The sequence below is a fragment of the Monodelphis domestica genome, chromosome 2 (assembly GCF_027887165.1).
Source record: "Monodelphis domestica isolate mMonDom1 chromosome 2, mMonDom1.pri, whole genome shotgun sequence".
NCBI lineage: Eukaryota > Metazoa > Chordata > Mammalia > Didelphimorphia > Didelphidae > Monodelphis > Monodelphis domestica.
The window spans coordinates 384,455,755-384,599,933 of NC_077228.1; the positions used below are offsets into that span (position 1 = coordinate 384,455,755).

General features: G+C 35.9%; 3 protein-coding genes across 7 annotated transcripts; 2 read left to right on the forward strand and 1 right to left on the reverse strand.

Annotated features, from left to right (window-relative positions):
- Positions 1–7,190: 7,190 nt before the first annotated feature.
- Positions 7,191–26,571, forward strand: RSPH4A (radial spoke head component 4A). The gene is made up of 6 exons (XM_001379537.4): positions 7,191–8,119; positions 12,651–12,882; positions 15,885–16,616; positions 18,599–18,773; positions 21,235–21,352; positions 22,246–26,571. The coding sequence occupies exons 1-6, from the start codon at positions 7,338–7,340 to the stop codon at positions 22,490–22,492; spliced, it is 2,286 nt and encodes a 761-aa protein (XP_001379574.2). The 5' UTR covers positions 7,191–7,337; the 3' UTR covers positions 22,493–26,571.
- A 13,284-nt stretch (positions 26,572–39,855) lies between these two features.
- Positions 39,856–66,781, reverse strand: ZUP1 (zinc finger containing ubiquitin peptidase 1). Of its 2 annotated transcripts, XM_007484466.3 has the most exons (11): positions 66,660–66,769; positions 63,904–64,254; positions 59,269–59,836; positions 56,371–56,478; positions 51,962–52,077; positions 47,370–47,538; positions 46,368–46,556; positions 45,095–45,260; positions 42,214–42,365; positions 41,546–41,766; positions 39,856–40,100 (listed from the first exon to the last, which is right to left on the reverse strand). In XM_007484466.3, the coding sequence occupies exons 3-11, from the start codon at positions 59,822–59,824 to the stop codon at positions 40,053–40,055; spliced, it is 1,725 nt and encodes a 574-aa protein (XP_007484528.2). In that variant the 5' UTR covers positions 59,825–59,836; positions 63,904–64,254; positions 66,660–66,769; the 3' UTR covers positions 39,856–40,052. The 2 variants fall into 2 exon arrangements, with proteins under 2 accessions (XP_007484528.2, XP_001379586.5); XM_001379549.5 differs by lacking the exon at positions 63,904–64,254 and having other exon boundaries at positions 66,660–66,781.
- A 91-nt stretch (positions 66,782–66,872) lies between these two features.
- On the forward strand, positions 66,873–119,750 carry KPNA5 (karyopherin subunit alpha 5). Of its 4 annotated transcripts, XM_007484464.3 has the most exons (15): positions 66,879–67,142; positions 69,642–69,775; positions 77,575–77,676; positions 77,796–77,895; positions 79,969–80,063; positions 81,828–81,959; positions 95,281–95,369; positions 95,773–95,910; positions 99,692–99,791; positions 100,974–101,137; positions 105,213–105,291; positions 106,231–106,356; positions 109,648–109,775; positions 113,557–113,735; positions 116,149–119,750. In XM_007484464.3, exons 1-15 carry the CDS (start codon positions 67,139–67,141, stop codon positions 116,334–116,336), a joined length of 1,758 nt encoding a protein of 585 aa, XP_007484526.1. In that variant the 5' UTR covers positions 66,879–67,138; the 3' UTR covers positions 116,337–119,750. The 4 variants fall into 4 exon arrangements, with proteins under 4 accessions (XP_001369192.2, XP_007484526.1, XP_056674658.1 ...); XM_001369155.5 differs by lacking the exon at positions 95,773–95,910 and having other exon boundaries at positions 66,873–67,142; XM_007484465.3 differs by lacking the exons at positions 66,879–67,142; positions 69,642–69,775 and adding an exon at positions 77,181–77,444.
- The last annotated feature ends 24,429 nt before the right edge of the window (positions 119,751–144,179 follow it).

Genomic DNA, 144,179 nt, shown 5'->3' on the forward strand with positions numbered 1-144,179 from the left:
TCTTGGCTCAAAATTTTATCAATCCCACTGGGATTGGTTGATCTCTTTGACCTTGTACTTGATAGGCACTATGCAGGTCAGCTTTGTGCTTCTTTGGTATTGTGCAATGGCTCTTTTTGTATTCCTTTCTCCTGGAATCAGACAGAATCATTAAGCAAAGTCCCATAATTTTTTTATTTCATAATATTCATTAATAATAACAAAAATAAAAAAGCTAGAGTAAAAAGGAAGCTAACTCAGCCATGATGTGAGAGAAGAGAGAGAGCAAGCGGAGTTTCAGCCAACTATATACAAAACGTGACCACATAACATGGTGGAGAAAGGAAAGGAATTCTGGGAAATACAAAAAGAATTATGGGGAACGTAGTTCAAAGGTAGAGAATTTTAGCCCTTTGAGCATATTTCCAAATTGTTCTCCAGATTGGTTAGATCAATTCATAACTCCACCAATGGTGCATTAATGTACTAATTCAAGTTAGAAGTCTTCCAAATAAGATCAAGAGTGAAGCAAGGATCCCTATTATCACCTCTATTATTTAATATTGTACTAGAAATGCTAACAGTAGCAATTGGGGGGGAGGGGAGAAATTGAAGGGATTCAAGTAGGCAATGAAGAAACTAAACTATCAGTCTTTGCAGATGATATGATGGTATACTTAAAGAATCCTAGGAAATCAACTAAAAGGCTAGTGTAAATAATTAACAACTTTTGCAAAATTGTAGGGTATAAGATAAATCCACATAAATATAGGAACCGCTAGCAGTTCCTATATAATGAACCTGTGGGTGGTGACCTGAGAAGGAGAATGGAGGCTAGAGGAATATGGATGAATAGATTAAAGATAGAGGGGGAAATGCAGGAATAAAGACTCAGAGACAACAAATTAAAAACACGTGGGGAGTATTGAGCTCCGTAAATACCTCTCTAGAAAAAGATAACAAGTGGAGAAATTATAAGTATGAGAAGCAAGAGAACATGCATGGAGCCGAGAACTCCGGGATATCCCCCATGGACCAGATGCCCAAGAGATTAATAGGAGATATGTGGGGCAACTGCGTTGCATAACTAGGCAGACATGAGGAGCATTATAGGCAAGACCAAGATGTAAGAGGCAAGAGGGAGAGAGGCAAGGGCAAGGGAGGCAAGGCAAAAGATGTAAGAGCAAGAGAGAGGCTCACACATGTTCCCCAACTTTTATTGAAGATTTTAGGAATATGAAGTGGGAGGTGATAAATGAATATGTGACATGATATAGGTTTTAACTTTGGTTGATTTGACAATGATGAAATCAAAGAGGAGGAGATTAATCCAACCTGTGGTTTGTAAAGGAATGTAGTCTGAGCCAGGACACTGTGGCTGGCAATGCCCCGCCCAGAAATTCGCCTGTCCTTTGCATTTGTCCTTTAGACTGTCCCTTTCCATACACTGATCATTAAGTGATCTGACCATGTGTCTGGTAAATTAATATATAGGATACAATATCAATACATCAATCATGCTTCCAAGATGCTAACATGTCTGGTATGCTACAATAAATCATCAACATTTTATATATTTCCAACATAACTTAGCAGCAGCAGTTAGAGAGAGAAACTCCATTTAAAATCACTCTAGACCAGTGGTTCTCAACCTTTCTAATGCTGTGACCCCGCAATATAGTTCCTCATGTTGTAGTGACCCCAAACCAAAAAATTATTTTGGTGGCTACTTCAAAACTGTAATTTCGCTATAGTTATGATTCAGAATGTAAATACCTGATATTGTGAACTTCAAAACTACTCAACCCTGTTCAAACCATTCTTTAGAGGATGGGATTTGGCTATTTCCTGATCAATAACAATAGAGATACTTGGAATGACAGAATCAGGTCTTGGAAACTACAATCTCCACCCTACTCAAGCTAACAGGATTTAGGAAGGGCTGCAGCAAAGCTCAAGATTTAATTATTTGAGAATATGACCTTCAACAGACATGTGCAAAGGGGACAGACCTCTGGGCGGTCCTGGGTTAAGCTAGAGCCACCATTGGCACAGGGGAGACACAGGAAGTGAGGTAGAGGACAGCTGAGGAGTCTAGGGACTTCCTGTGTGGAGAGAGAGTGTGGTGGTTGGAGCCTGGTGCTTGGAGTGGAGGCCCTCAGACTGTTTCTCCATTTTGGTCACGTGAGTGATAGGGACTGAGCCTAAGCAGAGTGGGTATTTAAGCCCTATTCCCTTCTCTCCCCTCTCTCTCTCTCTCTCCTCTCTCTCTCTCTCTCTCTCTCTCTCTCTCTCTCTCTCTCTCTCTCTCTCTCTCTCTCTCTCTCTCTCATACCTTTCTTCCTCTTGTTAGTATTTAAAAACTCCAGAAAAGGTTGACTGCTGACTTGAGTTTTCATTTAGGAATTACATAGCTGAATTCCTTGGCGACCTTAAATTAATATATATCAGTCTTTTGATGTGATTTCCATATCACAATATGCATTATGTATTCTCATTGCTACAAATTGAGAGGTTGAGAACCGCTGCTCTAGACAACATAAAGTATTTAGGAATCTATCTACCAAGACAAACATAGGAATTATGTGAACACAAGTACAAAATACTTTTCACATAATTAAAACTAGATCTAAATAATTGAAAAAAACATTAGTGTCCAAATTTTTTATATCTTATCTTTTCATTTTCAAAATTGAGTTTCATTATATCCTCTTGAGGAAAGAATTCTTATTCCATAAGAGAGGGATTAGAAAAACAAGGTCAGGTATGAGGCATTATTTATCATAATATCCTAGCATGGGCAGTTAGATAGAATTCCTGAGATGATGAGAACTCTATATGAAATGAATCTATTGCATTGAAAAACCAAGTCACTTGTGTAGGCAGCAAGCAGTGCAAGAGAGCGAGGCAGGCCGAGTTTTCAGTCATCCTCTGACTTATTGAGCATGTTTATGTAACGCCTCCATTTATGTGGATGCAATTTCCTTATCAGGCCACTGAAAAGGTGTGTCTTTCCATTGTCAAACAACTCATTTCCATTCCCTTCATCATATGTAGCTTGCTTTTATTCTCATTTAAATTAAGATTTTATTATTATTATGAACATGACAAAAATAACAAACTTGATTATTTTCATATATAATGTACAGAAAAAAGAGATCCTATAGGAAATCGGATGTCTCTATTATATGTTGTTGTTGTGCAATCATTTAATCATGTCCTACTCTTCATGACTCCATAGACCATGCTGAAGTTTTCTTGCAGAGATCCTGGAATGGTTTGCCATTTCCTTCTTCAGCTCATTTTATAGATGAGGAAAGTGAGGCAAACAGGGTTAAATGACTTGCCAAGGTTCATACAGTTGGTGTTTGTGGCTAGATTTTAACTTGTGTCTTCCTAAGTCCAAGGTCATCACTCTATCCACTGAGCCACTTAGCTACCTCCTTTACATACAGTTATTTTAAAAATATAACAAATTTAATATAATAATTCTAAAAATGTCTTGCTTTTCTGTCTCATTCTTTCTGTTCTTTTAGGTAGATTTTTCAAATGCCTTATGTAATGGAGTGTGAGTCCATTTCCTCCCCTCAAATACTATGGAAGCAGGAATTGAGACAAAACATCAGATCAAGAATTCAGGTAGTAAATAATACCCAAATCCTCATTTCAAGATGAGAAATAATGCTGCCTATTGTTGATGTTAACTGAGAAAAAACACAGAACTATTAAAATATTCAGGAAAAAAAAACACTCTTTAATTAAGGAAAGGGGTACAGTGCTAGATTAGACCTCCACACAGAGCTGCATGCCACACGCCTGGTCGCTCTGGTCACTGACCCCTGGGAATGCCAAATAGATTGGACAATTCCAAGGAGCCATTAAAGTTGGGAAGCTTAAATACCTTTCTAGGGGGACATGGGGAACGGAGGATGAGAGGGACAATTGATTGACTTTGCAATGGTAACAGAAAAATGAGGAGTTCCAGACAGGAATAACAGTGAGAGGTGGATGCTTTACAATGGACAGAAAAGGGAAAGATCAGGTCAAGGCCTGGACAACATAGATAAAGGACTTTGGCCTAAGGAGGGAAACCATTGGGACAAAAGAAATACTTAACACCTGATGGGATTAGCCATCCCCACTTAAACTCCTTAAAGGTTTATTGTTAGTCTGAGACTAGTGAAGTTGGACTTTCTCAGGGAGGAACTCTCATGTGACAAGGTCAAACCTGGGGCTTTCACCTTTAAGGTAAGTAAACTGGGGGTCATTAAATCTTTCTAGGCTACAAGTTTGGGGGTCTCTAGAGGCCTCTCTAATCCTCATTCCCCAGTTCCCCTAAAACAGCATTTAAGCTTCCCAACTTTAATGATTCTTTGGAGTTGTTCTATCTAGCTCTGTTGGTGTACCCAGGGATCAGTGACCAGAGCAACCAGAGTCTTTGGGCTCTGTATGGGTATGTTGCAGAACCCAGCTCTATGTGGAGGCCTTGAGGAAAGCACTGAACCCCTTTCCTTAATTAAAGAAATAATTTTTCTGACTATTTAATAGTTTGTCTAGAAGATACTCTCTGCATGGGACATGCATATGAATACTGGTTAGATCTGATAATCTTAAACTGGAATCTTAGATAAGGTTTTAACAGCTCTTGGCTTTTAATTTGTATCCCTATCAGTGTGAAATCTTATACTATAGCTCACAAGGCCCCCATCACTATCCTTTCCATTAACAGTATTACAGTAGAAAACAATTAGCCTAACCTGACAAAAAAAGAAAATGATAAATGTTGGAGAGGAGTAGGAAAATGGGTATGCTAACACACTGTTGGTGGAACTGTGAATTGATACAACAATTCTAGAGAACAATCTAGAACTACCCCAAGAGTGGCTATTAAAAAAAATCCTTTCTCCATAAAACCCAACAATAGTCATGATGGGAAAAATGATACAAAATTAAGAGTGAAATATGCATAGAGATTTAACATGACCTAGGCAACTCACTTCTCCAGTATTAGAGGACTTCACTATGCTTTCACTCCTCATAGTATCCTTACATAGCTATACTCTGAGTTCAATACCTCTTCTAGATGAGTTCCTGTATTGGGCTAGCAGTGTTGCCATTTCTCTGCAGGTTAGTTTCCATTTACCATAGCTAATTTCCTCCTGAATTCAATGGATGGGTACTCTTCTTGACTGCCAGAAGTCCAACTCCTTGAAGTTGCTTCTTGCCAGGAATGTCTCTGGTCCCTAATGGATGTAGTATCTCCTATTCACTGAACAGGTCCACTTCAAAGTATCATGGTCCCTGCCTGGAAGAGGAGCAGAGGAAAGTCAGAGGAAGGAAAGAAAAACATTATCCACCTCTCTAAAGCCTCTCCACAAAGTTGTTTCTGCCTAACATGGGCTGCCTCAGAACTCATCAACTTAAAACTTCTTAAAGCATAAGAGTACTACCAAGATGCATCTAGACAATAATATTGCCCAGTCTCTTTGAATTAAGGATTTTCTACAAAATTTATAAAAGGATAACAGAATATAGATACATTTTAGAAAAGAGCTTTTATTTAGTTACTTTGTACTAAGCATTAGTGAAAGAAATATAAACAAACAAAATAGTCTCTATCACCAAGAAACTTACATTGTGATGGAAGAAGATAAGACATATAAGGAAGCCAGAAATCCATGGGGGGGGGGGTACGAATGAGAAAATAGGCAAGAAGAGGTTGAAGGAATAAAGGATTATGGTACCTGCTTTGGGACAAGACTGATGGGAAGCAGTAGAAAGGTTTGGAGAGGGTGTTGAGCCAGAAGTTAAGTAAATATGGCTCAGAATAGTTTAATATTTCATTATCTGCCTCTTACTTTCTACAATTATTTCCTGGGTATCGAAGGCTAGAATATTTGTCAAAGGCCAACTACCCTAAATCTGCTACCTAGATCTATTCCTAGTTACTTTCCCCTGCATACAGTTGTTTGTGGGGCAGGTTAGACTGTTAGCCATTGTATACTAAGCAACCAGTTGTTTGTGTGTGGGGAGAGAGCTGGTTTATGGGGTATTCTGGGAGGATTTAGCACCTCTAGTTTGAAGGCTTGTCATGCCCTTTTCAGAACTGCTTATCCACCTTTGGCATTCACTTTTTACCCAACTTTCTCACCTGTCGCTCCAAGAAGTTGTAGCATATACATCAGCCAAAATCTGGATAAACCTCTCAGCAGACAGGTTTAATCAGGCTGAGGGTAATTGACAGCTTGAATGTCTGAGTTAAGGGGGATATGTACCCCAAGCATGTGAAGACTTCTCCTGGTAAAATGGGCAGATGAGAATTATTTGCTCCTATGGCCATGAAGGCAGCTGAAGCAGTTGCTATGGAGCCCTTAGAACTTGGTAAGTCAAAGAAAATACCAAGATTATCCACTGAATTGCAGGCCATTACAAATGATCTTGACTTTTGTCCTGCCACTGGACTTTGATGTCTCTGGAAGAAAGAGTGTGGTTGACAATTTTGTGTAGTTCTGTCTCACTTAAATCCAATTCACCACAAGTCAAGACATCACCCATGATGTCACTGATCCTCTTTGAAAATAAAGGACAAACAACAACAGCTTTGGATAAAAGTATAGGCAAGGAAAATAGCATCTCCATCATCTGTGAAAAAAGTGGTATGGGTGTTTGAGAAACAGCAACATGTAGCACTCTACATGGTGGTAGTAGGGAGAAAAGTAAGCTCTATGAAGAATGGAAAGGGGCAGCCAGGTAGTTCAGCGGATAGGGTACCAGGCCTGGAGTCCGGAGGACCTGAGTTCAAATGTGGCCTCAGACACTTCCTAGCTGTGTGACCCTGGGCAAGTCACTTAACCCCAATTGCCTAGCCCTTGTTACTCCTGTCTTAGAAATCAGACTAAAACAGGAGGCAAGGGTTTTTAAAAGAAACCTAGAAAGATGAGAGGGGTCTAGGTTAAAGTTCTCCACTAATAGCCATTTCCCCAAACACAGTCGATAGTCCCTATATGTCCCCCAAAGGGCAGTCTAGTTATCCTTCACCTAGGATAAGAACTATCCACTAGTTAAGATATACAGTTGGTTGATTTGTTGAGAAAGGCAGGACCACGATCAAATCACCATTACAGTTCCCCAAGCCCCACCCCACTACATCTCTTTACCCAGTCTAAGCAAAGCTGCACCGTGTTTATCCTAGAGACGCCCCGCCCCTCCTCCGAGTAGGTTGCTATAGAAAAGGATCCCCAAACCGCTCAAATCCCCGGAGTTCTCCTAGAGCCCCTCTTCCTGGCGCCCCACAAGCGCACCTCTTTATACAAAACCAGTACCTCTAGGTCAACATCTATCATCTCCCCCAAAAAGCAATGGAAGTCTTTGCTTCCCCCAGGTCGGAGGAATCCCAGGAGGAAGATGAGCAAGAAAAGCAAACAGACAGAGCCTGGGAAAACAGGCAGTCTGGGGAAGCTGCTTCGCCTTCCTCGTCCCAGGAACTCGAACCTGAGGTAGCTGACTCCCTTAAGGAAGGAGGGCAGCCTGGGGAAGTTGCTCTGCCTTCCTCATCCCAGGACCTGGAACCCAAAATAGCTGACTCCCTTGAAGAGGAAAAGAACCTGGCACCTGAGCCTCAGCCCAGTGATGGTACCCTACCTCAGAGCCCCGGATCTGGAGGGAGAGTCTCTGGAGCTCACTTAGGAGAACCAGACGCTGCAATTAGTCCTCCTGTTACAGAACCACGTTCGGAAGGTCCTCCTCGCTTGAGGCCGAGTGCCCCAGACTTTGCTCCACCTACCAGGCCTGAACAGGACATTCATGAAACTTCCGAGGCCGGAGAGCCTCGTGCTAGCCACTCAGAAGTTTCTTATGAGAGGCAATCGACTCCTCACTTACCTGGTTCAGAGGAATTCCCCTCTTACTTCTTCCAACAACTCCAAGACCTGAATCAAAACACCAGTCCGCGAAAAGAGCCGGTAGATTGGGGCATTTTCCATCAGGATGAATCAAAAAGTAGCTCTGATCTTAACCAGTCAGAACTTGGACTGAATCAAAAGGGTGCACCCGAACCTGCCGCACCTAGTAAACTAGAGATTGCAGCCCAGAATGCAAAGGCGTATCTGCTGAAGAGAAGTAGCAAATCGGGTCTAAATCTGTGAGTCTTCAAGAGATAAGTAGAAACGATGTTGACAGAGGAAAGAGGAATATTATTAAGTAGTTGGGCCTGTATGTGTGGGTGGGTGTCTCCAGAAGAGTCATGTTAGTAAAGAGAGTGGCTTGAAAAAGGACTGGGAGCCCAAGATGTGCCCAGTATCTGGCTAGTAGTTTGATGAATGAAGCCAGGCACATAGTAATAAAATTTCTTTCTAGAAGCTGATTCTCAATTATGCCTATCAATCAACAAACACTTTATTAAATGCCTGGTTGGTTTTTATGTGTAGTGAGTTGAATTTGGCTACTTAAATATCCGAAGCAGTAGTAATAAAATAGCCTATTTTATTTATATTTAAAGGATATTCCATATTTTCACCAACAATGGGTAAAATAGTTAAAATATTACTTCTACTGATTATTTCAAGCCAGAATTTATTTCAGTAACAAGGTGGGGGGGTTACTATTCTTATGAAGTATCAATAATTTTTCCTTTTCATAGATTTTGATAAAAAGCAAAACAGTTCTAGTCATAAAAGCATCTGTTTGTTCTAGGAAACAAGAAAAAAACCATATTTGGAGATTGGTAAATAATATAGAAGGAGAATGATTCACATTAAAAGTGAATTTAAGTATATCCTCAAAATAAGCATTTTGATAAACATGAATAAAAATGATGCCAGCTTTATATGCAAAAATTGCAACCCCTGGGGGCAGCTGGGTGGCTCAGTGGATTAAGAGCCAGGCCTAGAGATGGGAGGTCCTAGGTTCAAATCTGACCTCAGATACTTCCTAGATGTGTGACCCTGGGTAAGTCACTTGACCCCCATTGCCTAGCCCTTACCACTCACCAATACACTCAACCAATACACAGTATTGATTCCAAGATGGAAGGTAAGGGTTTAAAAAAAAAATTTCAACCCCTCCTCCAAATGTGACTATTACCTATACCTGAGGATGTGCATACAACATAGATATGTCTATGAAACATGGAAATCAATGCAATATAAATTCTTTGAGGTCAGGATCTGTTTCATTTATGTCTTTTGGTAGAAATATACTAAAGGAGTAGATTTGTACAGAATAAAAAATCTCTGTCTGCCTTAGAAATTTGATAGTTTCTTTGAATTCATATGAAATATATATAATGTGGGAAATATATGTGTGTAAATTATATATATATATGTACATATATATGCATAGTCTCTCTGTATATATTCAGTCAAAAAGCATTTATTCAGCACTTGTTATGTGCCAAGCATTTTCTAAGCACTGAGGATTTGAAGAAAGGCAATTCTTGCCCTAGAGGAAATCCAAAGGGAGAGATGATATGCAAACAATTATGTACAAACAAGCTGTATACAGGATAAATAGGAAATAATCAAGGGAACTGAGGGATAGGAAAAGACTTACTATAGAAAGTAGGATTTTATTTGAGACTTGAAAGAAGCCAGAGAAGCCAGGGGACAAAGATAAAAAAAAAGTTTTCCATGCATGGGATTCTGCCAATGAAAATATGGAACTAAGAGATGGAGTGTCTTATATGAGGTACCTCCAGTGTCACTGGATGGAAGTGTAAGGAGAAAAAGGACTGAAAAGGGAGGGAAGAGACTGGGTTATGAAAGGCATTGAATGTCAATGAGAAGACATAGAACATGCAAACAGATTTGTAAATATAAGGTAAATTAAATATGCAAGTAGTATGTAGACACACATATACCCTCAAACACACACATATATTACTTTCAGGAAGGAATAGTCAATAACAATTTGAAAGAACAGGAAAGCTTTCATGTAGGAATTGGGACCTGAGATGAGTCAAAAGAGATGTTAAGGATTCTGAAAGGCTAAAATGAAGAGCAAGGGCATCCCAAGAATGTACAAAAGCATTGAGAAAATAATTGGTATTTCACACACAGAGAACTAGTAGGAGGTCAGTAAAGATGTAGAGTATGTGAGAGAGTAATAGGTAATAACAATGGAAATAAAGGTGGGAGCCAGACTATGAAAGGCTTTAAATGCCAAACAGAAGAGTTCTTAATTTATTCTAAAACAACACAGAATCACTTTTGAGTAGAGGAGTAACATGGTCAGACCTGCGTATTAGGAATGTCACTTTTGCTGCTGGAATATGAATCAGAGAAGGGAGACCCTGGAAATAGGGAGACCAAAATAAGAGACTGTTGCCATAATCTAAGCAATATTGGTCATGACCTGAATTAGGACACTGGCTTTGTGATTGGAAAGCAAAGAAATATCAAAGATGTGAAAGTAGAATAGCCAAAACCAGACAAGTGAAGAAAAGAGATGGAGTTTGGAGGAAGTGTGGTTTTGGATGGAAAGAGGAATTCAAATTGGGACACATTGAGTTTGAGATGCTCATGGGAGGTGAAGATGTTCAGCGGACAGCTGATAATGTGAGAGAAATGAAGACTGGATAGGTATATTTGGGAGGTATCTGAATACAGACAATTATTGGACCTGTGGTAATTAATGAGGTCACCAAGAAACGAAATGTAGAAAAAGAAGATGATATAAGACAGAACCCTGATGATCACCCATGGTTAAGAAGTTGGCCCTGGACAAGAAACCAACAAAAGAAATGGAGGAGTTAGACAAATCATTTGATCAGAAGGAGGAGGATCAAATCATATGAGAGAATTGAAGAGAGAAGAAAAAATATAGAAAATCATTAGTGGTGCAATGCAAAAGCCATTCATGAAGGAATAAAAAGTATGATGTGCAGTTATGAGGGCCAATTTTAGATTAAATATTATAAAATTTTAGTGGACTCTATTAGTATGGTTGTGTGACTTCAGTGATGAGCAGCATGTTGGTAATAGAGAAGAGGCCATCACTGAGGTAACCCAAGGTTTGAGGTTGTCAAGATATGAACAACAATAGGACAAGTAAGCAAGAAATGTAATGACAGAGAATGTGTAGTTGGCCTGGTCATCCAAAGTTGGACCAAGATATATAAACCAGGGAAACACTCAGAAGTGAATCTTAAGCCATGTCTTGGAAAGTAATATTATACAAGTATTATAAAAGGAATTGCAAATAGCATAGGAATATTTAAAGGCATAAAATAAATAATATGTTTGTTTGGTGAACATGGAATTAAAGTAAAAAGAACTGAATTATCTTAATTAGATACTTTTCTTCAATTATAATAGTTTCAGGGGTTCCTCTTGTTCTATGATATCCTATTAAGGCAACTCATGCAAGCAAGTCAACATTTAAGTGCCTGCTATGTGCCAGACACTAGGGTAAGGGCTGAGGATATGAGAGGTAAAAGGCCATTCCTAACCTCAAGGAATTTACCATCTCATTGGGGAAACAACATGCAAACAAATATAGACAAAGCAAGCTATGTGCAAGATAAAATAGGAACTAATTAAGAGAGAGAAGTACTATAATTAAGTGGGTTGGGTTAGATTTCCAGTAAAAGATAGCATTTTATTTGGGATTTAAAGGAAGTGGGGGGAGGGAGGGTTAGAAGACTGAATGAGAGATGAGAGAGAATGTTCCAGGAATGGTTAACAGCCAGAGAAAATGGGCATAGTCAAGAGATGGAGGGTTTTATGGAATAGCAAGAAGGCCAGTGTCACTGGATTAAAGAGTATGTGATAGGGAGTAAGGTACAAAATGACTGGAAAGGTAGGAAGGGGTTAGATTAAGAAAGGCTTTGAATGCCAAAAAGAGAATTTTGTGTTTGATCCTAGAGGCAATAGGGAGCCCCTGAAATTTATCGAATAGGGGAGTGATATGGTCAGATGTGTGTTTTAGGAAAATCACTTTGGTGGCTGAATGGAGGATGGATTAAAGTGGGGAAAGACCTGAAGTAGACAGATACAATGGCTGGCTATCACAACAATCTAGGTGTGAGATGCTGAGGGCCCGCATCAGGATGGTGACTGCTAAAAGAGATAAGGTGACATTTTCAAGAGATGTTGAAAAAGTGAAATCATCAGGTTTTGGCAACAGATTGGGTATGGGGGAATGAACAGTAGTGAGAAGGCAAAGATGACTCCTAAATTATAAGCCAAGAGAGTATGGTGTTGCCCTGTAGAGTAATAGGGAAGGGAGGAGAGGTGAGGAGGATTTAAAGGGAAGGATGAGTTCAGTTTTCAACATTTTGAGTTTAAAATGTCCTCTGGACATCCAGTTTGAGATATCTGACTGGTGATTGGAGATGGGAGATTAGAGGATAGCAAAGAAATAAAGGTGCGAGAGGTAGATTTGAGAATCATCAGCATTGAGATGGTAATTAAATCAATGGGAACCAATGAGATCACCAAATGAAGTGTTATAGAGGAAGAAGAGTACCCAGGAGAGAACTGGATGGCACCTATGTCAAAGTGCTAGAGGCTTTCTGAGGATACAGAAAGTGTTTTCATTGTATAAGCAATTACCCAGCAAGTCTGAAGGTTTTCAAGCTTCTTGAATGTCTGAGTCTTTGGACTTTGTTCAGTTGGATTTGATACATTTAGAAAGTCTCATGCCTTTTTCTGGAATTTTCTCTTTTTGGATAGATATGATCATCTTTCTAAGATACTGACTAGAATTTTAGATGAACGTCCTGAAAATGTTGTTGACATCATTGAAAATATCAGCCAAGATGTGAAGATGGCTCATTTTAATAAGAAATTGGACACACTCCAAGATGAACATGAAGTACCTTTGGCATATGAAATAGCAGAGAAACAAAAGACACTTTTTCTCCAAGGGAATTTAGAAGGTGATCAAGAACAGGAAGATGAAATAGTAAGTTTTTACTGTCACTTGTTTAAAATTTAAAAATAAACCTTATTTCATAGTTGTCTGGCAACTATTTTAACTTTTGCCTTTGTCAAGTATTTTTTTTAAACCTTTATATTCCATCTTAGAATGAATATTATGTATTGGTTCCAAGGCAGAAGAGTAATAAGAGTTAGGCAATGGGGGTTAAGTGGCTTGCCCTTGGGTCACATAACTAGGAAGTATCTGAATTCAAATTTGAACCCAGGACCTTCCATCTTTTAGTCCTGGCTCTCAATTCAAGTTTCGCAACTCATCTTACCTAACAGTAAGCATTCCTGTGTTTTGGGTTTCCCATCAAATTTGAAAAGTTGTACTTTAGCATTTTAAATTTTCTGATCTCCTTTTATGACTGTAAGTTGGAAAGAAGGTGCCAAACTGTTGGTAGAGAGGAGGATTCCTTACCTGGAAGGTTACCACATCAATGAAATCAGAGCTCGATCTCCTATCCCTGTGCCAGAGATAATAATTTGGGCATTTTGTGTAAAAATACATCATAAAAATGACTACTACAGAGAGCTTGTTGTTGCTCAGTTGTGTCTGACTCTTTGTGACCCTTTTTTTTTTTTTGAAAATACTAGAAAGGTTGCCATTTCCTTCTCCAGATCATTTTACAGATGAGGAACTGAGGCAAACAGGCTTAAGTAACTTGACTAGGGTTACACAGCTCATAAGTGTCTGAGGCCACATTCGAGTTTAGGTTTTCCTAACTCTGGGCCCAGGGCTTTATCTATTATGCCACCATGCTGCCCTCTATAGAGAAGTGGAATAGTATAATAGAAAAAAACCCTGAAGTGATGGATATGAGTCTAAGTTCTACACTTATTAACTGAAGTTAGTCAGGCAATCACTTAACATTTATTTAGCACCTACTATGTGTCAGGCACTATGCTAAGCATTAGAGATTAAAAAGGGACCTTAGTTTCTTTATCTACAAAATAGGCATAATACTCCCTATAGAATAATTGCAGAGATCAAGTAAGGGAATGTAATCATGGGGAAATACTTTATAAACTATTAATGTGTTATGTAAGTGTTATTATTTATTATTCATTGTATTAACAAATGCAGAACAATTGAAAGTCTATTTTTGAATGACTGCCTTTTTCTTTTTTCAATGAATGCTGTCCTTTGACTCCTTATCCAGACTGGTCTTCTTACATTACTCTTTTCTTTACAAGAGTTGTTAAGAGAGGAGAATGTGAGATAATCAGAAAGGGCTGACAAGACAGTGGGAAAATGATATCTTTCTTGCACATGCTATAAGATTCTGTGAATAATTTTCCCACATCAGAGTAAGTTAGGATCAGAGGGAAGTATAGTGCAAATACTGAATACATGTTTTTGTAATGCCAACATTTCTGAACTGTGCATTTGCTAATAGAATCCATTATTCTGTTTCCTAGTTACCTGTGTAGTGTGCTCATATTATTGTTTCCTAGATGCTTGAATAGTGAGCTTCAATAATATTATCCTTAGATGACATCTTGATCTATCTTCTTTGTTTATAAATTTGCTAGTTTAAGGAGATGCTATCCTGAAAGAATAAAAATGTCATTTATGTTCCTGGCCCTGTGTGGCTAACTTGAATCATTATTTTGATTGGGAATTTTTCACCAGAGTCTAAGAAGACTTTTGCAGAATCCACACGGGGTCTGTGGATATATTTCAGGGGTCCACAAATTTGGGTGGGGAAAATATATTTTCCCTAACCTCTCATCAAAATTTAGAATTTTCTTCAGATATCTAAAAACATGATTTTGAGAAGGGATTGGTTCCTAGAAGCATGGATTACAAGAATGCAGCATCATATCCAACCATGAGAAACTTTTTCAGATATTTTCTTAAAATATAGGTGTGCTGTGTCTGTGACATTCCTTTAAGCCTTGTTAAAGAAGGGGGGGAAGTTAGTCTGGTTTGACTCATTTATCAATGTGGGTCAATAAGTATAAAATTTCATTGGTAAAGGAAGTTTCTCACCTCAACTTTCCAATATTCATGAAATCACAGGTCAATCTAAATCAAATATAAGATGATAAATTTGAGTCTGTCATTTGAGGACCAATATTTAAGTGTAAAAAAACCCATTATCAACTTGCTCACAAATTAATTAATTTTTCAGTTGCAGCTACTCACAAAGACCATTACTTAAATATAGAAGGGTTATGATCTGCAAAGGAATACCTATAAGAAATGAAATCAGAAATCCTTGAAATATCAAAGTATTAGATGATAGAATGAAAGTCTCATATATAAGTAATAAAAGAAGATAGGAAATAGGAAAGTATCAAGGTATTATTGAGCCAAGGAATCATCCTTATAGGACAATATTGAGCTGAGTCTTAAGAGAATTGAAAAGATAAACTGATGGAGAGGTTGGAGAAACAGCATTGTGGATATGAACAACTACATGAACAAAGTATTGTGATTTAAATTAGAAAAATATTCATGGGAATGCAGACAAAGAAAGGAATGAAAATAGATTCACTTGTATTCAGTGGTGTGTAGGAGCTAGTTCTATCTGCTTGTGAGATGATTGTTACATTTTCAGTGTAAGCAAATCACCTTAGAAATCAACAAGTGCGATAAATCCAGGCTTGATTTATAGTTTTATTGATCGCCTAGACTCTAATAATACAGATTAAATTGAAAAGTGTGTCACATTCCACCACCACCCCCAGCTTTGTTGTTAAATATTTATTAGCATACTCTCGTATTGTTCCATAAACATTGCTTGGGCTCTTCAGGATTGAAGCAAAAGGCTCAAGGAATAAAGTCAATTCCAGGCTGGAAGACTGGTGCCTAATAATAATGATGAGGATGAGGATGAGGATGATAACAACAAAAATAACCCTTTACAATCATATGACCCTTTACAGTCTGCAAAGTGCTAAATCTTTATTATCCCATTTGAACCTTGTAAGATCCCTGCTTATATCTGACATTCTAAAGTATTTCTTTTTTTCAAGGCAGAATCTCCTCTTCCAAATATAATGGAATCAGCTTTCTATTTTGAACAAGCTGGAGTTGGTTTGAGTACAGACGAAACCTATCGCATTTTTCTTGCCCTCAAACAACTCACTGACACACAACCAGTACACACATGCCGCTTCTGGGGGAAAATCTTGGGTCGAGAAATGAATTACATTGTGGCCGAAGTGGAATTTCGTGAAGGGGAAGATGAAGAAGAGATAGAAGAGGAAGACATGAGTGAAGAAAGTGAGGCTGATGAAGATGAGAAAGATGAATTACCTAAATCTTCTTACAAGGGTACACAAATAATACCAAAAGAAGAAAACAGAACAGGTGCCAACAAGTATGTTTATTTTGTGTGCAATGAGCCAGGAAGGCCTTGGGTAAGATTACCATCAGTCACACCTGCACAAATTGTTATTGCAAGGAAGATCAAGAAATTTTTCACAGGACGATTAGATGCTCCTATCACAAGTTATCCTCCCTTTCCAGGAAATGAGAGTAATTACTTGCGAGCACAAATTGCTCGCATTTCAGCAGGAACTCACATTAGCCCCCTAGGTTTCTATCATTTTGGAGAAGGTGAAGAAGAGGAAGATGAAGATGAAGAGGCAGAAGGTGGACGGGACAATTATGAGAAGAATCCTGATTTTGAAGGCATCCGAGTGACTGACCTAGTAGAATCTCTGTCTAACTGGGTTCATCACGTACAATACATTTTACGTCAGGTATGCTCCCTGCAATTCTCAATGTATCAGTCATTATTTATTTAATGTCTACTGTGTGGGAGACAAATATAAGTGTTAGATAATAATCCCTTTCCTTAAGGAGTTTGTAGTTTGGCAAAAGAGATAAAGATACAAAAATTTCAACTAAAAATATTTGTACATATATGAATGCTAAATAAATAGTATTGATTAGAGACTTTCAAATTGGGTAGGAAGGAGGGACATAATAATTTATTAAGTGATTACCTTGTTTTAGGCACTGTGCTAAGTTCTTTATAAATGCTATCTCATTTGATTCTCCCTCCTTGAGAGGGAGATGATGTCATTAAGCCCATTTTACAACTAAGAAAACTAAGGCAGACAGAAATTAAATTATTTGCCGAGGGCCACATAGCCAGCAAGTCTGAGATAAGATTTTATTTCAGTTCTTCTTGACTACAGATACTAGCCATCGTATCACCTAGTTGCTTCAAGTGTACCACTTCGTAGTGTTCTGTGAAGTATTACAAATAAAATGGGATTTAGGTGAGTTTGTGAAATTATCTATTTTTTCATATCTTAAATTTATGTAAGTATATTATTCTTAGGATCCTTTTTTTTTTTTCAAATCACATTCCTTTTTCACCACTGTGATACACAATTGCCAAATATATTCAAGGACTGTGTCAGAGAGCATATTGCTATTTTTATGTTTTAGCATAACCCACAGAAGGAAAAACATTAAAAAGATAAGGAGCAACATAAAAGTGAAATATCTCATCCCTTCTCATCCCATCCCAACTTTTCTCTCAACTCATCTTTTTCTCTCTTCTCTTTTCTTTTCTCTTCTCTCTTCCCCTACTTCCCTTTCTCTCTTCTCTTTTTCATTTTATCAGGGAATGGAATTCCACTTGGAGAAACTACATCTACTAATACAGATTGGTGCCTGTTCTACATCACATAGTTTTGAAGCGTTCTCTGGATTTCTAAGATGTTGTTTAGAGTTGTCTAGAGTCACATAGCCAGTAGATTCCAGAGCCAGAATGTATCTTTGACATATTGCAAATCTTGTCTTAAGATATACTCATTTATTATTATAATTATACATATTTGCTTCTTCATGTGGATCACTGATGATAGAATGATTAAAAATTCAAGGTATCCTAAAAGTGATACAGCTATATAGTTAAATGTAAATATATGATGAATATAATAATACATATACATATATATATATATACATATACACATATAGAGCTTTTTTAAAAAAACCTTAACTTTTGTCTTAGTATCAGTTCTAAGACAGAAGAATGGAAAGGGCTAGGCAATTGGGGTTAAATGACTTGTCTAGGGTCACACAGTTAGGAAGTATCTGAGGCTAGATTTGAACCCAGATCTTCATGACTCCAGACCTGGAACTGTATCCATTGTGCTGCCCAGCTGCCTCATTTACAATGTTAGTAGCTTAAAAATGTGCCAAGACTTTTAGTATCACACACACACACACACACACACACACACACACACACATATTCCATGAATTCAGAAAGTCTGAAAATCCCTCTATAACAATAATAGAATCAATAAATACAATCTACTTTTGCTTGAATTAGCTGGAGAAACGAACAAAGTCCCTCTTCAAAGGATGGTTTTTTACTATAATTGTCATAATTTAATTAGCTCTGTTTTAACATAATTTATTCTGTGGTGCAGTAGAAATAATATTAAGTGTCTGATTGAAGAACCTGACTTGGAGTCTTAGCCTCATGTAAGAGGTTAGAATTTATTATATGATGCTAGTTATATGATGACCAGCAAGCTGAAGAGTCCTGAACCTTTAGATACTTTATCGGTAAAATAGGAATTATAATCCCTGTACTATTTACCCCCCAGAGTTATTAGGAGGAAAATGCTTTATAAACTCAAAATTTAATTATTATCATCACAGAGCAGCTACACATAAATTGGAAACTCTTATTAGCTTTCTAACATTTGTTACCTAGGGTCGGTGTAACTGGTTTAACCCCATACAAAAAAATGAAGATGAGGAAGCGGAAAAGGAGGAAGAGGAAGAGGAAGAGGAAGAGGAAGATGAAGTAGAAGAAAAAAGAGAGGAGCCAGCTAACATAGAAAAAGAAGTGGGACCACCTCTTTTGACCCCAATCTCTGAAGATTTAGGTATTTTTACATACACATAGATTCATAGTTACAAAAAACTATAAAATATATAGAATATATACATAAACATATGTATGTATATATAATATATGCATATATGCATACATACATAAACACAAAGGGACATTGACCTTTTTCTGATAAACTGAAGTAAAGTGGAAAGAGCTCTGGATTTGGAATTAGAGAACTAGATGTGAAATCCCTCTCTGCCATTTATTAATTACATAATCTTAGACTCATCTTTCTGAGTTCAAATCTGGCCTCAGACACTTACTAGTCATATGACCACAAACAAGTTACTTAATCTCATTTGCCTCAGTTTCCTCATCTATAAAATGAGCTGGAGAAGGAAGTGGAAAACCACTCCAGCTAGGAAGTTTCTGAGGTCAGATTTAAAACCAGAACCTCCCATATCCAGACCTGGATCTCTATCCACCTACCCTTAAGGTATTTTAAAGTAATCATAAGTCACTATCCCACTTTTAATTATTATCATTATTTTCTTCTGAGGTACCTGGGCTTCGAGGGGAATTGGAATTTAGCAAAGCTTTGTTGACTGATGACTGGTTAGAAATAATACAGAATACTGAAAAAGTGGCATTTGCTATGGTTTTCATAATTGCCTCATATCAATGAGAATTGACCCATGTGGCAACTTTAGTATGTATGCCACAGATTATCCGTTCAATAAAATGCAGAATAGATATACATATTTATATATAGTACTACCTACCTTAGTTCAGATACTTATAACTTCTCCCCTATACTCCTGCAATAGCCTCCTGATTGGTTTTGCTGCCTCAACTCTCATCTCTAGTCCACTTGGCACCATGACCAATTTTCAGCTCCGAACTCCTGTGGCTCCCTATTACCTGGAAGATCAAATTGTTTGGCACTTAAAACTCTTCACAACCAGGTTCCAACCTACCTTTTCAAAGCTTGTCAGATGTGACTCCACCTTTTCACATTCCCTCATCCAGCCCAACTGGCTTTCTTGTTGTTCCAAGTACATGTTATCCCATATTCCATCTCTGTGCCTCTGTAGAGTCTGTCCTTCATGCTTGAACCCCTTCACCTTTTCTTCTTAGAATCCAAAATTATTTTCAAATATCAGTTCAAATGGCTCCTACATGAAATCTTTCCTTCCTCCTCCCCAGCTCCAGACACCCCCGTCCCATTTTTGTATTTACTTTATATCATACCTATATGGGTGGCCATCTCCTCTGAGAGAATGGGAGCTCCATACCACTAAGTACAGGGATTATTTTATTATTCCCTTTATGTCCTCAGCAACTTATTACAATACTGGGCACAGAGTAGGCATTTAACAAATGTTTGGTGGTCAATTTTCAGATTTCTAACACTTTTCTCATCATTTTTTTTAAACCCTTACCTTCTGTCTTGGAGTCAATACTGTGTATTGGCTCCAAGGCAGAAGAGTGGTAAGGGCTAGGCAATGGGGGTTAAGTGACTTGCCCAGGGTCACACAGCTGGGAAGTGTCTGAGGCCAGATTTGAACCCAGGACCTCCCGTCTCGAGGCCTGGCTCTCAATCCACTGAGCTACCCAGCTGCCCCCCTCATCATTTTTATACTTATTCTCCCTTTGTGTTTCTTTACTACTGAAGGTAGTTTTGGAGTCAGTAGTCCTTGCTTTATTTTACAAGACTTGACTTCTTATTGTATAGCTTCTGACCTTATTCATTAAGCAGCTGTTCTCCTGCTTCTGTCTCATCTTTTTCTTTTTTAAATCCTAATCTTCTGTCTTAGAATTAATACAAGTATTGGTTCCAGGGTAGAAGAATGATAAGGGTTTGGCAATGGGGGTTAAAATGACTTGCCCAAGGTCAACATAGCTAGGAAGTATCTGAGGTCAGATTCAAACCTAGGTCCTCTTGATTCCAGGCCTGAGCCACTTGGCTGCCCGATGCCTCACATTTTTAGGAGATTCATAGAAAATGAGATGTTCTACTTATTTATAACACATATCCTATCTATGTCTAAAAGTTTAAAAAATTGGGTTGGGGTGGAATCACAGGACTATTATTTCTTAGCTCTAAAGAACTAATTATGTGGAAACTTCCTCCAGCAATGACATTAGTCTAGTCTATAATAGTCTATAATTTATGGTCATAGACATGATACTGAGAGCATAAATAATTTGCCTATAGTCAGACAACTAGTATGTGTCAGAGATAAAACTTTAGCCCCAGGTTTCCTGACTCCAAGGTCTGACTTTCTTTTCTACCTACTACCTAGTTTTGGTTCTCAAGAGTTAAAAATATCTCAAATCTGACCTCAGACACTTCCTAGCTATGTGACCTTGGGCAAGTCACTTCACCTCCATTGTCTAGCCCTTACTGTTCTTCTGCCTTAGAACCAATATATGGTATTGATTCCAAGACAGAAAGTAAAGGGTTAAAAAAAAGAATAAAAATAATCTTATATGTCTTTGGTTTATAGATATTCAGAACATACCTCCTTGGACAGCCCAGTTATCTTCAAATTTGATTCCTCAATATGCTATTGCAGTACTTCGATCTAACCTTTGGCTTGGAGCATATGCCTTCTCTGATGGCAAGTAAGTACCAAGAGCTATATACCATCATTGTAGCTTATCTTTTAATAATTAAAAAGATTTCACACACAAAAACATATCCAGAAGGAAAAAAAAGCAGATATTTTAGGAAATTATCTGGATAATTCCATCATTTTTCTCTGTTGTAGTCATCATCTTAATGTAATGAGACCAAAGATTCTCCACCTTGTCAAATTATCTCACTAATTACTTCAGTTATTCACTTTATTTTGAAGGAAAATCTAAAACAGTACTTAAATTCATTTGTGTCTAAGAACTTTTGGTTTTTTCATAGTCATGAGATAAAATATTTAAAAATGGGTAAGAGAAAGCTCCAGTAAAGTACAGTTTAGTTACAAATGAAGCATATAAGTAAGCACACAAAGGTATGATCGAAAGGACAGCAAATGCCTTGCCTTCACTTAAAACACAGATCTTTATTATTTGTTCCTAATGACTTTACCAACATACAGCCAAGACTTTGAGAAGATTAATGGAATCTTTCAATTCAGTCAAAAGATATTTAGCTAAATGAGCTCTTTAGACAACATTTAAGAGACATAAAAATGTAAATGACAAATCTTTTGATTTTTTTTCAATATCTCTAATATCTAGTCCTAATTTTTTTGAGATATTTTTGGTTCACAGAAAGCCTTTTCTTTGTGCATCAGGGCCAATTATTAATAATATTGATAGCCATCAGCTTTAGTGCTAACTTACTTTAGTACTTTACTCTGATAGGATAGATTCTGAGGTTATTTCACCTCTTTTACTTCTAACTGGAATTATATTTAGGCTAGAAAAATATAAACCTCTTCAATATTTATTGTTATAACCCATTCAGGTCTCACTTTTTCCCTAAAAAGCTTATATGGTGACCATCCTTTTGTTTACAGAAAGTTTGAGAATATCTACATGGGTTGGGGTCACAAGTATAGTCCAGACAATTATGTGCCCTCACTTCCACCACTTGTTCAAAAAGAGTACCCCAGTGGGACAGAAATCATGGAAATGGATGACCCCACTGTGAATGAGGAGCAAGCTTTCCAGGTTGCCCAAGAGAAAGCTTTATTTGAATCTGAAAATATTGAAGAGACTGAAGAAGAAGAAGAAGAAGATGAAGATGAAGATGAAGATGACTAATAAGAATGGGAAAATGAACTCAGTACCTCAAAGAGAAGAGATTTGGGGATACATATATAAGTGAAAATAATAACTAATCATGTTCAGGAATGTGCTATTCCTTAAAGATGTCAAATTTGGGATTTCATATATGGATTTCATATTTTATGTATTTACAAATAGGTATTTAAATGGGAGTGTGAGGATTAATGTAGCAACTGACACTATAGCACTATAAAACATGCATAAAAATGAGTAAGGGCACTGTGGAATAGAGAATTAGAAAAATCTTAGCTTTACTAAAACTAGCTGTGTGATCTTGGACAAGTTGCTTAGTCTCTCTGTGCTGTCTCCTTCCCCATCTCTAAGTCCTCATCAATTCCAAAATTCTATGATGTTTTACAGAATGGTCAATTTAGAGGTGTTGATCTATGTCTCATTTTGGGAAAAATGATTTTTAAATCCTGTTTTGATATTTTTGTCTCAATACATATATAATACTAACTAACTATATGAATTATGAATGAATGAAATATGAAAGAACTATATGAATAATTAATTATATGAAAAACACATGGCTCTCAACGTTCCTTCAGTACATAAGAAGCAGAGAATAAAAGAATATGCATAAAAAACTATTTAAGTTCTTCAAGAAAAAGCATTATATAGATTACAGGTTCATAGCCTAAGAGTTCACAGATTATGGATTTTAGGAGCTGGAAAACTTGGGTAGGGAAAAAAATACATTATTATTATTTTTATTAACTTCCAACTAAAATGTAGCATTTCCTTTAATTATTCAAAAATAATGGGACAGTTAGGTAGTTCAGTAGCGAGAGTATCAATTCTGGACTTGCAAGAACCCAGGTTCAAATTTGGCCTCAGCACTTTCTAGCTGTGTGACCCTGGGTAAGTCACTTAGGTCCAATTGCCTAATCCTTGCCCTTCTGTTTTAGAGTTCTCACTGGGACAGAAAGTAAGAGTTTAAAATAAATAGATAAATAAAAACATTATTCTGAGTTTTCACCAGATTGCCAAAAGAAATTGTATTCTAGATCTAGAGCAGGGGTCCCCAAACTATGGCCTGTGACCATTTATCCATCCCCCACTGCACTTCCGGAAGGGGCACCTCTTTCATTGGTGGTCAGTGAGAGGAGCTCAGTTGTGGTGATGCTGCAAAGCACGGTGTCACTCACATATAATACTACTTCCGGTGACATAATCCTTTGCGTGGTGCCTTGCTCTGAGAGTAACTGAATGAGAACGAGGCGCCACACAAAGGATTATGTGGCTGCACAATGGAAGACGTCAGCATGGTGAGTGGTGATCTGTGGGAGGGGATTCTGCACTGTGTATACTGCTGCCCGGTATAGTGGTGGCAGTGATGGGTCTGTGCAAGGTGTGACAGGCCTATGACATCCAGCGCTGCAGCCTCTGCTATCCCAGACAGCGGTATACAGACTTGTTCATAGTGTTTTGTTTTGTTTTTTATAGTTCGACCCTCCAACAGTCTGAGGGACAGTGAACTGGCCCCCTGTGTAAAAAGTTTGGGGACCCCTGGACTAGAGTATAAACAGCTCTTACTAAAGTAGCTGCACCAACATAACTTTTGGAAGAGATTCCAAACATTCGAAGACAAAAATACTAATCAATTGTCACCAAAGGAGACTCTATGGTTTTCCCAGCAGCTGGAAAGTATATTTAACAAGCAAGGCAGTTAACATAAATTTTTACAAATTTACCTTCCCTGGGAAAAGGCCTTTAATTCATATGGTTTACAAAACATTTCTACAACTTTTATTAAATTGCATTCTCATAGCATGGAAGAACAGACATGATTTCTGTTGTCTGTGAGAAAACATACTTAGAGAAATTTAGAGACTTGTCTCATGCTCTATACAGGAAGGAAACTGTGGAGATGCCACTCAAACCAAGGTCTTGATTTCAAATCCGCTGCCTTTTTTTTTTTTAACCTATTGTGAGCTTTGGTTTATGTTGCTTTAAAGTAAATGTTCCAGTAAGTATTTGAATTCTATTGCCTGATAATTGTTTTGATTATACAGTATGTTCAGGTAAAGTAGAACTATAAACATAATTATCAGCTCCAGATAATATATTGTGAGGCTACAATGATTAAAATAGTCGATTTTGGATGAAATTTTACAACTATAGAAAAAAAATAGAACTAGGGAAATTTGATAAATCATAAGCCAAATCCAAATTTTTTAAATGGAACAAAATTTTGTTTTGAAGAAATACCTGAATGAAACAGCTCCAGGAAACTAAACCTCAGTTTTCTAAACCTTTTGAACTAGGTTATCAAAATGTTCAAATTATATTCATACTTCATTCTTTTTTAATTCCTGACATGAAAACTGTTCTGTCATTTTAAGTAGTGTATGATCCTTTGTGACCATTTTTGGGATTGTTTTGGCAAAGCTACTGGATTGTTTTGGCACTTCCTTCTCCAGCTCATTTTATAGATGAGGAACTGAAGCAAGCAGTTAAGTGACTTGCCCAGGATCACACAGGTAGTAATTTGGCTTCTGAAGCCAAATTTGAATTTATGAAGATGAGTCTTCCTGATTCCAAGTCCAGTGCTCTATCCACTCTGCCACTTAGATGCTCCATGTGTTAAGATTAAAATTAGTTTCTAGTAATAAAAGTATTATATTTTATGAGGTTTATTAAAGATTAAGAAATAAAGAAAATACAAAATAAGAAAGAATGTGCAACCTACATTTTGTCGGCTAGGTAGAGAGCCACCTGTCCTGTCCCTAGAAGCTGAAGCCAAGAGAGCCTGAAGTAGGCGGAGTCAGTTTAAACACAAATTGTGTTCTCACACTCAGGTGAGGACTCAGGATGAGATTATAGGGAAATCTGGGAACTAGCAAGGAATTCTGGGGATTGAAGTCTGGGGTTCAAAGCTCCATTTTTACTCATGAAAACTAATATATTTCAAAATTCCAATTAATTCTCATCCCTTAAAAGATAATTTAATAATGTTGGAGGGGATGTGGAAAAATTGAAACACTAATGCATTGTTGGTGGAGTTGTGAACCAATCCAACCATTCTGGAGGGCAATTTGGAATTATGCCCCCAGGGCTATAAAACTGTGCATATATTCCCTTTGATCTGGTCATACCACTCCTGGGTCTGTATCCAAAAAAGATAATAAAAAAGGAGAAAAGACCTACTTTTACAAAGACATTCATAGCAGCTCTTTTTGTAGTAGTATAAAATTGGAAATTTAGGGACTTTCCATCAATTGGGGAATGGCTGAATAAATTGTGTGTAAAATTAAATTTAGTTTCTATTAATAAAAGTATCATATTTTATGAGAGGTTTATTAAAGATTATTAGAAATCAAGGTTACAAAATAATAAAATAAATGCCTAGGGCTGATTAGCCCATTCACAGCCTACTTACTACATGTTGCAATGTTCGAGTAGAGGAAGAGAGAGCCGTGTACATATCACAAGAGCATAGAAGAGGAAGAGGCTGAAGTAGCCATTACAGCCAGTTTAAATACAAATTGTGATCTTGCCCAGGTGGGGACTCAGGTGAGATTATAGGGAATTCTGGGAAGTACCAAGGACTTCTGGGGATTGAAGTCTGGGGTTAAAATCTTCATTTTTACATATGCTACACATTGGTGATGGAATACTATTGTGCTATAAGAAATGATAAGCAAGATGATTTCAGAAAATGCTGGAAAGATCTGCAGGAACTTCCATAGAGTGAAATAAACAGAGCAGGGAGAACATTGTACACAATAACAACAATATTGGATGATGATTATCTAAGAAAACTTGGCTACTCTCAGCAATTCAATGATCTGGGATAATCCTGAAAGACTTATGACAGGAAATGCTATCCACCTCCAGGGAAAGAACTGTTGGAGTTGTCTTTCACATCGGTGTGTTTGTGGTTTTATTTTGGGGTTTTGGTAATGTATGAGTGTTCTCTTACTACAAAGACCAATATGGAAGTGTGTTTTGCATGACAATAAAATAAAATTTAAAAAAAGATAATGTAATAAAATGTCAAATTAACAAAATTGATTTCATGTGAAAATAAAAATATTTAAATAAACTTATTTTTGATTTCAAAAGAAAATGTAAATCACACTAATCAGCAGTATTATTCCTCAGGAAATTTTCAACAATGGCAATTTACATCTTATCTAAAAATAAAATTATTCTCTATTCTCTAAGCATTTTTATATAATTCCTATTTTTAAATGAATCATTTTTATTTCCAAGATATTTTCTGTGTTGAATTTTTTCTTGTGCATGTTTTTGATGTTCCCAATGAGACTACAAATTAAAGGGAGAAGCCTAGAAAGTTTTCATATCTTTTATATCTCTACTGTCACTTATTATAATGGTCTATTTAAATTAGGTATCTCAAATCTTGCCACCACTTTCTAGATCTCTTTACATTTACTGCCTGACTTTTGATAGGTGACTAGTCATAATTCTTTGGCTATTAATGTGTATCACAAGATGTTGCTAATTGTTCCACAGCCTTTGATCTATTATTATCACTGGTTATTACTGGTTTAAAACAGTTTAAAACATTCTAGAGTGAACAGGACTTCTTTTTCTGGAGAAACTCCAAGAACTACCTTTTAAAAAATCTGATATTATTTGTGATCGTTAATATTACTTAAAATAAGCAAGCAGTTCCCTCAATTTGATTGTTGGGACAGAAATTAGACTTTTAGAGGCAGAAAGAAAGAAGGTTGGTTAATAATCACACAATTAGTCCTTTTGCTCAGAGAGATTAGGCCACATCTAAGGTCCCACTAGATAGAAGCAGGGACTTCTGAGATATAGAAATCTCAGCCTCAACTCCTAGACTGGGGACCTTTCCACCACACTATCCCTCTAAATCTATGTATCCAGATACATTGAAGGCACTAAGTTTTAAGAGCTTAAAACTGCACTAAGGCTTTTGGGATATATGGAAATTGATTGGTTTTATATTACTGTAATTAATTTAATTCTCTTTAATAATTGTTATTATGGGATGAAGTACTTCATATTTCTAAAGCGGATACTGGAAGTTTGTTTCATATTTCAACTAACTGAACCAGCTTTATGGTTAAAAGCTTATTGTTGGATGGGCAAAAGAAAAGGTACTCAGTACACACAGTGAGCAGTACTGAAATTGTTTTTATTTCAAATAAAAATCTACCACCAGGCAGGCTGCATAGAATAGATAGGAACCATTAAACTTCGTATGTTTTACTGTAGAATATCCTATCACATTTAGCTAAAGGGCAACTGGAAAAGTACATTTTAGAGCAGCTGGGATTAAGAAGGTAATGACAAAAATGTAAATCTGAAGCTGAGGATGAATAGTATGATGAAAGCAAAATCTAAACATTTTAGACCATTTACCTGTTCCTTCTCAAAGAATTCCTAGTTTTGTTTTTTTTTTTCCCATACTTGCAATGGAAAGAAAATGCAGGCTCAAGTTGGAAGGGTGGGATGGTTGTAAGGAATGAATTACCTAGATTGTCTGTTGGTTAAGATATTGATCTAAAGGTAACTAAAGGTTTTTGTTTCTATAACTGCCTTCCAGAGGCCAAAGTTAAGGAAATATCTTCTAACTATTCTTAAAATATTAAATATTTATTGATTTCATTTGCTTTTATGTGATCTATATTTTCTTCTGTCTCTATCCACCTCTCTTCCAGAAAGTCATTATTTAGAACAATTTTAATAGGAAAAAAATTCCGCAAAATTGATCAACACATCAGAAAATGACATTATATGCAATATTCCACACGTGTGTACCTACCACACAACCTCCACCTTTGATTATTCCTTTCTTTTGTCATTCCTATCAATTTGCTGTATAAGGTTGATTTGCAACATTCTTTCATGCAATTGTTAATAGTTTACAATTTTGAAGTTTTTTTTGTTCATATCCTTTGAACATTTCTCTATTGGTTTTAGTATTTTTTTGGTGGTGGTGGTCGGGGTTCTTTGTAATGTTAAGGTCCAGGATTTCACCCACCACCATGGAAGTCCACGAACAATGCAAACTGGCAGAGAAAGGCCATTTATTGAACTGATACGCGCATCAGTGGGAAGCTCTATCATCAGAGTTCCGAGTTGCTTCTGACAGGCTGGGCTTTTTATACTTTTCTGTAGGTACCTTACCATCCTTGGAATTTTGCCTGCACATATGGCCCTTATCTGCTTCCTACTATTCTTGGAGCTTTGACAATTCTATATTGTTGGGGTCCCCCTGACCTGTCGTTTGATATTTTTTGTTGGGGTCTTCCTGGCCTTTATCTGGTACCTACTTCAGCTGGAGGTTTGGCATATTTACGGTTCTGATAAGTTTCTCAAGGCTGACCAGCTCATTAGGCCTTCCTGCTAGGATTTGGTATATTTACGGTTCTGACAGGTCAGCTTGTTAGGCCCTCAAGTTTGGCCATTTTCCGGCCTCCCTCAGTAACTTAGATATCAAATTCTTATCAGATTTTTCCCCAGTTAACTGCTTTCCTTCTTAAAGTTGTATTCATGTTTTTAGCAATTTTTTTCAGTTTCATGTAATCAAAATTATCGTTTACTTTTCATAATTGCTTTTACCCTTTGTATTATTTAGAATGTGTACCCCGAACTACATTTTCCACAATCCACTTTTCTTCTTCCTGTACTTGCGTCATTGGGTAATTGGGTATTCAGTTTCAGTTTTCTCCCCGCTGGCTCTCTCCTCCAGAGGCTCTCTTTTAATTAGACCAGCGTGGAGGAAGGGAGCAGCTTTATTTTCACTGGAGTTACTTTCCCTTTGATCTAAGTTGATTTAAAAAAATAGTATTAAAATAATACTTGGAGGGAGCATCTGGGTAGCTCAGTGGATTGAGAGCCAGGCCTCGAGATGGGAGGTCCTAGGTTCAAATCTGGCCTCAGACACTTCCCAGCTGTGTGACCTTGGTCAAGTCACTTGACCACCCTTATCACTCTTCTGCCTTGGAACCAGTACACAGTATTGATTCCAAGATGGAAGGTAAGGGTTAAAAAAAAAAAACAAAATAAAATAATACTTATAGTATCAGATATTAATTTCAATCTTTACATTTTGGCAAAAGAGACTTAGAACTCAGAGCTTTTTTTTTTTTTTTAAAGCCTGTCCTGCCAGGCTTCAGCTGAGTTCTCCTGCTCCCTCCTACCCCCACTACATTCAGAGACTGGTAAAGCTGGTAGCCATGGCCCTGCCTATTGGCGGTTCCAGGCCCACTCAAAGCCCCCCTGCCGTTTCAAGCTCTGCTAGCTTGCAGACCCTCCCAGCTTGGCTACTCATGCACCTGCCACTTCTGCTGCCACTTTCTACCACTTCTGCTGACCCCTGCTCCTGTTCCAGCTGGTGACCTATTAGCCTCAACCAGGCTTTTTGTCTTGGCAGGGAGGGTCCTGGTTCTCTTTCAACAACCCCAGCCCCTTCCCTGCTTTACCAAAGCTGCCTTACTTCGGTCTCTCTCAGTCTCTGCCAGGTTTTGTAGTCATATCCTCTATTTTTGTTTCTGGCAGTCCCTAACCACACCCCTTATCCGGAAACACCTCCCAGTTGTTGTGCTGCCTCTTGGCCACTAGAGGTCAATATTGAGCATGGATTTGTTCTCTAATTTTCTCTCTCTTTTTTTTTACTTTCTCTTTTATTTTTTTCCTTTTCCTGCTGTAACAGTTAAAATTATAGTTGAGACTAAAAAAAAATCTAAATTTAAATGGTCGCCTGGGGAAATCCCAAATAATAAAATACCCAAGTCAGCTGCCAAATTTTTATGGTGATTTAATTACAACAGGAGGAAGAAAATATTAGAGGGAGAGAAGGAAAGAGGGAGAGAAGGAAAGGAGTTTAACTCAGAACCACTCTGGCTCAGGCTGAGCCAAAGTGGGCGTTAAGGCCTTGGAGAGCCAAGGCAGGGAAAGGGGTCAGTCCTTATCACCCACGCGACCAATCTGAAGGAAAGCAGTCTGCGGGGCTCCTCCAACCTCAAGCTCCAGGATCGAACTAAACTCTAGCCCTCCTCATAGGAAGTCCTGAGAACTCCAGAGGCTGTCCTCTACCTCACTTCCTGAATCTCACATGTACCAATGGTGGCTCAAGCTTGACTTAGGACGACCCAAGTCCTTTTTTTGCACATGTTTGTTAAAGGCCATTTTCTCAAATAATCAAATCTTGAGTTTGATGCAGCCCTTCCCTACTGAGTAGGGTGGGGAATGTGGGTTTCCAAGACCTGATTCTGTTATTCCAAGTATTTCTATTGTTATTGATCAGGAAATAGCTAAATCTGATCTTCTAAATAATGGTCTGATTAGGGTGGAATAGTTTTGAAATTCCACTGCTTAGCTACAGTGGTTGTTTGCTGCCACTAGAGGGCAGCAACAAATAAATAATTAAAATTTCCCTTTTTGTTTATGAATAAAAATCCAATAAAATAATAAAAAATAAAATGAGTTAAATATCCTCACCTTACTCTACCCATCCCTTATAATAATAACAATGTTTTAATAAGTATACATATTTTATCTAAATGCCACTTTGCATGAAAGTCTTCTGCTTTTTGCCCAATTAGAGACATTTAAGATTCCAAATTACCCACTTCTCCTAATACTCCTAGGAAATTTTATTTTTCTGATCTTCAATATTAAGACAAAAAATGATACTATATGAGAGATTAAGGCAGAAATGCAGGCCAATAGGCAAATTCATTTGGAAAATTTTAAACACTACTTACATGATCTACTGAAAAATGCTGGTCCCATTCAAAACAAGTCTGAATTTTGTGAACCTGTTCCTGATCCACTAAGTGAGGAAAATACTATTTCTCCAGAAATGGAAACGAGGCACCCCTCTCTTATATATCAAGTACCAACCCTCCTCTCTTGTACACTGAAATGTCTCTCTCATGCTCTGCAACTCCTGGATAATTTTACCTCCCCTGATCCTTCTTCTAATCCCCCCATCCTCTCCTGTCCCTTCTCCCACCCCACAATCAGTTCTAGCCCCAAAGAAATCTCATCCTCCTACCATACCTGTTACTATCCATTTTGCCTCAGTATCCCTACAGTCAACTTCTAAGGAACCACAGCCATTGAATGATTCCTATGAAGTCCTTTTCCTCTTAAGGGAAGTGACTGAAATGGGATGCAATGGGAATGTGGTAACCCTAAGACACCATATACATTTCACTCCTCAAGAAATTAGAGAATTGAAATATAATATACCTTGTTTTGAATGAGAACCAATCTGGCAACCAAGAAAATGGCTGATATTTTTTATCAATATGACCCATCCTATAAGAATGTTGAGAATTTGCTCAATGTTTTTCTAACAGAACGTGAGAAAAATAAGATCATCTCTCATGTTAATAAGGTTCAGGGGAGTAATGTGGCACACTGGCCAGCTCAAGATCCTGACTGGGATTATAACAGTCTCAAGGACTAGTTTCAATTAAATCATTGTAAGGAGGCCATTATAAAAGCAATGCAAGAATGCTCCAAAGATATGGAAACATGGACCAAATTTGAAAGTCTTAGACAATCTGATGATGAGACACCCTCACAATTCATGGATAAATTCATTGAGTTTGGGGGTCAGTACCTAGACCTTGATATTTCCAAAGAAAAAGATATTAAACAAATAAAGAGACATTTTGTCAACAACTCTTGCAGGGTGGTCCATGATTATTTTAGGATGCATTGCCCATGGTGGCCTCAGATGGACCTTGAAGAGTTGAGGAAAACTTCTGCTTATGTCTTTAAAGGCCAAAAAGAAAAATAGAAAGAACCTACTAATGTCATAGAAACCTTGAAAAAAGAAATCAGATATTTAAAGGATAGGTTTGATAAGACAAAGGGCATGATACTCAACTAATGGCACTAGTCCCTCTCCAAAAACCTAACTATCAGGCCCTTATCTGCCACTTCTGTCAGAAGAAGGGCCACATAATGATGAACTGTAGGAATTTTTCCTGGGAAATGAGGAACTATATTCATTGGAGAAATTCTTATATATTTCAGGAATCATAACTTTAGAACTGATAATAATAATTCTAGGAACATACATCAGGCACCTGACTACTCATACCAAATGACCCCACAGCAGTATATTTTGAGTGGAGTTCATCTCTGAACCAACCAGGGTGCTACTTCCCCTCAGGGGAATCCAAGGAACTACCCAAAGATTATAAAGGTATGGGGGGGGGGGTTAGGGCACAGGAATAAGAGAATACAACCTTTGATTTGCCAGACCCTGACGTCTTGCTACCTGTTGTCCCTATCCACCGCCCCCACCTCACTAATGAGCCCCATGTAACATTAAAGGTTGGTAACACCTATTATGATTGTCTTTTGGACACTGGAGCTTCCTGGTCTATACTGAATAGACCTGATTCAGATTGCAGTGCCATTGGCTCAATTAATGTTATGGGGGTATCAGGGACATCCCTAAAGGTTCCCAAACTTTCCTCTAGAATAGTGTCTGTAGGACAGACACTTAGTGTGAAACACTCTTTCCTCTTAATGCCTGGCTCCCCTATAAATTTTCTGGGGAGAGACCTTTTATGCAAGCTCGGGGCCACAATAACTTGTTCTCTAGATGGCCCTATGACACTGAAATTGCCTGAGGAATCCTTAACTTTACTCACTGCACTTCTTTCAGATGCTCATGAAATGAAGGGGACTCCTATTTTTGAGATCCCAACTGATATACCTGAGTCTCTCTGGGCCACATCATCTTCTGATGTTGGCCTACTTAAATCGGCTATTCTCTATCCAAATTCAAACAAAATCTAACCCACCTCCTTCCATTCCTCAGAACCCTCTTTCAAAGGTGGCAATTGATGGAATTACACCAGTAATACATTCCCTGATTGACCAAGGCATCACAATTCACTGTAAATCTGAATACAATATGCCCACCCTGTCTGTTAAAAAGCCAAAACTGGGGCCCAATGGCAAGCATCTCTATTGCTTTGTCCAGGATTTGAGAGCTGTGAACAATCACATTATAAAGAGACACCCTGTAGTTTCTAACAGAAATACTATTGTTTCTTCTATTTCTAGCATAGCTACATATTTTACAGTAGTAGATTTGTGCTCAGCTTTCTTTTCTATACCTATACATGAGAACTCCAGGCATATATTTGCTTTCACCTGGAAGGGCTCCCATTGGACATGGGCTAGTTTGCCTCTGGGCTTTGTGGACAGCCCAACCTTGTTTGCACAATTCTTAACTGCTGATTCAGATGCCATAAAATTTAAATACAGCTGTTTAATTCAGTATATGGATGATTTGCTCTTGACTTCACCAAATGCTGAAGCATACCAAGAGGATAGCAAGCACTTTATTTTAGAGTTACATAAGAGAGGCCATAAGGTCTCCAAAGACAAAGTTCAGGGGTATCTCTCCGAGGTACAATATTTAGGCTTCATTTTAACTCCTGAGTCCTGTTTAATTTCTCGCAAGCATATTGAAAATTTCCAAAAGTTAAGTGCTCCTACCACTAAAAAGCAATTGGAGCAATATGATTTTGTCGGCAATCGATCATTAAGCCCCTTGTAGCACTTCCAAAAAAACCCAGTCCCTGAACCACTTAAATTGGAAATAGAACACCTAATAGCTCTTTCAAATTTAAAACAAGCTATCTTGTCTGCCTCTGCTCTAGGCATACCAAATTATGATAAACCATTTACCTTATATGTCCATGAACAGAAAAGGGTAGCTTCAGGTGTTCTAACTCAACTTTTGGGACCTGCTCAACACCCAATAGCCTATTATTCAGCCCAACTTGACCCAGTAGCTGCCAGAGCACCACCATGCCTTAGAGGAATAGCTGCCAAAGCTTTATTGGTAACCAAATCTGCCAATTTGGTATTGGGATGCCCTTTTACCATAATATGCCCACACTAGGATGAGGCATTGTTATTAAGACATAGAACACAGGCATTTACTGACCAAAGGATTACTAGATATGAGATAACCCTACTAAATAATGAACATATCACACAAAAATACTGTGGAGTTCTTAATCCTGCAAACTTGCTGTCTGATTTGCCAACTTCTGGAGAACCTTTACACAATTATACATCTTTAGTGTTCATTGTCGATAAACATAATGATTTGCTGGACACCCCTTTGGATAATTTGGATTTAATATTATTTACAGATGGTTCTTCATTTATGAGGGATGTGACATATGTAGGAAATTCAATCAGGGTTGTTTTAAGAATGTAGCATTGGGAGGCAGACCTTTAAGCAATATGCCATTCCAATGTCTGCAAATAGACTACATTTCCATGCCAAATGACAAGGGATTCAAATATGCACTGGTTATTATGGATTGTTTGATGAGATGGGTTGAGGCATATCCAACTGTGTAATAACACAGTGTAATAACACAGCCACAGTAGTAAAATCATTACTGAAAGAAATAATTCCTAGGTATGGCATTCCTGATATTATAAACTCAGACAGGGGCTCACATTTCACTTCTCAAATCTTGCAAGAATTGTATAAGAACTTGGGTATAAAAAGTAGTTTGCATGATGTATATAGACCTCAGAGGTCAGGGCAAGTCGAACACATGAAAAAGGAATTGAAAACAACCATAGGGAAACTGTGCACAAACACACTTGAAGTGGACAGATGTTCTTTTAGCTTTATTTCAACTGAGGATAAGATGCAGAGGTGAGTTGCATATCTCCCTATTCAAAATTCTATATGATCAACCTTTGTGGCATGATGGTAGAATAGCAAAACCATCATATGTATCTATGCTGAAAGGAGAATGTCAATCCCATACCTATTTAGTAGAAATACAAAATAGGTTGGAAGAAATAAAAAAGCTAGAATTGTTACTACAAAGGAAACCACTGAATTTCTCACTTAACAATATCAAGCCTGTGTAAAAATGGAGATTTGAACCCCAGTCCTTGGTATTTCCCAGAATTCCCTATAATCTCACCTGGGTCCCCACCTGGGCAAGAACACAATTTGTATTTAAACTGGCTGCAATGCCTACTTCGGCCTCTCTCTTCCTCAACTTGAAACATTGCAGCATGTAGTAATTGGGTTGTGAATGAGCTAATCAGCCCTAGGCACGTGGCTTATTAATTTGTATCTCTGATTTCTAATAATCGTTAATAAACCTCATAAAATATAATACTTATATTACCAGAGACTAAATTTAACTTTTACACCTGGAGATAAAGTGTATGTGAAGAATTTTGTTAGAGAAATGTAAAAATGGAGATTTGAACCCCGGACTTCAATTCCCAGAAGTCCTTGGAACTTTTTGGTAGCTCCCAGAGTTCCCTGTAATCCCACTGAGATCCCCACCTGGGTGAGATCAACATTTTTTTTTAAACTGGCTGTAAAGCCTATTGAGGTCTCTTCCTGTACTCTGAGATTGCAAGGATGTAGTGAGTAGACTAAGTGCAGGGGCTCACCAATGGTCATGTGGTTTATTATTTTGTATCCTTGATTTCTAACAATCTTAACAAATCTCATAAAATATAATACTTTTAGCAGAAAAACTAAATTTTAATCATAACAGAAACATTGACAGAGCTGAGATGGATAGGTCCTTTAGAAGCAATTAAGATTACTCCCACTTCCATTAAAGTTTCTGGAAAGGATACATGGTATCATGCCTTGCATGTAAAATAGCATTATTCCCACAATATTGACAGCAACACAGGATATGAGGAAGAAAATCTTGAATAAAATGCAAAAATAATATAGAAAAAATCTGAAGTAATGCCAAATGCCCTAACAATAACGTCAATGGTCCCCATAAATGAGAAACACAAGAGTACAAGAAAAGACAGAATAAAAGCACTGCAAAATAATAATGAGATAGTCCCAGGTATCAAGAAAAATAGCTCCAGATAAGAACAGATCTCTGCTAATAATGAAATAGTTAATTAACAAGGAAAACTCATCTCTGCTAAAACCACACACACCACTGTGCATAATCTTTAGCAACAGCAAGAAAGTATAAATCAAAGATAAAAGAAAATTTCTATCTCAAAAAAGATTCAAATAACAAAATCTCTCAATATTCATATCTCCAACAAACCATAATTCCAAAGAACAAGAAACCAAATCATAAAAGTCAATATCAAATTTCAAACTATAGGACACACTTATAAATCTGAAAAAAAAAATGCATTACTTACACCCACACTTGAAGATTTCACACTGTTGAAAAACATACATCCACTCATGAAGAGTCAAACCAAAGATTCACATGCATGCATGAAGAATTCACATTTATTTCCATGCATATGCACACATGAAGAAAAGTCAGTCTTATACATATTATAATCTTAACACACAGTCCTGTATGTTAAAATCATCAGAGAACACAGGACTTCAATCAAGGCGAGATGACAAGCAACATGTGAATGCAATACAGAGGAAGGCTCATGACGTGTCATGCAATCAACACCAACGATACCAAAAGAATTTTGAAAAATAGGACTAATGATGAGGGGTCACATATTTCATCATACATGTCAACTTCACATATAGGTACATGCATATATATTCATATTAAAGTATAATATGAAGAAGACTCATGGATGAGGTAAGTATGTAACAACTCATAAATAATGCACACACATAATTCATACAGACTTTTTTTTGAACTTCTGCAGGTCGCAGGCAGACAGGAAGCTACACAATTCTTGTCTGAATGATGTCTGAACAGAACTCATATGCAAATGTAGCATAATGTACATATGTAAAATTTGTACAGAAATAACAATGTACATTTGTAAAATACTAATGAATTAATTTACTAATATTAAATCTTTAGGATACTTAAATTTACTAATATCTAACACACAGGGAAAGTGTACTTTAGGGAAGTTTGAAACTCAAGGTAGATTAGGGACAGAATGTATTATACCTTATGATAAATTGACAAACATAGGTACTTTATGAATTAAGTTTATAAAAGCTCTTACTTAGAATGTTATAGTTCATTGTGATAAGAAAGTTTACATTGTTATGAAACTGTTATGATTGTTATTTGTGTTCAAAAACATATTTCTGTATTGGGATTTGCTTTTCATTACCTCTCCCATTTTCCTACAACCCAAATCTTAGACTAGGATTTAGATAGATTAGAATAGTGAAGATAGATTAAGATTTTTTATTTTGGGGGTGGTGACATAATAGGATGTTAGATTCTCATAGAATAGACAATTAGAATAAATTACCATATAATTCAGGTGAGTATATATACATAATAAGCAAACAAAAACTGGTTGCTTTGTTTGATGACAAAAATGGGGGATTTGTAATCAAGAAAAAATGGCAAAAAGCAGAATAAAACCTGAAAGGTAATGAAAATGGAACCAAGAGAAGCAGATGGAAAAATCATGAGCCAGCAGGGGAAGAATTCCATGGAATTCCAAAGAAGATTCAAAGAGAAAAACTATTGGTCAGAACTAGGTCCGGTCACTCTTCTCACTTCTCTCACTGACTCTCTCACCAGAGACTCTGACCAGAGCTAGAGAGCAGAGTTGGTTTTCCACATACTTTTTCCTACCTGGTTGTTGCTGAAGAAGGGTTTCTGCTTTTTGTTGAAGATCATCCTGAATCATCATTTTACTTGATAATGTGATCTCCCATCAAACATAGCTATAGAAAAGATAGGAGTAGGGTCTCCCCAGCCCCTCTGTCCCACTTTTCCACTCATTTATCTTTCTTTCCCCAGAAATAAGTCATTTAGTGTTCCAAAGACTGTCTCTGAAGTTTGTAATAGGAGGGAAGAGATAAAAACAGAAGAAAGTTGGGAGGGGTTTGAATCACTCTTGATCAGATCCAGACTCCATTAAGCTTAGTGAGGAAAAAGGAAGTGGCTGCACTTTAATCAGCCCCCTCCAGTAGCTGATTTCCTGTTCCTAGCACTTTGAGGCTCCCTCTCTCAATCCCACTATTACAATCCCTGTATCCTCCTGGGGGTGGGGGGGAGAATGTATTATTATTTTCCTCAGGGGACAGGGACTATGTTATTGTTGTGAACTTTGACTTGAATTTGAGCCTAATTTAGAACAAGAGACGACCTCCCAGAATCTAGAAGTCACCGTGAAGATGCTTGCAGAGACCAGACACAACCAGAAAATCCAGAGTGAACTTTTGAGATATGGCAAATTTGAACTTTGGGGGTGTTAAAATGTTTTTGTTTTGAATGTACACTCTTATACAAAAGGGGATTGCCCCTTAATTGGCTTTTTTGTCAATGCACCTATTATTGGTTCTGTTCCTTTTCCTTTTTTCCTCTTTTCCCCAAATTATTGTAATTTCCCTTTAAAAACTGTAATATTTGTATATACCTCTAGTTCAAGTTATGTTAGTTATGTTATTCATGATCCATTGGGGAGACTGATCTCCCAAAGGATCACAGGGAGAAATGTATTATTTAGAATGTGTACCCAGAACTACATTTCCCACAATCCCCTTTTCCTTTTCCTGTACATGCATCATTGGTTAATTGGTTATTCAGTTTTGATTTACTCCATGCTGGCTTTCTCCCCCAGAAGCTCTCTCTGGCTTGGACTGGTATGGAGGAAGGGAACGGCTTTTTTTCCTCTGGAGTTACTTTCCCTTAACTCTAAGTTGATTTTAATAAATAGTATTAAAATAATACTTGGAGTATCAGATATTAATTTTAATCTTTACACCGTCATTATCAGGAGTGGGGGAATGACTTGATAAGACTAATATTTTAAGAAAATCACTTTGGTGGTTCTGCAAAGGATGGGGTGGAATTGGAAAGGCTTGAAGTTGGGAAACCAAAAAGATTGCTATTGCAATAGTCTAAGTAACAATGATACTGATTACACATTGAGGTCTCTCTTTTTTTCAGAAATCAATTTCTTTTTCCATAACGTTGAAAGGTTTGTGATCTGTTTCTCTTCTAATCAAAAAAAAAAGTATTGTCATGAATATTCAGGTCATATATCCATTTTTAACTTATTGTGGAATAGTGTAAGATGTTGCTCTAAGTATAATTTCTACCAGATGGCTTTCCGGTTTTCCAAGTAGTTATCAGAAAGGAAGTTCTTTTCTTGGTAATGTATGATTTGGCTTATTGAACCCTAGGTTGCCATTCGATTTTTTTCTTTTTCCAGTATAATCTATTTATCTACTTTTCTATTTATTTTTCCAGTCCTAAATGGATTTGATGATTGCTGCTTTTTGTTACCAACATAGTACAAAAGTTCAAATACATCTTCAGAGTTACTGTTTAATTCATTTCCAGTTTGTGGGTGTAGTTAAGCCATTCTTTTTCCTATAATATGAACGAGGGAATTTTTACAAATATGAGGTAGGAAAACAAAACTTCTTTCAATGTAACAAAGAGAGTTTATTAAATCTATTAAATAATGAAAAGCTAGCAACATAATTTAGACATGTTAGAAAATCCGTAAAAGTCCTCTCGACTGATGACTGCTTAGTAAATATAAGGATTTGAAAGTTGCATGTATGAGTTATTTCTGAATTCAAGAAATGTTACAGGTCATCTGGGAACTGTATAGTTCTTCAAGGAATTCTCTCAGCTGTAAAGATTTGGGAAGCTTTCATTCGAGCCTTAAGAGAGAATTAAACACATTAGTTAAAAGGCAAGAAAATTTATTAGAACATGTATAATTTACAATATTACAATTTAAAATAATATTTGGGGCTTCCTAGTTCATAAAATTGCACTTCTAAAAGAAACAGCAATCTTAAATTCTGGGACCTAGGCAGCAACCTCCCCCTCAGCTATCTCCCACCCCAGGAGAGTAATAAATTAAAACAAATCTCCAAACCTTTTTTATATTGAAGTCTTATTAGTAGAAATTTGAGCAGACATCACCAAGTATAGTTAGAAACCGTATATATGTTCTTCTTTACTGATAATTATGGACATGATAAAATTTATTGCCAAAGTAGAAATTAAAATATGAGATAAAGAGAAAATAATATTTGATCCTAGATTCAAAAGGGAACCATTGGAGTTTTCTGAGTTGGCTAATGATTTGATAAGACTAGTACTTTCGGAAAATCACTTTGGCATCTCTGCTTAAGGCTGCTATTGCAATAGTCCAGGTAACAATGATCCCGATTACATATGTTAAGGTCTCTGTTTTATTCAGAAATAAATCTCTTTCTCCTTTTACGTGTGAAAGAGAATTCTTTACTATATTATCTATCCTGAGTTAACATTAACCCTAACCCTCACTAGACTGTGAAGACAGGATTAACTCTCCTTTGTCTACTTTTTTGATCGAATTAACCCAAGCTTGAACTAGGTGGAGGAGCTCCCAAACCACTTAGTGAATTCACACTCTACTTAGTGCCAAATGAAAAGCCAGTAAGATACTTGGAGAGCTCCACCCTTTTTTCTAACTCAAATAGCCAGAAACCTTTGAATTCTTTTAAGAGTTCACATTCTCAGAAATGTGTGAATCCAGAGATGTGAATCCTAGTAGGAGAGTTAACACCTTTACAGGTGAGAAGTCAATCCCATAGACATTGCCCCTGGGCAGTGCTGGATAATATGGAAACTGTGATTGACCCCTGTGAAAAGGGGCAGGGACAGGAAACCACCATAAAAGCCACAAAATACCTTGGCTGGGGCAGTCTGGTGAAGTTGAGTCTTATGTAGTGTCTCCTGGAGATAGTCCTTGAGGGAACTTCTCTGGAGACTGCAGCATGGATTGTGACTTCAACTTAGACTCTGACTCCTGGACTACTTCATTTGGTGATTGAAAAGGCTGACTCCTTTCCTAGTTTTCTAAGAGATTAGCTTCCATCTTGGAGGATAATTGGTGGTTACTTACTATGGGCCCTCCTGGCTGAGGACTAGTATAGGTGTTTTCTCTAACCTCTCTCACATTTCTCTACTTTATTGTTTCCCCTCTATTTTGATAAATAAACTTCTGACATGAGATTTAATAATTTCCACAACCATATAATTTAAGTCCAACCATTAAATTTAACATTTACATATGATACTGTAGTGGTTGTTTTTTTTTTTTAAAGATACTTACAGCTTTCTCTTCTGAAGAAAGTACACCCTCTACAGCTACTATCTGGTACTGCTTATGCTTCAAATTTCCCACAAATCGCCAGAGCTGTTTGAGACTGGTGCTCTCAATGTCTTGTTTTAATAGTTTCTGCATTTCCCGAGAAGGACAGCCTGGGTCAAATATTAGTAAACAGAGGGTTCTGTTCTTTCTCTCTTCAATTCCAATAATAGTTCGGCTGTGTCCTAACATAAAAACAAAATAAAAAAACTGTTAACAATTATTGAATATCTAATCTACATGTGTTTTATGGTCTTTGTTACTTGTTCAAAATTAGACGATACATTACCAAATATACTATACTACTTACACATATGCGCGGTATATACATATACATGTATATACCGCACATATGACATATATGCACTATATAATTTATATGGTAAATAAATGCCATATAACTCATAAAAACCACATTGCATTTCCTTTATAAGCCAATGATATTCCACTGCCACTCATATATGCTTCTCTTTTTTTCTATTAGTCAATTATCTATGCATTTTCTATCATGACAATGGAGGTCCAGAAGACCTACTCATAAGTCAATCCTATCACCAAAAATTTTGCTCTATAATGAAAACATTAAAGTCATCCTAGAAAATACCACACAAAAATGTAAACATAATGCTAACCTTGATGCTGTAGATAGATGGGAGGCTTGGAGGAACATACTACCTTTAGACCTCCTTCTCTGCCTGAAGAATAGTAATTCAATATCCACTCAAATAATCGAGGGTGTGTGCCCAAAGGGCCAGTAGGCTTGTGAAAATCAACAATTCGACACCTAAAAAAATTCAGTGAGGAAAAAAATGCTCAGAAAGGAACATATTAAAATAGATTTATACTCAGGATTAGTAAATAAAAAGATCCATAAACTTACTCTTATTTACCTGTGTTTTTCTAAGAAAAAATGAGAATATTTAAATGATTTACATTGAACAAATAGCATTTGCAAAGCTGTCTATAACAACTTACATTTAAACAGTGCTTTAAAGTTTCCAAAGAACTTTCCCTACAATAAAACTGTAATATTAATACTGAAATCATTATTATCCCCATTATGCACATGAGGAAAGTGAAGTTTTGAAAGGATAAGTGACTACTCCATGGTCACATATTGACAAGATATATATACGGGAGGATTTTAACCTATTTTTCATGTTGATGACTTGCACTCTTTCATTTAAAAATAACAATAATAAATTAAAATAATGTCCATATAATCTTCAAGAAGAGAATTTTTTAAAGTTTCATTCAAACCCTAAGTGACCAAAGAGTTGTTGGTTGTTCAATTGTGTCCCAACTCTTTGTGAGATTCCATGGACCACACTGCCCATTGGGTTTTCTTGGCAAAGATATTAGAGTGGTTTGCCAATTCCTTCTCCAGTAGATTGTGAATTTTAGATTTACTCCACCCTGCATAGTCTAACAAAACTTACACCCCTACTTAAGGATTAAGTATTGAGAAGGATGGCCTATGACAGACATGTGTTAGCAAATGACAAATCAGAAACAACTGACAGACCTCCTAGGCTGTCCTAAGTCAAGCTTAAGCTACCATTTGTAAATGTGAGACGCAGGAATGTTGTAAAAAATGGTCTATATATTTGATGTCACTTCCTCTCTCGGGCTCTTTTGAAGGAGAGGTGGCTGGTGGTAGCGTGCTGAGCATCTTGGCATCTTGGCATCGCTGCAGCTATTGTCCAGGTTTGGCAGTGAGCGTCCTTGATACAATACTGGGAGAAGCTTAGTAGCTTAGTTCAGGTGAGGCATCTTCCCTGAGCTCTCTTGGAGTTTAGGCTGATTTTTTTTCCCCTTTACCTTTCCTAAAAGGTCCCTCATCTAGGAGGAGGTCTCATGGCTGGAAGGTCTCTGAACTACCCTTGGCTCAGGCTAGGCCGGAGAAATCTTATACCCTTTTCCCTCTCTTTTCTTCTTAATTTCTTCCCTCTATATTAATTAAACCACCATAAAAATCCCAAAGTGAGTTGAGTATTTTTATTGGGATTTGAATTAATCCATGGCGACCAAATAAATTTATATTTCAGTCAAAACCCCCTAAATTTACCCCTTACAAGATTAAGACTGAGGTTAAGTGACTTTTCCAAAGTCACACAGCCAGTAAGTATCTGAGGCCAGATTTGAAGTTGGATCTTCCTGACTTCCATCTAGTTGTCACAGTAAAGCATTGTATAAATAATCTATGTAGCGTGTAGGATGTGGCTTAACTTCTATGTTCTTTGAATGTTTGGGTCAGATAATTAATTTTTATTTTCTCAATTTGGCTATCAAGTACAAGTGACCATACTGCCACAAACTAAAATTGCAACAAGAGTGACAGCAAAAGGACACAAGTAGTTAAGAGTTGTGAAATTATTGTAGGCCATACCTAGAATCTGGTCTATGTTTTAACTAATATTCTCTCCATGTAAGAGAAGTCAAACTACCAACACTTAAATAAAACTTTGTAAAAAATTTATTATAAACATTATAAAAAATTTCAATGCCTACATGGAAGCCCATTAACAATTACAATTAATATCACTATCATATATTAAGACACTCATATATAACCCAATCTTCTCTTCAAATTCTTCCAGAAAAGAAATAAAATCTAAGGCTATAAAATAAAAGGTTAATAGTAGGTAGCATAAACAAATTTAATATTGACAATCTATTAACAGATTATTGAATTATTAATCAATGGTTTTATAAATAAATGATCTTCCTTCAACACAAATTATTTGGAAGTGAAAAAAGAATCACAGCAAAGTAAATATTTTGTCTTTTGAACTTGGAAATTTAAATTTAATTGTTTGGAACATACTTGCTATTTTAAAAAATTTCATTTTTTAGTATTGCTCATAATATAATTCAAGAAGCAGAGCTGCCATTCAAATGACTCCAAATCAATTTATACTCATAATCTCTTATTGAAATAAGTGGTACAAAATCACTGACAGCAAAACTAAGAGAGAAGTTATCTAAAAAATATTTAAAGAAAAATATTCCTCTCCTTCCAAAATGTTTGGTTGCATGTTATGGTGAATACTTATTATGTATAGAGAGTTAAGGTAAAGACTAACAACAAATATAATCTGACAGACTGTCATTTAAATTTAGCTAAATTTAAAACAAATATGACCTAAATATGTACTATAAAAGTGAACATCTTATCAATTAATAACTTAAGAATTAGGTTCCTTTGTAATATCAATGACAAAAATGATTTAAAAATGAGTTGAATTACCAAAAAAGTAAAACAAAAACAATGGGGGGCAGCTGGGTAGCTCAGAGTATTGAGAGCCAGGCCTAGAGACGGAAGGTCCTAGGTTCAAATCTGGCCTCAGACACTTCCCAGCTGTGTGACCCTGGGCAAGTCACTTGATCCCCATTGCCTATTACCACTCTTCTGCCTATTGACTCCAAGACAGAAGGTAAGGGTTTAAAAAAAAAAGAAATAGTAAATAAAAAAACAAGCAAGTCCACGAATTTTTCTTAAAAGATACCTACTTTAGCCTGAGAGAAGTTAATAATGAATATATTTCACATGCTCCAATCCAGGCTTTTGTTCCTTGTAACCTGTTGTTGAGTTGAGAGGCACCCTGAGGATCAAACCCTTCTTTCCAAGCATCTTCAATCATGGACTGAATTTTTGGAATACAGGGAATTGATATATCTGAAATTATGTCAATAATGTACCACATATTATAAACAAAGACATTACAAATGACTGAGTAAAAATATTCTACTTTGTTGCTTTTAAATCACTTATAAAATATAAGCATTTCAATTGGGATGAAATGAATGATAAACATCTGGGGCAGTTAAAATTTCAAAAGTATAATTGTACTTTTGTACAATTACATACCCCAAAACTAAGTCTATCCCAATTCTGACTTCTCATGTCATTTCCTTTTCTATACACAAATACTTAAGATTTGTAATAAAAGCATATTACAGGCCCTATACTGATCTAATTGATGTAAGATACCTCAAAAGAGTAAAGAAGCACTAAATGCAGTTAAACTGATTATATCTATAGATAGCACACTTTAAAATGTGGAGCCTGACTTGGGAAGAAATTGAGGCTATAAACAAACTTTATGGAACTTTTTTGATTACTTAGCCACTCAAGCTCTTTACCTTAATTCCCAGGAAACTATAAATGTATAAATAATGACCTTCAGGGTGGCAGAATAGGCTTTTGGTCTTTGGGAAATTCAGGTAAGAACATTTCTCAGACCTTGGTCAACACCACAGCAACAAATAAATTTGCAAAGTAAGCCAACCAATTAACCATACTTTCTCCAACCCTTTCATTTTTCTCCTTTTCTATACTCTATTCCTCTAACCAATTATAATATACAAAGAACTCAAAGCATAAATTTGGGATTGAAAGCAACAGAAAATACACATCCTTACTAACTACTGTACGAGAACCTCCTGGATGTGACAAAACTTGATGAAAAATCACTATGTCAGAGATGACCTTTATTCTGTATATAAATAGGAAATCATTTTTATGCTACTTTATCTCACAAACTCATTTAAGGATGTTAGCACTTTCATGGCAAAGATGGTTTGTTTAGTCTTCTTAGAAATGTTTGGAAGAAAACATTGTGCTCATATCTGTCTTCAGTTTTTGATCCTTCTGAAAACCTCAATGTGATAAATTATTTGTGCAAATCTTTTGCTAAGCCACTAAATGCCTACTAATTAACATATACTTCACATGTGCTTGAGTAGATGATAGGTTCAGAAAAGCAAACAAAATTTCGCTTACCTTTCAAGCAGTCCTTGTAAGAATCATTTCGCAACAGAGATGAAAGTAGCATTTGGAAATTTCTGTAGCCACAACCCCAACCTTTGTCTCCTAAAGATGAATAAAAATGATCTACTCCTGTGGAAAGCCACACTCGCCTCACTTCTCTGGCTTCATTCTGATAATGCCTATGGAGGGATTCAATTATTCCTAAAATAGAAGGGAATTATATGAGCTGGCTAAATAATAGTACTCTACAGCAGTTTCTTTAAAAAGAAGAAATCAAACCAAGTGGTTGAACACCAACTACTGGCATAACTAAATGAGATACAAGTACAAGACATTAACCACAAATTTTAGAAAACTACAAAGAAAGAATAAGGTTAGGGAGGTAATACACAGAAGAGACAAATAGAATTCAGCTCCACATTGGGGGCAGCTAGGTAGCTCAGTGGATTGAGAATCAGGCCCAGAGATAGGAGGTCCTGTGTTCAAATATGACCTCAGACACTTCCTAGCTGTGTGTCCCTGGGCAAGTTACTTAACCCCCCATTACCTAGCCCATACCACTCTTCTGCCTTGGAACCAATACAGAGTATTGATTCCAAGATGGAAGGTAAGGGTTAAAAAAAAAATAAAGCTAAAAACAAACAAATAAATAAATAAATAAGATAAATAGCATTTTCAAGGTCCCAAACAGAGAAATTTAAAGTAATGGCTAATACAATTACTATTCATATAATTACTTTTAAAAAAGGCTTTATTACAATATGAAAACCGTTTACTTCTCAAAATAGCAAAAAAGGTGCTTTGTGCTGTGAATTAAAACACCACAAGCGAGTTATTGAAACAAATGCTGCCAGGATAATTTTAAAAGCAGACTTATCACAATCTTATTATTTATTAAACCTATCCAAGTAAAGGTAGCTAATCAAACAAGAAGATAATTATGAGTAACATTTTTAGGGTGGTCCAAAAATTTTACTCCACAGTAATCTTCTGAAATAGGATCTAAAAACTCACCAGAAGTCCTTGTTTTGCCATCATCTATGCCAAAAGCTAATGATTCCAGCATATCAGCTTTTCTTTTATGAAACTCAATTGGCTGCATCCTTCCTCTACGTACTTCAATTTCCATATTTCTCAGTTGCTGTTGTTTATAACCTCCAGAACCATCTAAACCATATTGTTTCTATTGGAAATAAAAATGGATAGCTTAATTATTTGGTCCATCTAGGTCAACATGGGTTGAAAGCAGATGGATCAAATAAAAATCAGTCTAAAATAGGGATTCAAACCTTGGGTCAATGAAATGTGCTTTTAAAAAATATCTTAATAACTGTATTTCAATATAATTGGTTTCTTTTGTAATCCTGTGTTTTTTTATACATTAAAAAATATCCTAAGAAGTTTGTAGGTTTTGTCAGACTGTGAAAGTGGTCCATAATGCAAAGAACCTGGTTTAGGATAGGTTGGAACCAGATTGTAAAGGGCTTTAGAAACCAGCCATATGAGTTTATATTTTATCCCTTTAGAATAAGAGAATCAATAAAATCTCTTAAGCAGCAGAATGAATGGTCTGCACTGTGCTTTGAGAATATCACTTTGGCAGATGTTAGAGGAGATGAAGACCTATGTTAGGTTGGGACCTTCTGAATGGGGAGAAGAAAGGGTTCAAGAGATGCTATGAAGACTAGTAATTGACTGGATAAGAGTGGTGGGGAAGAGTAGAAGTCTGATGATTCCAAGGTTTCTCTTTGAGTTTACTTTTGACCAGATGGAGAAATAGTTGAAAAAGGATGGAATGGTTTTAGGAAAATGATTTTCCAAATCTGACATTTTAAAATGATATCAAATGGTTACTTAAACTCTGTTAACTATGTTTTATCATGGAATTTTACCTATTGCATTTCCAAGCAATAGGTAAAATATAAACATAAACAAAAGCTTGTTGGATTCATGTTGCATCTAGTACAACATAGACAGACATGGGTTTTTAATCTCTAGAGGGAAGCCAAGGACACAAAAACATAGAGCAAGGGAGAAAGAAAAGCAGAAAGCGTAGAGCAGAATACACAAAGACGATTTTTGGGAAAGGATGTTCATATCTAATTTTGCCGATTATAAAAATGTAGCAAGTTATGAGTTGAACTTCTTCCTTTTATTGTACCCTATCTATAGGATCCCTTTCCTGTGGCTGTGTGTAATGTAGATAAGAGAAATGTTGGCATAGTGGATATGTAAAGTTTGGCTATTTTGAGAAAGCCAATTCAATCTGGTTTCTTACTTGTTGGATTTAATTTAATAGATCCCCAAATTATTTCTTATATTGAAGGTTTCAGTACATATCAATCCTATGAATTTCAAAATGATTATAACAAGAAAATTGCTTTTGCAATTATATCTTGCTTTAACTGTCCCTTAAACCTTTGTTATCAGGATTACTTTTGACTCTATCTTTTTTTTTACATTTTTTATTTGGTCCTTTCCAAACATTATTCATTGGAGACAAAGATCATTCCCACCCCCCACCCCCCCCATTAGCCGACACGCGATTCCACTGGGTATCACATGTGTTCTTGATTCGAACCCATTTCCATGTTGTTGATATTTGCATTAGAGTGTTCATTTAGAGTTTCTCCTCAGACATGTCCCCTCAACCCCTGTAGTCAAGCAGTTGCTTTTCCTCGGTGTTTTTACTCCCAGTTTGTCCTCTGCTTGTGGATAGTATTTTTTCTCCTCAATCTCGGCAGATTGTTCAGGGACATTGCATTGACACTAATGGAGAATTCCATTACATTCGATTGTACCACAGTGTATCAGTCTCTGTGTACAATGTTTTCCTGGTTCTGCTCCTCTCGCTCTGCATCACTTCCTGGAGGTTGTTCCAGTCTCCATGGAATTCCTCCACTTTATTATTCCTTTTAGCACAATAGTATTCCATCACCAACATATACCACAATTTGTTCAGCCAGACTATATCTTTATAATCTCAGGATTCCTCAGTTTCTGATCACTTCAGAAATAAATAATTCGTCCTGTGACGAAAAAATTTGAGAGCTGTTTTTCTAGATCAACTCTTCTTATTTTATAGACAAGAAAACTAAGGCTCAGAGAGATGAAGTGACTTGATTGGAATCACAATGCTGCTAAGTGTAGGAAGCAGAGTTTGTACCAAGACTTTTTCCCAAATACTTTCTCTTCTATATCATATAGCTTTCCAGATTCTGATGGAAAGGATACCTTGGGGATTCTTTACTTTCCTAAATGTAGCCAGCAAATGATGAAATGAATGAGGAAACAAATTTTGATCCTCCAAAATATTGATTTATGAAGTAATGCATGTCAACTGCTTAACAAATAGGCTCCTTTCTTGATTTTGAGCTGGACCCGAAATAAAAGACTTTTATACCTTAAAAATAATCAGCTATGACCAATTAATTAAAAGGAGACAATACAAACCAGATGAAAGATTAGAGATTTTTCTAAGTTGGTAGAGGGGAAGGGAATAGGTATAATTTCCTGAATTCAAGAAAAGAAGTGCCCCACTCTTTCCAAAGTGGCTGTAAATAACCAAGGGAACATGGAAACAACTAACTGATCAGAACAGAGCCAATTTTCAGGTAAACTGTTTGGGTTGAGATGTGCAATTATGAAAAAACTCTTTATCTTAATCTTAGAATCTGATTTTATTTCTGGTCAACCTAGTCCTGTGATGGCAAATCTATGGCAAATGTGCCAAAAATAGCACCAGAGCCCCCTCTGTGGACATGCCTGTTGTTGCTCACTAGAGTTCATTACTAGAAAGCCTGAGGGACTTGGGGCAGAGCTGTTCCCCTCCCCTTCTCCACGTGCCTGAAGACATTTCTCACTTCTCTGCCCCTATGCCCAACAGCCAAGGGGAGTGCTTCCTCCTTTCCCTGCCTGGGGGAAGGGAGTGGGGCTCACATGCTGCCTGAGGGTGCAGCATAGATAGCAGCCTATTGAGTCTGTGGTGAAGGTGATTCCTGCAGGGTTGGAGAGGAGCTAGGTTTGAAGGAAGCAAAGTTCAGTTTGGCACAGAGCTGGAGAGGAGAGGAGCACTTGGCCATTCTCCCCTCCCTCTCCACATGCCCCTGAGGACATTTCTCTCATCACCTGCCCCTCTGCCCAGAAGCCCAATGGGAGTTTAGGGGACTAGGCACAGCACTCAGTCTCTGCAGTGGGGCAGCACTAGGTCTGGAGTGAGGGCGGGGCCCAGCATTCTATCTCTAAAAGGTTTGCCATCACTGACCTAGGTCCTTGGTTAAAGGTCTCTAAACAGCAGGTACAAGTGGTCCAGTTTCCCAGCTATGCAGGTTTAGTTTCAAACTATGCATTATGCTTTTCTCCCAGTTTCCACAACTAAATAAATTTTTCTCAAAGGATAGAATTTGGACTAGGCCCATACCTGAATAGGGAACTGAGCTAACTCTAGAATTGAATCAAAAGATGGAGTCAATGTAGTTCACTACCACAATTAACTACTTGTTACCTAATCCTTTTATTTCCTCATAATTTTCTGACACAAAGAAACAATTGCGTGATTAGGACAGCCCCAAAGTCTTATTAAACTGTACTATAACTGAAATAGGCCTTTATCCATAATATATTTACTATTTTTTTTCTTTGCAAAGAGCATTACAACTGCATTTTGGTTTCATAAAGTTCTTGAAGAATGGGCTCAGGCTCTAGCCACCCTTAACACCTTTCCATGGCAAAATGTGTTCCAATTTTTAAACAATCAATTTATTTGGAAGCCCTTTGTAAATTGGCAACTTCCTATGTTGATAAATGTTGCATGCTTATATAAGGAAAGGAAAACAAGGAAATAACTAACCTAGATTTTTAGGTACTAGGAGTCAATTATTTTGCAAAGGAGGAATCACAAGAGAGGTAAGTTTTTCCAAACCAATATACAATTAAAATTCTGTAAATGTTCTATAAGCATTAATGGTACAGACTATACTATACCACTTTTGAAAAATTCATACTGAAATAAGCAGTTAAAATGAATAACTGTTCCAATTTTATCTTTGACTGGCACATTATTCAAAAATCAAAGTTTAAAAAAAGTATTTTTCACTAGAAATGTTCCTTAGTAATATTTTAAATAATAATTCACATGGTGGGGGGTGGGGAACACAAAACAAAGAAGTATCTATCAGGAAGTCTACATTTTTGAACAAGCTGTGCCACCAATTAAAATCTCAAGGGGGCAGCTGGGTAGCTCAGTGGATTGAGAGCCAAGCCTAGAGACAGGAGGTCCTAGGTTTAAATCTGGCCTCAGACACTTCCCAGCTGTGTGACCCTGGGCAAGTCACTTGATCCCCATTGCCTAGCCCATACCACTCTTCTGTCTTGGAGTCAATACATAGTATTGACTCCAAGACGGAAGGTAAGGGTTTAAAAAAAAAAAATCTCAAGCAAGACATTTAATCGTATCAGTTTTCTTCTACGCTTGTCCTACGTGATAAGTTGAATTTAAAAGGGGTAATACAAGTTAAAGTACTTTGAAGAAATTAAAAACATTTCACTTTTAAAAGGTCTAAATTTTAAAAATACAAATTTAAATATTATGTATATTTTCTCTATACCTGCAATTTTTGGAATTCTTCTATTTCTTGTCTTGACCCTTCAGACATCCTGTTTCTATCTTCTTCTTGCTGGAGCTGACGAGCCAATTCCAGGTCACTAGAGCCTTTACTTACCCCTGGGAGTATGGTTTCAAAAGGGCCAACAATAAAGTTATTAACATAACATATAATAAAATTATATCTTTGACAGTAATGAAATCTTATTAACAGAATAAAATTATATTACAATTTACTTTACATAAAATAGCTTTGTAGGCAACATTGAGTCCCAAAACATTCCTCCAAAATAATATGATGTCCTTTATATATGGAAATATGATAAATAAGAATGTCTTATATAAGTTGACAATCTGTATATTAGAACTGAAAGCTGCCTAAAGCAATTGCTAGATACCAAGTGTTTTAATAATTTTTTTGCTACAGACTTTGTCAGCTGTCTGATAAAGCCTATGGAACTATTCTCAGAATAATGCTTTAAAATGACTAAAATATACAGGATTACAAAAATCTGATCAAAATATAGTTATCAAAATATTAAAAAAAAACAAAACAAGTTCATAAAACCGAAGTTAAGAACTGCTACTGGTTCAAACTAACACCATATATATTGTGTCTCAAGTTAAGCTCCAAATGGATACACGACAGGTTTAACAGTTAATATAGAAACAAGAAAGAAATTACCTTCTGAATCTATATATCGGAGAGAGTTTATGACCAAACAAGGAATAGAGAAAATTGTAAACACAAAATTAACCATTCATTGTGATGAAATAAAATGAAAAAGTTTGAACAAAAATAATCAATATTTAAAAGCCCTGTGCCATACACAGTACAGTGCTTTAGTGCTAGAAATGCAAAAAAAAGCAAAAGGCAGTCTGCCCTCAAAAGAGCTCACAATCTAATGTGAGAGACAACATGCAAACAATCCAGTACAAATAAACTATATTCAGAATAAACAAAAAGTAACCAATAGAGTGAAGGTACTAGAATTAGGAGGAATTGGGAAAGGCTCCTTGTAAAAAGTAGGATTTTAGCTGGAGATAAAAGAAGTCAGGGAAGATGGGAGGGGGAGATAAGGAAGGAAGACATTCCATGCAATAAGAATATAAGCCATTCCCTAATTGATAAATAATAAAAGACATGAACAGATAGTTTTTGGATGAATAAATCAAAGTTAATTATAAATATGTGAAAATACTCCTGATATTATTGATTAGATAAATGCAAATAAAAAAAACCTCTGAGATATCTCTCATCTATTCAGATTAGCTAACATGATAAAAAGGCAAAATGACAAATGCTGGAGAGGATGTGGAAAAATGGGGACACTACTCCACCACTGGAACTGTAAACTGATCCTACCATTTTGAAGAACAATCTAGAATTATGCTCAAAGAGTTACAAAACTTTGTATACTTTTTGACACAGCAATATCACCATTAGGTTATTTCCTAAGGTGATTAGGGAAAAAGGAAAAGAACCTATATGTTCTAATATCTATAATAGCTCTCTTTGTGATGGCAAAGAACTGGAAATTGGGGAATGACTAGACAAGGTGTAGCATATGAATATGATGGAATACTACTGTGCCATAAGAAATGATAAACAGGTAATTTTGGAAAAACATGGAAAGACCCACATGAAATTATGAAGAGTGAAACAAGCAGAAGCAAGAGAACATTATATACAATAAAAGAAATCTTGTTTGAAGAATGTCTTGTATATGCCCACCTCCAGAGAAAGAACTAATAGACATAGTTTCATATATGCATACATATTTTTTTCAAATTATGCTTTTTCTAATGGGAGGAGAGAGGGAAAGCATTTTACTGGGCTTTTTAATATAACAGTTAATTTAAAAAAAAATCACCAGGTGGATGATGTGATAACGATTACATTTTAAAGCATGAAATAAAATGAAAATTCAAACATTATATGAGGACTTTATAATTCATTCTTGCTTAAAAAAAAAGGTCAGTGAAAATGCTCAGTTAGGAGATGATCTTGTTTGAAGGACAGCATAGGAAGGCAGTGTCACTTTATCAAAGACTATAGGGGATGTAAGGTACACAAAGACTGGAGGGGAAGGGGGAGATTACAGTTAGATTATGAAAAGCTTTGGATACCAAACATGATTTTATATCCCACTTGCAGTTAATTTGAGTATTGGTTGTGACACATTCAAACCTTCGCTTTAGGAAAATTACTTTGAAGGCAGACTATCTGGCAAGTTACTATAAGAGTCTGTATAATTTTCATAAAATCCAAAGACTTAAAAGGTTTTTTTGAGAAAAATTTCAGGAAAAGAAGCTCGATAAATCCTTGAATCTAGAAAATGAACTGTTTGGAGAAAGTGCCATAAAGAAACCTACACTGCATCAGAAGATCCAAAATGGGGGGCAGTTGGGTAGCTCAGTGGATTGAGAGCTAGGCCTAAAGACAGGAGGTCCTAGGTTCAAATCTGGCCTCAGACACTTCCCAGCTGTGTGACCCTGGGCAAGTCACTTAACCCCCATTGCCTAGCTCTTACCACTCTTCTGCCTTGGAACCAATACATGGTATTGATTCCAGGATGGAAGGTAAGGGTTTTAATAATATCAATAAAAAAGAAGATCCAAAACGAACTTTGGGGTGTAATTGATTGAACTGAAGGGGGTTGAACATATTTATTCTGAATGTAAACTCTTATGCCAAAGGGGACTGCCCCCTAATTGGCTTTTTGTCAATGCACCTAGCAAACATTTGTTTTGCTCTCTCTCTCTTCTATTTCCCTCTTATCTCTAACTGTTGTAGTTTCCTCTTAGAAAGTGCAATATGGTATGCACCTTTAGCTAGAAAATCTTTAGAGGTATGATCTGGTTATGTTAAATGATTCACTGGGGAGACTAGTCTCCCAAAGAATCACAGAGGGATTATGAAAGGGAATTCTTTTTTCTCTTCGTCTATTTTTAACCAATCTACTCAACCCATACTTAACCCCCATTTAACACTTTGTTAGCCATCAAGAGGCAATGATAGCCTATACTAGGATGGTGGCAGTAGAAATAAGGGGTCATATTCAAGGGATGTTAAAAAAAGGTAAAATTGACAAGAGTTAGCAACAAAGTGGCTATGGAGGTGAAAGATGTTGAGGAGTCAAGATGTGCAAGTCTAGGGGACAGGGAGAATGGTACCCTCTACAGTAAGAGACTTTTATTTTTAGCAACAAAACTAAAAACTAAGAGGGTACACATCAACTAGAGAATAGCTGAACAAATTGTAGAATATGAATATAAAGGAGCACTATTGTGCCTCAAAAATGATGAAAAGAATGGTTTCAGAGAAACCTGGGAAAACTTATAGAACCAGGAGAATAATTTATACCTAACAATGTATACAATAATGAATCATTGGGGCAGGTAGGTGGATACTTCCTAGGTGTGCGATCCTGGACAAGTCACTTAACCCCAACTGCATAGCCCTTTCTACTTTTCTCTCTTGAAACCAACATTTAGAATCAATTCTAAGCCAAGAATTTCAAAATAAAATTTAAAAAATAACCAATCATGACTGTAGAGGTCAGATAAAGAAATGTCACTTATTTTTATATAGAGAAGTGATAAAACTCAAAAGGCAGATTGAGATATATTTTTATATAGTCAATGTTAGAATGTTTTACTTGTTTATACAGATTTTTAATAACCTTTTTTTGTAATCCATTCAAAAATCACATTGTTTATTATGAGCAAGGTACTGAAGTAGCAAAAACAAAAAACAGTGCCTGTTTTCAAACTAATATTTCCCTAAGGGTATATAACATATGCATATATATGATCATTTGAGAAAGGAAGAAATACTAACAACTACAGGCTTCAGGAAGGGATTCTGATGTATAATACTGAGATCTGAATGAAGATAGGGATTCTAAGAGAAGGGTGAAGAGGAAATGCATTCTACGCATGGAAAGCAGACTATACAAAAGCACAGAGGTGGAAGATGGAACAGGTAGTTTGGTAAATAGCAAGTAGGCCTCTTTGCATGAAACATATAGAACATGAAAGGGAATACCATGGTACTGCCTGGGAAAGCCTTTAAAGGTAATAGGGAGTTACCAATGGTTCTTGAGAATGTGAGTAACATGGCCAAATTTATGCTTTAGGAAGATTATTTTGGTAGCTATGTCGAAGATAAATTGGAGAAGGGAAGAGATTGAAGATAGGGTGTGGAGGTAAAATTGAGAAGACTTAGCAAATAATGGGAAATGGGAAAATAAGGAAGAGGGAAACAATGAGAATCTTTTCTGATTACTGGTATGAGTCATTAATTTTCTTCCCTAAAATTGGTTTTACTCTGTGAAATTCAAATGAAATATTTACAAGGTTACAAAGAGATTTCTTAGAAATTATCAACATTTTCACTTTTCAACTCACCTTCAAAATGACTTTCTTCTAAATGTAAATCAATATGTTCATGTAGAATCTGATAATTTGTGCAGATAAGACCACATATTGGGCATTCATAGAATGGCTGATTTCGACCTGTATAAACATAAATCAAGATAGTTCTGTTTTGTTTTGTTTTCCCCCCCACAACTACTCATTAGGGTCCATTATATAGTTGTTAGGGTCCATTGCCCTACTCATACATAAGCCATATAGCTATTTTCTCTCCTTAGGCAAACTGATGATTATTTTAAATAAATTAATTTCTACTTGTTTTACATGCTGTTTATGCAGATTATTAGGCCATGGGTTAAAAATAAAACTGGGGAAATAAATAGGGCTTTAAAATTTATAGTGTTATCTAGACACACATACTTCACTAGCCCTCGCAACACAGATTCTACCTCCTCTATTGAAACTTCTTTAAAAGTCAATGGGCTCCCATCTACCAAAAAATATTGGTCTATTTTTCAATTTTCATATGTGACATTTGAGACTTTTGATACTCCTCCACTACTGGGTACGCCCTCAAATTTTTTTATGTCAGACACTAAACTTACAAAGTTTTCCTTTTATATCTCTAATCTCACTGCTAATTTTTATCTTCAAGATTCCTTAAAATGATGATATTCTTAAGGGGGTATGATTATAGTTAATTCTATCCATTCTAAAAAATTAGGTTGTAAAAAACATGAATGGAAATGGATATAACAGTTGGAGCAATGGTCTCAGAGCCTCTTCACACTCAATAAATATTAAGGACCCACAAAGAGCTTTTGTTTACATGGTTTAAATCTATTGATATGTATCATATTAGGAATTAAAACTGATATATTTTAAAATATTAATAAAAAGATGTTATGTTCATATAAATAACCTTTTATGAAAACTATTTTTTAAAAAAACAAGTGAGAAGAGTTGCATTATTTTATATATTTTTGCAAATCTCTTTTCAATGTCTTACTTAATAGCAGATAGCTAAAATCTTATCTGCTTCTTTAATCTGTTGTGATATATTGTTTTAGGTAAAGAAATTCTAGCCTCACATAGATACACAGGAAAGAGTATTTGAATAAGCAAATAATGTCTTAAAATGTCTAACTCCTTTGTCACTGAGTTCACAGACCCCCCCTGAAAAGGATTCTGAGTGAGGTTTTGAATTATACTTTGAGAACTTGCTGAATTAAAGAGTGGCTGTTTTCTTTTCTTCTCTACTGGCCACCTTTTTCCAGTAGTAGGTGAAGCAATACCTTTAAGCTTCAGGAAAGTTCAATGAGATCTCTAAGTCAGTAACACCACCTGTTCTTTACCTTTTCCAACTGATTTGACTATCAAGGTTTTAATAATCATTCACATAGTAGACCTAATCAAATAACTTATTTTCTCAAAAATCTTCAGGGACTCCTTACTTTCTACCAAGTAAAATTCAAACTCTTTCCCCTGGAATTCAAGCTCTTCATAATCTAGCCCTTCCCTAGCTTTCCAATAATTTTATGTTGTTTCTCTATATGTCTTAAATTAAATTTTGCATATTCCCCAGCACCTAGCACAATAACTTGTAAATAGAAGGTACTTAATGCTTGTTCAATGTCTTTTAAAATAATGAAATAAAACCTCAAAAAGGTTTGTTTTTCTTAATTCTTCCACATGATTAGCTAAACAAACTACATTAAAGCAGGTAGGCCTTGATACAGGAATAACTTTTTTGGTGTTCCTTTCCTATAAAATTAACAAAGGAGGGAAATGAAGGGGAGAAGAAAGTAAAAAAGTAGCACCTGTTTACTCTTATGATAGATTGTTCTTTTACCAGAGAAGCCTAAGTAGAGTTTAAACTTAATAAGCATTTCCAACAGAAACAATATTATAGTGGCTATATTCCATTGTTCCTTTATGATATTTATACAACATTGAAAACTTGCAATAATGATAATACATGTATAATTCAGATTGAATTGCCTATCAACACTGGGAGGGAGAAGGCAAGGGAGAGGAGGGTGAGTGATAAGTTCAATCATATAACTTAGGAAAACTTATGTGGAGATTTTTTATATGTAATTGGTAAAGAAAATAATAATAAAAAAAGAAAACTTGCAATAATACTGTTTTCTAATACTTAATTTCTCATTACAAAAAATCATGCTGCACTCTTTAGGAATCTAGACCAGAATCTATATAGCACACTACTCCAAAGTCTGTAGGATGAAGAAACAGAGGTCCAAAAATAAAGTGACTTGACCAAGTCACTGTGGCTTGAATAGGCCTTCATGAGTTTTTTTCCAAGTTCCAATTTAATGGTACACTGGACACAGGATAAAAAGATCCATAAGTATAAGCACCTAAAGAGAAATGGCTCTTTTGTTTTTTGTCTTTATCCAAAATTAGCCCATAATGCCTTTAACATAGTAGATGCTAAATAAACAATGACTTAAATGGAACTGTATGGCTGGCTAAGTAAATTCTTCAAAGGTAAATTTCTCATCTGTAAAATGTGAATAATAACTGTCCTACCTTCCTCACAAGGCTATTCACAGGAAAGTATATATAAAATGTTAAGTATATATGAGCTATTATTTGTAAGTACACATTGATTAAGGTAGAGAGGTATAGTGGAGAATCAACCTTGGAACCAATAAAACCTCAGTTCAAGTCATGCCTCTGACAAACACTGGTTATATGACCCTGGGCAAGTGACCTGACCTTTGTACCCTAGGCAAATCTCTAAGCCTATAAATTGCAAAGAAAGTATTAAACTGCTGTTGGAAGGAGTATTCTATGCTAGGGAAACACCAGGTCCAGTTCCTATTATAAAAATTAACCATTTAAGTATAAATGGTTCATAAATTAGAAATGGTTGGAGCTTTTCATACAACAAAATGCATACTCTACCTTCTGCTGGAGTGTCTAAAAGATTGGCATGCTTTGTTTTCACATGTGTTTCCAAATCTTCATTACATGGTTCTATTTTCCCACAGAATGGGCATTCTGGAATACTGGACAGTGATTTATTTATTTCAGTTAAGTCATACAGATTCAATCTATTTTCTTGTAACTCTCTCAGTTCAGTCAAATTCTCTGAATGAAAGGCTTTACGCTTTAAAGAAGTATCCTTAGAGTGACTGTGATCTGTAAATTTCAGATCATTTGATGCACAAGCAGAATAAACATCTTCACTAACTTCCATTCTATAATGATGAGAGTTTTCTTTTTCAGTTTTTCTATCAGGAGTTCGACATTGTACTTGATTAACTTTTTCCATGACTCTTTCATTTTCATTTTGTTCAAAATGAGCTGCTTCAATATGGAAACACATTTCATCATAATTCACACCAGATAATTTGCAAAAAGGACAGACAACTTCATTTTCCATATGAGTCAAAAGAAGATGAGTCTTCATGTCTTGTTCAGAGGCTACTATTTCTCCACAAATATCACAGGTAAACATTATTACAGAAACCTAGAAGTGAAAACACATCATTACTTCTAATTAGAAAATATTACTCATACTTCAAGGTCTTTTAATGTTCTAGATGTAAGCAATCCTCACACAGATGGGAGATCCTGATGGTTCTATATTAACAATTAAATGTAATAAAATATGCAAGTAAGCTAAACAAATCATACACACTGCAAAAATGTTTTACTCAATTTGGTGTTCCTTTCTGTGTTCACTTCAATTTCCTCTACTTCTAGCTTTGTTTCGTCTTTTATTTATACTTGTGTTTAATGTACATATCGTTATCAAGCCAATGAAATTTATTTGTATCACTTTCAAGATTTTATATCATCATACTGATATTTATAATTATATGGCACTATATTATTCTTTGATGAATTATCTGAATTAACTTGCTATCTTGCTCAAAAGTGTAGCTTATTCACACCTTTTCAGTTGTTTTTCAGTCATATCCAACTCTTCGTGATCTCATTTGGGGCTTTCTTGGCAAAGGCACTTTAGTTGTTTGTCATTTCCTTCTCCAGCACATTTTATAGATGAGGAAACTGAGGCAAATAGGATTAAGTGACCTGCCCCAAATCACACACTAATAAACACATCTTAGGCCAGATTTGAACACCAGAAGATGAGTTTTCTTGACTCCAGGCCATTCAGCTCTATTCACCTAGCTACCATACTTTTATTACATGTTTAATGACCTCAAATTTTGATTCCTTAGAGGTTGGTATTCCATGATTTGCAGTCATATTGTATAACTAGAAAAAAAGATATTAAATTTCAAGGAGCCTCTTGAGATAAAAAAAAAAAAAGCAATGTATAATTTCCTGAAAGCAGTCAAACCCTCTCTCCTCTTCCTAGTTCATTGTTTATCTGTAGTGATTATCCAAGATAAATGTGGACAGGCCAGTTCTACAGGCTCAAATGTATGTCCTAGTGTGGACAACAGGCATTCTTTATCCAAGCTTTTTCCCTTACCCAAGACAGTTATGTTGAACAGTTCTGAATAATTATGGACTTCATTTACAAAGTTATCCAATTTTCTACAATGATTACTTGATGAAATCAGTATAGTACCCACAAAGAGAATCATTTGGAAGACTCCTCTTCCACTTAGATGTTGAGATGGGAATAGTCCTAGACAGTGGCAAATAACATTGTGTAAGAGAGGAGACATATTATGTCCCTCTAGAAGGCAGTTTTTGCTACATTCCCCAAGGGAAGAAGAGAGAAAGATCAATTTCTTTCCTCTCCATTTCTCTAGCTCCTTTACACCTCTCTCTCTAGTTCCCCAGTGAGAGTGTGAGGGACCCCATTCTGCTCCTATATTACAACCGTGTCAAACAACATTGGGAAAATATTTCTCTGTTTTATGTCTTACTTGATACTAATTACAAGTGGTCAAAAAAAACCTGTTTAGTTATTATTAGTTTTATTTCCACCTTGAGAACTGTTCATGTTCACTACTACTTCATTGGAAGGTATTAGAATGAAAGGTATGTATTTTTCCTTATAGGTTCTGATTTATTTTCTGTACTTACAAATTATTTTCTTCATCTGTTTTTCATTCAAGTAGTTTTTTGTTATACAAAATCCTCTTAGCTTGTAAAATCAAAACCATCTTCCAATTGCTTGACGGACAAAAAATGTTCTCTGCATAGTTGATGTTATTAGAGATTTTATTCTACTTAATTTTACTTTACTATGATTAGTACCTCTTTTTCTTTATATTCTATCAGAAGGGAATATAGTTCATCTTTCAATTCTTATTAATTCAAACAACAAAATCATTTTTAAGGTTTCTTTATCATTTAAATAGTAAGTTTAATTTGCACTTCCCATTTATCACAAATAGGAGTTCCACTTTAGGATTACTTTGTTTCTAAGCTCTTCTTGTCTTTCTCCTCACTCACTGTCTGCTATTCTTAAACATCCTTCTAAACCATTTAGAGATATAGTCAAAACAATATTCTGGCAGTTTTAATGATTTTCTAGGATCTGGTACATCTTGATTTCAGAAGTGTCTGATCTTATGTATATCTTGTTAGTGTTGATTCTTGCTTAATCATTTAAAATGTGATATATAAAAAGACATTTAAAAAGCTCTTGGGCCTTTTCTTTTTCTATCTCCCTAGCTTTTGGTACTTTAATTTCACATGTTTCATAATACCAATTCTTTTGTTCATTTTCTATTTAAACTGATTTTTATTTTCAAGTGTTTTACACTGTTTCTTCTCTTCCATGTGGAAATGTTTCTGCTTGGGAACTTTTTAAACCTTTTATGCTACTTCAACTCCTTTTCAGTTTAGAAGATAGTCACCTAGAGTTACTGTGCCCAAAATGTCTTATCAGCCTGTGGCCAACCTAGTGAAGTAAATTTCTAAATTTGGTTAAGGTAGTCTTCAGACAAGTCATATAAGGTCCCTGGATTATCCACACAATTACATTAGCCTACAATACTTTCATGCTACCCTGTGGTAATGGAAGGGAGCTTTAGTAGAGTTAGATACGGACCTAAAAAGACTGTTATTGACATGTTTTAAAATGCCAAGATTTTATATATATTATATATATAAAATTTATATTATAGATATATATTTAGCAAAATTTCAGGTGAAGAAAATCCTCTTCAGAGCGCTAAATAAGTCACAATAACAAAATGCACAACTCACAAAGATCTGGAGATGCTACTATGTAACTGTCTGAGCCCTACATTTAACATTAACTTGATAGTGGAGCTTTCAAATATTAAATAAGACACTGAAAATAAACATGCCTCCAAAACTTTCAGGCTATTTCATGTGACTTAGGGGCCTCTAAAACAAAGTAATATTGTTTTCATTTGGAGAAAACTCTTTGGTCTCAGGTGCCCTAAGTAACCATGCTCACTTTATTTTGCCGAATTTAAGAGAGGTGTGGAAAATGGCAGGCATTTATGCAAGCAGGAGTCCCACTGGGATCCAAAGAGTTAATCCATTCAACTCATTCAGTGCATACTATATGCCAGGCATAGGAGAGACAAAAACAAAAAACGAATCAATCCCAGTCATTAGGGAACTAACACTTTATTAAAGTGCACCCAGAGAAGTAACTAAAAGTAATTGGAGGTGGGGAAGGCTGGGGAGTGCCAGATCCTAGAAGGAAGCTGAGTCTCAAGGGAAGAGAGGTGGCTAGAAGGTAGTATCTTATTTAAGGGAGGAAGGTGGAGAATGGAATGACCAGAGTTTACACTGAGGTACAATACTTATAGTCAGATTTACTACAAATCTTAGGTCCCAGGACAACTTCTTTCAATTGGCCTTTCTGACATCCACCCTCTCCCAGAATGTTACCAGTTTTCTTCTTCCTTCAATTATCGGGCAAATATTTACCAACAAAGGAGATCTCTGCACCTAGAAGTGGAGAGCCCAGGAACAAGTCCTGGAGCTGCCACTCACTACTATCTTTTGGCAAAGCACTTCATGTCTATATTCCTTAGTTTCTTCAACGATAAAACGTGTGGGGTTGGGGATGTGTGAGCCTTTTAAGTCTCTTTCAGGTCTAAAACTCTGAATCTATTTTGTCTTCCTCGGGGAGAATCGAAACTCCTTCAAGGAAACAACTTGTTTTTTCTTTATTGCATCTCGGAGCACAGAACCTCACGATTATGGGATACCCATTTTACCAACCATGCCCCTGAGGCTCAGAAAGGTGAGATGATCTGTTTGAGTTACACAGAGGGCAGGTGGTCTGACCTGGGTTCCCTAAGTGGGCTTTCGGTGAGCAATTAAGTCACCTTTAGCAAGGGCGAGTTCCCTCCCGGCTCCCCATCTTTAGGAAAGAAAAAGCAATGGAGGCCAGCGGGGCCTGCATCCCTCCCTCCGGCCTTGGGGCCAAAACCGTACGTTCGCCCAGGGCCCCAGGCTGGTGTTGGTAGTACTGTACGAAACCTGAAACAACGCACAGAAAAGAGGGCCCTGGACAGCCTCAAAACGTAGGCCCAGCATCCTAGCTCGGCTTTTCTTATGGTCCACAGCCACTTGGAACGCCGGAGGTGACTCCCCACCCCTCCACCCCTGGGCTACAGGTACCTGACCAGCAGCAGCAGCAGAAGATTCTCTCCATTCACCGTGTCCTCTTCACAGGGGAAGGCTGCGCAAGCGCGTTATCCTAAAAAGCCTCAACCTTGCGACTTCCGCCCTTCTCGAATCTTCGACTGCGGGGAAGGGTAACCTTAAACTGGACACTGGACACTGGCCCCTAGGAGTGTGAATCAGGACGTGGCTCCCAGGGACCGTTTTGAAAGACCTTGAAGGCTCCTCGATTTTTAAATTGCCCTCCTTTCTTCACTGTGCAGATTATACTCTCAGCCACTTCCTGTCCCCCCCCTCCACTGCGCTGCATGCTGGGATTTGAAGTCTTCGTTTGGACTCGTACTGAAACTAAACCAAGGCAGAGATGAATACTTGAGTTGGAAGGATTCCCAGCCAGGACTGGCTGAGTAGGTTTTCTTCCCACAAAGAGGAGGAAATGTCTCGCACTGTCTATTGGGTGACCTGGTGGGAAGCTCTCCAGAACAAATAAGCAACCGCAAGTCTCTCACAACCACATTCTTCTGTCTATAAAGTATTTCAGAGATGTTATGTTTTTATTAGTAGTAAGGGAAGAAAAGTAATTGTTTTAGGGTACAAAAACCTGTTTATTTTCTTTGGAATATTAAAAAAAAAAACCTATCTCCCAGCTCAAACAAGTGCTCAATCCAATACAGAAGTTTAAGGTTTGCAAAGCACTGGGAAGTCACTATTATTATTTCCTTAATACTATAATAATATCTACTTACATAGCATTTTCTATATATTACCTTTTTTGATTACCACAACAACCCTAAGAAATAATTTAATAATTAAAACTGGCATATATATACAAATGATATGTATGGTGCAAAATGTTATATGTGTATATAAGTGCTGCACTTGGAACCAGGAAGATCTGGGTTAAAATTCTGCCTCTTACCCCTTTAAAAAAAAGCCAATTAACTTTTTGGGTTCTTAGTTTCCTCATCTGTAACATGAGCAGAAGTTCAACTATAAGGCCTTTAAGCCATCTTTAAAGCTATGAACAATTATTTTTGTAGAGGCTTTTAAAACAAGATACATGTCTTCACAGACAGCCTGCCAAGTGAATATAACTTTTCCTATTTTACAGATGAGGAAACAGGCCAGTCCCAGAAAGGTTAAATGGGGTACCCAAGGTCAAATAGGCACTATGCTAATCACTGGTGATATGAAAAAAGACAAAAAACTCAGAACCTTCTTTCTCTGAACTCACAGTCTAAAGAGGAAAACAACTATATACAAATAAGATATATGTAATGATATATTGGTAGTACTCTCTGATAGAAGGCAGTAGGAAAGGGAATCAGCATTCATGTAGCACCTTATTCCAGACACAGTGCTAAATGCTTATGTTATCTCATTTGATTCTCACAATTACCTTGGCAATTAAGTGCTATTATCCCCATTTTACAGTTGAGGAAATTGAAGCGAGCAGAGGTTAATGCAGGGCCATATAGTCTGTTTCTGAAGCTCAGACCTTTGTGTCTGGCAGGTCTTCCTGTTTCTAGGCCTAATACCATATCTACTCATGGGGGCCAGGTGATGAAGAATGCCAGATACCAAACAAAGGACTTTACATTTGATCCTGAAATAGGGATCCACTGAAACTCATTAAAGTGTTAGGGTGACATGGTCAGACCTACACTTTAAGAAAATCTGTGTGTGTGTGTGTGTGTGTGTGGTAGCAGAATGGGCAGTAGATTTAAAGGGATGGGAAAGAAAGGCAAGAAGATAAGTTAGAAGGTTATTGCAACAGTCCTGGAGAGTGGTGATGGGGAATAAAGTGACACAGTAGATTGATGTTAGACCTGACATTAAGATAGACCTGAATTCATACATTGTCTAGTTGTGTGACTCAAGGCAAGTCACATAGCCTCTTCTAGTCTCAGTTTCCTTGTTTGTAAAAGAGGTATAATACTTCCTAGAATTTTTGAGGATCAAATGAGCTAACATGCAAAAAAGGGCAATATGACTTACTGAAGAACTAGAAAAAAGAAAATGAGAATATCCAGGAACAGATATCAGCAGTTAGGAAGGCTGCAGAGAAGCCAAGGATGGTGACTGAAAAAAGATGATGTATTTCACCATTCAATGGTTATTGGTAATTTTGGAGAGAGCAGTTTCAGTCGAATGTTGTCAGAAGCAAAATTACAGAGGATTTAAAAGATTGAAAGAAGTACAAGTTGAAATGCTTATTTAATGACATTCTTAAGGAATTTATAGGACAATTGCTAAAATGATGGGATTAATTATTTTTTTTTAAAGCATGGGTTAGATATAGGCCTATTTGTAGGCTGCTAGAAAGAATTCAGTATAGAGGGAGAGTCTGAAAAAAGTGAATGAAGATGATAGTGGAAGAAATCTGCTGGTGGGAAACAGGAAGTGGATAGGTTCAAGGATGTAGATAGAAGAATTTGCCTCATCATGGAGAAGAGCCACCTTGGTACCTGAGAACAAAGTAAACAATATAAGTGGGTCCTCTTTCCCTAGCATTCATCATTGTTGGGGGAAGATTTGGGAAAAGGGGAGAAGATGCAGCGAATTTACAAAGTAAGTTTAAAGGGCCAAAACTCAAACCCAGGTCTCCTTCCTCCAAATTTAGATTTGTTTACATTCTAGTTCTATTCAATTGCTTGTTGAACTAAAACAAATGGGATGCTGTGTGACTCAGAAGAACCTACGTGCTCGTAGCTGGTGCCAATCAAATCACACATCAAAAGTGGATTAATTACCTCGTAGTAGACTGGAAAGAGGGCAGGACTGAAGTCTGAGAATATGGGTTCCGAATCCTGCATAACCTTGGAAAAGTCACATTGAAAACGATGTATTAGGGATTGGAAAGTAAGGGAAAGGAGGGCAGGAAGAGAGCATGCGTCAAAAACCGATCTCGGTTTTCCCAGCATTCCTCCTGGGCCTTCACCCCTCCCGAAGTTGCTGGACGCTTCGGCTATGTGGGCGGAGCTGAAGAGGGCTCGCTCCTCTCTTCCACCTACTTCGTAGGGCAGTAGCTCCTCGCCGGGTGCAAGGGCTGCTGGGAGTGGAGCCTCTGGGGTCTCAGAGAGGGGGGGCGCCAGGCGGCCGCCATTTTGGATTGCGAACCCGTCAGCGGACTCGTCGCGGGGGAAGTGCAGCTGCCAAGCCGGCAGAGGTGACAGTAATCACTTAACGAGCAGCCGGGAAGCAACAACTGAGCGCAGAACCTGGCCTCTCGATGGGTAAGGGTCAGTGACTGGGCTGCGCACCTCAGGCTTTGGGCCTCCTCTGGCCAGGGCGAGAGGGGAGCACTTCCCTGGAGCTTTAGAGGCGGTTCGTGCCGGCGCCGGGCAGACCCAGAGACTCTGCAGGTGGTATAGCCGGGCCCTTGGCCTTGGGCTTATGTCCGCACGCACGTTCGCGGGGTCATAGCCCTGTGGTAACCTTCCCATCCGAACTCTGGGGTTAACCAAGGGCTACCCCCTCCACTTCTTGAGGCCTTTCTAATTCCCTGAGGTGTGGGGAGGCGGGGATGGTTATGTCTTGAGGACCCTCAGAGACGGGGCACTTGAGCTAACCAGCCTCAGCTGTTCTTCCTCACCTGTTTACTCGTCACTGAAGACGTGCTGGGTTAAATTGGTTTTTGATCAGATCCCAAGGGTTAGAGCCTCCCCAATTATTGCTTGCCAACCCTATTCTATGATAAAACTTTAACATGGGTAATGAGATTTTGCAGGTTTCTAAAGATGGGGAAGGGAGCAAGCATTTAAGTGACAAGCATTTTTAAGTATGTCAGCCACTGTGTTAAAGAGCTTTACAAACGTGTGGAATACTTAAAAGAATGCATGACAGTTTATGTTAGATTGAAATAACTTGTTACAACTATAGCTATTGATCTTTGAGTGGGAGCATTAAGTTAATTCCTTGTTGATAAACAAGAAGTTCTAGCTATATAAGAAGGCGGATACTTAGGTATAAGGTAGTCATTTAAATATTGCTTCATTAGCTGTTGGATACACTGCGTGCTTCGTTCACTCACTTCTCCCTTATTATATCCATTTTTACTGATGAAGCCTATAGGAATGGAAGTTGGAATTTAACTGATGTCATTAAGTCTGTGGTAGAATTAGGATGAAAACTCTTTCTAAAACTCTTTTCCAGGATGAGAAAGGAGTAAATAGAAAACAAATACATAGTTTGAGAAGAATGAAATGTCTTCTATAGGCTAGTCTTAGAGTGCTTGATTATCGTTCCTAGCATTTGAAAATGGCTATTTTGTGAGTCATCAGGCTTTATAGTACAGCCTTTCTAAAAGTTCTATTACTACTAATGAAATTGCCTCATTCAAGTGAATCATCCTCTGAGATCATACTATTTGGATTTAGAACAGCTACTGAGTGACAATTTGTTGTTGTTGTTTTTTAAATAAAATGGAGAATTGCAAACATAAGTTAATTCCTAAGGAGAAAAATGAGCAGACTCTTCTTTTTTGAAATTTTTTTGGGATGATGATATTATGTAGGAAGATTTTACCACAACTTAAATTTTGCGTATAATTAGTATTTTGAAAGAGAGTTCTATCAAGGCCTCATTTCTGAAAAATCTTTTTACCATCCATTGAATACATAATTTTTTATTTCACAATTATGTGATAGGGTTCTTTCCCTCTATGAGTACACTTGGAAAAGCAAGATTATGAAAATAAAGTAATTTATATTAATTGTTCTAAATAATAATGTGGGCACATGCATTATTGCTAAAGTGAACTTATCAGTTATACTATTCATGATTAGTGGGGAAAACAGTGGAGTTGAAGTCAGAAAAAACTTCCCTTTAAATCTCACCTGTGACTCTAGGATGTTACTATGTATAAATCAAGTCACTTAACCTCTGTGAACTTGTTTCTTAATTTGAAAATGTGGACAGTCATACCTATAATACTTACAGGGTTGCAGTAATACAAACCATACAAAAATCTTTAACAAACTAAAAGATTATGTAAATGTTTGCTAGTAGAGGAATCTTGATTCAATATAAGTACATTATAAATGACCATATTTAATTTAGGTAAGATTTCAGATGCACAAAGTAGCGTTTAAATATCAAATGTAATAATAATGGCCACCATTTATATTAAGCATTAAGGTTTACTAGTTTATTTTAACTCATTTAATTCTTATATCGCTTTTACTGGTGTGAAAACAGAAAGGGATTTGTCCTGGGTCACATAGCTTTGTTAAAGGTTCACTCTGTCACCTAGGATTTTTAAAAATCAAGGTGTCATTAACCAAGGTGGTAGTCAAGTATTTAAAGTATTTGTTTGTTAGTCTAATTTTTGCATTGAGGGGAAAAACTTATTTTTTTTTTTAAAATTTATATAGTCAATTTAGAACATTATTCCTTGGTTACAACAATCATATTCTTTCCCTCACCTCCCCTACCCCTTCCTGTAGCCGACACACAATTCCACTGGGTTTTACATGTGTCCTTGATCAGAACCTATTTCCATGTTGTTGATATTTGCACTAGGATGATCATTTAGAGTATACATCCCCAATCATATCCCCCTGGACCCATGTAATCAAGCAGTTGTTTTTCTTCTGTGTTTCTACTCCCATAGGAAAAACTATTATTCTTGCTACAAATTTTTATAGAATGGTTTTGTTGGACAGTTTTAGCTGAGAATATAACATCTCATTGTCAAGAATCATCTTTGTGTTTGAATTTTTTTCTTCTACCAGATGCCATGGCAAGCCCAGGGAAGGATAACTACAGAATGAAAAGTTACAAGAATAAGGCATTAAATCCTCAAGAAATGCGTAGACGAAGAGAAGAGGAAGGAATACAACTTCGAAAGCAAAAAAGGGAAGAACAGGTAGGTTTCTTGGAATGTTGAATAGTGATTTATCATGTAAACATTATTTGATGTACTGTTGGAGTTTTACTGTTTTTCAGCTGGAGACAATTGATTTTGTAATAATTGAATATAAGGATTATGTCTGCTTAACTTTATTACATAGTCTCATGGCAAACTAAAAACATGTTTAGAGTTGTTGTCCTCAATTAAGGAAAGGAGCATCAGGATTATACCAGCAAATCTCATGAATTCTCAGACTAAGTACATCAGTAGAGTTTCCTATGTACTTCAAATCGCCCCTCCAGACTATCCTATTTTCCCTCCTACAAAATGATTTTGCCAAACTGAATTACAGAATATTTTAAAAGAAATGAAGATTAACATTTTTTTTATCTTAGCATTTCCTATAACCTAATCTTATTTGCACTTTCAATAGTTCTTACTTGTAAGGAGCTTATATTCAAATGGGAGAGAAAAGTACATTTATAAATATAGAGAGAATAAATAAAAGTAGTTTATAATGAGTTAGTTTGAGAGGAAGATCATTAGTAGGGGGTCAGGAAAGGCTTCTTATAAGAGGTAATATTTGAAATGTGTCATGAAGAAAGAGAAGGATTCTCTAAGCCAGAGGTAGAGTGCATTCCATGCATGTAGGGCAGATAGTTCCAAGACATGAAAATGGGAAATGGAATGTCTTGTTGGAAGAACAGAAGGAAAGCAAGATCAGAGTTCAAGAGGAGTAATGTCAGTGAAGTTGGAAAGATAAGTTAGGGCAAGGTTGTGACAAGCTTTAAAAGCTAAACAAAATAGTTTAAATTTCTTCCTAAAACCAATAAAAAGCCACTGGAATTTGTTGAATATAGAACTGAGATAAACAAATCTGTACTTAATTAAAATAACCTTGAAAACAGAATGGAGGATGAACTAAAATAAGGGGAAAGACTTGGGTCATTGAGACCTATTCAGTGGTTTTAAAACTCTTAAGCTTAAGCAAGAGGTAATTGAGAGTCTGAACTAAGGTAGTTGCCTTGTGAGTAGAGAGAAAAGGTCAAATGCAAGAGATATGGAAGTGGAAACTGAAAGGTTAAGCAACTGATGATATTTGTGGGGTGAAAGAAGGGTGGAGAGTCAAGGACAATGACAAGATTATATATTTGGGAGGTTGGAAGAATGTCTGTGCCTTCATCAGATATAGGAAAGTTTGGAAGAAGGGTAGATTTTGTGGGAAAAAAATTATGTACTCATGTTTTGAGCATGTTGAGTTTGTGATGCCTGTTGGGCTATCTAGTTTGAAATGTCCATTACATATTTGGTGATGCCAGAGTAGATAGAGCTCAAGGGAAAGACTAGGGTTGAATACATAGATTTGGTAGTGATTGGCAGTAGAAGTGAGGACTAAACCCATGTGAGCTGTTGAAGCCACTAAGAGAATATGTAAAAAGAGAAGAGTAGGGACTTAGGATACAATCTAGGGGAATTTCCTCAATTAGGAGGCTTGAGTTGGATAATGGATTGGCAAAGGAGGTTGAGAAGAAACAGTTAGCTGAGTAGGCGAACCAGGACAGAGCAGTGTCATAAAAGCCCAGAGAGGAGAAAGTATGCAGGAGGAAAGTATTGTCTGCAATGCCAAGTTACAATATGAGGATGAGCACTGGAAAAAAAAAATCAGATTTGCCAAAAAATATATCAGTAGTAACTGGAGGGAGAGTTTTAGCTCATTGATGAAATGGGAAGCCAAATTGCTGAGGGTCAGAGTGAGTGAGAGGAGAGGAAGTAGAAGCAGTAAGTGTAGATAACTTTTTGTTAGAGTTTGATTGAAAAAGGGAGGAGTGAGCTAGGAGAATAATTCAAAGGGATAGGAGTTGTCTAAGGTATAACATATAGAGTTTATCTGCAAATGTCCTCTAATGACCTCCCTGGGAGAATTACATTCCCTGGGTCTCATTTTTTAGGTAGTAGGCACTTAGTAAAGGTTTCTTAAATTGAATCAAGTTACTGTTTACCAAATTATACATTACTCTTCTTTTCATCACTGAGGTGGATAAGAAGGCTAGATGAATACTAGCTTTTTAACTATGGCCTAATTTAAGTGAGTTCTAAGCCTCATAGGCAACAGGAAAACCTTGTTCCTCTACTCTTTTCCCTCATATTTAGCAACTCAATAGCCTATTTGGTTTGAGGGTCAGTAGGGATGCTATTTGCTAAGAACTCCTTCCATCCTTGTCCTTATTTCACTTTGACCAGATGCCTTCTGCTACTTTCTCCTTATTTACCCATGTTTACATGGTATGTTAATGCTTCTCTTTGCCAAGGCTACCCCATTCTACGTACACAAGTGATCCCATTCCATTCCATCTTTTCTAGCTGATTACCCTTTTACCCTTTCTGTCATTCTCATTCTTTGACTTACCTTCCATCGCTCCTTTCCCACTGACTTCTCTACTGCCATACAAACATGCCTGTGGCTTTCCTATCCTCAAAAAACTGATCAAAAAACAAAAAAGCTGATCCTTCCATCTTCTTTATAGTCCCATGTCTACAACATGGCTGACTTGAGAAGATCATGTGTTGCATTAATGTCTTTTGGTTCATTCACAACTTTGATTCTTCAAAGATTGTTATGTGGCAATATTTGTAATCATACTGAATCAGTACAACATTTAAGTTAAGATGTGTTGGTTGGTTTGTTTTTTCCTCCCTCTGAGAATTCACTTCATATCATTGAAAACATCATGCAGTTTACCAAATACCATCCAGCCCATTTTCTTCCTCTTAACTGATTCTCATCATCATTGATCTGCAACTCCTATTCCAGATATATAGTACTTAAATCAATAATAACTATGTGTCTCATAATTGGAACAATAACCATTTTTCATTTAGTTTATTCTGTATGAATTAAGAACCACACATTCAACTTTTTCGGACTGTTTCTATTTCACCTCTTTCTCTCACTGTGCTATTCATATTGTTGAAGAAATTTTCTTTTAATCTTTTCTATAGATGTAATCCAAGGAATTGCTTAGTTAACTTTCAGTGCTTTTCATTGTGTTTCACTGCAACGTAGAGTTTAATTGCTAATAATTTAATTATCAAGCTTCTTCCTGATGGCACATTTTCTCTAGCTACTCTTTCCAGCACTGATTGCACTTGCATTCATACCCCTGGGACTCACTGAGGGTGTTGGGATACTCCTTGCTCCCCATTGCCACTTAGCTCTCTTTCTACCACCCTTACTCAATAGGCTCTCTTCTTTTGTAATTCAATAATATTTATCATCCTCCAGGATATTTTCCTTTAAACTATCAGGCCTACTTCTCACTTTGACCTTGTATCCATTATTGAGGGTAGAAATCATTGAAGACGGGGTTCCCATCTTCCTTATCAGTTCCAGCAAGAACTGCTAACCTCCTTCTACTGACAGTCAGGCACTGGAGTCCTGAGGGTCACAGCATTCTCCCACCTCCAGACCTTCTTCTAGCAGAGCCCTCATCTAGGGAAGCAGCTCTTGTAGAGAAGAGGCCGGCCATCACCACCAGGGCAACTTCCAGGGCAGGCAAGTTAACCTTGGTGAAGGATCAATGCATCCCAGGTTAGGGTCCCAAGTCAGTGTGGGCCAGGCAAGTCAGATTTCCGCTATCACATTGATTACCATCTCTCCTCTGATCTTGATGGAGTCTGCCTAGGACCTTGAACCAATAGCCTTAGGAGTGACATTGTTTCTAGGTTCATTGCCCTTGCCATCATTCTAGGAAGTTGTGCCTATGTAGCCTGGTACTTGTTCCTATAGGTGCTACATCCACAGCTTCTGAAGATCCAGAAAGGAAAGTTCTTGCAACCAAAGTCCTTAGCACTGTCAAATGATTTAACATCAGAAACACGTTCCACTTTTATCTATGGAAATAACATTAAAGAAGAAGCATTAACTTCTTTGAGGCTTTACTCTAGGACCATAGGTTGCTTCTGTCTTATTTGCAGCTGAAATATGTATTGTCTTACCCATAGAATATGTACTACCTGAGATCAGGGACTGTGATGCTTTTCTCTTTCTATCCCTGGCTCTTGGTTTAATGCTATGTATATTGTTTGTACTTTAAAAGATGTTTCATTTATTCATTCTTTCTTTAACAAATTCAGTACCTAACTCAAAGTCTTTATCTTTTCCCAGCTCTTACTCTTATGTTAGGGTATTTCATCATTACCTATATTAATACTCCCTCAAATACCCTAACCTTTTACTCATTTTACTCAGTTATATGTTTCCCATGACCTTTCTGTCCGATCTCAGCAGTTGTTCCACTTACGTGTTTGTGAAGTCTGAGGTTCACTTATCTGATCATAATCTCTTATCATTTCACCTCTCCTGCTACTATGTGACCACTAACCCTATTCTTTATCATAAGTGTGATTTTCAATTCCTCCATCTTTCAGGTCTTTCCCAGGTCATCCATCACCCTGCCCTGGTTCACCTTCCCAATATTAACTCTTTGTTGAACTTTTTCAACTCTATACTGTCTTCTCTTTCTCTGTCAAATCTCCATCTTAGTCTCATAATCTCTCTACTGCCTTAACTTTCATTCATGCTGCTAAAAGAAGCTAGAGGAAAAACTCAAAATTTCTGATTGGATTCATTACAGAATATGTTACATAATCTTAACTGGGCTATCACTGCAGCAAAGCAATTTTTTTATGACCATTCACTGTTCTGTTTGCCACAGGTGTTTTCTAAACTTTTCATCCTTTCTCAAATCTCCCTTGGTTCTTCTCCACCTACCCTTCCATCTTATTATATTTTAATGGGAAAAAAAGATTGAGATAATTTGCCAAGACCCCTCTTGTTTTCTATTTCCATCACCCAGATCCCTTCTACCACTATTCTGTCTCACATGAAAAGGTGATCTTTCTCCTTGCCATTGCAACATCTCCCTAATCACCATTCCCTGCATACTTATGTATTTTTCTATCAAATTTCTCCTAATATTATTTTATTAATCCTTTCTCCCTCTCTACCAGTTGTTTCCCCATTGGGTACAAACAGGCATATGTTTTCCCTTATCCTCAAAGAAACTTTACTTGATTTGTCTGTCCTTTTTAGCTGTCATCTGGCATCACTCTTGCCATTTGTGACTAAACTCCTTGAGAACGCTGTCCATAATAGATTGCTTTTTCCTTCCCTCTTACTCTCTTCTTAATTCTGCTCTTTGACTCCCAATTAATCATTAAACCATAACTTCTATATCCCAATGATATCATCTGTCTTTTCTCAGTCATCATATTTGACTTCTCTGAAGCCTTTTGGCCCTGTCAATTACTAACTTTGAATCTTTCCCAGTGTTTTTTCTTGGACCCTCTTTTCTTCTTTACTATTTCACTCGTGACCAGCTCTCATGAATTCAATTATTAGCTATTTTGACACTTCCCAGTTCTACTTATGCAACCCTAACCTCTCTCTTAACTTTTAGTCTGGTATTTCCAACTGCCTATTGGACATTTTGAAGTGAATGTCTGCAGACATCTTAAACTTACTTTGTCCAAAATTGAAATCATCTTTCCCCAATGAAGCCTATTCCTCTTCTGAATTTTTCTATTACCAATGATAGAACTACTAATCCCCATGGCTTGCAACCCAAGACTCCTCAGGCCTACTGCTTTCCCTTTTCTGGTTCAGTTTTTGCTAAGTCTCTTTGTCCTTTTTACCTTTGTAAAAGCTTGTAATACCTCTTGTAAATGCCTCTTTCTTTCAACACTGCTTCCACCCAGGGGCAAGCCTCATGTATCATCTCTTCTATGTACCTCCTTCTATCCTTTGAAACGGCAGTCTCTCATCACCTCATTTCTGGACTATTGAAATAGTTTACTGGTTCATCTCTTTGCCTCAAATCTCTATTCTTTCCAGGCCATCCTCCATTCAACTCTCAAATTGAACACCTTGAAGTACCAGTCTGACTATGTTGCTCTCATATTTAGTAAACTCCAGTGTCACCTTTATACCTCCATGATCAAATTTAAAGTCCTCTATTTGCCATTTAAAGACCTTTATAAGTTCACCCCTTTCTACCTCTTTAGTTTTCATATATATTTCTTTTTCATATTCTCTATCTAGTGATGCTGGCCTCCAACTTTCATTGAGAACTTTCACTGGTTGTCCTCCATGTCTGGATTTCTCTCCTTCCTCATTCCAGTCTCCTGAATTAAAGACTCAGCTAAAATCTCACCTTCAAAAAGTTGTTCTTGATCTCCCTTATTGCTAATGCCTTCCCTCTGACTATATCTAATTTATCCTAACTGGTTTGTTGGTACATAGTTATTTGCATATTGTCTCTCTTTTTAGTATGAGATTCCTAGGAGAAGAAACTTTTTTTACCTTTTTTTGGTATCCCTAGGACTAAGCAAATTGCCTGGAGCATAATAAACCCTTAATAAATTCTAATTGACATGATTTAACTTTACTATACACATAATGCAGGGTGCCAGTGCCACCTCTCAAAAATGATTGTGATGGGGGGGGTATTGATATAGAGATTAGGTAGGAATGAGAAATTTTGGAAAATACTTGGTAATTGAAGAATATATAACAGAAGTGACTAGTGATAGTGACATTTAGATACCATAGGAGATTTTATCATATATGTTACCTGGTTTTGATTTGAGAGGAAGAGAGTATGTGAACTTTCCTGCCCTAGTGTCCCATCATAGAATATTGCTTTAAGTCTGCTTGTGTCTTGTGTTTCTACTCTGCCTTCTCTCCATCTTTCTTTACCTTGGCTACATAATAATCACAAATCATCTTTTATCTCTGGATTTCAGTCTCTTTGTTATTAATTTGATAATACAATTATTTTAATTGGTTGTGAAGTATTAGTCTTAGAATTTTATTGGTGGATTAGTAGGTAGCACAGTGGAAAGAGCACTCAGCCTGGAGTGAGGAAGGATTGGGTTCAAATCTGCCCATAGACATTTACTTGATCTTGGTCAAATTATTTAACCTCTGTTTGCCTCAGTTTCCTCCTCTGTAAAATGAGGATAATAGTAATACTTATCTCAGGGTTTTTTTGAGGATCAATTAGGTTATTTGTAAATGCATGGCAAATAAGTGCTATATAAAAACAGCTTTTATTAGCTATTGATATTGTTATTGAAAGTTGCTTCTACAAAGTCCCCCTTCCTACTTCTAGGATTGGGTTCTTTGAATGAAGGGAATGTGGTTAGAAGTAGCCTTATTCATAATCTTTGCAGGGATATAGCCAGAACTGCAGAACAATTTTGACTTGCTTCATAACACTGATTCTTTCAAAAAACAAACCAAAAGCCCTTGCCATTAGTACACTTGAGATTTTATCCCAGCATGCCATTTGGGGGCCATTGTGATGGCATGCCATTTGGGGGCTATTGTGATGGATCTAAAACCTCATAGGCATGCAGGTACTTATAGCATTGCAGACTTGCTCTCACCTCATCCTGTGAACTTTTTCTTCTTCCACCCAAAAATCCATGATAGTCTGTCAACCCAGTGTGCTGAAGATCTGCCTCTAGATCTGGTGACATGGCATGTATTCTAGAGTAGTTAAACTGCTCATTGGTTATCCATTTCACTAGCCACATGACCAGCCTACTTTATTTTCCAATTTATACAGCTCTTTGCCATCATATAAGAAGTATGGATTTAACACTTATCAAAATTATGCAGGTAATAGTTGTTTATTTCGCTTTCCACAAATGTTTTAATTTGAAAGGCAAAGTATTAGTATTGAAAACTTGCATGTGTAAGATAATGGCAATGATGATTATAATTGATGACTATAATTTTTTTTTGGCAGTTATTCAAACGTAGAAATGTATCCCTTCCAATAAATGATGACTCTATGCTTGAAAGTCCCATTCAGGATCCAGATATCAGCTCTACTGTACCTGTTCCTGAGGTAGATAATGAAAAAGTATATTTTAAATTATCATTTTGCAATATGACAATGAAAACCATTAAATAAAATGGTAAGAGAAAAATATAAATGTTAAAAACTGTGTTTTTGTATGCTTTTAGGAAGAAGTTATTACTGCTGATATGGTGCAGATGATTTTCTCTGATGATGCTGACCAACAGCTTACAGCAACACAAAAGTTTCGAAAGCTGCTTTCTAAAGGCAGGACTTTCTTTCCATAAAATATATCATTACTATTTCAGTTTTAATTTTGACTTTATATGTTTATTCTGGTACAACATTTTTGTTAAGGTAGCAACCTCTTATAACATTCTTATGTGTCTTTACTATTTCTGTATAATTTAATCATAAAAATGAGCAATTTGTATTATAGTTTGTTTAATTGACAGTTCAAATGTACTTTATTCTCCCTTATCAAATAGAGGTAAAAGTGCATGGTTTTTAATTATTGTTATTAGAATGATTGAGTGTAGATTTATATATTTGTGCTACAACAAATATAATACTTATCCCATCTCTTTGAGTTCTTTAAAGTCCTTTGCTTCATATCACCTCTCCACAAATGACAGAATCCTACTGTGTTAAGAAGGAAACATAGTTCACAGAGTCACATTGAAAGCCAGCAAGGACCTCAACTTTATCTAGATCCTTCTGTTAACAAATAGGAAACACTGGCCCAAAGAGGATAAGTGACTTGGTCCTAGGTTATATAGGTATTATATGACATAGCCAGGGTTCAAAATCTGGTTTTGTTTTGTTTTTTAGTCCAAATATAGCATTTCCACTGCACAGGCATTTTCTTATATTTCTTTACTTACTTAACCTTGTCTTTTGTTTAGCCCAGGAAGTAGCAATGTGAAAAAGTCAGCCCTCTAAATTTTTTTTTTAATATTTAATGTGAAGGGAGAAAGAGGAAGTAACATTCTTATAATTTTTTCCTTAAATGTTTTGATTTTGTAGTCACAAGTATTGACAGTGTCTTATCCTTTGTTCTCAATAGGAAAAAACTATAACATTTAGAAAAATAAGGTGTTTCAAAGCCTCTTGACAAGTCGGTTATTTTATTTTATTTTTTAAAACCCTTACCTTCCATCTTGGAGTCAATATTGTGTATTGGCTCCAAGGCAGAAGGAGTGGTAAGGGCTAGGCAATGGGGCTTAAGCGACTTGCCCAGGGTCACACAGCTGGGAAGTGTCTGAGGCTAGATTTGAACCTAGGACCTCCCATCTCTAGGCCTGGCTCTCAATCCACTGAGCTACCCAGCTCCCCCCAGGCCCCCCTTTTTTTTTGGTTATTTTTTTAATTTGTGGGAAAAACATTTTCTGTACTTTGAGGGTATTGCTACAATTTTTATAGCAATTAAGAGTAAAAAAGGAGCATTTTTTTAGTCATGTTACTTTTTATAACTATATAGCAAAGAGATCATGGAGTCAAAGATTTAGACCCAGAAGGACCTTAGAAGCTATGATTACCCAACATAGGTGTGAACCATAGCAGAGGGACAGTGTAACATAGATGATTTAGAAAGGATTAGTGTTCCTAGAGTCAGATTGCAGTAAAGGAAAATGAAAAGATATGTGGAGTAGACATCCCTGCCATAATATTTCATTTCAAGTTAAACATTTATTAAACACCTATTATATGCAAAAATTGCTGAAGGATACAAAAATGACAATAGGCGTCTAATTCACAATGTACTGTGGGATGGGACATGCACACAAATGAGTATAAATCAAGTAGAATGTGATAGATTGCTTTAAGAAAAATCTGAAGGAGAGAATACTTTCAGTAAAAACATTTGTACCCTTAGCTTAGAACATGAGGCCCCAATTTTATATGGAATAGGTTATTCTTGGGTGTTTTACTTTAAGTAACTGTCTCATATGCCCCCCGCCCCCTTATTTTTCTGTGGGAACATCTGTGCTAAAGAAACAACTACTGTATTATCTAAATCTTTTGTTATTAAAACTTTTCACTTATTCTGTTTGAAAATTTCCCCTTCCCCTTATTGAAAGACATCAATAATTTTATATTTGAAGGCTAATAGGAAAAACTAATTTCAAACTAATTTTCAGGACACTTAGCTATTTTGTAAAGCAAGAAAAACCAGACAGTTTTTTCTTCCTAAAATTTGTGGTCATCATTTTGAGGATTTTGATTAATGAAGAATTTCATTGCTTTAGTGTGATATAAGAAGCGACTTTTAAAATAATGTATGTAATTACTTTTTTAAAATTTAAAATTGTAAAATATTAATCATTTATAAAATTTCAGAACCTAACCCACCTATAGATGAAGTTATACAAAAACCAGGAGTTGTACAGAGATTTGTGAAGTTTCTTGAAAGAAATGAAAATTGTACTTTGCAGGTGAGTTTTTCTGGTATTTCTCTCTTCATATTCTTTCTTTGAAATGACTGTAGACTTGGGGGAAGCTAAGTGACTCATTGGATAGAGAGCAAGGCCTGGAGATAGGAAAAATTGGGTTCAGATCTGGCCTCAGACACACTTAACTGTTTGACCTTGGGCAAGTCACTTAACCATAATTGCTTAGTTCTTATTGCTTTTCTGCCTTATAACAATACACAGTATTGCTTCTAAGACAAGGTATGGGTTAAAAAAATGATTGTAGACTGATTTTATTACAGTCTCAACATAATTATACCTAACATGTGTAATATAATAACATAATTATATATTATCTACTTTTAACATTTTCAAAGTGCTATCACAACAGCCTTGTGAGTTTAATAACAATAATAACTAGTGCTGTCTACCACCTTAAGGTTTTTGAAGTACTGTGCATTTTTGTCTCGTTTGATTTTCACAATTATCTTGTGAGGTAGGTACTATTTTCTCCATTTTAAGGTTAGGGAAACTGAGACACAGAGTGGCTAACTTGTCTATGGTCACACAACTAGTAGATTTGTGAGGTAGTATTTGAACCTCAAGTCTTCCTAAAACTTTAGGTCTTTCACTCTTAACATATAAGTGCCTCTAACTAGGATAAATATTCTCTTCTTATTTTATATATTCAGAAACAAGTTCGGAGAAGTTAAATTGTATGCCTTTAAATTGTATGCCTACTACTACTCTATTGCTCTTAAATACAATTAAATTTAGTCCTTTGAGAATAATAACTTACTTCAGGAGAATGCAAACTCCTCTCAGACAATGATTTTCATTGTTATCTTTTTATCCTTCCATAGTGCTTAACACTTGGACTAGGAATGTATTTGGAAATATTTGTTTAATTCAATCAAATTTGCCAACGTACAAAGAAGAATATTATCAAGTTGTGGTGGAGCAGGCAGCAAGTAGATTGGCATATCTTGATGGAAGGATTGTTGAAATGAAGAAAGAGAAGGATGGAGAAAAATGGAAATGGTCCTTAATTTATGATGGGAAAGCCTTGACTATTAAAGAGTTTTCAGGAAAAATACTAAATTTAAATTGCTTTAGGTATCTTCACCTTGTTATCTGACTTTACTTTTAACTGTTTAGTAGATCACACTATCCAAAAATAGTTCATCTCTTACAGTAACATTAATCAGAGTTTTCTAAGAAAAAGTGATGATTACCCTCCATGATATTATCCTAAGTAGGGGTTTCATCTTAGAATTTTTGACTCATATATACTTTTAGCGTATTGCTGCTTGGCAAATCAGTATTCTACTTATTGTATCCAACTAGTTCTAAAAATTTGGTTTAATGTAAATAATTCTATATTTACCCTACTGGCAGTATTCATAATATTCTAAGGTTAAAACATTTTTTTTTTTGGAAACCCTTACTTTCTGTCTACATAAGACAGAAGGGCAAGGGCTATTAAAACAATATTAAGTGACTTTGCCAGGGTTACACAGTAAGTGTTTAAGGCCATATTTGAACACAAGCCATCCTGACTCCAGGAGTAGCAGCATTCTATCTATCGAGTCACCTATTCAGTCCCAACTTTGTAAATTTGGATCACATCCTTCCTCATTTTTTCCCCCCTAGGCATAGCATTCTCATTTTAAACACTTTTCATGAATGAAATATTTTCAATCCCATTGACCCTTTTTTAGTTAATTCTTTTTGCATATTTTCTAAAAGTTTCCTTATATCCAAACCTTAACTTTTATTTTTTCTTAGTTTGAAGCTGCATGGGCTTTAACTAATATAGCATCTGGAACATTTCTACACACCAAAGTGGTAATTGAAACTGGAGCTGTTCCAATTTTTATCAAACTCCTCAATTCGGAACATGAAGATGTACAGGAACAGGTAATTTTTCTTAAATTATTTGTATTTATTGTGTTTTTGTAATTTTTCCCTGAAAAGTCTAGTTTATTATGATTGTATTTAGTTTTGGTTTTTAGTCACAGCTGTCTCTATTATAAAATTAGAGGACTAAACCTTGAATATATGTCATGGGGCTTCAAAAATGTTATCAATTAAATGTACAGTTTCAGGTAATGTTAATGAAGTTAAAATGTTTTAAATTTTGTGCCCCTAAAAATAAGCATTAAATAAGTTAATAATAATTAATAGGCCTACTAGTGCTCTTAGAATAATTCAATTGAGTTTTAGTCTTGTATGTACATAAATTTGTGAATACTTCTGTAATTTAAAGTGCAGTGATTGAAATGAGAAAAATAGTAACTTTTACAAAGTTTATGATAATTAGATAATTTTTCTTTTTGATAGGTGAACACTTGTTTTTCAATGCTGTCTGCTTCAAAAATTTCTCTGAACTAAACTTAATAAGCCTTTTGGGAAATGGTTTTTTCTGTTAAAATCAGAATCATAAATAAATTAAGTTTTGCTCTGATAACTTAACCAAGTTTTTAAAGCTTATTATTTTTTGTTTTAAAGGACAGAGCAACAAGGGGGATTAATGTGACAAAATTTACTTATTTAAGAAGAATAATTTGACCATTTTGCTTTTTTTTTAAAAATTTTTATATTAACTATCCAGGATTTTAGTCCATTAGTAGTAAGTTGCCATATATAAGTAATAAAGGTTGATGAATGACTAATACTTCCTAGTCATTGTTATATTTCCTCTTCCAGACAAGTTGAAATATGAAATACCTTGGCCCACTGTTTCCATAGCACTAAAAAGATGCATTTGGGTACTGAAGAATCCTAAAGTAATATTGGAAAGCATTTTTTCTTTTTCATTTGGAAAGTGGCTACTTTATTAATGTCTCAAAATATGGCTTGTATTATAGCATCTTGATGAGTATTTGTCTTATGAGTGAAATAGTTGAAATGGACTAGATTTCATGCCTTCATTTATTTATTTATTTATTCATTCATTCATTTATTCATTTATCTATCTATCTATCTATCTATCTATCTATCTATTCATTCATTCATTTATTCATTCATTCATTCATTCATTTATTTATTTATTTTTAAACCCTTACCTTCCATCTTGGAGTCAATACTGTGTATTGGTTCTAAGGCAGAAGAGTGGTAAGGGCTAGGCAATGGGGGTCAAGTGACTTGCCCAGGGTCACACAGCTAGGAAGTGTCTGAGGCCAGATTTGAACCTAGGACCTCCCATCTCTAGGCCTGGCTCTCAATCCACTGAGCTACCCAGCTGCCCCCACTAGATTTTATTTTTACTTTAATTGGTTAAAAAACAAGCACTATAGCTATATTGCTTATTCAAAGCCTTGCCTTTGGGAGAGTAGCATTTTTTTTTTTGGTAATGAAGCCAATAGTTGCTTCTTATGCCCATAAGATTCTCACACTTTTTCACACTTCATTTGATCTCTAATTTTTGTGATGGGTTAAAAAAGTGTTTTGTATTTTCTGCCTATGGTTTTTAACATTTAAAAAATTCATAAATCTTTCAAATATCAAATATGTGTGACTTTGTATAGATTGTACTGAATGAAGCACAGGTCTAATGTAAAGTCTATTATTAAAAATTCTAAAACAGTCAGTTGAAATTATGATAAATATTATCATCCTGATTTTTTCTTATATACCTAATTTCTTTTTTGTCCTTCTGACTCCTCTTCCTTTCCCCTACTTTATCACAACTACTCCTTTTTACCTTCCCTTTGAATAGCAATTTATAAATTACTTTTGTTCCATATTTTTCCAGGAGTCCAAATGAGTTACATTATGTAAATATGACAGTAGTGAGACTTAGACTGGAATGTGATAACCAAATCATATTCTGTACCATTCACCATCTGAAATTCTTTAGTATAGTTTTAAAATTAAGGAGAGTTTTTATAAAAAGTTGCTTTATCTCTTTCTTTTTTTGCTTCTCTGTTTTAGAACCAGTGGATTAAATGCCCTAATTATTTATCAGTATATTTTTTTAGAAAACTACTTATGCAAGTTAAAGGGTTCTGCAGTCTAATTTTCTTTATTTACTTTGGGTTGCCAAGATGACAGCTCCTGGCTTATGTTGAATCATAATGTGTTTTTGATTTAATAAAAAATCATTTTAATATATTTTTGGATAAGCTGGTAAATGTAACCAGAGAGTTTTGAGGAATGATCCTGTGTCTATTTGGAAACTAATAGAGGCCAAAGAGATTCTGTACCTGTAAACATGTTTGTCAGTGTCTTAGAACAAGGCTTAGAAAGCATGCTTATCTAAATTTCAGATGACATAAAATTGACATAGAAAAGCCAGTCAGAAAGGTGATGATGATAAATATTTAGTATTAGGCAGGAAATAAAGTCTGAAATAAAATGAAAATTAAGAGGAATCAATTGAGAGAAATCAACTTTATTTGAAAGAAATCCAAGAGTTTTGGTTGATCACATACTTAATGAGAATGGGGAAATATGACTTCTTTCAGAAGCTTTCAGTTACATTACTAAAATTATAATCAGATAAAAGTAATGAGTTATATTTTGTATACTCTGCATGGGTTAGACTGTATCCAAGTAGTATATACTATTTGGGGTCTAATTTTTGCATTTACAATTCAGAGTTTGTCTTGAGATGGACTGATAAAAGCAGAAGATTCTAGTTTGAAGAAATTTGAGAAATCATTTATTCCATTTGCTAAAATTAAGAATCTATCATTACCCTGAAAAACAATCATTAAGTGTTTGCTTAAATATCTCCACTGTTGAAGAATTCTTTGTCTTCTAAGGCATTCCATTTCGAGGCACCTGTGTTAGGAAGATAGCTTTCTATTCATTTGAAATTTGGTCCTATAAGTTCCATCTATTTGTTCTAGTTTTGCACTCAAGGGCCAAATAAAATAAATAGTAGCTCATTCACATGACAGTCCTTTAAAAATGCTTGAACAAAGCAACCAGTTTTCTACTTAGTTGTTTTGTCTCTAGGTGAAATTTAACATACAATCTCAGATTTGAAAGGGCTCTTAGAGGCCATCTAATTTACCTCCAAATATCTGTAAGAATCTTTTTGGTAACATTGTTTTGACAACTTCTTATTTAACACTTGATTATCCTGTGTCTTATGTGGCATGGTTTTAGATTCCTCCACCAGTTAGCCACTTTTGGATATACAGTGTTTTTGTCATTGTTCTTTATGACACTTGCCCAGAAGTGAACACAGTATTCCATGTGTGTGAAGAAGGCACAGTATATAGGATTAAGGGTTGCCTTGGATCTTGATATTGTGGTTTTGTTAAAGTAGCTTAATATCACTTTCACTCTTTTTGGTCTTCTTGCTATACTGAGCAGCTTGGGGCTTTTCCTTTGCTAACTTGGCTAAAACTCTTTCTTTCTCACTCCAATTAAAGTCTATTAAGATCAGAAGGAAAAAGAGTATTTTTTTTTACTACAATTGCTTCACATTGAGCTTGTGATCCACCAAAATCCATAGTCTTTTTTCCATAGGGACTATTGTCCAGCCTTGTTGTATCTTCCCAAACCTTTAAACAGTTGATTTTTTAAAAAAACCAAGTGTAGGACTTTACATTCATTCTCTCAAAGTGTCATCTCATTAAATTTGTCCCATAATTTCAGCTTAAAGGAAGATTTTCATACCTTAAATTTGCCATCTGTCTTCCAACATCTCTTCCCTTTTTTTGTTATCTAAAAATTTGATAGCTAGGTTGTCCTCCTATTTACAATAATTGATTAAGATCATTGACCTGGAACCCTGGATACTGCACTTCCCTCTATGTTGATATCAATCCTTTAAGCAATACACTTTTCTGTCTTATCTGTCAACTGCTTCTAAATCCACCTTATTGTATTATTATATAGTCCTTATGGATATGGATATAATATGGATATTTTATATCCATAATGAAAGATTGTCAAATATTTTGCTACCATCCAGTCTTGCTATTTCTGTAGTGTAAAATTTTACCAATCTGATAATCTTGTTAAGAGTAAATATGGGGCTAAGTGGCATAATGGATAGCATGCCGGGCATGGAGCCAGGAAGACCTGGGTTCAGATCTGGCCTGAGAACACTTCTTAGCTGTGTGACCTTGGGCAAATCTCTTAATCTTGCTTGCTTAGCCCTCACCCTTCTTGTTACTAAGATGGAAAGTAAAGGTTTTTTTTTTTTAAGGCAAAGGGGCAGCTGGGTGGTTCAGTGGATTGAGAGCTGGCCCTAGAGATGGAGATCCTAGGTTCAAATCTGGCTTCAGACACTTCTTAGCTGTGTGACCCTGGGCAAGTCACTTAACCCTACCGCTCATCTGCCTTAGAACCAATACACAGTATTGATTCTAAGATGGAAGGTAAGGGTTAAAAAAAAAAGTGAATGGAATTAGTTTGCCATGACTTCTTTTAATAAGAATATGCTGATTTGTATGTACTACTTTTTCTCTTTTCATAAACTAATTCTTTAATAATGGCATCCTAGAATTTTGCCAGGGATTGCAGTTACTACATTGACTCATAATTTGAGAAATCCTTCCTTTTGTTTGAAAATTGTGACATTTTCCTATTCCTTAGGCTACTTCCATGTAAGTAGAGATGAGAAGTCATAAGCAATAAGTGTTATGCAGGTAAAAACAGAAAAATTTGGTAAATGATCGTAATGAGAGTAGAGTAAATGAGAATGAGTAATTGAGAATAGTGTGTGCAAGCCTGAGAGTCCTAGGGAAGGTCAATAGAACAGAAGATTTTGGGGAAAAAAAATATTGAATTCTGTTTTGGACATGTTGAGCATTACATTCAGCAGTTGAGGCATTTGACAACTTTGGAGAGGCCAGTTTTAGTTGAGTTATGCCATATGGCAAAGGTTTGAAGAAGAGAGAGGAAATGAAGACTAGAAATGTAGGTAGCTTTTTCTAGGAGTTTGAGAAAGCAGGGGAAAGTTTCCTATAAGGCAATAGCTTAAATAGATGGTAGGATTTAATATTTTATGAATGTGGGATATTTAGGCATGTTTGAAGGCAGCAGGGAAGAAATTGGTAGTTAGGAAGAGATGTAATATTTATTGGGAAAAGATGAGGGAGGATATGAAAAACAGGGGATAATGAAGGTTTGTAGCAGGGTATGGAGAAGTTGGGGGAGAGAAGGAATATTGCTTCCCACAGAGATTAAAGAGAAATAAGGGGCAGTGACTAAGAGGAAGCTATCAATCTACAGAAGAAAATAGGAGGAATTGGTACAAAATACAAAGATGACATGAGATATTCTAAGGTTCATGTTATTTCTACTTCACCAACAGCTCTTTTTTTGTTGGTGGGGTGGGGATATGATTAGTTCCATTTATTGGTTGCATCTCTTTATCAATGACCTCATCAACTTACCTTTAGATTTAGGGATAGAGTCATTGTTCCTTTCCTTTGCTCCATCCTGCCCCTCCTCCACCCCACAGGCCAGCCAGGCCTTTTCCTCCCTCTTTCCTTTCCTTGATTGTTACATCTCATCTGGAATGACTGAGCAGGAAGAGCAACTTAGATAGTTATGCCACTTAGATAACTTAGGAGTCACCAACTACAGTTCTTCTGGTGAGGAAGAAGATCATGGGGTTTTACAATCTGTTCTGTTTTTGCTTCCAGAGATCCCTTTGGGTCTTAATATCCACTTTGTCTCTACATTCTTCAGTCTTCCAGGTCTTCCCATCTGACCTATCTGTATACCCTAAGGCAGGGGTCTCCAAACTTTTTACACAGGGGGCCAGTTCACTGTCCCTCAGACTGTTGGAGGGCCGGACTATAAAAAAAACAAAACTATGAACAATTCTGTATACCGCTGTCTGAGATGGTGGAGGCTACAACGCTGGCTATGATGGGCCTGTCACACCTTTCACAGGCCCATCACTGCCACCACTCTACAGGGCAACAGTATACACAGTGGGGAATCCCCTCCCCCAGGTCACTGCTCACAATGCTGACATCTTCTATTGTGCAGCCACATAATCCTTTGTGCAGTGCCTCATTCTTGTTTAGTTACTCTTAGAACAAGGAATATGAACTCCTTGAGAGGAAGGGTTGTTTTGCTTGTTCCCTTTGGGTCCCCAACACTTAAAATGGTGTTTGGTGCACAGGAAGTGCTTAATAAATGCTTTTTCATTCATGCTTTTTCAAGTGCTGTAAAGAGTATCAATAGTGTGATGGTGAGCTTTAGTTTTTGAAGGTTATACCCGAAGACTACAAGTTCAAACAGGTTCTCATCATCCTGAAAAGCTATCGTTGTAGGTACGGTGATAAACCTTTTACTCCAAGGACCAGTACGGAAGAATATTACTAAAAACGTGGTAACATTTTTTGGTTGTAGAGCCCCATGAAAAAGAAGAAAACCCTTTTTTCCTAATGTTACTCCCTTTTTGCTTCTGCAGCATCAGTAGCAGAGAAATGGATAAAAAAGTTTTAATGAAACCAACAAACATTCATGTAACTCTTAGTATTCTTAATGTGCAAACTTTGTCCAGTGACGGAGGTGGATACTCAACTGGAGGAACTGAAATAAATGCATATTGATGGCCTTTTTGTAAATGAAATCATTTTATGTCTATAAAGAAATTAGAGTTAAATACAAAGGAGTTTCTTAGGTTCCTACAAGTTGATTTCATCATGCACACATGGACAATAAGAAATGTTTCAGTTGAATACTTGGTCATCTTGCTGGCTGTGATGAGCATAAACAAAAAAGGCACCATGAAATAATTATACAGCATAATGTAAAACACCAAATTTAGGATCAGAAGATATGGGTTTGAATCCTGCCTCTGCAACTAACTTCCCACTTAACCTCCTTCAAAAAAATGAGGGGATTGAACTTAATTTCTAAGGTCCCTTCCAACTCTAAATATGTGATATATGATCTGTTGCAGAGGATGAAGAACTTGATAAAATTCTTCAAACTAAGTCAGCACCTACATTAATTCTGAGTGGCTTGTTGAAGGTGGGCACAGGGGAGGACAGTGAAAAACTATGTTGGAAAATACAATTTGGAATCAAGAAATGAAAGAGACCGAAGGCTTGTCTTATACCAGTTCATCATCATTTCTTTGCACAAGAAGAAAGTCTGCAGGCCCTGGACATGGTGAGCCAAAAATATATAGCAAAACATGAAATTGATTTTATCTTAACAGAGTGACTAATTGCTAATGTGAGTGTCATTTCAGAATTAAATGTCTGTGTGCACTCAGATCATTGGCTGGTTAGAACAAAACTCAAAACCCATACCAAATCAAAAGAAAGAATAAACATAAGAAGAACCTGCAGGCAGTAGTTCTTATAGTTTAAGCAGTCTTTCGTTTCTAAAAATGGGAAGTGAACAAAAGTTAAAGACGTTGAATTTCTCTTCACTGCTAAGTTTAATTAATGCAAAATGGTCACCTCAACAAGGAGAAAGAGCAAGCTTGGAAACTGCCTCAGCTAGCAAAGATTTTGTTTTTTACCAAATGGAGCAACATGGCAGCCAAGGGCATCACTTGTTTTAGAATACAAGCTGATTTGCAAAACAAGGATGACGATGAAATATTTCAAGTTTCATCTCATGAAAAACGAAAAAGCTCTTGAGGGGAAAATGAGCCTGCAAGAGAGCTTGATGTTCGAGCCAGCTAAGCCAGAACTTCCAAGGCCATTTATAGATGAAACCAGGAAGGAATAAGAGCAACAAATGGATATAAAATGGATGATGTCGGCCAGTGTTCCTATAAGAGCCTCTTCTCATCACTGACAATAGTTGAATCACCACATTTGGACTCTACAGACTCTGTAAATGTTCTGTGTAAGGAAGTGGCAGTGGCCTTTGGCACCATGAAGTTGGGAAGAGTGGCTGTACCTACTTAAAGAAGAAATCTGTCCTGAAGCTAGTAGGCTCATAGATTTGGAGCTAGGTGGGCCTTAGAGGTCATTTAATCCACACCCCCTTTACCCCCATATATTTTAAAGATGAAGAAACTGAGGCCTGGATAAGTGAAGGGACTTACCCAGGATCACATAAGTAGTCTGTGGCTGAGCCAACATTTGAACCTAGGTCTTCTTGCTCCAAAATTATACTCTTTGCATTGGTACTGTACTACTTCAAGGGAACACAATTATTCATTTAGGTAACATGTAAAAGATGCCAAGATGGGGAGATTTCAAAAGAATGAAAAACTTTATAGATAGTAATTATTTATACACATGTATACAAAAGGCAACTGAGAAGTAAATATTAATCCCACATACTTACATACTTATTTATCATCTCTGAAATCTTAACATTCATAAAAACGTGAGAAGGTATGAGCTACTTTTATAATTTTTACCAGCAAATCACATTCTTATAATGACAGGAACACATACAAGTTATAAGACCTTGTTATGTGTGGTTTGTTCATCTTCCCTCTCTTCTTCTCTAGATCATGTCCACTACCCTCCCCCAAATAGGAAAAGCATTTAACTCAACAAAACACAACACTAAAATCTCCCCTCCGATAATGGGTTCTCTACACCTGTTAAAAAGTGTTATTCTGTGACAGATAATTTGACCAAATATTTTGAGGAGTAGTAACATTGTGAGGTATATATAGTGAGAAATATGCCCAACTAAGGTATTTTCTAGCATGAAAGACTTCCTGCCCTTTGTCCATATAATTCCTTCTCTGATGAAGTTCTCGGGGAGCTTTTCTTCTTGGATGACATATTGACTGTCTAGTCTAGAACCCTACGATAATTCTTGAGTAAAATTTATCATGTTTGAAAAGAGATTTGACTTAATTATCCATACTGTAAAGAGCATGAATGAAAAACACATAACTGAAAAACACATAACTGCCCAGATTGACATGTTTGGGTATGTAAATTTATATTTATAAATAATCCTGGACTTTGAGCTAAAGTCAAATTTAAATGAGAGGAATTGGGAAATTATACAATGCTTTTGCAAATTCCCCCTTTTAATTAGCAATATTCTTTTAGTGATGGTAGTTATAGACTGCAAATACAGTGATATCAGGAAAATCAGAATTATTGGTGACTCAAAAAACAATGAAATTACCTTGTAATGGTAGACTGAAACACATCAGCATCAAACACCTAAATACAAGAAGTTAAAAGGTATTCTAAGGGTGGGGGTTAGGTTCAAATCTGGCCTTACACATTTTCTTGCTGTGTGATACTGAGCAAGTTAGCTAACCCCAAACACCTACCCCATAACACTTTATGCCTTGGAATTCTGTTTATATATCATTTGAAGGATTTATAGAAAGATACAGAGAAGGATTACATAAGATTAGGTGGTTTGGAATGGTTCTACAGGACTGATGGAGAAATTAGTAATACAATTTAAATCCCCGATTCATCTGAGTTGATTGGTGTGTAGTACGATTTTAGTACCCACCTATTTGAGCTGTTTTTTTTTTTTTTTAAACAAAATTTTTTTTTTGATTCATGAGTTTTATCCTACCATGTCTATAGTATCTTTGAGGGAATATTTATCAATAAGATACTGACTTTTGTTGACTATCCATAGAAATTGGTATATAGACCTGTGATGCCATGGATACTGTTTCTGACATTTTTCCTATTTATATTCTTTACACTGAATATTTCTATTATGCTTTCTATAACATACTTTCTTTTCTCTGTGGTATTTGATTTAGTATTTGTGTTGTTTTTTCCTTTTCTCTATTTTCAATTTTTAAAACTCTTCTGATTAGGTTAGCAAATGCCTAGAGGGAAATTTTCTTTTTCCTCCTTATAGCTTGTACATTTGTGACCCATTGTCTATATATCTTTCTCCTCTACTTAAGCATTAGTCTAGAAAGCAAAATTCCATTTTCCAACACCGTCTTCTGAACCAGCTATTTATTTCCCATAACCTCATTTTTTTTTTAAGTTTTTACTTTCAAACAGAAATAGTATTGTTAAGAACTAAGAAAATTGGGGGCAGCTGGGTAGCTCAGTGGATTGAGAGCCAGGCCTAGAAATGGGAAGTCCTAGGTTCAGATCTGGCCTCAGACACTTCCTAGCTTTGTGACCCTGGGCAAGTCACTTAACCCCCATTGCCTAGCCCTTACCACTCTTCTGCCTTAGAACCAATACACAGTATTGATTCTAAGATGGAAGGTAAGGGTTTTAGAAAAAAGAATTCAGAAAATTATCTTAGAAAGAGTAGAAGCAATTAACGGTGCTTTGAAGACTTTTAAAAAAATCCTTAACTTCTGCCTTAGAATTGATACTTAGTATCAGTTCCAAGGCAGAATAACAGTAAGTTAGGCAACTGGGTTTAAATGACTTGCCTAGGGTCACACAGCTATGAATTGTCTTAAGGTCACATTTGAACTCAGGACCTCCCATCTCTAGAGCAGACTCTATCCACTTAACTAGCTGTCCCACTTGAAGAAGACTTAAGAGATGTCAATAGAGAGCTATCCTAAAATATTTGAAGGATCATCACAAAGAATGTGGAAGAGACAGGAGACAGAAGAATCTGTTTGTAGAATGGGCTGCTGAATGAGGCAGTCAGCCTACTTGAAGGTATTCAGGCAGAAGCTGTAGAACATCAGTCATGTAGAATTGATGATTTTAATACTGGGTGAGTGGATGAAATAGATCTCTGATGTCCCAATTCTTAGATTCTGTGGTATCCCAAATATAAGTAGTCCCCCAGTTTTTGAGATTCACAAATAAGATTGACTTGCTTTTATATACTACTATTTATCAGTGTTCTTAGCCATACCTCAACAATGAATAGCATAATTTCTTTATTTTCTTATCACAGTACTTCACATTATTACTCATAGCAGGTTTTGGATTTTTTAGCTGTCACATTTAAAAGTCAGAGAGTTGACTTAAATTTTGGATATAGAAGTTGAAAAATAAGGTATATTGATTGCTATGGTATATCAACATATCATATATATGATTTTTCTTCTTTAGTCATTTCAGCTTCATCTGACAGTTTGTGGCCCCATTTGTGGTTTTCTTGGCAAAGATACTGCAATAGTTTGCCATTTACTTTTCGGGTTCATTTTACAGATGAAGAAACTGAAACAAACCGTGTTATGCAATTTGTTCAGGGTTACACAATCAGTAAGAATCTGAAGTGAGATTTTAATTCAGTTCTTCCAAATGTATCCTGTGCCACCTAGCTGCCTGTATAAATATCTTAATATTCTTTGGTATGCCTTGATTTATTCATGGCTTTAACTGATGCAGGAAATGATAGAGAAGGGAATTGAAAAAGATGAATTGAGTAAAGGAGTCTCTTCATTTGAGAAGTAATGAAAAGCAGTTGAAGATGTGAAAAAAGAGGCTTGCTATTTTGTAGCACCTAATAGAACACTGCTTAGGTTTTATGGCCAAATATCACCTGATTTGCATTAACAGGAGAGAAGATTGGAAAGATTTTATTAGTACCAAAAATAAGTTTAAAATACTGTCAATATCCTCTCTTATCCCTCCCTTAAAAAAAGAATGGCCCTTTGGAATCACAGTCCTAAAATCTGTTTTCACTCCAACTTGGATTATATTGTAGGCTGTTGGGTTAATCTTGTAAGGAAGATGTGTTGTAACAACTTGTAAAGTATTATTGTTGCTTTCCAACCTTCTCTCCCTCCTGGTCTTCCAGGATTGCAAAGTAGTTTGGTGGAAATTTAACATTATCTCAGTATTTTAGTTCTGACTGTGCAAGACAAGCTTTATACAAACTTATTTATGTAAACTTATTCCTTCTCCCAGAAATACATGATTTCTTATTTCAGAATTACACTTCTTTCTTTTATTCCCTTAACTCAGGCTTTGTTTGTTCCTACCGAAATGTACTCAGTCAACCAGTGTTTTTCATTGTACACTATTATATTTATTAACATAATCCAGTCTTCTACTCTGGGAAAAATTTAACTTCATACCATGACTTTTTATCTCAGGTTCTAGATCCTGTCTATTATTTCTTGGTTTTTGGTTTTGTTCAGTTGTTTCAGACTTGTCTGATTCTTTGTGATACCATTTGAGAACTAGAGGGGTTTGCCATTTACTTCTCTAGCTCAATTTGCAGATGAAGCTCAGGCAAATAGGCTTAAACTTGCCCAGGGTCACCCATCGACTAACTGTTGGAGGCCTGATTTGAATTCAGGGAGATGAGTATTCCTCCCCCCAGGGCTGGCACTCTATCCACTATACCACCTAGTTGCTCTTCGTAGTAGCTTTAATTCTTTCTCCTGATCATCTTTTTTTTTTCCCCCTCCTAATGTCTGTTTCATTTTCTAGATATTTTAACCATCATTTTTAAAATGTAGGCCATTTATCTTACCAAGCAGGGGTTAGGGTGGAGAAGAGAAGAATGGCCTTCACAAAATTACTTTGAAACTATTAGGTGCATCATCAGACCTTGAACTGGAACACTTTTTTTTTCCCCCCAGATCCTGGTCAACCCAGTCCTAGTCATTCAAGTCTTTGCTAACATAATAACATAAATTTTTCTGTAGAAAGAAACTGAGGTAGAGAGGGATCAAGACCAAGAAGAGAAAGACATATATACCCTCTTTATTGGCAGAGCCAGGATGGAACATAAATGATCTTTGTAATCTTTGCCTTCCATAGTAATTAGTGACTTTTTGGTAGGTACCTTCTATTTATTTTTCTGATGTATGAAATCATTAAGACCTTTGAAATAAATTGATTGCAGGTAATCTTTAAGTATAGGCAATCAGTGGAATTTTTTTGGAGACAAGCTTTTATTATTATTATTATTTTAATTGTCCTGTTACCTGACATCAACCTGCTGCTAATAGTCTGTTCAGGCAATGCAGTCTTTATCAATACCTCCTATTTCACTTAAGCACTTAGTGTCTCCCAAGTCAATATGAGATAATCTTTATTGTTTGTATTTGGAATATTGATTGTTGAGTTTATAGTAAATAGTATCTAACTTCTCCAACTCAATTTAGATTGGGGAAAGCTTTTCAGGTATGACAGAATAAAAATATCCATTAATTTGTAAAGAAGCAAAAGGTACCAATTTATTCATTTTGGTAATGCTTTTTCTTTTTTAAAGATTCCTTTTATTGTAGGTCTATCAAAAGGTTTATTCATGAGGTTTTAAAATATCTTAGTTTTGTATTCATTTTGTTTTAAAATACTGTTAAGGGAGTTCTTGTTCAGTTAATCACATGTAATGTTGAGGTAGTTGGTTTGATGATATGCAGTTTGATAACATTATGCCCTAAATTAATTTTTTAAACTTCACTTTTAAGGCAGTATGGGCACTTGGTAATATTGCTGGTGATAATGCAGAATGCAGAGACTTTGTTCTGAATTGTGGAATTCTTCCCCCTCTTTTAGAGTAAGTATTTTATTTAAGTTCTTATAATAGCTAACTAATGCATTGTAAAAGAAAATACATGTTTCTTATTCTAGTAAAAAATTTCTTTTTCTTTTTGTTTTTGTTCTTTAAGGAGGCTTTTAAATTTAGCTGTTTAGTTTCTATTATAGTTTGAAGTAAAGTAATAAAAATTCATACTGGAGATTGAATTTTAATGGCTATTGTTTATGAAGTAAGAAAATTTAAAACATTTATCTTTAAAATTATAGCACCTGGAATTTTAACCAATAAAGAATTTGAGGACATTTCCCAAGAATAACATTGTTTATTAATCAAAGCATGCAAGCCCATTAACAAAGAATGGATCTTTCACCAGCCTTTTACATGAAAGACCACTTGTGAGTCCTGCCTCTTGCTTTTATAGGAAGCTGTGTCCTCTTTCTGATTGGCCTGACAGTTCGACCTTTGGACCTCCCCTGACAGTCCCCACTGGTGGATATTTCGAAAAAGGAGGTGGACTTAGAGACCTCAACTCCTCCCTCATTACTTCATCACAGGGGAGGTGGGTCTTTACCTAAATAAGGAAAACACCAACACACCCTACTTTCAAATGGGTCAGAGTTCACCAGATAGAGAAATGTGTGAAACATGCCTTTTTATGGCTTGTTAAGAAATTGAATGTTTTTTTTTTAACATTTTTAAGAATTTAAGGAATTTAAGAAGCCCTGCTTCATTTTGCAAGCTTGCCTAGAAAATATAAGTTGCCTCAACCATGTTTTCAGTGGCTCTTTCACTTGTTGGGGACATGGTTATCTCCAACTGTAGATGATATATTTAGCAAGGACAAAGAGGGCATATGTTTTCAAATGCTTTGGAGAGAGGGAGAGAGTTCTTTATTATAGTTAAGAAGGAGCAGGTCTCTGCCCTGGCTACAGTGGGAGATTTTCTAAGGTAGAATATACTCTAAATTTCCTAGCAATAAAGGAAATGAGTACAGAGGTTAAGGAACTGATTTGATCCTCTAATTAAAAACCCAGATATAGAAATAATCAAATATATATAAAAACAATATAAAATATTATATATAAATTAAATAAATAAAAATATTTAAAAATAAGCCCTCTCAAAATGGTTTATGGTTTATCATTATGAATGCTTTCACCAGCATACATTTCTCCTACCTTTGCTTCCTGTCTCCCATTTGATATTTTCATGAGTTGAATTTGGCCAAAAAAAAATTCATTGTTATGCATTTGAAATTAGTATCTCTCAATTATATAACTTCTTGGATATCTGATCTTCACAGGCCTCCTGAAGGTTATGTTCTGCTGGCTTATGTATAACCTCAGAGAATCCTAATGCTATGATGAGGCATCACAATCCTAGCCATCTTTCTCATGCAGTGTGATATCGGGGAAAAGTTCTGGATTTTGGAGTTTAAGACCTGGGTTTGAATCCCAGATATGCTTTAATACTACTTGTGTGACCTTAGGCAAATACTTCTGTGGGTTGTAGTTTTGCTTATTTGTAAAATGAAATTGAATTACTGAAAGAATGATGACTTTATTTAAAGAAGTATTGAGGATGAAAGACTTTACCTTTACCCCCCCCCCCCAAAAAAAAAGTTGAAAAGGTCGTGGGGGGGGGTAGAAAAGGAAGGTATTTGTCTCTAGGAATGATGGAAAAGTTTTGAGTGGAACCAGGTGGGAAAGGAAGGTATGGCTGGCCACAGAGCTCTCCACTCAGAGGGAGAGGCACTAGGGATGGAGGTTCTCATAAATGGGAATTACAGGACTAAAGTGATTTTATAGGATGAAGAGGTTCCTTCCTGGAATAGGATGAGAAGGACAGAGGAGTACAACCAAAGGAGAAATAAAAAGGGAAAAAATATCTTAATATGCCAGTTTATATAGATTGCTTTTCATATACATTATTATTTGATTTCACAAAAACCCTGTGAAATCTATAATGCAGTTATTATAATTCTCATTTTATAGTTGATCAGTTAGTTTGGGTAGCATTCTCAAGGTCACACAGCTATTAAACAAACAAACAGTAGACATGAACCCCTTGGTCTTCTGATTTCAAAGTCTAATGTTTTTTCCTACCCTACCACACTGCCTAATTAAATATCTAAATTAAAATATTGTCATTAGCAGCATACTTTTTATTGTTGTATACATTTTATATTGAAATCTGAAATTATAAGAGATTTTGATACTTTCAAAATGAGAGTTTTATTTCCAATCTTGGAGGTATATCTTTTAAGTAATTTGTAAAACAAATTCCTATCACATCACTTTTCCCCTTCTACTCCATTCACAATGAGTTTCACACAGGATTATTTTCTATGGTATTATAGGATCAATTTTACTTTCCTGCCAAGTGGATTATTTGAAAAGTGAATTTTAAGATGTCCTGTTGGAAACTACTAATCCATACTATGTTTTATTTAAAGTTACCTTAAAAAGTTTTTACTTTTCTTATATATCGGACATGCTGAAAGATATATTGGCTTTCCTTTCAACTCAGTTGATTTGCTTTATTGCCTTTTGATAAAGATTCATTTCTTATTTCTTACTAAAACTTCTTCCATTGCTTAAAGAAACCAGAATCATTTAGAGGCAAGAAATTAAGACTAAGTTTATCAAAAGTGTTTTTGGTTTAGTAGCACAGAAGAAGAAAAAGGAATTTCTAGACACCTGACTTTTAAAGGTAGATTGATTTATGATCCTTTGGTGGCCAAGACTAATAGTGTTTTATAAAATGATTAAGGCAGAGATTCACCATGGGCCCATAGTTTGGCACCTGCTCGAATAAACTAAACTTCAGGATTTATTCTCTAATATTGAAGAAATATGTTGTCTGTCTTATATACTTAAATATTGTTTCCAGTCTGGCTGCTACTAGACTGCAAACTGGTCTTTTATAATAATCCTTATTAGGTTCTTTTAAAGCCTATCTCTGTTCATTGTACATAGTGTATAGTTAATACATGTTAGATATTTTGAAAAAGAGGCTACTTGCTTTCAATGTGTTTATATTATGTTTGTTGAATTAAAGTAAACATACCTCAAATAGAGATCAATGAAGTATTAAACTGCAGAGCTGACCATGATTAGATTTGGAATTCAGAGAAAGGAGAGATTCTTGTAGGTTTTCAGGAACTGGCTATCATAAAATTATTAACAGAAACACCATAGGGAAAATTATCGTGTAAATAAGATATTTGGGTATATTAAAAGAAGAGCAACTGAGTACTTCTTAACATTTTAACTACACTGTAGTAGTTTTTCTTTGATGCTGGATCACTGTACTATTACTGATTAGGAATTTAACATTAAATATATATATTCTTATTTGCTCTGATTTGGTGTGAACCATTTGTGTTAGATGCTGAAAAGTCTTTTGTTAGGATTTCTTGATATTAGTATAAAAGATTAAATATTTTAATCCTACTCTGAGAAACTGTACAAAAAAAACTTGAAGAACAAAAAGACACCTTTGAAATTGTAATCTTCATTATTTCATCATAAACTGCTTGACAGAATCCAGAAATCCTTGTAAAATGAACAGGAAGCACTTCAGATAAAGGTCAGATGCTGTTTCCACATATTCTGTTTAAAATATGAAGTATTTCTAGTTTTTCAGTTTTTTTTTGTTTTTTTTTTTTTGTCACTTGGTACAAAGAAAACTCAGTTTGGCCTTTAACTCATGCAATTTGCTTGTTGTCAAACTCAATTTCCCAAGCCCTTTTATCTTCCATATATCAATTTTAGAGAAGACTAATAGACATGTTCGTATTTTCCACAAGTGCCAGGTTGAAATTGAATCAGATGAAAAGTATATAGTATAGTCTATTAAATGTCTTTACAATTTTCTTTTTCATTACTCTAATTTCTTTAAGGCCTTGAATATGTATGAATATTTGTTTTTGTGACTAGAAGGAATGTAGCATTTTCAGTATTCAGTTACTCAGAAATAACTGTATAGGTTTCAATAATTGGCACTTTAGATAAATTTAGAATTATGATTTTCATTATCACCCTTTCACAACCTTTGTAATTTAGAACCCAAATAACCAATTTTATGTTTCATAAAGTCTTAACCTGCTTGCAAAAAGGAGTTATTTCATTCTTTGTCCTTCTATCTAGCACCTAGGACAGATAGTACAGATAGACTCTTAATAAATGTTTTTTGATCAAGTGATTGACTCCTTTAGCCATAAAACAGTTTAACTCTTCCCCCTCAACATAGTTGAATATTATTGTTATACTACGAGAGAATGTCTCAATTATAATATTTGCTATAAGGGACAATTCCTTTTTTGCTTTACTTTCCAGATTACTGACAAATTCAAACAGACTTACAACAACTCGAAATGCTGTATGGGCACTCTCAAATTTATGTAGAGGCAAGAACCCACCTCCAGATTTCAGTAAGGTATGACTAACTTACACAAATTAATAAATATATTTTGGACTTGAAGGAAAAATGTTAGAGGTAGAAGTTACTGTGTTAACAGGAGTTCCATTCTTATTTTAGAAGTAAGGAAATTGAGGCCTAGAGTAGGAAGTGTCTAAAATCACAGAGCTAATGTCACCATTTGGAGACTTAAGATTTAGGTCTGTTAACTCTTGTTCCAATATTTGTTCCATTATCCCCACTAATTTATACTTCTAATCTGTAGTCTACCACTCTGGTTTTAATTTTTTTCCCCCAAAGAATCTTACCAACTTCATACAGTAGAATATTACTAAATTATGCTAACATTTAACAAAAGGAGAACATGAACTCAAGTAATTTTTTTTCCTCTTCCTTTTCACATTTAAATTACCAAGGTCAGTGTTATATGATGGCCACTAAAAAGAAGGAGAAATGTCAATTTAAAGCAGGGTGAGGAGAGGCTGCAAAAAACCTCTTATTTTTCATCCCCTCACTAGACTCCATAGAAAGGACTGTAGGACTTTCACAAATTAAATATCCTATTTGAAAATTCTAAAAAAATTGCCATGGTATTTATATATGCTAAAATGTTAGTTTAAAAATTAAATTGTACATGATTTTAAGAGGTCGGCAGTCTAATTGTATTCTGCCATGGTCAGACCAATTCTAGAGTATTGTGTTGAGTTGTAGGCACTGTATTTTAGGGAAAGATATTGATACCTGAAGAGTACCCAGATCAAGGCAGAGTGGTGATGGGTCTGGAATTAATGCCATATGATAATTGGATGAAGGAACCAGGGATGATTAGTCTGGAAAAGAGATGTTGTAGAAGAGAATGTGATACCTATTTTCATTAACTTCAAGTTACTTTACTTGGAAGAGATTTATTGCTTGTCTTTAAAGGCTCAAACTGTGAGCAATAGTAGGAAGTAAAAAAGAGGCAAATTTAGGCTTGATTTGAGAACAATTCTATTGAAAAAGTAGAATAGGCTACCTCAGAAGAGAGTGCCTCCTCCCTTCCCCTAATCGTTAAGCAAAAGCTGGATGACTATTAGGGATCTTGTGGTAGGGATTCTTTTTCAGGTATGCCTTGGATTAAATGTCCACTGAGAGCTCTTCCATCTCTGGAATCCTATAACAGAGGAATATTTAAACTTTTGGGTCTTTTCCCTCCTCCAGGTGTCACCTTGCTTAAATGTCCTGTCAAGATTATTATTTAGCAGTGACCCAGATGTATTAGCAGATGCTTGTTGGGCCCTTTCTTATCTTTCTGATGGACCCAATGACAAAATCCAAGCAGTCATTGACTCTGGAGTCTGTCGAAGATTGGTGGAACTTTTGATGTAAGTGTAATTGTATATAAGAAATGTGTAATTGTATATCAAGGTTAGTCCTTGGTATAGTTTAATAATAATAATCATAGCTCAGATTTTTGTAGCACTTTGAAATTTACAAAGAACTCTACATGTTTTATTTAATTTGATGCTCAAAATATTCTTGTAAGGTAGATGTTATTTTTTTATCCTCACTTATAAAATGAGAAAATTGGCTGAGAAGAGGTTATGAATCATGTACACAGCTAATAAGTTTATGAATTTAAACCCAAGTCTTGCTTAAGTGCAGTACTCTGTCCATTATACCATTATTTCATCTCATAACCTTATTAGTAAAAAATTTTGAACATGCACCCCAATATATATGTATATTCTAGTTACAGGTTATAAAAGAAATACAAATGTAGGAATTAAAAGATGAAACAAAATAAAATCCTTAAAATTTTCTAATTAACAATACAAAAATAATTTTCCCACTAAGATATTGTTAATATTTTTAGTTAGAATAATATAATTGAATATGCTTCATTTTTAAAAAAAATTTTGAATTAAAGCTATGACAACGATTTGAAAAATCATTCTAATTACTGCCTTAACCTAAAGAGAACACATCAAAATATGTAGATACAAATGAAAGAAGTGCCTCTGTGGATATACTTTTTCAATTCCATCCACTGATTATGTAAATAATAATAGTTAACATTTATTTAGCGCTTACTACTATGTGCCAGGCTCTACTAAAAGTGCCTATTAAAATATCTCATTTGATCTTCATAGCAACCTTTTAAGAGAAATGTGCTATTATTATCCTCATTTTATAATAATAAAAATAATAGATAACATGTAATACTTACTATGAGCCAGGTTCTGACACTAAGCTCTTAACAATCATCTCATTTTGTTCTTACGACAACTTTGAGAGGCAGGTGTAATTATTTTCCCCATTTTACAGATGAGGAGACTTAAGTAAGCTAATTGTCCAGAATCATACAATTACAAGTATTTGGGTTCAGATTTTTACTCGGGGATTTCCTGATTGGAGGCCCAGGGTTCTATCCTCTGTGCTACTAGCTGCATTTATATGAAATTGCGACTCCATTTCATATTGTTTTTTTAAAAGTTTGTAATAAATTCTGCATATTGCTGTTGCAGCAAATATTTTTTAGCCAGTCTAGAATAAAAGGCAAATTTCTAAGCCAATAACAGGTTTATTGTCTCTCAGCAAAGCCTGGGTCATTAGGTTTTCCTCATAATCTAAGACAGTTGAATGAGAGTTTTCTCTCTTTTCTATACCTTAAAATTACATGATTTAAGATCCTACCCCAATATTGAATCACTAATACTAGATTTCAGGGGGCAAAAAGTTCATTTAGGATGGATGGGCAGAAGATACCTTTAGGATGAATGGTTGGGAGTTTCATTTTTTAGCAGTGATTGGGTGTGATTTTGTCTCAGCTTCTTGAGTCCTGGTTGGTTAGTATGGTCTTCAAACTGATATACTACTAGGTCACTACCTCATAGTCATGAGAGGTCCAGAAATACTCTCACTACTCTGTATATGTCATGTGGCTATTTCCAAGGTGGTCCCCCCCCCCCCCCACTCATCCTGATATTGATAAAGAGTTATAGTAAAGAGGAGGTTTAGTAAAGATTTAGTGTGTAGCTTAACATTTTTCCTTAAAAATAGAATTACTAGAATTCTATTAATCTTATATAATTCTCTTAATTATTAGTTAATAATTGTTTTGGATTAATCATTTATTGTGGCTACATAGTGATTATGATAACTGGGGTTTTATTTTAAAAGAATCAGGGGTTTGGGATTCCCATTCTCTTCACTTTCAGAACTGCCCTGCTTGTCTGTTTCCTTCTGAACTCTTCTGTACATTAAAAGCAGTTATAATGACTGGATAAAAAAAATAACGAAAGAAAAGAAGGGGCCGGTGGGGGGTGGAAGCAGGGAGAGGCTTGTAACAAATGAACAAACCAAATCAACATAGTGACCATGTTCAAAAAAGTATGTCCTGTATCTGTATGCCTTGTATATTAAATTCCAGTGATTGATATCCTGATTGTTGACAATCTGTTTAGGTGGCACAGTGAATAAAGCATAAAACAGAGTCTGTAGTCAGGAAAATGAGTTCATATCCAGCCTTAAGACACTAGCTTTATGAGTCACTTAACTTCTTTTAAAAAAGAATCAAAAGAAAAGAAAAAAACTTAAATCTTCTACTTTAGAATCAATATTGTTTTTGGTTCCAAGGCAGAAAAATGGTAAAGGCTAGGCATTTGAGGTTAAGTGACTTGCCTAGGATTATACAGCTAGGAAATATCTGAAACCAGATTTGAACCTAGGACTTCCTGTCTCTTGAACTGGCTCTTAATCCACTGAGCCACCTAGTTACCCCCAGTACTGAATACTTTTGATGATTATAGCTTTGTAGTATAGTTCAAGTTATGGTATTGCTAATTAAATCTTGACATCTAATCACTCCATGTCTTCTATTATCACCTCTAGTTCATTATCAGTTTTTTTGTTTGTTTTTGTTTTAAAAACCCATACCTTCTGTCTTAGGTTCCAAGGCAGAAGAGTGGTAAGGGCGAGGCAATGGGGATCAAGTGACTTGCCCAGGGTCACACAGCTAGGAAATGTCTGAGGCCAGATTTGAACCCAGGACCCTCCTGTCTCTGGGCCTGGCTCTCAGTCCACCTAGCCACCCAGCTGCCCCCTCATTGTCAGTTTTTAACTACTAGTTCCTTCTCTCATCTTAACCTCCCAGCTCTGTTTGATACTGTTGATCACAATACTCTCTTCTTCTTGGGCTTTTGTGACACACTCTTGGGGAACTTCATCCGTTCCCATGAGTTCAGCTAATTTGTGTGATCCTATGACTTCCAAATCTACATATCCATCCCCTCATCTCTATCCTGAGCTTCAGTTCTTCATAAGCAGCTGCCTATTAACACAATTCCACCTGAGTAGTTCCATACTCAACATGTCTAAAACTAATTTTTTTTCTTCCTATAATAATCCTTCTTGCTACTTTTCCTATTTTTGTCTCTGGCAAACTTTCACCCTAGTAGTCATCATTGATTCTTCATTGTTGTTCTACTCTTCCCTCCACCCACCACTCACTAATTGGCTTGTAAATCATGTAAACATTACCTCCATAATTACTCTCACAATTATCTCCCTGATTTGCTTTGGTAGCCTCCAAATTGGTCTTGTTATTTCCATTCTCTTTCTTCTCTAATCGTATCAACTTTAAAGAACTAATTTGATATTCCTAAAGGATAAATTCTGACTTTGTCATTCTACTTCAGTAGATTTAGTGGCTCATTATTGCTTCCAGGATTAAATAAAAATAAAAAACTCTATTGATTGACATTTATAATCTGGCTCTAGTCTGTTGTTCCAGACTGATTTTATGTTATTTCCCCTCAAAAACTTGTAGGTTATTGTCAAACTGGCCTACATAAAATGTTAGCCATATACAACATTCTATCTTTTGTCTCCTTACTTAGAATGTTCTTCATTACCTCCCTCATAAAATTTCTAACTCCCTTTTAGCCTCAGTCAAAGTGCCATCTTCTAAAGGGAACCTTTCGTGTTCCTGCCTCTAGTTACTGTTTTTCTCTGGCCCTCAAATTACTCTGTAATTTCTATCCATGTACATATTGCTTGTCCATAGAAGAATGTAAACTTCTTAAGGGCAAAATCTGTTTTCATTTTTTCCTTATATCTCTAGCTTCTAGCATGATGTGTGACAGGTAGTTAGTAATTTAATCCTGTATACTGTTAGGCAAGAGTAGGAATTTGGGGCAAAAGTGGGATGGATACTTGTAAAGATCCTTCCTTTAACGAATTTTCATTTTAGTATAAGGATTGTTAATTATCATTTACCTCCTCAAATATGGTATTTATTTCAGCTGTTAAGTTTACTGTTAGCATTTACTATTTAAGAGAGTAAAACAGTTCTTGTTTAGTAAAGAAAATTTAACCTTTTATATGGCTTTCTTTCAGAAATTTATAACTCTTCCATTTTGTTACATGTATGCAAATTAATATTTTTGTTGATTTTAGGCACAATGATTATAAAGTGGTATCACCTGCATTAAGAGCTGTTGGTAATATTGTGACAGGGGATGATATTCAAACACAGGTAAGTTCAGACTTCAGTAAGATAAGTCTTTTTGAATATCAGTAGAGCATATTCTGTAATGTACAAATTACAGTTACTTGTTTCATACTGATGATTCTATCAAGCATATTCTCAAAATTATTTTTCCATGTGCAAATGGATATACTTTTGGTGACATGAGAGACCATCTACTCTTTCAGTCACAGAACTATGTTTTGGAGATGTATAAAGATACAGGATACTGTCCCAAGCATCAAAGGAAGGAACGCTTAAATATCTTATGGTGGAGGTATACACACACAATATTAGCAATACAAAGTATTAATATAGTATCAGATCTGACAAAGCTACAGTAATTTAGCAAAGGAAAAGATCAGTAGGTTGGAGAACACTTTGTGTTAATTGTTTCATTTGGACTTTACAAGAAAAGTGACTTATCTAAAGTTAAAATAGAGGTGAGATTTGAACCTAGGTTCTCTGATGCTAAGGTAAGTGCTACCACACCTCATCTACATTACTCAGAGGCTCTCAATCACAAGTCTTAGGGTGCAGTAACAAGAAAAAAACATGTAGATTGTTAGTCTTATTGTTAGAATATTGGTGTGAAATCTTCTGCTTTTAACCCAGGTAGAGTCCTGTAAGTTTGTTAAAAAAGCAGAAATAAGGGTAGATGGAGGCTTAAAGCAGATACTATCTGAACCTTTTCAGATTGGAGACTCTTCCATAGCTCCTTGATGATCTGAATTTTTTTTTTGTCTCAGAAATTAACTCAATTCTGTGACAAAATATCACTCTCTTTTGTCCTTTCTTTAAACATTTCTTTGAAAGTTCCCGATTTATTGCCAGTCTGATTTTCAAGTGGGAAATTTTCTCATTTATTGTTTCTACTAAATTACTCCTTAAAATTCACTTGTAAATATTTGTATTTTAAAGATCGTTTCAACTTCTAAATTATTATAGGTAATTCTGAATTGTTCTGCTTTACCCTGCCTCTTACATTTACTGAGTAGTCCAAAAGAATCAATTAGAAAAGAGGCTTGCTGGACTGTATCTAACATTACAGCAGGAAATAGAGCACAGATTCAGGTAAGTGTCTTTATGACTGATATTTAGACATCTCTTTACTTTTTTTCATCTCCTTAAAGGAGGTCTATGCTACAGCTCAGTATATAGTATAACTTGTGCTAAAGCCCCACATGACAACTGAGTCATTGGAATAATAGTAGATGAAATAAAATTATAAGACAAGAAAATAATTTGGTAAATTACTTATAGCTTGACATAATAAAGATTTACCTGTTGTATTCTATTGAAATACATTCGTTATGCTGAATTTTTAGTTATAGTTGCTTACTTTTCTTTTTAAACCATACCTTCTTGTCTTAGAATTGATACTAAGTATTGGATCCAAGGTGTAAGAGTGATAATTGGAGTTGCATATTACCTAGGATCATATAACTGAGAAGTGTTTGAGGTCAAATTTGAACCCAGAACTTCCCTTCTCCAGGCTTGTCTGCTCTTACTGAGCCACTTAGTTGCCCCCAGTTACTTACTTTTATTTATTTATATTTGCATTATAAAATTTTAGTTTTGAAACAAAAATATTTTTCCACATTTATATGATTCATTTTCTTTCCCTTTCCTTTTTTCTCTCCCCTCCTAGTGTTGACCAGCAATTCTACTGGGTTATACAAATGTTATCACTTTATACCTATTTCCATATTTTTCATTTTTTGCAATAGAGCAATCTTTTAAAACCAAAACCCCAAATCACATACCCATATAAACTATTGATAAGTCCTATGTTTTTCTTCTGTGTTTCTACTCCCATAGTTCTTTCTCTTGATGTGGATAGCATTCTTTTTTTTTTTAAACCCTTACCTTCTGTCTTGGAGTCAATACTGTATATTGGCTCCAAGGCAGAAGAATGGTAAGGGCTAGGAAATGGGGGCCAAGTGACTTGCCCCAGGGTCACACAGCTGGGAAGTGTCTGAGGTCAGATTTGAACCCAGGACCTCCTGTCTCTAGACCTGACTCTCAATCCACTGAGCTACCCTATCTTCCCCCAGCATTCTTTCTTATAAGTCCGTCAGGAATGTTCTAGATCATTGTATTGCTACTAGTAGCAAAGGTCCATTACATTGGATAGTTCCACAATGTTTTACTTTCTGTGTATAATGTTTCTTGGTTCTGATCCTTTTACTCTGCATCAATTCATTGAGGTTCCTACAGTTCATCATTCATTCCCTCACATCATATACCATAATTTGTTCAGCCATTCCCCAATCAAGGGATACACCCTCATTTTTCAATTTTTTATTTTATTAAGTATACCAATGTTCTCATTGATTTTTTTAAAAAAAGACAACTGTAATATTATTCTGGTTTGGTTAATATTATCTTTAAAAAATGTTTTTTGGAATGGGTAGGTGGCTCAGTGGAATTGAGAGCTAAACCTAGAGATGGGACATCCTGGGTTCAAATGGTGACCTCAGATGCTTCCTAGCTTTGTAACTCTGGGCAAGGCATTTCACCCTCATTGCTTAGTCCTTATTGTTCTTCTGACTTGGAAACAATACACAGTATTGATTCTAAGATGGAAGGTAAGGGTGTGTGTATATATACATATTTTAATATCTTTTTTTTTTTAACATCACTGTCCCTTTTCATTATCCTCTCCAATAGACACCTTGTAAGCATTAGGCAAAAAAAAAAAACTAAGATTTTAACCATATGTTAGAACAAGCAAACTATTCCCCACAATTTCTCTAATAAGAGGAAGAAAATGTATTTCTTTGCAAATGCTCTGGATTTGATTGGTCATCAGATTAATCTGAATTTGGTTGCATTATTATTTTAGTTATTGTAAATGCTCCTAGTCTTTTCTTGCTCTGTCAGTTAATACAAATTTTCCTCATTTTATTTGAATATCATAATTATTTATTATAATATTCCATTATATTCCTAAAGCATTATTTGTTCAGCCAGTCTGTGAGTATCCTTATTTTTTTAATCACAAAAAATACATCAACCAACTGCCTTTTGTATGTGCTGTTTTGTAGACATTTTTAAAATTAGTATGTTCAAAACAGAACTAATTCTTTTTTTTTTTTCAAAATCTTTCCCTCTTCTGACCTCCCTATTATTGTTGAGGGGACCACCATTTACCTGATTACCTGGGTCCCCGACCTTGTCATCCTTGATTCCTCACTTTTATTTCCCCTATTAAATCTATTGCCAAATTCTTATTGTTTCTACCTTTATATCTCTTGTATATTATCATCTTCCCTCTACAGTCACAATCCCATTTCAGACATATAGAGAGATACACAAGCTTATAATATGCACCTTTAAAAAATGTACAGCTCTAGTTCTTACTTGAATATGCGTTTTTTTAATTGGGGAACAGATGAACAAAAGTCAAATCATTGTTAATATTGGTAACTGAATGAATTTTTGTAAGTAGCTTTTGTGAACTAGGTTTTAATCAGTTTTTAGCTACTTTAGGCATGACTTCTAGAATGAGACAAAGCACTAGATGAATTCTTAGAATCCTTTTTAGCTCTGTTTTTTATAGATTATAATTTATGAATAGTTTAAAAAGTTTAATATTTTATATGTGAATATTTTTTCTTGCTGTTTGATGAGTATTTAGTAATATTTGCTTTTTTTAATATTTCAAAAGATTCATATTGTATTAGTGTTGGCTTTTATTGAGGTGCAGATTGTATATATACATGCTGTACTATTAGTACATAGTCTTCATAAATTGCCACTGTAAAAAAATAGATCAAGTGGCTGGCCTTCTAGTGATGACCCTCTTCCAACTGGTTCTTGGACAATAGATGCTATCTCCTTAACTATTCTTATGTGCAAAGTTTTTTTTTGTTTTTTTTTTTAGCTCTCAGTTCTGTGATAAAATGGTATTCCTTTGGTGACGGTGCTCTTGAAATAAAGCTGATTTTTGGGACAAGCTAGGTAGCTTTGTGGATTGAGAGCCAGGCCTGATTTCTAATCTAGCCTCATACACTTCATAGCTGTGTGGCCCTGGGCAAGTCACTTAACCCTAATGGCCTTAGCCTTTACCACTCTTTTGCCTTTGAATCAATATGCAGTATTGATTCTAAGACTGATGGTATGTGTTTTGTTTTTGTTTTTTTTAAAGAAAGCAAGCTAATCTTTAGAATATAGTATATTATCAGGCTGAAAAGGTGAAAATATTTTAAAAGTTGTAAGAATAAGCACCCATAATAACACTTCAAAATTAACCATAAAAATTGTGAAATTAAGTGGAATTTAAATATTACTACATTTGGTAAAATTTCTTACAAAATACTATTCTGACAGTAAACTATATCTGTATTTCATTTGCTTCAGGCTGTCATAGATGCAAATATCTTTCCTGTGTTGATTGAAATTCTTCAGAAAGCTGAATTTCGTACCAGAAAAGAGGCAGCATGGGCCATAACCAATGCAACATCTGGAGGCACTCCAGAACAGATACGGTATGATGTTAATAATTAAGAATATTGGAACTTTAGAACAGATTTTACTACTTTTGAAATAAGAAAACATTGGAGCAGCCTGTTATCTTATTTCAGGATGCAATTTTTTGCTTAACTTATTCTTTCCAGAATAACCTTCTTAAAGAAAGAACTCCTCAGCCATGTTGCAGTAGAATTATCAAAACAAATAACTATAGCTATAACATTTTGAGATTATAAATACTTTTTGGTTAGACATGAAACATTGTTCAAATTCTCAAATCAAAATGAGTTGTCCAGGCATTGACATTTTAAAGTGGACTAGCACATTTGATATACTCTGAACCATATGATTATTTTCACAACAGTTAATTTCATATATATGATTTATTTTAAATTATTTCTCAAATTGCTTTTGCTAAATTGAATAAATTAGTTTTTAGATTACAACTTTAGAGGACTTTTAAAAAACAACACATGCCATATTTGTAGGAACTGAAATTTTTAAAAAATTGGATGGAAACCTTTCATCTTATGGAAATGACTAGGGTTTAGTAGCTATGTGCTTCATGGGAAATTCTTATTTATATTTTCATCTGAAGCGATGTGGGAAGATAGATGCAAAATGTGATCTATACCAGTGCTGTCTGTACTAGTTACATTTTTTTCTACCTTATGATATTAATAGTACTTTTCTAATTACCTTTATTCATTAGACCCCCCCCATAACTCTAGATCATTATATACTAACTTTGAAATTCAGTTGTTTTTTCTTTGCAATAATAACAAACAGCAGTCCTTTTTCTCCATCCTAAATGCCCTTTATTCCCATAGAATTTTTTAGTCTTTAGAATTCAAAGGTGAATCAGGAATGTACAAATTCTTTGAATTTCTTTTTAAGAAACACTATCAAAAGATAGTCTGATGAAATTTACATCTTAAAAGAATAGTGAAAATTATATGCTCTGTAAGAATCACACTTAAGAGAATTTTGATTCTTTTTTTTCTACTAAGATGAGTTTTATTTTGTTTTTTTTACTTGCTTTTCCTTCTGGGATCTTTTTGAGTTCTTTTGGTACTTTTGTATAGCTAGGAGGTCCATGGTTTTTATGTCTTTGTATTTTTAGTATATTTAGCTATTGTTTCTTCTTCTTGGGCCTTCATTCATTGCCTTTTCTCCATGTCTCCCATTTTTAAAAAGAACTTTCTATTCCTTATTGGAGTTTGACAAATGCAGTCTATACATGGGCTTTAATTTGTTTCAGTTTTTATTGTTTTGGATAATGTTAATTTTTTTAGCAGAGAATTTATTTTTGTAGAAACCTGTCTTTAATATAATTGATCATTAGTAAAGTTTTTCATTAATATACCCATTCCACATATCAAAAGGAACATTTATTTACATATTTTCATTTACCAACTTTTAAATTCATTATCTTTGTAAATGTAGAAAATGTAGAAAATATAGATGTAGAATGAAGAAAAATAGTCCTAGAGATTATGCAACTAGTGATTTGATCTGAAAAAAGTTTAACATTTCTCCATGGTTACAAGATTCATGCTGCTTCCCTCTCCCCCCAACCCCCTCCTTGCAGCTGAAGTGCAATTCCACTGGGTTCTACATGTGTCACTAAGACCTATCTCCACACTATTGATATTTGCACTAGAGTGATCATTTAGAGTCGATATCCCCAAGTCATATCCCCATCGACCCATGTGATCAAGTAGTTTTTCAGTTACTCCCACAGTTCTTTCTCTGGATGTGGATAGTGCTCTTTCTCATAAGTCCCTCAGAATTGTTCTGGATCATTGCATTGCTGCTAGTAGAGAAGTCCATTACATTCGATTGTACCACAGTGTATCAGTCTCTGTGTATAAGGTTCTCCTGGTTCTTTGAACACAATAGTATTCCATCACCAACATATACCACAATTTGTTCAGCCATTCCCCAATCAGCGGGCATCCTCTCATTTTCCAATTTTTTGCCACCACAAAGAGTGTGGCTATGAATATTCTTATACAAGTCTTTTTCCTTATTATCTCTTTGGGGTACAAACCCAGCAGCAGTCCTATAGCTTAATCAAAGGGCAGGCAGTCTTTTAGTGCCCTTTGGGCATATTAACAAAGATTATTGAGAAAATAAGCACTTTTCAATTGCCCACCTTTCACATTAATTACAGTAAATCTTTAAAATACATCTTCATGGGTATATTTTAGTATAATTTGTTTCATTTGTAATCCTATGTATTTTATTTATTTAAGAACATTATTCTGTGTGGGAATACATAGGCTTTACTTACTGTCAAAAGAGACCAAAAAATGTTAGGAACTCTTGTTCTAATAGAACTTTAGCTTCTTGTGTGTTTTTTAAAAACCCTTACCTTCTATTTTGTAATCAGTACTTGAGTATTGATGTCAAGGCAGAAGAGCAGTAATGGCTAGACATTTAGGAAGTGTTTGAGGCTAGATTTTAATTCCCTGGCTCTAGGCCTGGTTCTCTACCCACTGATACACTTAGCTGTCTCTTGTAAAATGATATTTTGGCCACTTTTCACTCTTTTTAAACCAAAAAGCTTGTGTTTCAAGGAAATGATTTTTTTTCTTGAGTTTCCTAACTTCAACTATGAGTCTATTCTGTCATGTTTATCTCAGAGAACATAATTCAGGTACACTAAATCTGTCACTTTTTGAATAGTTAACTCATCTACCACACATATAAGGGAATACCTGTTGAGTTCACGAGCATGCATAGTACAGCTGGCAGACTTCCAATGCTTCATGATTCCCTGGGAAAGAGAACTTCAGATAAGGAGCCCTACTGTACATCAAAAAAAGTGTCTATTAGAGATGTGTCTTCTGTGCTGAAAACCTAAGCTCTTCTATTCTTTCTTATGGAATGGAATGGAATAATTATCACTATTTACTGTTCTCATCAATACCCCTCTTTGCAGTCTTCAGTATAACCAATTTTGAGTTGCTTTTTCTCCCCACATTGCTAGTTTTATTGGAGCAAACACAGGCATTTTTTGCTCCCTACCTAATAAATGTGTTCATGAGCCCAAAGTCATGCCTCTTGAATTGCTTCCTAGCTCTAACAAGAATATCACAGAATAGCTCTCAGGTTATTACAGTAACCTTCTAATGTGTCTCCCTACCCAGCAAGAATCATCCTCTACCAAACTGACAAACTGATATTCCTAAAGAGCAGATCATTCCATGTTACTCTTCTGCTCAAAAAGCTCCATTAATTCATTTCTGCATGTAGAATTAAAATAGAAGCTTTTCAGTAAGTCGTTCACAGTTTCACTCTGCCCTTATCCCTCCTATGGTAGTGATGGTGAACCTATGATACAAATGGCACACAGATCATCCTGTGTGGGCCTGTATGCTCCCCCACCCCCAAAACAGAATTAATACCCAAGATTTAGATGAAACAAATGAAATTTTGGAATCTTTTAAGGAGATTAAATATATCTCTCTGTTGTTCCTCTGCTGTTTCTATGTACTTGGTTTTTTAGTTGATAAGTTTGCTATACTGTAATCATATTGGCTTTTGATTTACACTAAGGGTACATGTTTTTCTATAGGGTGATGATTGATTTAATATGACTTCTTATAGTCTAACTTGGGAAAAGATTCCATTATTTATAAGGTAATCTGTTGGAGTTGGAAGTATAATCTGAGGCTATGTAAATGAGCACTGTAATTAAGCCTATTGAGCATTTTTGCCATGAGTAGTCAGTAACACAAACTAATGAAATACATTAAATTCTTTCTTCTCTTTGTCTCTATTATTTTAAAGGTATCTGGTAGCATTAGGCTGTATTAAACCTCTCTGTGACCTTTTGACTGTGATGGATTCCAAAATAGTCCAGGTGGCTTTAAATGGCCTTGAAAATATTTTACGACTCGGAGAGCAAGAATCTAGACAAAATGAAATGAACATCAATCCATACTGTGCTCTCATTGAAGAAGCATATGGTAAGGATGTATAAATTTATAATCCTAATTGGTACTTAATTATCCTTCCATATAAGTATTTTAAAATCTTATTTGCTCCCTTGAATCCAGCATACTTTGAACCTATTCCTGCAATGTAAGTTTGCTTTCAGGAACTTAGATACATAACTTTATAAGTTGAGTTAAAAATATATCTGCTTTATATTTCTCTTCTGTTTCCCTACCACACCCTGGAATCAAATATAGGAATATATCTATTTAATATGTATGTATAAAATAATTTGAATAGAAGTAAAAGTGACTCCCAGTCTCAGCTCAAATTTACTCCTCTATAAGTTAAAATAATAATATTTGCATTGCCTATGTCACTTAGCATTCTATAAATTTGAGTTGTTATTAAGCTACATAGGCTTTCAATTGCCTATTTTAAGATTAAATGGTGGAATGTTTTGGTGAGTTTAAAATTTTTTGTTTAAGTATGGTAGATTATGACTTTGTAGTTTCATAATGATCCTAACTAAATTTTATATTAGAATATTTTGATGCATCTTAATAGCTTAGTCTTGTTGGATAGGTAAGCTGAGAGACCTAATTATTAAGTCAGAGGTGCCACAGTCATAGATACTGCCAGAATTAGGTACCTAATTGGATATTTATCTAGAATACTTTTTCTTTTGAATGTTTTATCTTTTTTCCCCCTCTCCCATGTGTCTTAGGTTATATTGTTGATAAAGATTATTTGGCATTTCTTAAAATAATTATTGAATGTTGTTACAAGGGAATCACTTTAAAAGACTGATATATATTAATTTAAGGTCGCCAAGGAATCAGCTATGTAATTCCTAAATGAAAAACTCAAGTCAGCCGTCAGCCTTTTTTGGAGTTTAATTACAATAGGAGTAAGAAAGGAATTAGAGAGAGAGAGAGAGAAAAAGGGAGAGAAGGGAATAGGGCTTAAATACCCCTTCTGTTTAGGCTGGGCCAAAAGGCCCAAGCCCTTAGATAGCTGGGGCAAAGAAAAGAGATCAGTCCCTATTACTCACGTGTCCAAAATGGAGAAACAGTCTCAGAGGCCCCCACCTTCAGCTTCCTTCAGAGCAAGCTTCTCAGAGTCCACCGCAATCACCCCGACCAAAACTCCTCCACCCCCTTCAGCTCCAGACCCTCCTATCTTTAAGGAAAACCCTCCATGTTCCTCCCCTCAGTTCTCCCATCTACCAATCACTCTTCATCAATTTCCCTGTGCCAATGGAGGCTCTAGCTTAACCCAGGACCGCCCAGAGGTTTCTGGCTTTTGCACATGTCTGTTGAAGGTCATATTTTCAAATGATTAAATCTTTACTCCTTTGCTACAGCCCTTTCTAAATCCTGTTAACTTGAGTATGGTAGAGATTGGAATAATTAAATTTTGATCTAGGCTGCAGCCCTTACTCAATCCTATTAGGACTGAATAGGGTGGAGATTTATTCCAAGTATCTCCATTGTATCAATTCTAAAATCAATCAAGACTCAAAGAAATTCCTGTTCTATGCTTAAGCATAGGTCAAAGTCCTTTCCATTGTTCAGCAAAGGGTTTTCTGTCCTAAAGTAATTTTAAGAAGGGAAGAGGAGGAACCTCCCATGCCAATGGGGTTCCCATTCCAATAGACTATCAGTAAGAAATTTTCCAAGTATGAAATATCCCAATGGTGAAATTTCCAACATTTATAAGTCTAAGGAATTTTGAGGTTTACAATGTTTAAGCCTTTAGTTTATGTATTATTAGTGATGAAGATAATGAATTGTCCCTGAATTGTCCCCTTTATTCATTTATTTAAAAATACTACTTACTGTATTACATAGAGTAAATGGATATAAAAGCAGTCATGTATTAAGTGTATATGGATTATCTTTTTTCTTTTCTCCATTTACTCCTAACACATAAGGTCTATTGATTAGATAATGAAATCCAGATCTTTATTAAATATCACACAGCCTTATCTACAAAATTAACTCTTAAAAGTAGGAATAAAAATATACAGTTTCGAAATTCTTAGCCTCCAAAATCATCTTTTATCTTTCCTCACCTTCAGTAGACATTGTTAGTAGCCAGATACAGAGAAGCCTTTGTTTTGGGGGATGGAATTATAAATGTGCAAATAGTATCTTATATTTTCTTGTATCCATTATATAAATATATAGTCTTCCCCTGAACATTGTATTTTTTAATTAAACTGGTCTAGTACATGTCTTTAGTGTAATATTGTCTAATTAAAATAAAATTATCACCTGCTCTTTTTAAAAGTTACAAAAATCAGGACATAACAGAAAAAGAATCTCATTGGTAGTAGTGTGAATGACTTTATATTGATTTATTATTTTGTGGCACCTGTATTGTGGATTTTGCTTTTTTTTTAGTTAAATGATTTTTAAGGTTGTGTTTTTAAAAATTTAGGTCTGGATAAAATTGAGTTTCTTCAAAGCCATGAAAATCAAGAGATCTACCAAAAGGCTTTTGATCTAATTGAACACTACTTTGGGGTGGAAGATGAAGATGCCAACATTGTCCCTCAGGTGGATGAAAACCAGCAACAATTTGTTTTCCAACAGCAGGAAGCACCAATGGAAGGATTTCAGTTATAAGTAGCTAAGTGAAAAGAAGCATAATGTTAAATGTTGGCTTCACATGGCTCCTCTTTTTGGCCAGTCAGAAAGTTAGATGTGGTTTTAGAGAGGACAAAAATGAAGCAGCTGATGCACTTTTTAAAAAACAAAAAATTCTGTTTAGAAGTACCTCTCTTCATTTATAGCTTTTGTCTTTTGTATTTATATATTTTATTGTTAGATTTTTTGTAACTGACTTGTGAGTTAAGTGTGCATTAAATATATAATTTAATAACTTGAGCTTGAAAGGGAGAACCTTAGTAAAGTATTAAATAGTGGTTCTGAATTTTTTCAGGCATTCTTTGCAACTGCATATCAGCAGTAACAGCTGTTGACAATTGCATTTTGACATTAAGTCTAATATGCCCAGTCTCTTAAATCTACCTCTGTCCTGAAGCAAAAATGTCATTGCTTCAGAACAAAAACATAAAATAAAAGACAAAGTAGTCAAAGCTAAATTAGAATGTGAAAATATTTATTACTTTAAATTGTGAAACACTGTGTTGTACATTATACTTTGCAGAAAGAAAAAAGTGAACTCTATTTATGAAACATTTAAAAAAATATCATGTGCTGAAAACCAGACTTGTCTTTAAAAGAAGGCAGTTTAAGAAAAGCTGTTCTGCTTTATGTTGAGCATACACTACAGTGTTTGCTTTTCTTGAATAATTTACTTATTTCTTTTGGAACATATACAATGTTCAGAGAATCTTAGATTCTAGTAGTATAACTGACCAAATATGCTGCCATTTTTTTGCTGCTCTTTTTTTCCACTTCTTAATTTTAGACAGTAGTACATCATGACAGATGTTTAGTTATGAATGTAAAGTACTACTGCATAGCAAAAACAATACAATAATTATTTCTCTGATTTTTTTCAGAACAGTAATAGAAAAGTTGTGATTTTCTTTGTAATAATTAAACTACTTGAATGCCAAAATTACTTTTAAAGAAGTCAGATTGTTCTATATTAACTTTGGAAAATGTGTTTAATGTTATTTGGGCACTAAATGACCAATATCAATGGGAAATGCAAAATGCTAAGGATTCTTTACTGTGTTTGAAATCTATATTAGATTTTATGGTATAATACTCAAACGGTCACATTGCTGCTTGATGTATACTTTAGATAACTTCATGATTCAGTGTTTGAGATTACTCTTATTTTAAGCCATCTTTAAGTAAGATTTCATGTATTGAGATTAAAAGAAAAAATCTTCATAATATAAAACTAATAAAATCATGCATTATTTACTTTGTGTAAACTTCTTCCCTTGGTACTGTGCTTGATAGAAATTTTAATGCAGATGTAGTACTATTGAATTCATTATTTATAGTTACTAAATAATAGCCAGCTATTTGCATTTCCAATTACTATTTACCTAGAATATGTTTTTAATTGTAGTTTAAAGCTGTTTTAAGATGGTATTTGATGCAGTTTTGATAAGATTCTTAGTCATTTCTGACTATTATACAGAAAGATTTAATTTGATATGTAGCAACATTTACAGTTTGATTCCGCTGGAAATCAGAGGCATGCTACAAGAAAACAATGTACACAAGAGTGCTTATTAATACTTTGTAAATTATATATAATGAAACTAAGCTTTTTAGCAGGACATTAAAAATCTACAAATATTCAAAATATAAGTGGGGTGGGGATTGACTAGTGTCCATAATGCTAGAGTACATCTGCCAAACTTTTTTAATAATGTTACTTAGAGAATTGTATTTGTGTCCTTTTTTTGTTACAGTGGAAATCTGAGATTTAGAACAAAAAGTATCTCTTTTGCATTATATTCAAAAGAACAGGGTGATGACATTAGAGTACCAAATTAATGGTGAATTTATCAGATAAACTTTTTTTTGTTATAAAAACAGTTCTGAATATCAGATAACAGGGTATTCCACTGTTTCTAACTTATTTTGATAATGTTGCATGCAGCATAATTCATAAATAAAATAACCAGCTGTGCCTGCTTTTATTTTGAGGACCCTGTAGACACTGTAATAAGCCTCTCTAAGCCAAATCTTTCAAGCAGAATAATCCTTGTTGAAGGAAGAAATATGTAATGTCTTTCTTGAGAGGGTTTTTAGTTTCCTGGCAGGTAAAGAATAAAGAAAGTTTCTAAGCAGTGAAGTGATTGCACTTTACTCATTTCAATACAAACCATTATTCCTTAGGTCTTGTTTGAGTAGCAAAGCTAATTTGATTGGATTTGGATTCAATGTGTTAATTTGAATAAAAGGGGCACTATCTAGTAGTTTGGGACCAAAGTTTGAATTATATTAAGAAGTATTATACAATAATGAGTTCTTTAGATTGAGTGCACAAATATCTTAAAATCTACCACTATGTCATAGAAATTTTTGGAAAGGTGGCCTCTTTCACAAGTTTACATTTTAAAATGCCTAGATCAATGGTATCATTCATCTTCAATGATCCTTGTGGGGAAAAAAAAGTTGTACCAGTCTTGTTTTCCTCCAGTTTACTATATCAGAGATGAAAGGGGGAAAATGCTTTGCCAAATGAATTTTTAGAGTGTATTGAAGTTAATTTTAAATGTTTTTAAAGGGCATACACACTTGGAAAACAAACCAAAAACTGGGAAAAAAGTACTTGAAAGTGCCCCCTTTTATTCATTTAATCAATTATACTATTCTGTTTGAATTTAAATTTTAACTAGTTAATCTATGCAATTATGCAAATTGGCTTGTTTCCTTATGTACTTGATACACTGATCATAACTAGTTTTCTACTAAAGTTTTTCATTATCACATTTGTTTCCTTTTAAGAATTAATATTTAATTTTGTAGTACCGTATTTTATTTATATGCTGTTGCTGATAGCAACCAGAAAGCAGAAAATAAAATAAAAATAGTAATTAAAACGTTGGCACAAAAGTTAACTCATCTTTAACTGTAGAACATATTTGCAGTTGGAGGATGATCTGTTTGGTTAGATAAAGGACTAAAAGAAGCATTGCTCCTTTTCCTTCATGCTATTTCTTTTCTCATTTAAGAATAAGCACTTAGGGAAAAATGACAGATTTAGTGTGATTAAAAAAAAATTCAAACTAATCTTTAAAGTACTTACTGCTTACTTGTGAAACTGTGAAATTAAAATAAACATTGGTACTGTTAGCAAAATAACCTTTACTTGTTTTAGTTCGTGGCATTATTGTTTTATGTAATGTGTGAAACTTAAAAGCCTGCGTTAATAGGGCTTTAATGGGGGGGATAGTGCATCTTTGAATCCTGATTTGGGAGTGGGATGGGGGTGGGGGAGAGGTATGGGTAATATATGTAACTAAACCAACACATGAGCAGTATGCAATATTATGGAATGTTACAACACACTACATATTAAAGTAATAAAAATGTTATTTTACACTTTTGTGTTTATTGCATCTATCAGTTTAAGTTGTTGTATTTTTAATTACATATACAAAACAAACAAATGGAGACTTTAAGCAATCTTTAGATTCCACCTGATTTTATTTGGTCTGCACTATTCTCAATGACATATATGAATATTTGGCATTTTTTACAACCTGTACATGGAAATCAAGTTTAAAATATATAATGCACATTTTATTAGGTGTGACAGATTTCCACTTGAGAACCCAAAGCAATTATCTGATGAATTATTTTACTCGTCTGTTTAATTTGTTACCAGAAGTTTTGCCAACGTGACAAATGTTTTTGGTTACAGAACTTAGAAAAATCATATTGATGAAATCACTTCGTTTGAAGTTTTTAGTTTAAATATATTTGGTTGCTATAGAATTTTCACCATTGTGCTAAATAAGATGGTGGTCATAATTATTTGAGCTGTCAACATATCAAACTATTGATTTTCTTTTTGTTTCCCTGATAGGCCTAATTTTTTGTGTAACATGAAAAGTTAATTGAAATTATCTGATCCCTTCCAATTTTGTGGAGGCCTTTTTTTTTTTAAACTCTTTCCTTCTGTTTTAGAATCAGTACTGTATATTGGTTGGTTCTAAGGCAGAAGAGCAGTAAGGGCTAGGCAATGGGAATTAAGTGACTTGCCTAGGGTCACACAGCTAGGAAGTGTGAGGCCAGATTTGAATTTAGGACCTCCCATCTCTAGCTTTGGCTCAATCCACTGAGCCACCTAGCTGCCCTCTTGCAAAGCAAAGGCCTTTTAATGACTCCTATTTCAGTAGTCTGTATACTTTTAAATCTTTTATTCTCTTTGGATTTCTTTAATGTGAATACAGTAGTGGATTACATAAAACACAGTAATAGATTTTAAACTGAAAATTCATATCAAAATAGTTGAAATTTGTATAAAGCATTTTTGGAAATGATACAGTCTCATCTGGATAAAACTAATCAGAAATCATGGACAATGACAATACTTCAGGAAAATGAAGACTTTTTCAAACATTTACAACCTTTTGAATCATAAGATAATGAAGTGGTAGATCTGGATTATAACAAAGGGATTTTTCTGAGGTTTATTTCACGTAGAAATAAATTCGACTTTCTACTACAAGAAAAACTAATATTATTTATTAAACTTAATATTCTGGTTCACATAAAGATTGGTGTCATTTGGTGGTTGTGAAAAGGATAACATTTCTTCAAACAATTTATTTCTTGAGAATTGTTCTAGCTTCCTCACACCACTGATTTGTTAGAGACTAGTCTCAGCAGCCTGTAAAAGAAAAACACAAAACTTCTTTTCTAAATGGCTCTTTAAAAAGATTTGTAGTTTTAAAATAAACACATTTTAAAATATTTAAGGAAAGAAAACTAAAGCCAGTGACAAATGCATGCCCAATAGAAATGTGTGAGAAAATGTAAAGGATATTGAAATGTTTGTGTGACCTGTAAGAGGGGCAGGCCATTTAATGAGAAAACAGCATCAGCCTTGGTGTAGTGGTAGTGCAAGATGTTAAAGAATATTGTGAGAAAACATTAACTAGGATCACAGTCAAGATGAGAAAAGAGTGCCCTTATAAGTGAAATTAGGGGACTGTCTACCTTGACAAATTTACTTCAGAAACACGTAGAGTAAGCTAAGCAATTTGCCTAAATAGCACTTAATATTTTATTGAGGTTAAATAATAAATGAGTAATCTCCCCCCACATACTTATATTAATTGGTTCCAAGAAAATATCAGCAAACAAAAGTGATACTGGGGGAGTTAGTGAAAACATTTGGAAATGGATCATGAGAAGTTTGGCATGTTAAAGTGAATTTGTTTCCAATTCCAATGTAAATGCATAACAATATTATAGTAGTAGAAATTGCCAAATCAGTAGATAATATTCAAAATTGAAACAGGGTCACTGAGTTATACATAAGGATCCCTGCAGGCTTTATATTGATTTACTCATATTTTATTGCTTTTTCATTTATTTTGTTAAATATTTCCCAACTTTACTTTAGTCTGGTTCAGACAAGCACTTGGAATTGTTATCTTTAGTGTATTTGACACCCTTGTGTGAAGTAACTTAGGTGGAAAAGAGGTTTGGCATTTATTTTTTTAATTTGGATAAATAGCTGTGGTTGATTTAAAACCCTCCAATTTCATCCTTGTTTGAATCCTAGTTTTCAACCTAATTAGTATTTTGAGTAATACAAAAATCATCCAAAATCACTTCCTGTTTAAGAAGTGGTTGGGAGGTTAAAAAAATAACCAGTGAATTATGATTATTAATGACTGATCTGTCAATCATTTGTAAAGCTCTTATGATATACTAGATTGTGACAAGTGGCTGGAGATGCAACAAAAGGGAAAAACAGTTCTTTACCTCAGGGAACACACATTCTGATGGAAGAGACAACATATTAGTACGTGTATATAAAGAGTAGATGAAAGGTAATCTGAAAGAGAAAGACAGCAGATAGATGAGACTGGGAAAGGCCTCCTTCAGGAATTGGGCTTTGACCGGAATCTTGAAGCCAAAGAAATGGGATGGGGTGAAGTAATAGAGCAGATATGGTGCACAGCCAGTGCAAAGGTCGATCGATAGTGTCTTGTGGAATGGCGAGTAAGCTAGTATACCTGGAATGGAAAATGCACAGAGAGGATAATGCGTGAGAAGGTTTGAAAGGTAGGAAAGGGTCAGGTTATAGAATTATAGATGTCAGAACATTATATTTTATCTTTGAGATAATAGGGAACCATTAGAACTCAGTGATCAGGGATCAGGTCAGCTTAGCAAAAATCACCTGAAGATGGAATGGAGTAGGGATAAACTTAAGACAGAAAGATCAATTTGATACTGTGGTAGTCTAGGATGTCAGCCTGAATTAGGGTTATGGTGTTATGAGAGGAAGGAACATTTACAAGAGATGTGACTATAGAAATGATAGGCTCTGGCAATGGATCAGCAGACACATTGAAAGCCTGGGTGACCGGGAAGATTATAGTGCCCTTGAAAGTAATAGAGAATTTCATAGGGGGAGTATGAGGGGAGAAAATTCTGCTTTGTGTATATTGAGTGTGAGGATCCCTACATGATGTCTATAAACATGATGCTCAAGAGGGTCATCCAGGGCAATGAGTATGACAGGGATGAAAACAGCAGAGATCAAGGAGGATCAGGCTTGAGAAAGCCTGGGCAGTTAGATCTTTGGTAACTGGGGAGAAAGGTTTCAGTGGAATGATAGAGGGTTTAAAAGAGATGGAAAAGGGGGCGAGGTGCAGTGATTGCAAGACTACTTTCTCTAGGAGTTTAGCTATGACAGTGACATGGAAAATAGTACAAGGCTAGTGAGGAAGATTGAATCAAGTGAGTTTTTAGAAGATGGAGACATGGGCAAAAGGGAAAGGAAAGGAGTCAATAAAGGGAAAAAGGGAACAGGAAAGGAGTCAATAGGTTGAAGATAATAGGATAAAGTGAGAGTGGTTTAAATCAACTCTGGTGATGATCTGAATTTAGCTAGCTTGTTCTCAGATAGGCAATCTTTTGCTGGGCCTAGCACTCGGAGAGCTGTTCCAGTTTCAAACCCTAGCCCTTTGCCACCTGTTTCATCCATATGCCCCTTGAGCAAATCACTTAACCTCTCCAGGCGTTAGTTTCTTTGTCTAAGGTCCTTCTAGGTCTCTAGATCCTATAAAAGAGACTAAATTCACGTAGATAACTTGTTCCTTAACTCTAATTTTCACAAATTTGTTACAAAATGATATCTGCAGATCCTTCTGGGATTGAATTTTTTTTTTTACACTTCAGACAAGCCAATCCTAAAATCAATCAGGCAAGTCATGATTAAGCACTTACAAAAACCACTGATTGATGAACTGAAGTTCATTGTATCTCATAAATGGGCATGTGTACATTTTCTGTATGAAAGTGCCTGTTGCCAGATGTAATCACTGTTAAACAGGCAATTATTGTTAGTTTGAGCATTATATAGCAAGCTGATTTCACTCTAGCTTTGTTTCTTGTAGCATTCATCATTTTTGGCCTGAAACAAAAATCTACATTTAGTGGTCATACACAATGAAAAAGAAAATAGTAATTTGTTGTATAAGTTGTCACAGAGCTTTCAACACAAATTGCTTGGCTTCAGAGGTAGTCTTCTGAATATTAATTAATGGCATTCTATTAATTCCAGTATAAACAAAGTATTCCCCTAAGCACTCAAATGCATCAGAGCTCACTATATCAGCCTTTGTTGTTATTAGGGGTTGTAATATGCTGTGTAGTTTGATGTAATAGTACATGTAATATGTAAAATGTGTACATATTTATATGCAGAATAAATATGAGGTTGGGGCAGTTAAGTGACTCAGTGGATCTCTGAGGGCCAGTCCTGGAGACCAAAAGTTCTAGGTTCAAATCTGGCCTCAGACACTTCTAGCTTTGTGACCCTGGGAAAGTCATTTTACCTGACCCTGGGAAAGTCATTTTACCCTAATTGTCTAGTCCTTACAGTTCTGCCTTGGAACCAATACTTAGTATCAATTCTAAGACAAAAGGAAGGGGTTTAAAAGATAAAGAAATATGAGGTTGTTTAAGAGAATACTTTTGTAGATGGTGAGGATCAGGAAAGACTCTATAGAAAGTTGTATTGAAACTGTCTTGAAACAAGGACTTTTGTGGGGAAGAGGTAAGTTGCCATGTGCTTTGCCATTGCCTACTTTGTGACTCTCATCTTCATTCGTTAGAGACAATGGTGTTCCCAGTCTTGCTGTCATATAGCAACACAGGTAAAATGTTTGAATTTGAATTTCCTGAAAGCAATTCAAGTTCTCTTCCTTTTCAATTCTGGGTCCAGATAACTTTCTTTTTTTTTATTTAAAACATTATTTTATTTGGTCATTTTCATACATTGTTCATTGAAAACAGATCATTTTCTTTTCCTCCTCCCTCCCCATCCCCCCCCCCCCCTTGTCCCACCACCCCTTCCCTAGCCGACAGGCGATTCGTCTGGGTATCACATGTATCCTTGCTCTGAACCCATTTCCTTGTTGTTGGTATTTGCATTAGGGTGCTCATTTAGCATCTCTCCTCGATCATGTCCCCTCGACCTCTGTAGTCAAGCAGTTGCTTTTCCTCGGTGTTTTTACTCCCACACTTTGTCCTCTGCTTGAGGATAGTTTTTTTTTTCTCATAGATTGCTGCAGGTTGTTCAGGGACATTGTAAAGCCATTACTGGAGAAGTCCATTACATTCTCTTGTACCACAGTGTCTCAGTCTCTGTGTACAATGTTCTCCTGGCTCTGCTCCTTTTGCTCTGTATCACTTCCTGGAGGTTGTTCCAGTCTCCATGGAATTCTTCCACTTTATTATTCCTTTTAGCACAATAGTATTCCATCACCAACATATACCACAATTTGTTCAGTCATTCCCCAATTGAAGGGCATCCCCTCATTTTCCAATTTTTGGCCACCACAAAGAGTGCAGCTATGAATATTCTTGTACAAATCTTTTTCCTTATTATCTCTTTGGGGTACAAACCCAGCAGTGCTATGGCTGGATCAAAGGGCAGACAGTCCTTTATCTCCCTTTGGGCATAGTTCCAAATTGCCCTCCAGAATTGTTGGATCAATTCACAACTCCACCAGCAATGAATTAGTGTCCCCACTTTGCCACATCCCCTCCAGCATTCATTACTTTCCATAGCTGTCATGTTAGCCAATCAGCAAGGTGTGAGGTGATACCTCAGAGTTGTTTTGATTTGCATCTCTCTGATTATAAGAGATGTAGAGCACTTTTTCATGTGCTTATTAATAATTTTGATTTCTTTGGCTGAGAACTCCCTGTTCATGTCCCTTGCCCATTTGTCAATTGGAGAATGGCTTGACTTTTTGTACAATTGATTTAGTTCTTTATAAATTTGAGTATTTAAACCTTTGTCAGAGGTTTTTATGAAGATTGTTTCCCAATTTGTTGCTACCCTTCTGATTTTGGTTACATTGGTTTTGTTTGTACAAAAACTTTTTAATTTGATGTAATCCAGATTATTTATTTTGCATTTTGTAACTCTTTCTAATTCTTGCTTGGTTTTGAAGTACTTCCCTTCCCAAAGGTCTGACATGTATACTATTCTGTGTTCGCCTAATTTTCTTATAGTTTCCTTCTTTATGTTCAAGTCATTCACCCATTTTGAATTTATCTTGGTGTAGGGTGTGAGGTGTTGATCTAAGCCTAATCTTTCCCACACTGTCCTCCAATTTTCCCAGCAGTTTTTATGAAATAGTGGATTTTTGTCCCAAAAGCTGGGATCTTTGGGTTTGTCATATACTGTCTTGCTGAGGTTGCTTGCCCCCAGTCTATTCCACTGATCCTCCTTTCTGTCTCTTAGCCAGTACCAAATTGTTTTGATGACCGCTGCTTTGTAATATAGTCTGAGATCTGGGACTGCAAGACCCCCTTCCTTTGTATTTTTTTTCATTATTTCCCTGGATATCCTTGATCTTTTGTTCTTCCAAGTGAACTTTGTTATGGTTTTTTCTAGTTCAGTAAAGAAGTTTTTTGGAAGTTCCATGGGTATGGCACTAAATAGATGAGTTTGGTTAGGATGGTCATTTTTATTATATTGGCTCGTCCTACCCATGAGCAGTTAATGTTCTTCCAATTGTTCAAGTCTAGTTTTAGTTGTGTGGAAAGTGTTTTGTAGTTGTGTTCATATATAGTTCTGTTTGTCTCGGTAGATAGATTCCTAAGTATTTTATTTTGTCTAGGGTAATTTTGAATGGGATTTCTCTTTCTAGTTCTTGCTGCTGAGCTGTGTTGGAATTATATAGAAATGCTGATGACTTATGTGGGTTTATTTTGTATCCTGCAACTTTGCTAAAGTTGTTGATTATTTCGATTAGCATTTTGGTTGAATCTCTAGGATTCTTTAAGTAGACCATCATGTCATCTGCAAAGAGTGATAACTTGGTCTCCTCATTGCCTATTTTGATGCCTTCAATTTCTTTTTCTTCTCTAATTGCTACTGCTAGTGTTTCTAATACCATGTCAAATAATAGAGGTGATAATGGGCATCCTTGTTTCACTCCTGATCTTAATGGGAATGGATTTAGTTTATCCCCATTGCAGATGATATTAGCTGATGGTTTTAGATATATACTGTTTGTTATTTTTAGGAATGACCCTTCTATTCCTATGCTTTCTAGTGTTTTTAGTAGGAATGGGTGTTGTATTTTATCAAAGGCTTTTTCTGCATCTATTGAGATAATCATGTGGTTCTTGTTGGTTTGCTTGTTGATGTGGTCAATTATGTGGATAGTTTTCCTAATGTTGAACCAGCCCTGCATCCCTGGTATAAATCCTACTTGATCATGGTGGATGACCCTTCTAATCACTTGCTGGAGTCTTTTTGCTAGTATCCTATTTAAGATTTTTACATCTATATTCATTAGGGAGATTGGTCTATAATTTTCTTTCTCTGTTTTTGGCCTGCCTGGTTTTGGAATCAGTACCATGCTTGTGTCATAAAAGGAGTTTGGTAGAACTCCCTCTTTGCTTATTATGTCAAATAGTTTGTATAGTATTGGGATTAACTGTTCTCTGAATGTTTGATAGAATTCGCTGGTGAATCCATCAGGCCCTGGGGATTTTTTCTTAGGAAGTTCTTTGATGGCCTGTTGGATTTCTTTTTCTGATATGGAATTATTTAAGAAAACTATTTCTTCTTCTGTTAGTCTAGGCAATTTATATTTTTGTAAATATTCATCCGTATCACCTAGGTTGGTATATTTATTGCCATATAGTTGGGCAAAGTAGTTTTTAATGATTTGCCTTAATTTCTTCTTCATTGGAGGTGAGATTCCCCCCTTTCATCCTTGATGCTGTTAATTTGCCTTTCTTCTTTCCTTTTTTTAATTAGATTAACCAGTACTTTGTCTATTTTGTCTGTTTTTTCAAAGTACCAGCTTCTAGTCTTGTTTATTAGCTTAATAGTTCTGTCACTTTCTATTTTATTAATTTCTCCCTTAATTTTTAGGATCTCTAGTATGGTTTTCTTCTGGGGGTTTTTAATTTGTTCATTCTCAAGTTTTTTTGATTTGCATTTCCAATTCCTTGGTCTCTGTCCTCCCTAATTTGTTAATATATGCACTTAGGGATATGAATTTTCCTCTAAGTACTGCCTTGGCTGCATCCCATAAGGTTTGCAAGGATGTTTCGCCGTTGTCATTTTCTTCAACGAAATTGTTAATTGTTTCTATGATTTCTTCTCTAACTATCCTATTTTGGAGTATCATGTTATTTAATTTCCAGTTAATTTTTGATTTGGGTCTCCATGTACCCTTGCAGATCAATATTTTAATTGCCTTGTGATCTGAAAAGGCTGCAGTTAATATTTCTGCTTTTCTGCATTTGAGTGCCATGTTTCTATGACCTAGTGTATGATCTATTTTTGTGAATGTGCCATGTGGTGTTGAAAAGAAGGTATATTCTTTTTTGTTCCTATTTATTTTTCTCCATATGTCTATTAACTCTAATTTTTCTAAGATTTCATTCACCTCTTTTACCTCTTTTTTGTTTATTTTTTGGTTTGATTTATCTAAATTTGATAGTGGTTGGTTCAAGTCTCCCACTAATATGGTTTTACTGTCTATTTCCTCCTTCAATTCTCCTAGTTTCTCCATTAAAAATTTGGATGCTATACCATTTGGTGCATACATGTTGATTAGTGATATTTCCTCATTGTCTATACTCCCTTTTAGCAGAATATATTTACCTTCCCTATCCCTTTTGATCAGGTCTATTTGTGCTTTGGCTTTGTCAGATATCATGATTGCAACTCCTGCCTTCTTTCTATCAGTTGAGGCCCAAAAGGTCTTACTCCAACCTTTAATTCTAACCTTGTGAGTGTCAACCCGTCTCATATGTGTTTCTTGAAGACAACATATGGTAGGGTTTTGGGTTCTAATCCAATCTGCTATTTGTCTACGTTTTATGGGTGAGTTCATCCCATTCACGTTCAAAGTTATGATTGTTATTTGTGGATTCGCTGGCATTTTGATATCTTCCCCTAGTTCTGACCTTTCTTCTTTAGCTTTCTCCTTTTGAACCAGTGATTTACTTTAGGTCAGTCCCCCTAGTCCCCTCCCTTGAGATGCTTCCCTTTCTATCCCCCCTCCCTTTTTATGCTCCCTTCCCCTCCCCCCTCTCCTTCCCTCCCTTTTTGTACTCCCTCCCCCCCCTCCTTAATTTTCCTTTCTTTCTTGCCCTAATGGATAAGATAGAATTCAGGATCCCACTGGATCTAGATGTTCTTCCCTCTCAGATTTGATTTCACTGAGAGTAAGGTTCAAGTAATTCCACTTCACGCTCTCTTCCTCTCCTTCTCATATGAGAGTTCTTCCCCTCCCTTCCCATGTGTATCTTTATATGGGAAAGATTATTCTATTGATTCCCCCCTATTTCTTGAAGTTAATCTTAGTATTATCGCGGTTCCCCCCTCCCTTTTCCTTTCTTTGCCCCCACTTTCCCCAAATCTTCTTAATGCCCCAATCTTTCCCTATGCATGTTTCTTCTAACTACTCTTATGATGATACAATTTATGAGAGTTACACAAAACATTTTCCCCACATATTAATATATATATAATTTGATGTAAATGTAGTCCTTATAGAAGAGAGTTTGACTTAAAGAAAAAGATAAGATTTATCTCCTTTTCCCTTTCTTTCATATTTACCTTTTCATGTTTCTCTTGCTTTCTGTGCTTGGATATCGAACTTTCCACAGAGCTCTGGTCTTTTCTTAGCAAATGCTTGGAAATTTTCTATTTTGTTGAATGCCCATACTTTCCCCTGGAAGTATATAGTCAGTTTTGTTGGGTAGTTGATTCTTGGTTGGAGACCCAGCTCTCTTGCCTTTCTAAATATTGTGTTCCATGCTTTGCGGTTTCTTAGTGTGTTAGCCGCTAAGTCGTGTGTGATCCTTATGGGAGCCCCCTTATATCTGAAGCTCTTCTTCTTGGCTTCTTGTAGGATTTTCTCCTTTACTTAGAAGCTCTTGAATTTGGCAATTACATTCCTAGGGGTTGTCTTTTGGGGATTTAGTATAGAAGGTGTTCTATGAATCTTTTGTATTTCTATTTTGCCCCCTTGCTCCAGAACGTGAGGGCAATTTTCTTTTATAATCTCCTGTAGAATAATATCAAGTTTATTGTTTATCTCTGGTTTTTCTGGGAGACCGATAATTCGGAGATTTTCTCTTCTCCCTCTGTTTTCCAGATCTGTGACCTTCTCAGTGAGATATTTTATGTTTTCTTCTAATTCATTAATTTTTTGGGTTTGCTTTATTGATTCTTGCTGTTTTATCATCTCGCTTTCTTCGAGGTGCTTAATTCTGGTCGTTAGGGACTGGTTTTGCTTTTCAGCCTTGTCAGCCCTTCTATTGGATGCTTCGAGTTCTTTTTCCAATTGAGCATTCTTATCTGTCAGACAGCTGATCTCTTTCTCCCATTTTTCTTTCCAGGTTTCCATCTTTTGGGTAAGTTCCAGTTTGAGATCTCCCAGAGCTTGTTGATAGTTTCCATTTTGGGAGGCGTGTTCTGAATTTTTTTGGATTTCCTCCTCATTCTCCTCTTTTCCTTGGGCACTTCCACCATAAAAGTTTTCAATAGTCACGTTTTTCCCTTTCTTCCTGGAGGCTTGATTTTGGGCCATGTGAGCCATCCCTTTGGTGGTTTTATTCCCCTTTCCTTTTTGGTCTGGGATCTGGGTTATATGGGTGGTTTTTCTGTGAATTTACGTTGCTTCAGACTAGTTCTTCCCAGCCTCCAAGGTTTCTTAGAGCGCTGGGTCCCTGATCACAGCCACACTGCCCAGGTGTTCAGCTCCGCCCAGATAATCAACGCGTGTTCCGCCCCTGGTGTTTAGCTCCGCGGAGATGTCCAGCGCAGCCACCCCAAGTACAGCTCCGCTGAAGCGCTGGATTCTGCAGTGAAACCACCCTGAGACGTTCTCTCCTGGCAGTCCCCAGATCCCAAGGACCCTGGAGTGCCCCGCCCCAGACAGAGACGTTCCGCACTCACTCGCTGTCCCGGTGAGCACTCAGGTAGCTCACTCTGGTTTAGTGGGGGAGGTGGGGTGGGGGAAGGGCAGCTCAGTTCACTTTTCTATGCAAGCTTTTCCTCCTTATTTTAGTGTGGAAATGTTCAAGCCCCAAGTACCTTCGCCTCTGTGGAGTACTGGGAGTACTGGGGTGTCCTTCTGTTCCTCCAAAGGTGATTTTTATGCTCCTTTGATGTAGTCTATTTCGTTCGGTGCCGGGGAGAGGAAGCGTGTGGCGTCTAGATTGCAGCCATGATTACCCGGAAGTTCCAGATAACTTTCTAAGTGTAATGACTGTTCCGGAGCCATTTTACTGATCACAGAGCACTAATAGCTATCAATTACTTCTATATCACTTAAAAGACATTTTTTATTTGATCCTACAACAACTCTGTGAGGTAGATGTATATAATCCCTATTTTGCAGATAAATTGAAATTCAGGGAGGACAAAATTTGCCCAGTGTCTCAAAGCTATAAACATTTAAGATAGCAATTGAACCCTGATCCAAGTTCAATACTGTATAGCCTATACCAAGCTACTTCTGAATCTGCTAGCTCCGAATTCTATCAAGTCAAATTTTCTTTGGGACTACTGGATGTATTTCAAGAAGAGGACTGAAGGTGATGATCATTATTTTACTTTTTTAACCAGCCTTGCTCCTTGGCTGGACCTCTCTCCTGTTTCACTCATCAATAGCAACAAGAAACCACAAACTATTCCTGAGATGATCCACTTTCCAAGCTAAGCAGATGATGGCTAAAAGTCAGTGGAGATTACAGCACAGAGAAGCTCTGTCCGTGCTAATAAGAGCATACTGTAGTAGAAAACCACATTTGGAGCAGGAAAACCTGGAATCTAATTCTAGCTTTGCTCCTCCCTGCTTTGCTACTCCCTTGAGTAAGTTATTTCTCCTCTCTTTGTCTTAAAAAAAAAGCAGATATTAATTCATTTCATCTGTTATTGGTATTTCATCCGAAAATTCTCCCATTCTGAAACCAAAGATGTCATGAAGGGAGTTTCATCACTTGAGTGTTGTCCATACCAATGAAATCACAGGACTAGTACCTAGCCTTCACCTGTAGCCTAGAATTGCCTCGTATATAGAACCTCAGTAAATTCTTGTTTATCAACCTAATTTATATATGCATATTGTTCCATTGCTCCCCTTCCTCATCTCCAAATAAAGTCTCTTCTCCATCACTTTTGACTTTTGCTTGCATTTCTTTCCTTGCGTTCACTTAGAAATCTCCAAAATAGTCTTTCTGTTATATTTGTATTTGTGCCATAATATATCAATCTGTGTACAATGTTCTCCTGGTTCTGCTCCTTTCACTCTGCATCAATTCCTAGAGGTCGTTCCAGTTCACATAGAATTACTCCAGTTCATCATTCCTTTTAGCACAATAGTATTCCATCACCACCAAATACCACAATTTGTTCAGCCATTCCCTAATCGATGGACAACCCCATAATTTCCAATTTCTTTTCACCACAAAGAGTGTGGCAATAAATATTTTTGTGCATGTAATATAATGGTCATTGTTATAAGAGCAAATTCATAGATAACCAAAACCCCCAAATCAAAACAGACACATGGATGTGAAAGACAACTCCAATACTTCTTTCTCTGGGGGTGGATAGCATTCCTCTTCACAGGCCATTCATGATTGTCTCAGATCATTGCATTGGTGAGATTAGCCAAGTTTTCACAGATGACCATTGTTTAATATTGCTGTTACTGTGTACAATGTTCTCCCAGTTCTGCTTATTTTGCCCTTCATTAATTCCTGCACATAGATCTTTACAGCTTTTTATGAAATCATCTTGCTTATCATTTCTTGTAGTATAATAATATTCCATCACCAACATGTACCACAATTTCTTCAGCTATTCTCCAATTCATGGACATCCCCTCAATTTCCATTTCTTTGACACTACAAAAAAAGCAGCCATAAATATTTTTTTAATTCCCTACTCATTCATTCATTCATTCATTCATTCATTCATTCATTCATTTGTTTATTTTTTAGTTTTTAAACATTATTTTATTTGGTCATTTTCATACATTATTCATTGGAAACAGAGATCATTTTCTTTTCCTCCCACCCACCCCCCAGCCGACTCGTGATTCCACTGGGTATCACATGTGTCCTTGTTCCGAACCCATTTCCTTGTTGTTGGTATTTGCATTAGGGTGCTCATTTAGCATCTCTCCTCAATCATATCCCCTCAACCCCTGTAGTCAAGCAGTTGCCTTTCCTCAGTGATTTTATTCCCACAGTTTGTCTTCTGCTTAAGGATGGTTTTTTTTCTCATAGATCGCTGCAGGTTGTTCAGGGACATTGTAAAGCCATTACTGGAGAAGCCCATTACGTTCTCTTGTACCACAGTGTCTCAGTCTCTGTGTACAATGTTCTCCTGGCTCTGCTCCTTTTGCTCTGTATCACTTCCTGGAGGTTGTTCCAGTCTCCATGGAATTCCTCCACTTTATTATTCCTTTTAGCACAATAGTATTCCATCACCAACATATACCACAATTTGTTCAGTCATTCCCCAATTGAAGGGCATCCCCTCATTTTCCAATTTTTGGCCACCACAAAGAGCACAGCTATGAATATTCTTGTACAAATCTTTTTCCTTATTATCTCTTTGGGGTACAAGCCCAGCAGTGCTATGGCTGGATCAAAGGGCAGACAGTCTTTTATCGCCCTTTGGGCATAGTTCCAAATTGCCCTCCAGAATGGTTGGATCAATTCACAACTCCGCCAGCAATGAATTAGTGTCCCCACTTTGCCACATCCCCTCCAGCATTCATTACTTTCCATAGCTGTCATGTTGGCCAATCTGCTAGGTTTGAGGTGATACCTCAGAGTTGTTTTGATTTGCATCTCTCTGATTATAAGAGATCTAGAACACTTTTTCATGTGCTTATTAATAGTCTTGATTTCTTTGGCTGAAAATTGCCTATTCATGTCCCTTGCCCATTTTTCAATTGAAGAATGGCTTGATTTTTTGTATAACTGGTTTAGCTCTTTATAGATTTGAGTAATTAGACCTTTGTCAGAGGTTTTTGTTATGAAGATCATTTCCCAATTTGTTGCTTCCCTTCTAATTTTAGTTACATTGGTTTTGTTTGTACAAAACCTTTTTAATTTGATGTAGTCAAAATTATTTATTTTGCATTTTGTGACTCTTTCTAAGTCTTGCTTGGTTTTAAAATCTTTCCCTTCCCAAAGGTCTGACATGTATACTATTCTTTGTTCACCTAATTTACTTATAGTTTCCTTCTTTATGTTCAAGTCATTCACCCATTCTGACTTTATCTTGGTGTAGGGTGTGAGGTGTTGATCCAAACCTAATCTCTCCCACACTGTCTTCCAATTTTCCCAGCAGTTTTTATCAAATACTGGATTTTCGTCCCAAAAGCTGGGGTCTTCAGGTTCATCAAAGACTGTCTTACTGAGGTCATTTACCCCAAGTCTATTTCACTGATCCTCCTTTCTGTCTCTTAGCCAGTACCAAATTGTTTTGATGACCGCTGCTTTGTAATATAGTTTGAGATCTGGGACTGCAAGGCCACCTTCCTTTGTATTTTTTTTCATTATTTCCCTGGATATCCTTGATCCTTTGTTCTTCCAAATGAACTTCGTTATTGTTTTTTCTAATTCAGTAAAAAAATTTTTTTGGAAGTTCAATGGGTATGGCACTAAATAGATAAGTTTCGGTAGGATGGTCATTTTTATTATATTAGGTCGTCCTACCCATGAGCAGTTAAAATTTTTCCAATTGCTCAAGTCTAGTTTTAGTTGTGAGGAGAGTGTTTTGTAGTTGTGTTCATATAGTTCCTGTGTTTGCCTTGGCAGATAGATTCCTAAGTATTTTATATTGTCTCGGGTGACTTTAAATGGAATTTCTCAGCCATAAATATTTTTGTATAAGTAGGTCCTTTCCCCTTTTTAATGATCACTTTGGGATACAGACCCAGAAGTGATATTACCATTTATGCATAGTTTTATAGCCCTTTGAGCATAGTTCCAAATGGCCCTCTAGAATGGTTGGATCAGTTTACAACTCCGCCAACAATGCATTAGTGCCCCGATTTTGCCACATCTCATCCAACATTTACTATTTTCACTTACTGCCATATTGGCCAATCTGATATGTGTGAGGTGGTACTCAGAGTAGTTTTAATTTGTATTCTCTAATCAAGGATGATTTAGAACATTTTTTTCATGATTATTGATGGCTTTGATTTCTTTATCTGAAAATTACTTGTTCATATCCTTTGACCATTGTGAATCTTAAAACTGCTCAGACTCTACCTTAGAAGATTTGGTTAAGGCTATTCCCTTGTTGTAACAAATGTAGGTACTTGATCAGGAATGTATTGGGAATTTTAACATTACTCTACCCATACTTAGGCATACTTTAGGGGAAGATAAAGTTGTAAACTCCTTACTGAACAATGAAAGATCCCCAACTCATACTTATAGTGAAGCAAAAACCCTAAGCTAGGTCTATTTTTAGATCTAATACAAAAGGGTATTAAGTATCTATAAAGGTTAAATTAATCACCAAAAGGTCAAGCAATTTACAAAGGGCAAGCTTAGCAAAGAGATGTGAAATATTCAGAAGATATAATTAATCAGAGAAGGTGATAACAAAAGAAGATGTGAACTAAGAATGGTCAGTCCTGGGGTAAACGTCTACTGTGATTGGTAGATGTGAAAATTTAGGGGAGGTGACATAAGAGAAATTTCTATTTAAAAGGAGCTGGCTCTCTAAACTTAGTTGGGGAGTTTGGAGTTAGTTGGAGGAGCTGGGTCTCTGAACTCAGTTCAGGAGTTGAGGATTTCAGTGAAGGACTGGAGTTTTGCTTGGGACAAATCTTGTGGTGAGTAATAAAAGACTGACTAGTCTCTCTTAAGACTCTCTCTAGACTCTATTTTCTCTTATTCTCTCTCCCTTTCCTTAATTCTTTCATTTGTATTAATTAAAATATCCATAAAACCCAGCTGACTTGGGTATTTTCATATTTGGGAATTTTTCCCATGGTGACCACTTATTTTTGATTTAAAACAAGACACTAAAAATTATCTTTATAGTTTTGTCAATTCACAGTCTTGAAACCCATTTTTTCATGGTTACACCATTTGTCAATTGTGGAATGGCTTGTATTCTTATAAATTTGATTTAGTTCTCTATAAATTTTAGAAAATCGATCTTTATCAGAAACATTTGTTATAAAATTTCCTCCAAGTTTGTTACTTCTCTTCTAATCTTGATTAGATTAGTTTTCTTTGTTTAAAACCTTTTAAATTTAATATAATCAAAATTATTCATTTTACATTTTATAATACTGTGTCTTGCTTGGTCAAAAATTCTTTCCTTCTCCAAAGATCTATGAGTTAAACTATTCTGTGATCCCCTAATTTAATTATGGTATCACTCTTTATTTCTAAATCACATAGTAGATATGCTTTGAACACTTGATTTTTTATTGAATGTCCATCTTTTTTCACTAAAAGTTCAGCTTAGATTTGAAGGATATATTACTTTATCTTATTATTTCTTGAGCAATTTTTCTCTTCTGAACACATGATTCCATTCCCTCCAAAATTGTTACTCGGTAATGCCCAATTCTATTTGGGTTTTTCTTGGCAAAGTTAGTAGAGTAGTTTGCCATTTTCTTCTTCAGCTCATTTATAGATAAGGAAATTGAAGTCCAAAGTGGTAGGTGACTTACTCAGGGTCACACATATAATAAATGTCTGAGGTAGGATTTGAACTCAAGAAGATGAGTCTTTCTGATTTCAGACCATTGTGATACCTGGCTGATTGCCTAGATAAAGAATAATCTTGTTATTTGAATTTCCCTTTTTTTATATTTCAGAAATTTTCCCCTGGTCACTTGCAAAATATGTTGTTTGGACTCAGAATTGTCAAATTTAATTACTACTTATCTTGGAATTTGCAGCATAAGTCTTTCCCCAAAGGCAGTCTGTGGATTTCCTTTGTTTTTATTTTGATTTTTTATTCACAAATTCTGGGGTGGTTTTTTTTTCATTAGTCTTATTCGTATTCAAACCCCTTATTGTCTTAGAATCTATACTGTGTATTAATTCTAAGTCAGAAGAACTAGAGCAGGCAGGTTAGAGCTAGGCAGTTGGGGTTGAGTGACTTGTCCAGGGTCACATAACTGTGGCTAGATTTGAACCAGGACCTCCTATCTCTATGTTGCTTTATTTTTGTATTATGGATGTTTAAACTTTTTTGACATGTATTCTTTTGGGATGCCAAGAATCCTCAAGTTGTTTCTATGTACCTTATATTCAAGAATAGTATGTGTCAGTTATGTGAAAATCTTATTTTCTTTTAATATTATTATAATTTCCCATGTGTCTTCTGTATATTCTGTATATATATAGTGTAGTCTTCTATATATATATATATATATATATATATATATATATATATATATATATATATATATATATATATAGTGTATTCACACTAAATTATTCTCTCCTTTTTTTTTTTTTGGTGAGACCGCCATGTAGTGAAGTTTTTCTATTCTGCCAGTATCTTCTGCTTTATAGGCTAAAATCTGTTTTCCCAATTCTTATTTCTCTTTTAAACCAGTCAGGAGCATCCTGTCATAATTTCATCTTTCCTTGTGTTAAGAGAGTTTTCTTAATCTCTCCCCTTTTCTCTTTAAGAGGCAAGGGAGCAAAAAGATTTCTGAGTAAGAGCCCCCTGCTGTGCAGGCAGGCAGTTGATGACAGGAGAGTGTGGCTGACAGTTGGTAGGTGAGTTGCAGGCAGTGTGAAAGGGCCTTTTGTCTCTGGGTTCCCTGGAGAGTAGAGGTGTCTGTCTGTGTTGTATCTCTGAGACAAATGGGCAGTTGGAAAAAATAACTGACAGTGGGTAAAGAAAAATGGATTTAAGGAGGTAGAAGGTGATTAATGCTTAATGATAAATGCTTATTGATTAACTTAGATAGTGTGTAATTAGAATCTATTACCCTAAATAAAAACTACGATCTCCAGCAAAACTATGATCCCCAGAACTCTACTCACTTCCTGTTATTACATGCTGACATAGACAGGATATAAATTGGGTGGAGGTTCTCTCTCTGTCTCTCCTTGTCTCAACTTTGGTGGAGTGGGGATTTTTGAGTAGGTAGAAAAACTTAAATCATGTGGTTCTGCTTTGTCAGGTAATAAACTTTATAAAAATAATACTCAAAGTATTGGATATTAATTTAAATACTATAATAGTTTGATAGTGGGTATATTCTTAGACAGACAGAGTAGGTAGGTAGGCCGGGTCTGGCCTGGCAGAAGACACTGCCCTTAAAGGCAGATAGATTTAGGGTTTTTTAGAAAATTTTAGTTAGGATTGGGATCTTAGGTATAGGTATAAGAGTTTCTCTCACTTTCCTCCTTTCTATTTCCTATTCAAACTTTCCTCAAAATAAACTAAGTGTTTTGTGTTTTACCAAACTGCTCTCCCTACTTTTGTTCCAACTCCTACCAAAAAATTTAACCCTTCACACTTTGGAGTTACAGGTTCCTTTGCCACATCAGATGTTAACTTATTTTGCCTTGCCCTGCACTATTTATGCATAGAATCTTTTATACAATCTGGAGACCATATTTCTTTCTTAAAAAAAATTTTTTTTTATTATATGATACATGTAAAACCCAGTGGAATTGCTTGTTGGCTCTGAGAGGGCAGAGGGCAGAGGGGAAAGAAAGAACCTGAATCATGTAACCATGGAAAAATATTCTAAGTTAATTAATTAAATAATTAAAACATTTTATTAGAAATATATTTTATTTTACCAATTACATGTAATAACAAATTTCCACATAAGTTTTTCTGAAGTATTATGACTAAATTGTCTCCCTTCCCTCCCACTCTCAAGATGGCAAGCAATTCAATATGGGTTATACATCTATTATCATGCAAAATATATTTCCATAAGAGAATAATATAAAACCAAGATCCCAAAATAAAAACCCAGCTAAAATGAAAAATCATTTGCTTTGATCTGCATTTCGACTCCAATGGTTCTTTCTCTGGAGGTGGATGACATTCTTTGTCATAAGTCTTTTAGAATTGTCCATCATTCCACATCCATCTTCCCTTGTTATTAATATCTTCTCTGTTGGTGTTTCTGTTTGTCTAAAATCTTTAATTGATTTTTCTTTCTCCTGAGATCTTTGGGAACTTTAATCTTAAAAAAAATTCCTCAATTACTCTTTAAGTTTTTTTACTTTCTCGACCCTTTAATCATGACTTCCTCGACCCTTTAATCATGACTTCCCTAGGAGCTGAACCTAAAAACTATGTCAGCTTCCTCCCATACTGGGCAATTCACATTTCACTGTCTTTAGTTTCTGCCTTATGTGACTTCAAAGGGGACAGAACTAACCCAGCTAGACTCTGGGCTCTTTCCCTCAGTCATAGTGGAGTGATGGGCAGTGGAGTGATACCCACACATGTCCTGCCCCAGATCCCTGTGTTGCTCAGTTCTCTGGTTGAACTTTTTTGCACCAGTTGCTGTTCCAGCCTGATTAAACTTCTGTTTTTGTTTTTATGCCACTGGACTCAGAGTAGGGGGCTTAAGGGTAAGGGTGACATGTAGAGTTTAGTTCTCTTTCAGTCTCTGGGTAGGCTTGTATAGTGCTGGAACTTGGTGAGCAGTAGGGGAGAGGGTGCTGAGAAAGCACTTAAGGATTAGGGGATTGTCTCTTTTGCTGTTTTTAACTGTTACCACATTTGGGTTCTTAGTGTCCTCGACTGTGCTGATAGTCAAAATTGTTTTATATCTTGTGTATAATTCCTATTTTGAAGAAATTTGAGAGGATCAAAGAAAATGTGTAGATCATTTTATTAAGGTCACGGAACCTGGAAGTCTTCCAATCGTTCTGGGGTGTTGCTACACTGTTCTAAGAGCAGAGTTACCATTCCTTTGTACTTTGCCTTTGCCTTTGAGTGGATAGGGATTTCCATTCCCTTTCAGGCTCTTCCCTTCTGGGAGAGGTTTTCCTCTCAACTCAGGAATGAGAATGTGTTGGGGACAGAAAGAAGAGAAACAAAATGGTAAAGGTATTGCCTTTAACCCAACCCAGCTAGATAAAGCTTCTAAATTCCACACCCTCTCAGTAACTACTGACTCATTACCTAGAGGGTTGTGGGTACAAGTTTTCTCTCTCTGCCCTGGGAAATTATAAAAGTGAATCATTAATTCTCTTTTTTCTTTATCAACCCCTCTCCTGTTTCCATGGTACTTACTCTCTATGGATTCTTGCTCACCTTTTTTAAAGCCACTGCTATTGGTGCTTGATTCTTTGCTTACCTTTTCCCATAGTTCTTTAATATGGGAAGGATTAAGCTTGCCAGTCCAAAAAAAACAACAACAAAAAAAAACCAACCCACAACTTTTATTGTTATTGTTCAGTCATGCTGACTCTTCTGGACCCCACTTGTCTCATGACAATTGAAACAAATAAGAATAAGTGACTTCCCCAGGGTCACACAGCTAGTAAATATCTAAGGCCAGATTTGAACTCAGGAAGATGAGTCTTCTTGACTCTACACTTGGCATTCTATCTACTGTGTCATCCAGCTGCCCTAGATAGACATTGAACTACCAGAGACAATGACAAAGTAAGTTCTACTTTAAACCAGCAGGTGTCCCATCTCTAGTCACCTGGTCTTTTTTTTTTTTAAGTTGTATTTATTTATTTTTAAGTATTTTTCCAAAGTTCCTTGATTCATGTTCTTTCCCTCACCTTTTCCCAACCCCCTCCTAGAGCTGATAAGCAATTCCACTGGGTTATACATGTATTTTCCCTCAATACCTATTTCCATTTCATTTTTGTAATACAGTAATCTTTAAAACCCAAAGCATATATATATACACATATGTATATATATGAATACCCATGTGGACAAGTGATAAATCATGTTTTCCTTCTGCATTTCAACTCCCACAGTTCTTTCTCTCGATGTGGTTAGCATTCACCTGGTCTTCTTGACAATAATACTATACATGTGTGATCATTGGTCTTTAAAACAAACTTTGCTTTCCAGTTTCTTTCCTTTTCACCCATTATCCTGCTGAAATGCTCTACTGTCTTATGTGAAATCTGCCAATTATTTAAGACTCAACATTAATTCCTACCTTCTTTTCATGGACCATTGTCTTCCCTGACTTTTTATTTCAGTTCACAGTCATTTTTTTCTCCTCTGGTACATACCAATCAATCAAGTAATCAGCCATCCACAAGCATTTATTAAGGATCTATTGTATGTCAGGTATTATACTAGGTAATGGGGAAACAAAACCCAAAATAAATTTACTGGGGATTTATCCACAAAAAATTTATAGTCTTTTATAAGGGAAGGAAACATGTGTACATATAATCAGTTATCAACTATAATCCAAATAAATACACAGTCCTTTTGGGGACACAATACTGGTTAGAGGTTCAGAAAAGGCTTCTGTAATAAGAGTCATCTCCTCAGCTGAACTTTGAAGGAAATTAGGGATTCTAAATCAAAATTAGGAAGCTAGGTGAGTCAGTGGTTAGAGTGTAGAATTTGGAGTCAAAAAGACCTGCCATCGAATTCTGCCTGAAACACTTAACTGAGCCAGTTATTTAATCTCTCTGTTCCTCAATATCCTCATCTATAAAAATGGGGTGAATAATAAATACCTGCTTTACAGGGTTATTGTAAAAATGAGTTAATATACATAACCTTAAATACTATATAAATGCTAGATATCATCATTGCCATCTTCATCTTCATCATCTATAAGTAGGAATGTAAGGAAGGAATTGAGTCCCAGCATGGTGTCAGCTTCTACAATGATAAAGAAACAAGAGGTTTCACCAATAATTCACCTTCACCAATAATGTGGAAAGAAGAGCAAGAATGTGGGTATTGCTAGACTGTAGAGTTCATGAAGAGGAGTGATGGATAATTAGCAAGGAAAGGAAGATTATGAAAGCCAAATAGAGGCATTTGTAATGATCCTTCCTAGTAGCATTAGAGAACTCCTGTCATTTTGTCTTTTTATGAGAAAGGGAGAGAGATATGGACAAACCTGTGCTTTAATAATATTCCTTAGGAGCAGCTGGATTGCCCAGTGGATTGAGAGCCAGGCCTAGAGATGGGAGGTCCTGGGTTCAAATATGGCTTCAGACATTTCCTAGCTGTGGGACCCTGGACAAGTCACCTGACCCGCATTGCCTTGCCTTTACTGATTTTCTGTCTTGGAACCAAAACACAGTATTGATTCTAAGACAGAAGATAAGGGTTTTAAAATATATATATATATATATAATATTCCTTGGCAGTTGAGTGGCAGATGGATCAGAGAGGGATGAGCCTTCAAGCAGGACTACCAATTAGGCAGATATTGCAATTCCAGACCTCTGTGAGTGACCCTGTTACTCAAACTCACTAAAACTGTTGCTTTGTTTGTGAGAGGAAATAACACTAAGAAAATAATATATGTAAAGCATTTTGCAAATTTGAAATGAGCTCTATGTCAGCAGTTTTTAATACCACCAAAGAATCAGCAGATCCTAATTCAGGATTCCTAATAAGACATTAGGGTTAGGATTATGGAAAGAAGAGAGCCCTTGAGTCAGGGAGTTCCAGCCATGATAACCTTACAAAACACAGGTAAGGACACTACTCACCCAGGATGGGCTGCATACTTATTGTTGGCATTTCTAATTACTCCAAGAGAAGCTTATCATGAGAAAAGGGTAGTTAGGCTGCTGACAGGATGGACTATATTGATTGAATGTCAAAGATTCTGGTTAGATCATTCAATAAAGATTAAATGAAGATGGAGATTTGTGTGCTCAGTCCTTAAATGGTCATTTACTTCTATTATGACTATTATGTTCTTGCCTTAAGTGTTTCCTAACTTCCTCTAAAATTGGTGTAAGAGCTAAAAGGCTGGTTCATCGACTCTCCCAGAAGATGGTTAAGGTGTTGAAGCTTTTTCTGGCTTCAGAAAGGTATTTTATAGCAAAATGGAATTCTGAGGTAATTTTTATGTATGCGGAACTGAGCTGCTTTCATATTGTAAGCTTCACAAACTGATACTATCAATAAGATGCTACCAGTCATACCATAAGGTTGGATAGTCTTCCAATCTTTGCTTTAGGAGAGATCTCATTGATTATTAATCTAGTCTGAGCCTTACTCCAACAAGGATCCTCTCTCTATCATGCTCAACAATTGACATCCAGTCCTTACTTGAAGATATCCAGTAAAAGGTAACCACCATCCTATCTCTTTTTTTTAATCCCTTACTTTGTTTTAGTAATGACTCTAAGACAGAAGGGCCGGTTAGGCAATCAAGGGTTAAATGACTTGCCCAGGGTCACGCACTTGCCCACATAGCTAGGAATCTTGTCTGAGGCTAGATTTTAACCCGAATCCTTCCAATTCCAAGCCTGATACTCTATCCATTTAGCCACCTAGCTGCCTCTCTACCCACCATCTCTTGAGGCAGCTTATTCCACTTTTGGAATTCTAATAATAGAAAGATTTCCATTTTATCAAACTGAAATTTGTTCATTCCCCTGGCTTGGCACTTCCACCTATTGCTCCTACTCAGTTCTCTGGGGCCAAGGAGAAGAAACCTATTATCTCTTTCATGTGACAAATTTTCAAACATTTAAAGGTGCCTATCACACCCCCTCCTAAATCTTTTCTTCTTCAGGCTCAACATTCTTGATCCCTTCAAGCAATCTTCATATGGCTTCCAACTGTCCCCCCAACTTCCTGTCAGAGTGCAGGCTACTACCTGCAGTAGACTCAGTCCTGGTCTTCCTAATAACAGAATCTTCAGCTCTGGCTCACAGACTCCTGTCAGTTCTGATCTACTTAGAAATCCTGCTCTCTAGCATCTTAAGGAGACAGAGGGAGAGATTAAGGAAATTCCTTTAACATTAGTCATAGATACTATGCCACTCTTTTATTTATTTTTTAACCCTTACCTTCCATGATAGATTAAATACTCCATTTTGATTCCAACGCAGAAGAGCTATAAGGGCTGGGCAAGGTGTGTGTGTGGGGGAGGGTCTTGTCCAGAGTCACACAGCTGGGAAGTATCTGAGGCCACATTTGAACCCAGGACCTCCCATCTCTAGGCTAGGCTTCCAATCCACTGAGCCACCCAGCTGCCCCCAACTATCCCATGCTTAAAGTAGAAATGTAGAAGTGGAAGGACTTCAGAAATCTCATTTTACCAATGATAAAACTGAGGTATGGGGAAATTA

What these genes read in the sequence shown, in the direction of transcription:
- ZUP1 (XM_001379549.5), bottom strand. Translation starts at nt 66,722, where the DNA reads ATGCAGGATTCGGAACCCATATTCTCAGACTTCAGTCCTGCCCTCTTT. An exon ending in AAGAATTCCAAAAATTGCAG is followed by an intron (nt 47,539 to 51,961) that starts GTATAGAGAAAA and finishes TATTTCCAATAG; the next exon opens with AAACAATATGGTTTAGATGG. An exon ending in TTTCTTCAGAAGAGAAAGCT is followed by an intron (nt 40,101 to 41,545) that starts GTAAGTATCTTT and finishes TTCTCTCTTAAG; the next exon opens with GCTCGAATGAAAGCTTCCCA.
- RSPH4A (XM_001379537.4), top strand. Translation starts at nt 7,338, where the DNA reads ATGGAAGTCTTTGCTTCCCCCAGGTCGGAGGAATCCCAGGAGGAAGAT. An exon ending in TACAATACATTTTACGTCAG is followed by an intron (nt 16,617 to 18,598) that starts GTATGCTCCCTG and finishes TTTGTTACCTAG; the next exon opens with GGTCGGTGTAACTGGTTTAA. An exon ending in TATGCCTTCTCTGATGGCAA is followed by an intron (nt 21,353 to 22,245) that starts GTAAGTACCAAG and finishes TTTTGTTTACAG; the next exon opens with AAAGTTTGAGAATATCTACA.
- KPNA5 (XM_007484464.3), top strand. An exon ending in ATTACTTCATCACAGGGGAG is followed by an intron (nt 95,911 to 99,691) that starts GTGGGTCTTTAC and finishes TTTACTTTCCAG; the next exon opens with ATTACTGACAAATTCAAACA. An exon ending in GGGATGATATTCAAACACAG is followed by an intron (nt 105,292 to 106,230) that starts GTAAGTTCAGAC and finishes AAATTATTATAG; the next exon opens with GTAATTCTGAATTGTTCTGC.